General features: G+C 34.6%; 3 protein-coding genes across 14 annotated transcripts; 2 read left to right on the plus strand and 1 right to left on the minus strand.

Annotated features, from left to right (window-relative positions):
* Window positions 1-453: 453 nt before the first annotated feature.
* On the minus strand, window positions 454-18,803 carry LOC118202370 (uncharacterized). Its single transcript, XM_035374538.2, has 3 exons — window positions 17,683-18,803; window positions 6,937-7,084; window positions 454-922 (listed from the first exon to the last, which is right to left on the minus strand). The coding sequence occupies exons 1-3, from the start codon at window positions 18,727-18,729 to the stop codon at window positions 750-752; spliced, it is 1,368 nt and encodes a 455-aa protein (XP_035230429.1). The 5' UTR covers window positions 18,730-18,803; the 3' UTR covers window positions 454-749.
* A 13-nt stretch (window positions 18,804-18,816) lies between these two features.
* LOC118202371 (actin maturation protease) lies at window positions 18,817-31,368 on the plus strand. 9 transcript variants are annotated; one of them, XM_035374546.2, is made up of 2 exons: window positions 18,817-18,943; window positions 30,383-31,368. In XM_035374546.2, exon 2 carries the CDS (start codon window positions 30,428-30,430, stop codon window positions 31,310-31,312), a length of 885 nt encoding a protein of 294 aa, XP_035230437.2. In that variant the 5' UTR covers window positions 18,817-18,943; window positions 30,383-30,427; the 3' UTR covers window positions 31,313-31,368. The 9 variants fall into 9 exon arrangements, with proteins under 9 accessions (XP_035230437.2, XP_035230434.2, XP_035230431.2 ...); XM_035374543.2 differs by lacking the exon at window positions 18,817-18,943 and adding an exon at window positions 19,066-19,348; XM_035374540.2 differs by lacking the exon at window positions 18,817-18,943 and adding an exon at window positions 19,067-19,354.
* On the plus strand, window positions 18,822-59,288 carry LOC118202374 (centrosomal protein of 19 kDa-like). 4 transcript variants are annotated; one of them, XM_085811733.1, is made up of 2 exons: window positions 18,822-18,943; window positions 55,380-59,288. In XM_085811733.1, exon 2 carries the CDS (start codon window positions 55,401-55,403, stop codon window positions 55,908-55,910), a length of 510 nt encoding a protein of 169 aa, XP_085667859.1. In that variant the 5' UTR covers window positions 18,822-18,943; window positions 55,380-55,400; the 3' UTR covers window positions 55,911-59,288. The 4 variants fall into 4 exon arrangements, with proteins under 4 accessions (XP_085667859.1, XP_085667858.1, XP_085667857.1 ...); XM_085811732.1 differs by lacking the exon at window positions 18,822-18,943 and adding an exon at window positions 25,914-26,051; XM_085811731.1 differs by lacking the exon at window positions 18,822-18,943 and adding an exon at window positions 25,917-26,054.
* Window positions 59,289-120,912: the final 61,624 nt, after the last annotated feature.

Genomic DNA, 120,912 nt, shown 5'->3' on the forward strand with positions numbered 1-120,912 from the left:
TAATCCTTAAATTATTGTGCATCTGCTAAAGGAAAATTATTTCCCCTTGAAAAGTTAATTCTCCTTTGACAAATAAACAATAATTTAATTTTTACATTTTGTTTCTCTTGTAGAAATTTAAAAAAAAAAAATGTTTCATTTGTATATTTTTATAATATGACACATCTATGCTCAGGTAAACTTTAACAGCATTTTTAATAGTTACTATTCATTAGCCCAATTTTTATATTTCACACTTCTACATTAGTTGCATATTAATTCAATTTACTTTATTTACATTACAATATAGAAATACTGTTCCTAGATGGTAATAATTAAAACCTAATATTAAATACATATATAAATCAAAAAGTAAAGGTCAGAATGAAAGTGAATAAAATTCTGTTCCTGCAATTGAAGGTATAACCTTTCTTCTGTGGGTAAAAGTTACCAAACTGAATAAATGCAAATTAATGACACTTTCAAAAACGGAATCTTTAATTGAAAATTAAAATGACAAAAGAAATTTTTTTAAAAAAACTACAGAACATTATACATAACAAAACAATTTTTATACATATATATTATAGTTTCTGATATGTATATTACTAGATATTTTAAGGCATAAAATGAAATGTCACACAAATATATACAAAATAAAATATTTTATTCTTTGACAAAGCAATAAATAGAAAATATTTACTAAATTTCTTTACACTTTAATTTTTGTGATTTTATTTCTCAGTAACTAATGCGATTTGGAAGTACAATTAACGATTTTGTAAAGATTGCAAAACTACATCTGGAGGAAGTCTCTTTAGGCAACAAATATATTTAACCAAACATATTTTATCTTGGATTGATTTTGGAGATGGTTTTCTTAAGATCCTCTCAACTTCAGCTTCTAGATTTTGCATGTAGAGTTGACGTTCTGCAAGTCTTTCTACAATGAAAATGGCAAACTATCATGAATAAATATATTCATCAGCTGAAGTAACATCAATCAAATGTACAATGTTCTATAAGTAATTATTTAACTTTTAATAAACTGGATTTATTTTTCTTTCGCCTTAGTATTTTCCTATTGGCCCTGAAAGTTTGCAGAGATTCCATCAAACTTCTACCAATCATTCCAGTGGAAGTTTGAAGGTACAGATTGTACTTTATTTGGTCAGATAATCACAGACTGCTCTTTACTTAAACATATAATTAACGGACACAAGTTATAAATATAGCATATAAAAAAACTTACATAAATAGCAGTTTAAGCTTTAAGATTATTTGAAGAACAAATTCTTCAAAACTTATATCAATCATTCCAGTGACTACGATTTTCTAATCACATTTAAAACAGAAACAAAATAGTCATCTTTGTGAACTAGGTGTAACAAAAATTCTCTGAAATACAAATCTAATTGGTACCACACGGCTGCACTATATTTTTAATCATGCCATTTTGGCAAACCCCAGAATATTTCAGTGCTTTAAAAAACACACCAGTACAGCATGTTCTTTAATTTAAAAAATACTAAACTACTGTCTGTTCTGTTTAAAGGCAGATCCAAAATTTTAATCTTTTTTTAATGCAAGTAAAAGTATGGGAGATAAAAGTGATGCACCATGGATCAACTGATAATGCTTTCCCACACTAACCCTTGAAAAAATTGCAAGCTTTATAAGAATTTACAAGGAAAGGTTAAGGAGATGAACATCTGAAGCTTAATATGATAAGTACTGGAAACAGAATATTATAATGAACTGTTCTAATATACTAAAGAAGTATCTACGAGGTTAAATCATTTGAGAATAACATCAAAAAACACTGCAAGTAAGAACCTGAGTGCTTAGGGTTTGGGAAATGCAAAAATGAAAATAATTTTGACAAGCAGTCAACTTGTATTCTTTACAAAAGCCATTTTGGCTTACTGAGAATTGCAGTTCAAGGCAAAATCACTGCCATAAAAGCACTTCAAATTGCCACCAAACCATGTTGCAACAGAGACCTTCCTTTCAACCTTTCACGCATCTGGACATCGGACAATAAGCAACCCTGCAGAAAGCAATAAAAGACGATGAACTTGATCAAACTATCAAACAGCTTCAGCTGTAGAGCAGACAGGTCATCTGTGCAAGCTTATATTTAAGTGTGGTTTCAGCATATCAACCTAGAATAATCTCATTTTGAGAAATAAGAATTAATGCTGAATCTAGCCTATTAAACCTTTGGTTATTTTGTTGGATCAACAAAGTATCCTACACAAAAATTTCTTTAATTTTGGGAAAAGATGGTCAAGCTATGCACTTTAAAGAAAATTTTGAAGCAGATTTTTGTGTGAATCTGGCCAGGCATTGTTGTGAATATTGGTTGTTCTGTTGAATCAATAAAGCATCCTACCCAAAAATTTCTTTAATTCTGACAAAAAAGGATCAAACTGCCCTTCTAAAGAACATTTTGAAGCAGATTATATGTGAATATGGTCAGGCACTGTCGTGGAGAGAGATCAGTTGTTTCAATAGAAATGCTTGGCTAAATTCCAGTAAATGATAATCGGATTTCCATTACATATGTGGCAGAGGGTCCAAATCTTTTTAAGCAGATGAGTGGATGCAGAGAAATGAAGCACGACTTGATCATGGAGAATGTTCCTTCCCACCCTAAGTAGAAAATGTTTTATTGATAATGAAAAATTCCAGTAAATGATAACTGCATTTCCATTGCATCTGGCAGTAGAAATACAGATATGTATATGATTTCTCTCTTGGTACAAAATTTATCTCCGTACCATTGATATCTGTGTGGAATTAAGCCAAGGCATTTCCACTATAAAAAGATTTTGTTCAGCAAATTTTTATTAATTCCTTTTTTATTACCAAATGGCTTATACTTTTTTTTTTTTTTTTTTTGCATCATATATATGAAAAATTTAACCCCCCAAGCAACCAAGTCGTACATAAATGTTAAAAAATATTTGTAATGATATCTTTAAGTATAGAGACATGCATCTTGAATTAGTCCAGAGGATTAAAGTAGTACATATATTGGAAGAAAATGCATCAAGGTACAAACTGGGAGGGTCATTTTTGAATTACAATAAAACAAATATCACTTACTCATGGCCTTTTTTCAAGCATTAAGGTGCGTCCGCATGACTTAAATGACACGGCAAAATGCATCTCACCGGTAAAAAGTCATTCAAATGAGGATATGAGCGAAGTCTGCATTTAGCCAATAGAATTACTGAAGAGAAAAAATTATGTGACACTCATAGAAGGCTGCAATTTCAAAGTGTTTTACTTTCTGTTTTGTAGTCTTGTCGTTTTTGCAGTGCAATTTTGTTTATTAAGCAATTTAACAACTCGGATAGTAAGATTAAACAGTTATTTATTATATGTACAAATCAGTTTTTATGCAAATTAAGACTTATAAAATTGTTTTGGTTGTTAAGATTTATAAAACTGTAAAAAATTCAAATTTATAAAATAGTACATAAAGAGAATTAAATGACTCGAAACACCATCCACCATATAATAAAATCAACTTCATATTTTTTAATCTTTTCCCCCTTCCTTGGCTTACTTGTTTATGTGTGGTAAGGGAATCAGTGTAATAAGTGTTCTATAATTTGATTATTATGCATATATAATTAAATAAATTAGAAGAAAAAAGTCCATTCAATAAAATTTCTAAAGAAACGTTGTTTTAAAATATTTTTAGAACAATGTGACATTAACCCAAAGGCTCTCGAAATATGTATGTGTTTGTAAGGGGGGGAGAAACCCGCCCATTTGGGAGTAATATAAAACCTGATTTTATATTTTGAAAGCTTTCAAATTTTTTCTTTTTATTATTTCTTACTTTTACTAGCCCAAAGGAGCAATTTGCTCAGAGAGGCTATGAATTTTTTTTTTTTTTTTTTTTTTTGGTATTTTGCGTTGATTCACTATAAACGGCAAATCATTTTTTAAATTATTGCTACTAAATATTAGAGCCCTGTATTATATTTAAAGAAATTAAATGATGAAGATTCTGTATAAATGTATGTTTCTCGCATAGAGCTATCAAATTTTAAATAACATACGTCTCCACCCGAATATGGGCATCTAGAAGCCCAAATTTGGAATCTGGAATTTGTTTCATTATCTATTTCATATTTTGTAAAGTATATTTATAAGTTTTTGATTAAGAAACTCAACAATTTCAAAGCAAGCAATTGCAACACTGTACGAAAAAAAAAAAAACATTTTTATCTCCATTTATTATTATTTTATGATTTGTGGAATATTTTTCCATTTTAGTTTATATATATATATACACTGACTACCACTAAGTATTTGGACACCTGTGATAGAAAAGAAAAACTAACTTTATTCAAAATCAATAATTGGTAGAGCCTCCACGAGAGGTAATTACAGCATGGACCCTCCGGGGCATACATTGCACAAGTCTGTATGACAGCTAGTGGTATTTTCTTCCACTTGAAAAAGACATAGAAGTTCCTTCACTGATTTTGCATGGGTAGTGCACCCTGAATTCGGCGATGCATTTTGTCCCAGAGGTTCTCGATAGGGTTCAGGTCTGGACTCTGGGCAGGCCAGTCCATTCAATGAACTCCATTGGCACCATACCAAGCCTTGGTTAACGTCGAAACATGACAACTGGCATTGTCGTCCTGAAAGTAACAGGGGTCCAACCCATAAAACTGCCACAACGTAGGAAGCACATTGTCATCCAAAATAGTGCAGTAGGCATCGATCAGAGTTGAGCTTACCATGAATGAGGACCAAGGGTCCCAGCCCATACCAGGAGAAACACCCCCAGACCATAATTCTACCTCCGCCGAACTTGACTGGTTGCACAATGTATTCTGGCAGGAGACGTTCTCCAGGTAGATGCCAGACCCAGACCCTGCCATCCGAACGGTAAAGAGTGAACCTTGATTCGTCACTCCAAAGAACCCGTTTCCACTGATCTACGGTCCAATTTCGATGTGCTTTGCACCACATTAACCGAGCAGCGCGCTTGGACGTTGTGATCAAAGGCTTTTGGGCAGCAGCACGACCATGAAAACCAAGCAGATGTGCTTCCTTACGAATGGTATTCATTGAAACAATACTCCCGGATGCCTGTTGAAACTCCTCGCGGATGAGGGCCATCGGTTGGGTACGGTTCTTCCGAATTTCTCTAGACAGCACGCGTCGGTCTCTATCTCCTAGTTTCGTTGGTCTGCTGACTCGGGGCACATTCCGACAATCACTGCTAACCTTCCACTTCTTAATCACATAGGCCACTGTCGATTTTGAGTACCCCGAGATCGCTAGATATGTCCCTTAAGGATCGGCCACATTTGTGATACCCGATAATTATACCTTTCTCTAAATCTGAGAGCTCCGAACTGCGAGGCATCTTGCATGCAACTAAAGCCGATGCTGTTTCCTACACGATATATACTGGCGGAGTCCATGACGTACCTTAGGACTGCAGATTTCGTCATTTGCATAGGTGTCCAAATACTTATTGGTAGTCAGTGTGTATATATATGGGTTTTGAATTTTGGGTAAATTTTTGAAGGAAAAATGCACTTTTGGCTTATACACGGATTGGTTTATATTTAGAAATATGCAACAGTCACAACTATTCTTTAAATAATTAAAGATAAAATACAAGCACAAAAAAAAAAAAGGTAATAAAAACAATGAAACAGTAAATAATCAGATAAAACTGCTGAAGAAAGCCGAGTCAAAGCAAAGATGATATAGTTATGAAATTTATTTATTTGAGAATTTTGGGGTAAAAATATATTTATGGGTGCTTCTTGGTGATAACTAGCAGCACATGGACACCGAGTTTGTGCAATTATTTGAGTTGTTATTTTGGCTTTGTGTAGCAGCGATTTTTGTCCAAAATAAGAAAAAAAAAAAAAAAATTGCACAAACTCGGTATCCATGTACACATTGACCTATTTTCATTAAAAAAACATCAGAGAATTGCACAAACTAGGCATTGAGCACTCCCTTTATCCATGTGCACATCGATCTATATTCATTTAAAAATTCAAAGGGGCAGCCATTAAAAAATATATAATATCAATAAACTACATTTTAAACCAAACTATGAAATAACATAAAAAAGAAATTCATCTTAGCACTACAAGGAGAAATATCCACTTACCTTATTTATGAATTTCTGCATCTTCAGTGAAACAAAATTCCTTAACAACATACCAAAACTTCCTAAAATTATATGAACTAGAATGTGTGTACCGGAGTTGCTACACAAATTCACAAAAATATCATCATCCGTAGTTCCGGTATCCTGCTATGTTTTACCATACGCCTTTCCTTCCTGCAAACAAGGCTTATAACAGCTACTAAGTAAACCTTTAGTTACATACCAATTAATGAATGCTTTTCCCCCTTTCGTTCCAAATCATACATAAACTTCAAATTAATCTTACCACATTCAGCCATTTTACTGTGTAAACCACAAAATAACAACGTACTTCATATCCAAAATCCGACACCCCAAATCTTTTCCCCATCATTCAAATCGACTGCAAACAATTACGTCATAATAGGGTTTCCATAGTATTCAACTACTCAGGTTACCATAAATGAAATAACAACTTGGCGATAAATGAAACAACAACTTAGTGATAATCCAAGGGACACCCTTAAATCTACTCTAACCAATTTTTGTTTGATTAAATGCAACGAAGCACATGATAGCTATCTCCTTAAACAGATGCCTCTGTAGAATATTTAAGGAAAATTGGCTGGTATTTATGTTATATTTAGGCTAAATCACAAAAACACTCATGAAGCCACCAACTTACCAGGATTCAAATATATGTTAAACTACTAGTTTTTAGTGATCTTATCCACTAAGCTGCTGTTAGGCATGTTGAAGGGATAAGTATATAATTGGATTATTCATTGAATGCTGCTATCATTAATTACCTGCATTTGGCATAGCAGAATCTGGAACAGTAGAACAAGCACCCAAGACTTCAGCGGAATTTATTTCACAAGATGATGGCTTAGAGCCTACTTGAGCATCGGCAGAACTGCTGACAGTATAACTTTGAGACTGAGCATCTTCCTCCTCCTAAAATATAAGGTGAATTAAATGTTAGTATTGTTTAATACAGTCAAATCTCTTTAAGCTAGATAAGACATTAAAAGAAGTGCATGTGTTAGGAGCATGTTCTGATATCACACTTATCCATAACTGACATTAAATTATACTACTTAATGACAGTTTCACATTCAACAAGATAATACATAAGTACCATAAATAAGATAAAACATATATCCATACATGTGTTCTAAACTGCAAATGCCTCCATATTATATAGCTTAATATTTTTGATAGACACATATTCCTTATCTTCTGTCTTAGATACTTCCTTATTATTATAGCTCCCAATGCCAAGTTAGCACCAGGATTATCACCAAATTCTTGTTTACATTTTACTGTTTCATGCATTTTGTGGTTACCATGTTACCATGATTGCTTTTAATATGGCATCAGACACATTTCCTGGTTCTAAGGATTTTCACTACATGAACTAGGCAAACTAAACCATGCCTTGTTGATTATTTTTCGCTGCTTAACCCAGTGCCACAATCTTTCAACATTTTCACTGTTGTTGGACCAACAAAAAAATTTATTTTTCACAGTAATATGCTTTTTTCAATGCCTCTGTTTTATATGCTCACCAATAGTCTGAATAAATTGCCAATCCCTTTTGCACACGGTTAGAATTTTTGCCACGAGTGTGGTTTCAAATAAAGAATTCACTAGTTTCCCGGCATAACTCAACAACTATCCAGTATTGCAGAACTTTTTTTCGCCTTTGCATGATTAAAAAAAAAGCCTATGCGAGAACAACAGAGGAAAACTCAAGAAAGCTGTAGAGAAATGGTGGATAATTAAACTTTTAGTCACATCTACCGATAAAAAATGAAAAATAAAATAAAATAAAATAAATAAAGCAATTAGGAAACGAATTCTTGAACAAATGATGATAAAGAGGGATTATAATTTAATCATTAACCAGAATGAAAAGATTTAGTACTTACATAGTAACCTATTAATCATGTAACTGTTCACAAGCAGTGAAATTTAGCACCAATTATGGATAAGACATAACAACTTATAATATCTACTCTTTCGTTTATGTAGCCTCAAATGGTTCTTGATAAGCCACCTTTTATTTTTATGAACAAGGATTTGAATTAATTGTTATTGCTATAATTTTCGCTAGCACTTAATATTAAAATTTACACAAGCAGTGGATTATTTTCAATGTTATGGGATAATAAACATTAATTGACATGATAAGTTTAGCTGAATAGATTGGACAAAACAGTAATAGACTGGAACAAGCCTAGAAGTTTCTATTCATAGCATTCTAAACAAAGCTTTCAGCAAAACCAGTGGGTTTAACAATAAGGTAGAAAACAATGAAAGCCTAATTACAATGTGCAAAAACAAAGCAGGTTGAATAAAGATTGTTTATTATTAGAGTGCAGTATAAAGAGGTGCAGTTCCTTCAGAATTACCCAGGGACAACTGATGAAACTTTGGCACAATCTCTACCAACTTTGATGGTTCCATGACAGTGAATTTTCATGCTCATAGGCCACCAAAGACTTTTAGGGATATGAAACACCTTCAGGAAATCAAATTCATCAATAATAAACTTTTGAAAAATAATTTTGGATGCAATTTGAATAACTTTAATAGATTTCTTTTCTATCATTTGCACTCCCACAAATGAGTAAAAAGGTTCTAGTTAATCTTTAAAAACCATTGAATATCAAAGGTTTTTAACTGCAAATTTACTTAATTACACCAATTCCTATTGCTGTAGCATGTAAATCTTTTTTTATCCAATTATAATAAAACTAAAATTTTAATAAACTAACGGTAACCTCTACATATAATAAAAGAAAGATTCTGTCTGTGTGTCTTTCGTACATGCTGTGTGCAAGCTAATAGACCCAGGGTTACAAAATTGGGTACACAGCTGCATCTAGACAAGAGCCAGTGCACATCAAAGCAATTTTTTTTTTTTTTTATATTCGGATCTTTTTTTTTTTTTTTTTTTTTTTTTTTTAATTTTTATCTTTTTTGATGAAATTGCATCATTTTGAATAGTTTCATTTGTTTAGAAATGTGGTTTTGGCCAGGGCTGCGAAGTCGCTAAAAACAGGTCGACTCAGACTCCAGTTTTTGTTGGACAGTTTGAAATTGAAATGAAATTTAAATGAATTGAAAAGAATTAATGACAAGCTAATTATTTTTATTTACAAACTGTATACATTAATAAATAGTTATTTTATATTTTACTGACATATTAATAAATAAATAAATATGAGGATGGATGTGATAATTGCCATTAGCAATTAAACTGATTCATTTAATAATAAACCCTAATAAATAACCCTAATTTTTCACTAACAGAAAGACTGTGGAATGATCTTGCAGAACTGAAACTCCTTCTTTCAACACCATTTATAGCCACAAAAAAGCTACAATCTGAAGAATTAACAAGACTGGAAGAATGCGATGTTTGTTCTTTCTGAAATGGAGGGTTTATTGCAGAAGGAATCGTTTCTTCAATGAAGAAAAGATAAACTAATTTGCTAGATAATAAGATCGCGCTGGGTTCAATATATGTAGATCCAAAACGCCGAATTTTATTGGATGACAAACAAATTAAAAAGGCAAAGAAAGCCATCTATGAACTTTCATTAAGAATGAAATTTTTCTCAGAACAAGTGGAGTATTCAAATCAGGACAGTCAAACTGCAGATATTGCAACTGAGTCTCTATCAACTTCTTCCACTGATGAATATTGTTTTGAACAACTTTCTAAGGGAAACTGGCTTGTATTTGCATTACATATGAGTAAAACTAGAAAAATCAACCATGCAACCAGCCCTTTAACCATGACATGAAACTAGATCAAACTACCAGTATTCAATATCAGTCGTAAGACAAATCTGAAGAAAATGTTTGCAATATCATGTAATCAGAAATTAACTATGTGTTGCATAGCAGGATTACTTTTGCAAGTTTTAAGGTAGAGAATACTACTTTTTTTTTTTTTTTTTTTTTTTTTTGTTTCTTTTTCTTTATATAGGTATTTGACCATGGTATTCATTACATATATTCTCTGTCATTCATGCAGAATACTAATATTTTTGGCTGATCTTTGGAATATGGTAACAGGTAGTTTGGCGACATTTTGGAGGCGATAAAGGTTACTACCTAGGACTTTGGTAATAATGTGAGAAGTACTCAGTTCCGATTACGCATTATTTTGTGTGAGTGAAATGAGAGATCATGAGATATGTCATGTGACATTAATGGACGAATCACTGTTTTTTAATCGGAAAAGGGGGTATATTGTAAAAATATCCGCTGTACTTTATACAGGAGTAGTTTCATTCTATGTTCTGTGAAACAGTGTTGTTTAATATTTGGATCCCATGGCCGTATATAAAGTAAATCCGAAATTTTTATAACGTTTATGTGTAATTGAAAAGAATTGCTTAATTGTGGATAAGTATGAATGTCCAATATGTGGGAATGAAATGAGATTGTGTGAAAGGAAGGATATTACAGATAGTTTGAATGGCGGTGCAAGAAACCTGGTGAAAATGGACATTTTGTGATCCGCCATGCACTCAAGATTCTGTATAAGATTAGGTAAGTTAGTATTTTTAATTATTTGAGGATATTATTTTTATGCATTGTTCTAAATGTAAGGAGTAAATAAATTAATATGGTGTTATTGGAAAATTGTTATTAGCACTGATTTAGTTTAAAGTAATTAGGATTGTAAGCTAATTTTTATTAATTTAATGTATGTGCTTATTTATATTTTAAGTAGTGTTTTTTAATTTAATTATATTTTAATTTAATGATCGTGATTTTGAGAGTTATATGTTTGTAGCATTTTGGAATACGTTTGAGTAGAAGTAAATGTGCATGGAAAGAATTTAAGTATTTGACACTAAGTATTTGTAATCATTTTTAATGTTTTGTTATAAATTCGTTGATGACGTTTATAATAGATAATTTAGAGGTAAAAGTTTTTGGATATTTTATTTATTTTATACGTGCAAATGTCCATCCTTGGAAAGGGTATATACTTTTTCGCGATCAGGTAATTTTATATATGTCCTTTTTACCGAATTAAAAAATTCACAAAATTTTCATGCATTTTCGTGAATTTTTTCTAATTTATGAGAAAAAAGCAGTGTATATGGATATAGTGAAGAGTGTGCGCAATGCCATTTTTGTGCAATTCTGGGATGTTTTTTTAAGTAAAAATAAGTCGACGTGTACATGGTTTAGTGATATTTTAATTAAATGATAGTTATTTTGTGAATTTTATGTTTGTAGGAATTTGGTATACGTTTCAGTTGAAGTAAACGTGTATGGAAATAATTTAAATATTTGACACTAAGTATTTGTAACTATTTTTAATGTTTGCGTATAAATTCGTTGGTGACATTTATAATATAATAGGGTACAACTCTAATATACGCCCTAATTTCACCAAATGTGGCGATATCTGTTCTGCGCTGGTTTTTGGCACGATTGCGTGTTCTATGGCAACACCGTTGACGTTGAAAAATCTTTCACTGGAGCTCGTTGATTCGCCTCTGTGTCTGAGAAGATGGGAGGGAAAGATAAAATGGTAGTTGTTGAATTGAAGTTTGGCAAAAGGAAATATCATTGTGGCTATCCTGTTGAGGAGTAGTGGGTATTCGGAAGTGTGGAAAGAGGGTCTGGGAGATTATTTTTAATGGCAGTGCATGATAGAAGTAGGGATTTGTGATTTTATTTATTTGTGAACCATAGTATAAATTTTCTGGATAGTGTGTCTGGCTGTCATGTAAATACGATAGTGATTACATGGCGGCATGTTAAAGGCGGTATGAAATTTATATTTCTGCTATTCGAAAACGCATTAATTCATGGTAAGTGCATTTTATTTTATCCTTGTTCTTATTTTGTAGAATGTTATGTTCATTGGTTCGTTAGTATGAATTTCTGTCGTTATTGTTGTTTTTTTAAATTGTTTGAAATTTATTTTAGTTTATTTTGTTGTTTAGTGTCTAGACTGTGCAATTCGTAGATGTTTTTTAAAGTTGAAACAGAACGCTGTGTACATGGTATTATTTGAAATTTATTGTTGTTATGTTATTTTATTAAAGCGAGGAATGCGTAGATCGTAGATTCCTTCCTTGCCTAAATTGTGCAATTCGTAGAATTTTTTTAAAGTTTAAACAGGATGCTGTGTACATGGTATTCTTTGAAATTCATTGTTGTTATGTTAATTTATTAAAGTGAGGTGTGCGTAATTTATAGATTCATTCGTTGCCTACATTGTGCTATTCGTAGATTTTTTTAAAGTTAAAACATGTCGCTGTGTACATGGATTCTTGTCAAATATTTTTGGTTAGAAACTTTACGTTTTTGCTATCTAAATTTTTTGTTTTGGATTTTTAGCTAAATTGTATGTTGAAAACGTAGTTTTTGCATGTGCGAGAATCGCATTTTTGGAGACATTTTAGGCTAAAAGTTCGAAATGTAGACAAAAAATTTAGATAGTAATATGGCAGCATGAAGTTTCTCGCCAAAAATATTTAATTTTAATAATAATAAAAATATTGTCTTAAATTCCAGTTAACATAGAAAACAATATATTCCTTACACCAGCAGTGGTTTGCTAATTTTGATGACCATAGTGATGCATCAAACTATTCTGTCATCTTAGATAATCAATATTTTTTTATTTCAATTTAATCATCTATTAATGTCACACCTGCCATCCTCTGAAAGGTTATTGTTAGAAAAGCATTAACAATATATTATCTTGTTAAAATTCTACGCCACAAAAATTGATTTATTCTCAAAATTTTAGATGACAATAACCAATAATAAAAATAAAAGCATTATTGTTTAATATTTTAAACGCACATGCACATTTTTACGGTCTACGAAAACAAATTTTAGACGTTGAAAACCTCATGGTTCTTAGAGCTGTTAATAATTAAGAACACAACGTGAACAGCCTTGTTACAAATTAGCATTCACCCCTCCTTTCATCCCGAACCGAGAACCGGCATCTATCTATGAAAATATTTCTATCTATTCGTTGTTAAAAAATTCAGAAAAAATAATAATAAATAAGAGAAGTATAAATCTGCAAATGCGAAAAACGACAGTGATAATTCAACAAAATAAACGCAAGAAGAATGGTTGCAAACTTCGAACTAGCGAATAGGACAAATCGCTTGGGTTACCAGGCTTGAACTATTATCGCCAAAGTTGCGATGTTTACATTTACCGGGTTCTCTGCGGAAGTGCTTCCAAATTTTGAAATATAAATTAAAGATCTACTATTTGTCTAGTAGATATACTCTATGAACTAACCACACAAAAGAATGCGGTTGATCTTTACATTATGGTAACTTGGCGTTTTTTTTTGGCGAAAATTTGGCGACCAACTCTCCTACAGCAACCCTCTATTTTTTTTTCCCGCCGCCATTTTGTCTTCACAAAGTAAAGATATGTTTCTTTTCTTTTTATCTACTGAACACTTCTTCCAACAATCTACTAGCCGAATTACACTTATGCTAGAAATTTTATCTAACAAAACTGCTTTATCATGACAAACATTCACTGCAAAATTGGGAAAAAGTGCACAATACCATACTCCTTACGCGTTTTTCAAAATAACACATACACATAAACCATGTACACGACGACTTATTTTTACTTAAAAAAACATCCCAGAATTGCACAAAAATGGCATTGCGCACACTCTTCACTATATCCATATACACTGCTTTTTTCTCATAAATTAGAAAAATTTCACGAATATACATGACAATTTTCTCAATCTTTAAACCCGGTAAAAAGAACATATATGAAATTACCTGATCGTGAAAAAGTATTTACCCTTTCCAAATATGAACATTTCCATATATAAAATAAATAAAATATCCAAAAACTTTTACCTCTAAATCATCTATTACATTATACACGTCACCAATGAATTCATACCGCAAGCATTACAAATACTTAGTATCAAATATTTAAATTATTTCCATGCACGTTTACTTCAACTTAAATATATACCAAATTCCTACAAACATAAAATTCACAAAATAACTATCATTTAATTAAAATATAATTAAATTCAAAAACACTACTTAAAATATAAATGAGCACATACATTAAATTAATAAAAATTACCTTACAATCCTAATTACTTTAAACTAAATCATTGCTAATAACAATTTTCCCAATAATACCAAATTCCTTTACTTCCACCTTACATTTAGAACAATGCATAAAAATAATATCCTCAAATAATTAAAAATACTAACTTACCTCATCTTCTTCAAAATCTTGATTACGTGTCCGATAAACTTTTCTTTATTTACGGCCATGGGATCCAAAAATTCACGAAGTCCCAGGTAGTAACCTTTATCGCCTCCAAAATGTCGCCAAACTACCAGTTACCATATTGTAAAGATCAACCAAGAATGCATACGGCATTTAAAATGTGTTTTCATCCGCAGAGAACCCGTTGGCACGTCGGGAAAGAACCCATTGGCGCCGTTGCATTTTTACTTGCCAAGCTCACCGTTCATCGACGATGAGCCGATCCGTAAACGTGATATTTTGTAAACGCGATTTTTAGTGCATGTAAATTCAAATTAGCAGACAAAACAATATATTAAGCATATGGTAGTAAAAATTCACAGATAATAAGCATGTAGATGTAAAACTAACCGGTTAAACGTGATATACGAAAATAAATGTGTATTAAATTCAAGTTAGCACAGAAAAGAATATATTAAGCATAAGACAATATATAAGGATTTATAACGGAAATAAAAATTTATTTAAAAATATAAATTAGTATTAATATACTGAAATTAGCCGGTTAAGCGTGATATACGAAAAAAATTTGTCTTAAATTTCAGTTAACACAGAAAACAATATATTCCTTACACCAGCAGTGGTTTGCTAATTTTGATGACCATGGTGATGCATCGAACTATTCTAACATCTTAGATAATCAATATTTCTTAGGAACAGCTTTAGTATTGGTCCTTTTGGTGATTTTTTTATTTGGCGACAAACTTCGGTAGCCAAGGAGGGCCCGGCTTTGAAAATCGGAAAAAAATGGCGTATTTCTAGTACTGCTATGATAAATTCTTGAAACACTACCGTAAATGAATTTATGGCAATGATTATGTTATGAGTAATGAAATTTACAAAAGGTTAATATTTTAAATTTCAAAATATAATATTAATATATTAAATATTAATTTTTAAGTAATTAGTTAATATTTATATTATATTAGTATTTAGCTAATATTTTAAATTTACAAAAGGTTAAATTTTATGTTTTGAATAATGAAATTTACAAAAGGTTAATAAATGCATTTCAAACTAGTAGTATATGTTACTTTAGTTTCTTAGATTCTATTAGTAAAAGAAAATTTAAAAAAATATTTCAAAGTGAAGGAAATCAAATTAAATTATAACGAGTAAATTTTTTACCAGTGTTTAGAAATACTTTTTGATTAAATTTTGTAAATGGTAAAAATATTAAGTGTGTATTTTTTAATCACTCAATTTATTACAAGTAATTTATCATTATAATTTAAAAGCTAAAATTAAATTATCATGAGTAAATTTTGTACCAATGGTAATCATACACAACAACAATCATCATAACTGATGATTTCTGTGAAAGATTCGAACAGTCATTGGAATCCACTAGTGGTGGAGTGATAAGCCACTGAACAGTGGTAGTTCAGGCTGGCTATATGGGAGTTTTTGTGGTTTTCCTTACATGCAATGTGAATCTGAGACAGTTTCTCTCAAAATGTCCTTTATGAAGGCATCCTTCTGCTAGCCAGCATATATATTTATTTTCTATTCATAAATATTGTTCTTGCTTCTTATTTCTTAATTCTAAATCTTACTTCTGAAGTGAAGAATTGTTGCATCTATAGGTCGAAAAATATGATAAATATGCTTGCAAAATCCTGTTCAGTTTTGGACAGCATTTAAATAAAATAAATAATTTGTATATGATGCAAACAAAAATGCATTACACTATTTCATGTAGTGAATAATTAATCTCAGAACAAAGTATAATGCAACGTTCTTTTATTTTGTAACCAGAGTTTTTTTATGTTTGGGATCTTTACTGTCAATTTCCCCATCCGTTTTCCCACCAAAATCCAAATGAAATTTTTAGTTTGTAAAACAAACCGTGATTTGCCTTTAGAGGTCATGTTACTAGGTTGCTAGATAAGATAAGATTTGTAGTCTTCAGTCCTGCATTATAATTGCTGATAGATGAATTCCATGTCGGTTAAGTTTTGAACCAGCTTTGCATTAAATTGATTTGTGTAGCGTTTGGCTACAAATTTATTTGAATTTAAATTTTACATTTGAACTTAATTGTTATCATAAGTTATCTTGCCACAAGTGGTTGCCTGAGTTGTAAGCACAAGTGCCTTCTGTTCAGTACATTTAAATTTTTTAATAGAATAAAAGTATATCTTAACTTAATAAAAATATATCTAAACTTTATAATAATTATAGTTAAAGACATTGAAATCAGTATCTGAGTGCTTGCCATGTAGTCAAATTATTATATATAAATTGTACTCTTCCTTTTAAAATAGAATTTTTATTACAAAAAAATCAGATCTCTGTTAGATTAAATGTTTAAGTAATGTAGAAAATTTGCATAAAATTTAAAATAAAAAGTCGACTGTTATGTCAACATACTATTAATAAAAGTAATAATACTCAGTGAAGGTTATTCATATACAGTGGGAGATTTATAAAATTTGAGAACTAAATTATAAGCAATATATTCCATAATCTAAGCAACATTATATTTTTTATAGTCAGACAAATTATAAAAATGTTATAAAAGCAATAATGAAACTTAATTTTGGTCTATAAATTCATGCAATTACACATCCCTATAGTTCTAATTTAAGAAATGAGGCAAAAAAGTATTTTTAGACCATGGTAATTTTGATCATTGCCCATTTTAAGAAACATCTAAAGTCTAAATTTGCATGCGGTTCTTTAGCAAAGGAAACACCAAGAGTTTACCTCATGCTACTAAAAATGTGTTTTTTTTTTCTTTGGGGGGGGAATGCAGTGTTGACATATGAAAAAAATGTCAAGACTGGTGATGTAATATTAAAAGCATCAGTTTTAACTATCAAATTTTTGCCGTTTCTAAAAATATTTTAAATGTTGTGCTTTACTAACATGAAAGTAACTTTAAGAAAAACATGCAATTTATCCTTCCTGCGATCAAAGCTCTGATACCTAGCAAATTCGTTAAAGTTTCGTGGACAGAAATGGCGGCATGTTTTACAGTTCAGCATTTGAGGTTACCATAAATAACAAGGTTATCATAATCTTTCATTTATCGCGCCAAAAACGACTAATACTAAAGCTGTGCCATAGAGTAGTAAAACATATGGTAATACAACGATCTAAAAATTTCTTTTGAGACTGTTAGTTTAGTTATCAATATATATTCTAATGTATACATCTAATTATATAAATTTTTAGTTTGATGGCTATAACAATACGACTCATTAAGCATTAAATTTCCTTACTTCCACAGTCTTCGCATTCTGTGCTTTACTCAGCAATAATTTATCAAAGTCATCTGGACCATTCTCAGGTTGAGAACTTGAAACAGCAACTGGTGACACTTGTTGCTTTTGTTCAACATGCTGGTCAACAGTAACAACGTATATATTATCTTTTAAATTTTCAGTGCTCTCTTTATTATATATTAGCTGATTATCTGAGCCCAGAGCGGCAGAATCTATGACAGTACCCAATGGATTTACTCCATCATAAACAGGTCCTGTTGGCCTTATTTCATCCTCAGAACTATCGATAACGAAACTTTTATTGCCGGGGTCTTGTAAGCAGTTCACCGGTGCTTTCGAGAATTCATCTTGAGCATCATTTGAAGAAGATCTAAAAATTTCAGCTGATTTCGAATTTGCACTTTCATCAACAGTAGTGACAGATGATTTAACATCTAAAGCCTGATGATTATTACGAATCAGATTATGATTAGAAACATCTAAATCGCAACAAGTGAGCTCTAAGCTCGATCCACCGCGAATGACATCTTGAGCATTTGGAAAAAGGCCAGCATTTTCATTGTTAGTACATGTATCTACATCACAGCAAGGTAAATCTAATTGCGCATTATTGTCTGCAATTATTTGTCCTTTGTCAGCAATGCCTATGCTCACATGGGGATGAACTACACAATCTTCAGACGGCATTTCCTTATTAACTGGCAAATGGGAAGGTAACAATTTTGCACTATCTTCGTCACTAATATCGCTTGTCTCAGCTTCAGAAATTTTAATTATATAGTCATTAACATCTAGCAAGTAGTTAAGTTTCACACAATCAAACACATACTTCGTTGATACTAATTTTTTATTCAAGTCAACATTTAATACTTTAGTACCTGGGCTTATTAAATGTATAGCATTTTCGTTGTGTGAGCACATACCCCCTCCATGTTCAATCATTGCCTTTAATAACAGCTTCTCGTTAACATTCCGAATATTAAATTCTAAAGGTGAACCATCTTCAGCAGAAAACAGCACAATACTATGGGCAAATTCGGACATTGTAACAATACAAACATAGAAATAACAGTTTTAGCTACCATGCTCACATTTGAAAAACAGGCAACATTGAAAATAACTGTGTTGCCACAATTATTCTAGAAAATATTGCATTTCATGTGAATCGTAAAAAGTTGCCACTCGAATTATGTATCGAAATTTTCAATACTTGAAGTGAAGACAATTGTTTTGAAATTTGACAATGTTAACTTATATGGTAAGTGTTCTATTTATGAAATGTAAATAATATTTTGCAACCGGGTAACCTTTTTTTTTTTTTTTTTTTTCTCTCTCTGTTGCATTGATTTTTCGAAATAATTATATTTTCCGAGTGTGGTCTTTCATGACTATGGGCATAATTTTCTGAACATTGGGGATATCTTCGTGGAAAAATCCAACTGTTTTTAAAAGTTTTAGTCTTTAAAATAGTAAAAAATCTCGTGCAACTAGTGCGGATAATGATTCTAATCTAATAAACAAATAAAGGCATTCCTTGTAGAAAACAAATAAAGGCTTTTTCCAGCACTTTTCAATAATAATTAGCTATAGAAATTATCTGTAAAGTTAACTTGAGAGTGCTAAAATTTGTCACAATCCTACCTTGTGTACCTATAATATATGTGTATAAGTACCTATAATAAATTATATTTTTATATTATCTTAATTATTTATTATCACTGTTTATTTTAAATATAATTAACTTTTTTTTTATAAATATTATCTATTTTCTTTATACATTGGCTCGCATTTGTTTTTGGATACTCGCATTGTTTTGAAATTTATTTGCATAGATCTTGTACTAAATATTAAAACATAGATTTAAAATTTTTTTTTAATATATTATTTTTTCTTATTTTAAACCTTGCTTGTTGTATTATAATAATTAAAATATTCCTTGTAATAAAATAATTTGTTCAAAAAGTGTTAATCAGTAACTCACATAATAATTCGGATACTCCAAATTTTCGTTGACATGTTTTTGGTAGACTATGTTTGTAGTTAGAATTTTTTTGTTTTAAATCAAAATATATAGCACAAGAATAATCATCTGCATTTAAAAATTTTTCTTGTTCTTCGAAATATATTAACAGTATATGAAGTGAGCATGGCAATACACTACGAATTAAACCCCAATTCTATTGGGCATTTAATAATTCATCTTTCTAAATATGGTAAAATATTTGAAATATCCGAAACATCCTTGATATAAATTGTTTAATTATCTTTTGTGTAATAAAACAATCAAAATTGCAAGGAACTTTTAAAAACGCATATAAGTCTAGACCACATTTCAAGATGACACCAAGGAATCACAAATTTATTCTATGTAAAATCAAACAAGAATCAAAAATTATTACTGCAAAATGTTTAGCAGATTTGGTGGAATGGTTTGCAATAAATATTAATTTTGAAGCTTTTAGGAGAGTCATTTAGGGCATATATGGGCAATCAGTTGGACAGAAATTCTTCACCAACAAGAAAACTAGGAAAATGCACCTGGCATTTGCAAAATTTATAGTGAACAAGCTTTTATAGTTAGACTAGATTTAAGGGTGCCTCTTGAATTATCACTAAATTATTGTTTCATTTATCAACAAGTTGTTGTTTCATTTATGGTAACCTGAGTAATTGAATGCTATGGAAACCTATTATGACATGATTGGTTGCATGATTGAGGTAAATTTTGAATGTTGGGAAAAGATTTGTAAGGGCTTGGGGTATGTATTGGTTAGGAAGTATATTGCTTGTTTTGTGGTTTAGATGCTAGAATGGCTGAATGTGGTAAGATTAATTTGAAGTTTCTGTACGATTTGGAACGAAAGGGGAAAAGAGCATTAATTAGCTGGTGTGTAAAGGAATGTTTACTTAGTAGCCATTATAAGTGTCTTGTTTGTAGGAAGGAAATGCGTATGGTCGCATAATCGGAGGATACCGGCACTATGGAGGATAGTTTTTACTCTTATTTTTGTGAATTTATGTGGCGATGCTGATATACAGATTCTAGTTCAGATAATTTTAGGAAGTTTGTGGATGCTGTTAAATAATTTTTTTGACTGAAAACAGAAAATTTATAAATAAGGTGAGTGGATATTTCCTTTGTGTAGTGCTAAGATGAATTTCCTTTTTTATGTTATTTGATTTAAAATGTAGTTTATTGAAATTATATATTTTTTGTTGGCTGCTCGATGATTTTTTAAGTTAAAATAGATCGATGTATACATGGACAAAGTCAAGGGAGTGTGCAATGCCTAGTTTGTGCAATTCTGTGATGTTTTTTGTAAGTGAAAATAGGTCAACGTGTACATGGATACCGAGTTTGTGCAATTCTTTGATTTATTATTTTGGATTTGTGTAGCAACGATTTTTGGCACAAAAATTGCTGCTACACAAAGGCAAATAACAAGTTAAAGAATTGCACAAACTCGGTGTCCATGTACTACCAATTATTGCCAAGGGGCTCCCCTAAATATATTTTTGCCACTTTTATCATATTGGAACTATGTTATATATGCAAAAAAGTAAAAATATTGATATATTTGGGTCTGATAGACGAATGTGGCAAAATCCGAAACGATGTATTGCTTTGGAAACGGACTCTGCCCCATCACATAGTAGTTCAGAAATGGGTTACTATGTAGTTCTACCTTATTGAACTTTGGGATTAAGTCATGTAATCTTTCTTGATTGTCACCGTCTTGCTCCTTTTGCCATAAAGCTTCTGCAATTACTTCTGATTTATATTTTAGTAAATGAATTTGGTTATTTTACTGTTAATGCTTCTGATAGTGTCCTTTACCAAGAGAACTTTATCAGGGAATTTTTAGTTGTACTTTACCAGGGAATCTACTAGCTTGTTTCCCAGAATTGAGCAGTGGGCTTTGATCCATTCTAATCAGATAAGGGTGTCTGGATCAGAGTTTGTGGTATTGAGGATGTGTTTCTATGGTTATGATTTTTTAATGCTTCAATAGCTGATTAGCTGTCTGATTTAATAAGAATTTTGTTTGATATTCATCCTGGCTGAAGTAAGAATTGCTTGGCATATGGCTTGAAATTCAGCTTGAATACACTGTTTTCTGCTGCCTGTTAACCCTGGCATGCAACATCATTTTTATCGTTTTGTTTTAAGACTTATGCTGCTTTAACCCATCCTGTCGGCTTTCATATCTGATCTGTCTGTGAAAATTATTTGCTGGTTGTTATCTAAATTTCCATCATAAGGATGGTTAGACTTTGATGTTGGTATTGATTGCTTTATGTTGTTTGTAAATTATTTCTAGGATTTTGTAATTGTTTAGGCTTATTGTTATCTCTAGTAAAGAGAAGTCATAATTGTAGAACACTTGTTTTTGTAGCCTCTTTCGTTGCTCGTACATGCAAAGAAGGGATTCCTGTTCTTTTGAGGTTGTGTAGAATGTCTTTATCTGAAGGAGAAAGGGTCTCTGTATTGTAAAGAGCATTCATGTTTTGAAGCTTAAATCACTGCTGTATGGTTGATGATGTACTGTTTTATTCTTCTGTTTTTCATTATTTGGGATTTTAAACCCCAACATTGTCTATGTATCAAACATAACTTTGTTGCTATTTGCATTGTTTTCTTTTTTAGTTGTTTTGAGTGGTTTATCATTTCAAATTTATTGTCTGCTAAGATTCTTAGAAATCTTATTTCCTTGGTGATTTTTAGTTTTTCTTCTGCTAAGCTGAATTTGGGAAATTGAGTTATTTTTTGTCCTGGCTTGTGTATGATGATAGCCTTGTATTTTTCTTGTGATAGAATGAGCTTTTGTTTCTGGCATCTTTAAAAAAAATATTCGGAGTTTCGTTCACATTTTATTGAAGGAATTCTCTTGAATGGCCACTTATTATTAGGCTATGTTGTCCGCATTGCAAACAGCTTCATGTGGTTAGAAAATGTACTTTTGACTATTTTGTTTAGGGAATTGGCCACAGGTCTGCACTGAGGCAAGATCCATCCTAATATTTGCATTTTTTCTACTTTTATATTGTTGTGTATCAAAATGCCCTTTTTATCTTTGAAATAGCCATTTAGTAACCAGTAGATAATTTACAAGTATCCTGCTTCAGCTATAGCTTTCATAACTGCTGGCCACCATAGGGAGTTGAACGCACATTTTAAATCCATACCGATGATGGCACATTATTTATTTTCTGCTTTATTTTTTGTTTTATTGTTACATTATTTGAGTGAATTGTACTGCACTTTGGTCAAAATCCATCTTGATTTGATCCTATGAAATTATTTTTATAAAGTTAATGCCTGATTCTTCCTGCTATTAATTATTCAAGCATCATTCCTATGATGGGCAGCAGATTTATTGGCCTGAGTGAGGATGATTGTCTTAGATCCTTATACTTCTTGGCAAACAAGATTATCTGTCGTGTTTTTAGGCATTATGGAAAAGTCATTTTCTTTAGGAATTTATTGAATAGAATTGGCAGGATTTTTCGTCAGTATTATAAATAATTTGTATTATTAATAAGTTGATTGGGTACTGGTGCTTTCTTTTTAATTAAATTATGCTGTTCAGTTCTTGGCATCAGTAAAACTGACATCATCTATTAGAGTTGGCTTTTTTAGATTTAATCTGGTCCTTCTGTGCTTTTCATCATTTTCATTCAAGTTATCCCTCGAAAAAATTGCATCCAGGATTTTATTTCATCCATACTTCTATACTATTTATCTGTATGTTCAGACATGCATGTGTTGTTTCTTTTGTTTGAGATCATGGTAAGAATAAAGACTAGCAGACTAGACTTTTACTAGCAGTTTTGTAAAGTGCCATAAGAGTCCCTGTAGTTTATGCATTTTTTGTGTTTATTTTATCTTCTATAGTTTTTTTTTTTTTTTTTTTTTTTTAAGTTTCGATTGTGTTACATATTTCTGCCAAGCATTGGCTCTCTCTTCTTATTTGTTTTTTTTTTTTTTTTTTTTTTTTTTTTTTTCATTTTGTTCCTTAGTGCTCTCGTTTTGTTCTCATTTCTCTTAGCTACATGGTCCACCAGTTCGCTTTTCCATGATTTGTTAGTATTTTAATTTGATATGCTTCTTGGCTAATTTTTTGTAATTTCATGATAATACTCTTTTTGCTTCGTTTATCTCCTCTCTGTTGCATGCTTCTTCAAAGCTTTTGATTGTATTATTTTTGTCATTCAAAAGAAGTTTTCGAAACGTTTTTGTCCCTGTTTTGTTCATTCAGAATCTTTTTGCTTTTAGCATAGATGTGTTTTTGTATACATTGGCTCCCATAAGTCTGCATACATGCTATCATTCTTCTACGTTTTACTTCAGTCACTTATCAAATCATAATGGAGATATTTGAGACACCGCTTAGTTAATTGTACAGCTCTCCTGCTTCAATCTATGCAAAAACAAACTACAGTAACAAACAAGTACAGTAAACAAGCTTAAAAAGTTTACTGTACAGTAAACAAAACAAAGAAAAGCTAGCTTCACCAAGCCTTTTTCTTGTGCAGTTGTGATCTTTCGACCTTTATATACAAGCTTTAAAATACTGTGCATTGTTGTTTGAATAATGGTAGGAGGAAAAGAGATTAATGTGGCTGAGAAAAATATTATTATAGATCTTTGGAAAAGAGGGAAATCTCTGATAGAAATTGGTAAATTGGTAAATAGGACACATTTTCAATGAGTGAGCAAGAACTTTAAAGCAACAGGACTGTTGACATCTAGACCCAATTCTGGATTCCCAATCTACATTGACGCGATGCAAGTCTCGCTTTATGGTTCGAACAGTAAAAAAAAATAATAAAAAAGTAGCGCAGTTAGTCGCTGAAAGTTTCAAGAAAAATGCAAGTTTAACAACAATTTGAAGAGTACTGAAAATGAACGATTTCCGTGGGAGAGTGGCTCGGAAAAAGCCATTTATCTCCAGAGTAAACTGAGCAAAGAGAATGGCCTTTGCTAAAGAGCACATCAATAAACAAAGTGATTTCTGATAGAAAGTCATGGTCAGATGAGCGTAAATTTCGCATTTTGGGAATCAAATGAAGGAAGTACAATTGGAGTAAACCAGGTCAAGAACTTGAGAAACAAAACCTTTATCCAACTGTAAAGCATGGAGGTCTGGGGTCCCTTATGGTCTGGAGGTGCATGGGGTTGGTAATCTGGAGCTCATTGAATCAGCCATGAATAAATTTGACTACTTGAGGATTCTGAAAAGAAATTTTTGAGCCTTGTGGTTTTCTGCACTTTTTCATTTTCTCTTTCGGCAGGACAATGACCCCAAGCATACTGCATACATTGTTAAGAACTGGCTGCTTTACCATGCACCAAAGCAGCTACAAACACCATCCCAGTTCCCAAACCTTAACCCAAAAGAACCTTTGTGGGATTTGCTGGAAAGAAGAATCAGGGAACATGATATAACATCAAAAGAAATGCTCAAAGAAATTGTAGTGCAAGAATGGAATAAAATAACCACTGATAAAACAACTAAGTTTAATCTATGCCACAAAGGTTAAAAGAAGTAATAAAAAGAAGAGGATATCCTACATGATATTAATGTTTTAATTGAAGCACCTTTCAAAAGCGTTTTTGATCATGTACACAGCAGACTTGCAGAATTTGAGTCATGTAAAGTTATTATTTTAAAGATTATGTGTTGCATTTTAGTGATTTTTTTTTTTTTTAACCTTTCAAATCTAGTCAGTTTGTTTGAAGAATCACAACTCTATTGATCAAAGCTCTATTGATGGATATTAAAAGCTCTATTGATTCTCATCAATGATGTTTTCTTTGTGGTCGTTACACAATGTATGCAGACTTTTGGCAGCAGGTATATATTAAACAGAATGTGGCGATGGTCTGAAGGTTCTTTTTTTCATCATTGACTATAGAGTCTTGTAATTGGTCAGCTATGTCCTGGCTTGCAATAACTAAATCTGGCCAGGCTTGGCCTGTGCTTGTCTCAAGGGTGGGACCTTGATCAGTTTTGTTTATTAGTGTTAAGTTAATGGCACTTATGAAGTCCTAGACCTGAGTTCCCATCTAATCATTGTTTGCATAGCCCCATCTTGTAGTGTGGGCATTTAAGACCCCTGCTGTGATATGTTGTGCTGCTGTTTTATGTACCATGTTTTCTATTTTATTCTATGTGTTGTTAATATCTTTTGTAGGGGATCTTTGTGTAGAGACAGGATATTTTGGGGGCAGAAGCAGAAGTAGATGAAGAATGAGCAATGCCCTCTCTGGGACTCGAACCTCGGACCTCTCGATACATGCTGAGTATGCTGATCACCACGAAGGCATTCTAACAAGAAGGCGGAAGAAATACCTTATACATGTAGTGAATATAAGTTTTCGTTTACAGTGTTTTTGATGATGATCACATATCTCTAGAATTCTTTACATTGAGTTGGTTCCAATGGTTGTTTAAGACTGCCATGCATGCTCTTTGATTCTCTGTGTAGTGAAGTCTTTTGGTAGCTTCCAGGAAAGGTTGAGGCCTGTGACTTCTCCTTGAACTGCATATGGTTCTTGTATAAATCTTACATCTGTGTGTTGCTCCAGTGCATATTGGACTAAGGAGGAATATGCTGCTGCTATACTCCTAAACAATTTAATGTGAACACATTTTATTATGTTGCTTGAATTTGTGATTCTTGTTAGCAGTGTTGAGTGATTCTGTGATTTGCTCATGAAGTGTCTTGAGCTATTTTCAATCTGAATGTTTATTTGTATCTTTGCTTTGCAATGATGCATATTTTTGGTACCTTTCTCTGAGATTTCTGTATTGTTAGTTAGATTTTTCTTGTGAATATTTAATTCTAGTTTCTACTTTTTGGATCTCTCACTGGTACATATTGGTATGGTACCTGCTGGTAGTAGAGAGCATAGACAGCATGTGGGATGTTTAATTCTGTTCTATTTGCATTATTATAAAGTTTGCAATTGATACATTGGGGGGGGGGAGGTTGCTTGCAGTATATTCGTTTAGTTGGAGGGGCATGCAATTAGGACATGGGTGGAAAACTGATTATAATATTGATAAAATAAAAAAAAAGATTCTATCTATATTCCTATAACTTGGGAAACATCCCTTGCATTATTTGTACACTGTGTGATAAAAGGGAAAAATTTTTGGAAAAGAAGTGGTACTTTCTAGTTGTCTGCACCCTGATCCAAATGTTATAAAAAGCTATTGATGAGTCAAAGCAGTATGTCTTCAAAATCTCTTGATGTTACCATCTATGTGGCATCCAGGTATGCTTATATTACATGTCTGTTTTGGCCAGTGCACAGTGTCGAAGTTATATGATGCTAAGTTTGTGCAATTGTGTGATTTTTTAAAGTGAAAACTGTTGCTGTATACATGGGGAAAACAACAGTGGATAAAAGAAACCTAAATATACATGTAGCACATGTCTGTTTTGGCTGCCAAAGTTGTATGGTGATAAGTTTGTTCAGTTTTCTTATTTTTTTAAAAAGCAAAAACAGATTGCTTTGTAAAGAGAGAGAATAATAGTGCAAAAAAAGAAAGATTCCTTGAGAAAACAATGTTTTATTACCAATGTGCCTTGCTTTTTAAATTTTATTGATTAACTACTTTTGCATAGAATTTTTAGCTTGCCACCATTTTAAAACTCTGGCTGTTCCCTTTCATGGTTGGTGGAAAATGAGTCATGACTGAGTTTATAAAATGCTTGCAAACGAATCTTTTGCTACATTTTACAACTTATAAAAGTCTTTTGGTAACAGGTTCAGGACTTTTCGGTGAGGGTGGGGAGAATTGGGAAATACCAAAGAAATTTTATGTGTTTGGTTTTACAGTCAAAAGTCGTTAATCCAGACTCGTCAGGACTTCGGTGATTCCGAATTATCGATTTTTCCGGATTATAGATCATCAGTTTAAATCGCGTAAGATGGCATGCAGAAATTCTAAAATTAAAAATATGAAACCGTAATTTATGAAATAAAGAACAATTATGATCTAAAGGGTATCAAAATTTACAAAAAAAAAAGCTTAATATTTATTTGTTTACTTTATTAAACATTTCTTTCAATGTAAGTTGTTTAAGTTGCTTCGTTTTATGTGATAATAAATTCTCTTTAATTCTATAAACAGACATAATTTTTTGTTCACTTACAAAGTTCCGCTGTTCAAGTCCCGTTAATTGCTGTGCCGAGAATACCGACTAACTTGTCAATCGAAATTTTTTCGTTTTCACTAACCTCTCTGTCACATTCTTCATGTCTTTATCCATTTTTTGCAGCAATTCCACTTTTTGTTTGATGGACATCGAAACATACTTTCGTTTTGTACGATCCTTTGGGAGCTCCAGAATCAAAAATTCTATTTGACATAATCGAAAGTTCAAGTTTACTTTTATAGTATTGCTCTTACAGGCTGCAAAAAATAATAAGCCGGATACAATTCGAAAATTAAGGAACAACGCAATCATCAACATTAACTGAAATAGATAATTAGATAATTTTAGCTTACACCGTCCGTTATACATAAAACGCGCACGCGAAAACGTATTCTCCGCTTGCGCACACGCAAATGCGCAGTCGTAAGAAGCCTTACGCGCATGTGTCAACGCGGCGCATGCGCAGAACGTTTTTAGCTTTGAGGTCCGGATTATAGATCATTCCGAATTATGGGTGTCCGAATTAACGACTTTTGACTGTATTAGATTATGGTAAAGCACTTGAGGGCTATCTGCCTTAAGGGAGGGATGCCTTCGTGGAGGACTTTCTAAGGGAAACTGGCTCATATACACATTACACATGGGAAAACCCACAAAAACGCCCATGCAGCCAGCCCTTTCGCAGGATTCGAACTTCGGACCGAACTACCAGTGTTCAGCGACTTTACCGCTTGGCCGCTGGTGGGTGAAATTTTATGGGAGATCTGGATAATAGATCATTCCAGTTATTGAATGTTTGGATTTTGAGCTTTGTACTGTACCTGTTTGTATTGTAAAGAAGGTTTGGAAGCATATATTCCAAATGCATGAGGCATATTTGCACTATGTCTGTAATTTAGGTAAATAAATAATAAAAATAAGTACAAACATTAAACCAGGGGTTCTTAACCGGTGACCGCAGGCACCAATGTTTTTGCGACTGTCCACTACATAGTATATGCAATGCCAAAAATCACATTAAATGCAACTATTTTAAATTTTTTGTCACCTTTTTAATGTAGGGTATTATTTATGATGCTTATGACAGCAATAAAATAAAGAAATATTAAGAATCGTTATACTTTTTTTTTTACTGCACACACCAGCATTTCCTGTTTGTCCCGGGAATAAGGTTAAGAACCCCTGCATTAAACTAACTATATATGTGGTCTCAGCAGTTTGCTGTGTTGTATTATCAAATTGCAATGTATCACAATTTCATATCTTCTAGATCAGTAAGGGTGGTAATGTTTCTCTTCTTCATGTTGAAAAGTTTTGAGCATTTATTGATTGACCCTTGAATTTCTAACCTCTTATCTTTTTTTGGTTCTTTTTTCTGCGTCTTTTTTCTCCCATTATAAATATTATTAGTGTTCTATAAATAATCTCCACTTATAATAAAAGAGTCTGTCTGTGTGTGTGTGTCTTTCGTTCGTGCTGCGTGTAAGCTAATAAACCCAGGGATATGAAATTTGGTACGTAGGTGCATCTAGACAAGAGCCAGTGCACCTCGAAACGATTTTTTCAAAATTCGAATCAGATTTTTTAAAATTTTATCTTTTTTGGTGAAATCACATCATTTTGAATAGTTTCATTAAGAAATGGGGTTTTGGCAACAGTTTTTCATTCAATGCTTTGTATATTGGACTGCTGACTGTTGAAAATAGGAGGTGAAATATTATCAATTATGCATGCAACATGCACATCGCAATCTTCTTATTCTGACGCACATGTGTCACTAGGCACAACAAAAAGAATCTTTTCCCCCCCTCTCTCTCTTTATTAGCTAATAGCAAAGAAGTGTGTATATTTTGAATTATGGCATCCACAAAGCACAATTTTGATTGGTTATTGCTTTCTGATGATAGTTTAATTCTTTTAGAAATGTGGTATTTGCAACAGTTTTTTGTTTATTGTTTTGGGTACTGGACTGCTGATGGTTTTCTCTTGAAAATATGAGATTTATAGCTTATTTCATTGTAATTTTTTATAGTATTATGTTTTAATTATATAATTTTTTTTTTTTTTTTTTTTTTTTTTCAGGAAACAAAATTTTTAACTTCCTTTATACCATTTGAATTCTTAAGAGTTTGCAACGGGAAGTTGGTTAATTTATTTATTAGGATAATTAACATTTGTGTTAAAGGATATTGCTTATTTTATTGTAATTTATATATATATAATACATTTTTATTGAAATTTCTGATTTTTGTTTTGTTTTTGTGATAAAGTTGTTATGCAGAGTAAAAGTGTGTGCAGTTTTTAAATTTAGTTTTTGGTGTTCCCTTTAGACATTTCTCTGGCACCATTTAAAAGCCAGACGAAGGCTGGCTACGTAGCGGCTTGTAAAATATAAAACAATGCAAAGTTGAGACATATATTCCCATAAATAAAGCGCGATAAACTAAGAATTATTAATAAAATTACTGTAGCAATTTCAGCTCTTATTGTGAGGGAATTTTTCTGAAGTTATTTTATTTTACAGGTATATATGTAACAGCCAGGCACAACTGTGATTATAAAGATCGGAATGGAAAATAAAGTATCAAAAGAAAGTTGTGTGTCTCCTCCATTACCCCCACCCCCACCTCCACCTCAAGTGCCTTACAGGAAAACTGATTCAACCAACCTTAACGATACAGACAGTAAAAGTAATTGTAAAATGTCAAATGAGTGCATCATATCAGCAGTTAGGCATTTGTTTAGTGATGAGAAGCTAACTGCTCTCATATCATTTTGCAAACCTACAATCCCCATTATTCAAGAAGGACGATGTTGTGGCATTGTTGCATTATCAATGGCTAGTCAGTTTATCCAGAGTGCACCTGTTCAAGTTATTCTTGAAAAAGCTAAAGCTCTAAATTTTACTAAAGAGGGTGAATTATTTTCTGCTTATAACATGGCAACACTTGCTTCTGATTTGCTTCACTGTGATGCGTCTGTTGTTGATGATGTTCTTGTTCACAAAAAAGACATCTTACATCATATATGTGAGGGATGGCCTGTGCTAATTCCCTATGATTCAGATAAAAATCATTTTCCATGTTTCAATAAAGGACATTCTGCCCACTGGGCGGTTATTACCGGATTATGCTTCTCAGTGTCTGAAAAACTTGATTTGCATTCTCTTCCGTATGTACAAAAATTCAATGATTTTCCAGAATTGAGTTTGATTATAAGTAAAAATGGCTCATATGTCAAAACATTGCTGGATTATGCAGAAAGAATATTTGTGTATGCTCGACAAGGAAAAAGTAAACATTTAGCTGCATGGGATTTGAATGAACTTCTTGCAAGCAATAATAATTTGTTTGAAGTCACAAAAAAGTACAGTTCAGACCAGTTGGTCCTTCCTAAAAGTGGTTTATCAGAGCTTAGAGATAAAGCAGTGCTACTAAAAATGAGAGAGTCTTAATTTTGTTTGAGAAGTACTATTTTGAAAAGTTCATAATAAATTATTTTCTTATTGAATTTTTTTGCTGATTAAATGAACTTCAATAAATCTTAATATTCTGGATTATCTATAAAGTTGGTTATAAATTCCTGTTATTTTATCAATCTTTCCATATTTAATCTTCAGTTAGGGGTGAAAGTTTGGTAATGTATTTATATAATGATAAAGGTGATAATCTGTGAAATATTGTAGATTGCTTCTGGGAAATTAGGAATTTTTACACCCTTTATTCTGGCTTGAATATGAAAAGATGAAACATCACTAATAATAGCCAGATGTTGCCAACATTTACAAAAGCTAACTCTACCTTTAGTTAAAGATTTATCCTCTCTCTCTGTCTTAAGACAGTGCTTATATGCTGGGGCGAGTTATAAAAGTAGTTTTACTTTTGCTAAATACAAAAATTCTTCTAAACTAAATAGGAAATTCTTTTTGTTATTGTTTTTAATTATTTTTTTTCCCTGGTGTGGAGGAGACAGGTAATATGATTTTAAAAACCATATATTTGCATATACACATGCCTCCAAAAAATTTTTGACATTTTGTCACTATATGCTTAATACTTAAGAGCCATTCTGTTCACGTAAGCAATCATTTAGAAAAAGTAGGAAAATTCTGGAGTTTCTTAAAATGAGAAATATCTTTATAATTTTTCTAGTCTTTAAGAGTATTATTTTTATTTATTTATTTTTGTAAATGTTGGGAACAAAAGATTCTCAAGTATTTGTCAGGAATGGCTGAACCCTTAGGTCACAAATGGGAAGGGGAGAAAGACATACATTAAACATCCAAGCTTTATACAGAATCTGACCCCCATTCTAGAGCTCATAGTAGCAGTCAGTCTCTGCTCACTGTACTCTCCAGGGCAATACTATTTTTATAAATATTTATATTTCAGTTATATTTTAATTAAAGAATATAAATATTAGATTGAATTCTTTAAATAATTCATCAGAGTTTTTTTATTATAAAGTTTAATGTTCTAAATCCAGAATTTGTTCTTTTAGTGATTCTGATTATTGGATTTTTGTGCATCTAATAATTAATAATTTTGGTGTATTTTGACAAATAGAAATTTTTTTCAAAAATTTTCTGCAAAGTAAAGTTGCATTTTATTTAGTAAAAAGTAGCATAATAAATATAACTTTTAGCTGAAAAAAATAAATGCTGAAAATTCAACGATATCAAACTCAGTGTAATAATAATGTTTTAACCTCTTAACTGCCGCGGGCGTATATATACGCCTTGCTCAGCCGATGCGTTAACTGCCCCAGATGCGCCCAGATGTGCAGCCGATGCGTTAACTTTGCGAATAATTTTAGGTGTAGCAGCGCAAAGCAAATGATAGCAGTTTGGAAGGACGTATATATACGCCTGTGGCAGTTAACGCATCGGCTGAGCAAGGCGTATATATACGCCCGCAGCAGTTAAGGGGTTAATAAAACATTTTCATTAATTTGTGCTATTTCATCAGAACTCGTATCTGAAATAGTCATTCAGCTACAGTGTAATTTTTATGTCCCAGCATGAAAACTGTATTTGCTGCTTATGCTCAATTATGCATTAATCTTTCTTTTGGTTATATGCTTCCAAACCAAGAAATTAAAATAATGGTAACAAATCAGTATCTTTAAACTGTTGATATTCAAGTCAGACAAAATTTTATATGTTCAGATTGCTTAGAAATGTAATGTAATTGCTCAATTACAATTTTTATAACAACACATTATATTAAAACCAAAAATTGAATTTTTCTTCTAATTGGAATACTTGGAGCACATGATTCAAAATATTAGAATATTTCAAAATTTTCCTGTTGGTTTAGTGAAGATCATAAAGTTGGTATATATATATTAGTAGCTGTTTCAATAGATAATAAATGTGTGAATAATAATTTTTTAAAACATACGCTGAATGTTTTTGTCAAGAAAACCAAAATAATCTCAAGCAAGAGTAAGTGAAATTAATGAGACGTATCATAATTATAGTAGGTTTCAAAATCGTGTTCAAATATAGATTCTTTTTAAAAACGTTAAAATAAATATTTTGTTTTGGAAACAGAAAAAATGGATAAAAATTAATTCTTTTCATGGTGAACGTATAATTTTACTTTGAAGTTATTGAATATTTGAATATTTTTAATGCCAAAATTATGATTTTCTGTGAGATTGTTTCATGTGGAGTGTTGTGTTTTAGAATATGTGAAAAGCATATAGTATATAGCTTTCCCTGTCCCCCCTCGTAAATGGTATAGTTGTTGTATTTTATCGGTGTATGTAGGTATTGACAAATAGAAATACAATAAAATGTGATTTCTAAGACAGTCATTCATTGATCAAATGATTTTATTATTGGTGGTGATCACCTTACAAGCTATGGCTGATAGTGATATTGAGTGTCATTATTTTTTATTATATTCTCAGATATATATCAGTTATTTTTAGAGATGGTCTTGAAGATTGCTGTAAGGAGTTTCCCTGTAATTTAAAGAAACTTGAGAAAGATATTTATGCATAAATAGTAGATTAACTTTTATTTTTTAATTTCTGGTTGCATATATGTAATTTATAAATATAAAGAATTTTATACAGTGTGTTTTAAAATTTTTATGAGGGAAAGGAGTATTTATTTTAAAAAAATAACTCTGAATATCTAATTGCTCTAAATTTATAACTTGAAGAATCTGTGATATTGTGTCTTCCAACATATATAAAATTTATGTAAATATAATTTTGTTTAAAATTTTATATTTACAATGTAAAATAAAGTCGTCTTACTTCACATTAAGCATTTCAAATGTTTGTACTTAGAGTGAGAAAATCTCTGTACTATGTACTCTTTATACTGTGTACTCTCTGTACTATGTACTTTCTGTAACAAAGAACCATTACATTATGACTACCCCTAACGTGGTGTAATGAATGTGCCTATAGAAAAAAAAAAACTATCACATGTTATGAAATCGCAAAACAATACATGTGAAATAAGAGAACTGTATCAGTAGGATAGTACAGCTTGTCAGAATTTGATAAAAGATAAATTTTGACTGCAATGTGATGCTTCACATCTAATAACAAAAGAGATGGGAGATGCTTAGATACTGTGAATGTGTATGTCAAGTGGTGTAATGATGGGCATGCAATTAACTTTTGTTTAATTGCATGCTGACCACAGTTCTTTGATGCTAGAGATATCTCAGATTGTTGTGCATTTTTCATAGCAGTTGCAGGGCCTCTGATTTGACAGAGTAACATTAATTACAACGGTGGTGAATGAAGCAATGTACAGTAAAAAATTGATTGAACTCTTCTATGTATGAGGCTTTATAGCAGTATACCTAGTAAAAACTTGAGTATCTATCTATCTCTTCAAGTATTGGCATGATTATCACACATGTTGTAGCGCGATATGTCCGGCTCAGTAATATAATGCTGCTGAAGTACGTAAGTAATTCTGCAAATAAGTTCTCAAAGGTAAATAAGAAATTGCCGTAAATCCGCAAACCTTGACTACAGTAAAGCAAGTCGAAACAGGAAAATAACAGAAAATGAGCTGGAATATGTGTGTAAGAGCTAAAATGTTGAGAAGAAATACAAAACCATCGCCAGATGAACTTATGCAAAACACTGTCAATGATGATACATAAATGCTAGGAAGTACAATAATACAAGAGGGAAAATGTATGCACACAGAAATTTCAGGCATAAATACAAGGAAAACATTGAAATATACACAATATGTACAATAAGGTTATGTCGAAAATTGCTGTTTAAAAGATGGCACACTAAAAGGACAAAAATAAAAAAGGACAAAAATATTTATTTTTGTCAAGTATCATATTGTTAAAAAGATAAAAGGCATTTAAATGTCCATATTTTAATGCTTTTTTTGTAGAAGTTTATATTAATTTTAATCAAGGAATCTTCCAGTGTCAGTCTGCAAGTCTTTGTACATTAGATGACTTTACACAAGATAGTGTGATTTGTAATTATATTTAAGTATCTGTTTTGAATTTTTCAAGTGTCTTTATGTCACTTTTTGTCTTAATACACCAAGTAGGTGATGCCCAAGTTAGAACTGGATGAATTATGGCAGTGTAGATTAAACATTTCTTTTGGAGATCAAACTGTGAGTATTTTCCAATAGTCTGAAAAGGTTGTTAATTACTTTTCTTGCTTTATTTTTTGTGGTATTTATATAGTCCTTCCATTTCAAGGTATTGTTGATTGTTATTCCTAAATATTTTGTTGTCTGTACTTGTGGCATATGTTCATTAAATAATTTTAAGCACACACTAAGTCAAGTGTTAATACATTCCCTTCCAATGACAAGAAAATGATACATTAGTACATTTATTAATATGCTCCATTTTTTGCACAAAGATTCACTTTAAAATTTGATCTTGAAACTTTTTAATAATATTTGTAGCATTTGTTGACTTGACGACTAAAGCTGTGTTGTCAGCATAACATCTTAAGTAATAATAATGACTCCTGCCAGTTTGTGGAAAGTCCACCATACAGAATAAATATATTATAGGTCCAGGAATCGAACCTTTTCTCACACCTGCCCTAATTTGTCATATATCCAATTGAATGCTAATTCAGAAGTCAAACAACAAAAATCAGCGTTATATTTACAAAATTTTCACAGGACTAGTTTCGATGGTTTTATCGAACCACCATCTTCAGCTGCAAAACCGCAAATGAACAAGATAGAAAACAATGATTAGATAAGATAAGAAAGCCTGGACAAGAATAAGCAGGCAACTTGCTTATTCTTGTCCAGGCCAGTTCCATTGTTTAAGCAGTTTTTTGGTAGATTGTATAATTCCTTTAACTATACATTTTCATAGAAGGATAGAATAAGTGAAACTGTGACTAATTTATAGCCATTGTTCCTGTCTTCTCCGATTAGACAAGATTATAAGGAGTTTCTTACATAGAAGCCAACACAATTCCTTTGTACAGTTAGACAATCACATCTGTGGCATCTATTTGATTGTTTGGTCGTTTTAAGTCTTTTGGTTTGGTTTCCTCGGTATTTACACTCGAAGCTTGTGCAAGTGGAGTTTCCTTCATTCCATTGAATGAAATTTTTATTGGAACATTAAACAGTTCAACAGGGCCTCTAGATCTAAATTTTGTAGTAAATGTTGCAGGAACTGAGTTACATTCATCTTGATCAGCATTTATTGGATTGCAGGCAGTCGAGTCATTTTTTAAGATGGCTTTATTCCGTGTGAGCAATTTTTAATAACGGCATATAAGGAACTGTGACAGATTCTCTTTTGATTCTTCAGTTTGATGAGTTCAGATTCACAAAATTTAAAAAAACCTATCCATAATCAAGAATCAAAATGTAATCATATCCAGCCAAAATAATAAGAGAAAATAATCTGCACCCCATTTACCATACACAAAGATATTCCCTCTGTGAATATACAGATATGAAACCACAAGGGGCCTTGAGTAGCATCTGAGGTGCGAGATTAAGGATAACTTTGTGGATTAACAATCCAATAAAATCTAGAGAATAAGAGGTATCACCAGCAGCAGTGATAATAGCAGTGTGACACCAATATTGTCATTCAGTCACAGTTAGTGGCACTGGGACAGTCATTCAAGAGATTCAGGATGCTAGCAGCAGTGGCGGTGCAGGCAACCAATCAGAAGACAGCAGTGAGCATCCAGATGCGTAGTTCATCCTTTGGTGTAATCATGGAGGGAGCAGCAGCTGATACAACCTTATCGCTCAATCCCCCCCCCTCCTTTCTCTCAATCGCTTTTTTGTCTGAGATTTGAGTGCTGACTTTAATCTCTCAAAATACCTGAAAGAGGCACAAGGTCATCGATGTTGGATTGTGACTGGTGTGACAAAAAGCCATTTGGTGTGACTCAAGTCAGATTTCTAGTGCATTATGTAAATGGTCGTGTGCATGTGTACTGTTTGCCATCAGAGGCTATTGTATTTCTTATTTGGATACAGGCTGATGGAGGAAATGTCATGGTAAGATATTCGAGAAATTTTAGACATATTATCACTACAGAACATTCAATGGCTGATATGAGATATCTGAACATCGCTGCTATTTTGTCAGACATGCTAATAGTACTTTATGTTGTTTATAGTGGTGTAGCATCAATGGCTATATTGTCAGTGGGGCAGTATGTCATGCGACACTGCCAGGATCGTCAGAGATAATTTGGGGAATATGATAGTGAATTTTATTTGATATTTGTTGATCCAACCATTACCCTGTCAAAGATTTGTTTTTTGAACTAAAGTATGCTTATGTTACTTCTGTACTGCCCCGAAATGTGAAGAACTAGAAAACCTGCTATTAAGATTATGATACCAGATATCTTAAATCCTACCACTACATCTTTGAACTGATGCCTCAGAGAGTTACTGACATTTTGCAGGCTAAAAAAGGTCTTGCACCTTGTTAAGCATGTGGTCATAAAATAATGGTGTTTTTGTATGATATGCCAAACTAGTCATTAGATCATTAAGTCATTTTATCACTCCATAACTATGTTTTGCTTGCCAATTTAGTATTTTCAACATGTGTTTGAAAGGTTATAATTTATGTTATACTGTCTTAAAATAAGCAGAAAACCCTATCTAAAGCTTAAGTGAAATATTGATGGTTTTAAAAATTATTTAAATTCATGGTGATTTGATTTATCTTATGAGCTTCATTGCTGATGCTAGAAGAATGTGATGAATTGTAAAGTAACTATTTCCGAATTCCGTTTGAGAATATTATAATTACTTGTTGTGTATTACTAAAAGTATTTTCATTTCTGAAGACTGGAGATTATAGTAATAATAATAATAAAAGAAATGTTTTGAATCTTAAAACTTGCAGGATTGTGAATAATAATAATAAAATGATCCGAAATTTAAAAAATGTGGACAATTGATGTTTGGTGAATTTAAGTACACTTTAGAAAAGAGCTGCTGTATTAATTTGATTGTGTTGTTTATTCATTCATTCTTTTTACAGCATAAATTTATATTTTGCTGTGTAAGATAATTTTATTTAAACATTATATATAACTTTTAAATACTTGGGATGATTTTATTTAAACAAAAGTCCTTATGCGACTTAAATTTTTGCTTCTGTTGCTTGTAGACATATACCTAAAATATTTTAAATGATGCAGATATTCAGATTTTGGCATTTTTTTAAATTAACGAAATGAAATTTGTAAAAATTACGGAATCTATCCTTTTATACATCGTCAAGTCCTTAGACTTATGAAGAACATTTTGTACTCGTTATAAAAATAAAACGCCAAAAAATTGACTCCCATACAACAAAAATTCATCGAAATATTCAGTTGTAAAGTTTGTGGTTTTTGATGTCCTATTCAATATGCACCGAGAAATTGGTTAATAAGTAAATTAGAATAATTTAAGGTTGATTTTTCTGCATATAAATGCCATTCAACGGTTTTTTTTTTTTTTTTTTTTTTTTTTTTTTTTTTGGTGTGTGTGTGTGTGATTTAAATGTATAATACAGTACAAAGTCCGTAATCCGGACGTCCAGAATGATCTATAATCCGAACCTCAAAGCCACAAACCTTTTTTTGTATGCTTTACGCATGCGCGTTTAATGTATAACGGACGTTATAAGCTAGGCTAAAATTATCTTTACTGATTCTAAGTCATTTCAGTTAATGTTGCAGATTGCGCTGTTCCTTAATCTTCTAATTGGATCTGGCTTATTATTTTTTGCAGACTGTTAGAGAAATTTTATAAAAATTAAGCTTGAACTTTCGATTATTTCAAAAAGAGTTTCGAATTCTGGAGCTGCCAAAGGATTTACAAAGCGAAAGCATATTTCGATGTCCATCAAACAAAAAGTGGAATTGCTGTAAAAAATGGTTAAAGACATATCCGTCTCAAAATTATGCGAGGAGTATGACATTGGAAAGTTAACTGTATATGACATAATCAAAAAGAAAAAGGAACTTTTTGAATTTTTTGTGGATTCCGACACTCCACTTGCAATGAATAACAGGAAAAGGGTTCGTTATGCTAAAAGTGACGATCATGACAAAGTGATGATTGAATGGGTCAGACACCGTCACAGCGAGGGCGTGCCATTGAGGGGTCCAATGCTAATGGCTCAAGCCAAAATATTTCATGAAGAAATGAACTTAAACACTGAGTGCACGAATTCGACAGGTTGGTTAACCAAATTAAAAAATCGCCATGGTATAAGATAATTAAAAATTTCAGGTGAAAAAGCTTCAGCTGATACTGAAGCTGCTGAACAATTTGCAGATGAATTCATTACTAGTGAACAATTATCTCCAGAACAAATTTACAACGCTGATGAAACTGGTCTTTTCTGGCAATATGTACCGCGAAATACCTTGGCAAAATCTACAGAAAAGGCTCCAACTGGTGTCAAAGATTCTAAAGCGAGACTAACAATTTTAGCGTGCGGAAATGCTGCAGGAACGCACAAGTGCAGACTTTTCGTAATCGGAAAACATTTAAAGGAGTAACGATTTTCCCCGTTATATATTGCGCAAATAAAAGAGCATGAATGACATAAGCGTTGATGAATGATTGGTTTGAAAATCATTTTATACCTGAGGCTCAGCGACATCTGAATTCGGTTGGTTTCCCTAATGACTTAAAAATAGTCCTGATTGTTGACAACTGTTCGGAGCATACTTTAGTGAAAGATAATGTATCCGTATTCTTCCCTCTAAATTGTACGTCTATCATTCAGCCTATGGATATAGGAATAGTGCACGCGCTGAAATGCAAATATAAAGTAGCATTTTTAAAATCTATGTTAAATTTCTTGAACAATGGCAAGACTATTCAAGACTTTTTGAAATTTTTTAGCATAAAATCTGCTGTGTAGAGCATCGCAAGATCGTGGGAGGATGTGTCTCCAGAAACGTTAAAAAATACTTGGCATAATGTTTCAAACTAAAGTTTGAAATTTTCTTATTTTGTAAAGAAATGTGGAGAAGCGGTAATAAATGAAGATGATATAACAGAAGTTTTTCGTTGCGACGACAATGCCCCAATCATTAATCAATTAACGGACTGCGAAATCGGTAGTATGATTCTAGATCCAGAAAATACCGCTTCCGATAGTGAAGAAAGTGACAGAGAGGTTATTGAAAACGAAAAAAATTCGATTGACAAGTTAGTCGGTATTCTCGACATAGCAATTACAGTTCTTGAACAGTGGAACTTTGTAACTGAACAAGAAATTATGTCTGTTTATAGAATTAAGGAGAAAGTATTAGCACAAAAAAAGGAAGCAACTTAAACAACTTACATTGAAAGAAATGTTTAGTAAACAAATAAATATTAAGCTTTTTTTTTTTTTTTTTTTTTCTTTGTAAATTTCGATACCCTTTAGATTACAATTGCTCTTTATTTCATAAGTTACGGTTACATATTTTTAATTGTATAATTTCTGCATGCCATCTTACCAGATTTAAATTGATAATCTATAATCCGGGAAAACCCCTAATCCGGAATCGCCGAAGGCCCGACGAGTTCGGATTACGGACTCTACTGTATATAAATTTTGTTATATTTGGTATGCCGAAAGAATTTTTACACAAATAATTCATGAGTTTTCTTATGAGCTAAAGTCTAAAAACACGTTATTAATAATCTCATAAAGTTTTTAACTTTAGAATCCTAATTTGGTAAGCGTCTAAAAAAAATAGTTAAACTAGAAATGTTTCTCATTTGTAATTCATGCAGATAATGTTAAGAGTTGTCTTCTCACCAGCGTTTTCTAAATCACGAATTCTGCCAGATTCTATAAATATGACCTCCACTTTGAAAAAATGCTTTACAATGAATACTTAATCTGCATAGAAGTTATCATCACTTAATCTCTTAAACATCAGAAAATTTTCCTAAACTGATGTTTTATTTTTAGTTGCGTATACGTGCAAACATTTCACTGTTAAATTTGTGTAGGCCCTCTTAATATAATCTCCTACTTTAATAATAAATATTGTTGCGTGTGTACGAGTTCGTAATGGATGAATGCACATAGCATATGATAAATTTATAAAATTTATTTTTCCGAAAGAAATACAGTTATGGAACTTTCCACAAAAGTGTTCGCACAGCTTTTCTCAGTAGGACAAACCACGATCAGTAGTTACCACTTCGAACTACTAAGAACGTTAACACAACGCATTGCAAAGAGTTACGCTCGCACAGAGATCTCTCAATGCTCCGAAGTTAATTCTGAAGTAAAAAATCGAGAACTGATGCTCTCTCGGTGTTATATAGTGTATCTCCGCCGAGATTTTCCAGTCCAATTTTCTCGAAATTACTGGAAGGCATAAACAGTTACAGTTTCATCCGGTGGAGCATATCTCTCTTGAGGCATTTCATGCTACATTATACAAGAGATACTATGACATATGATTTCACTAAAATTCTTTACATGTATGGCAAATTCGTAACATTGCGACCTTCGCAAGGACTCCACTTCTTCGTCAGTACAGTCCATGGACAGAAAGACATACTTCAACTAATGAAAATCAATGCATTACTAAAATAATAACTTCAATAAATAATATATGTTAGTGTGTAACGAAAGTTTTCCACCAAAAACATTCTTAATAAAGTTAGGGGAAAAAACATGAAAGCAATACCTTTAGTGCAGGTAGTAATCATCTCTCAAATCTATGATTTTCTGCCAACGTTTTGTTAGTTTTTCAAAGCCTTCGGCTCAGTAACTTGGTGGCCGCGAGTCCAAAAACAGATCAATCTCATTTCGGACGTGCTGTGCAGAATGGAAGATAGCACCAGCAAGATCTATCTGCAGGTATGAAAAACGGTAGAAGTCCGAAGGAGCAATGTCGGGGCTATATTGTGGGTGTGGCAAAAGATCCCCTTTAAGTCCGCACAGAGTCCAGCCGATGAATGCAAACACGTGTGGTCTTGCGTTATCGTGATGGAACATTACCTTTTTTGCCGGAACTCAGTTCGACATTTTTCCTTGATAGCAGCATCAACACGGATTAGCGTCCCGCTGTACACCTTACTGTCGAGGGTTTTACCTTTTTCCAGATACTCTTTGTGGATAATACCATGGCAGATACAAAGCATGATCTTTTTTTCTTCTTGAAGCTTGGCTTCCCTTTGGAGCCTTATGCTCCAACTCAAATATAAAGTTATGTACAAGTTAAACCACAAGGACGCATTCCTTCCAATTCAGGGGGGGGGGGGAACGTCGGTCCGAAAACCAAACCCTTACACTAAAAGTGCTTAAGAATTCTTTAAGATGTATTTGATGACAAATTTGCCTAGGAAATAATATCTCCAAAGTTTCTCATTACAATGATTTAGAGATCAGCTAAGAGGTCAATATTGCTGATTTTCATCTTGAGCATAATGTTTCTGGCTCTATCATACTTTCTACAGTGAATAACTGCATGTTCTGTACTGTCAATCATATAACATGAGTCACAAAATGGCGAATTCGCTCTACGGTACCTGTACAATAGTTGAGTCGTGTCCAACATTTGCAATCTTGTTTTACTGATTACAACTTCCATTTTCCTATCGATGTTTAAACCTTTACTCCACTCACAGTGAACATTACAGTAGCTGAATCTGCGGCCGGTGTAAGAAGTCCGCCAGCTGTCGACTTGCTCTTGCTTAATAGTATTCTCCTTGAACCTACACGCATCCTCTGCTGAAAGAACCCCCGAGTTATTCATATTTCTTCTTTTCGCAACTTTATCCGCTATTTCATTGAACCCTATACCCTTATGACCAGGAACCCAGATGACTGTGAGGTGATGGAAAGACTTAATCCGCTCGAAGAGCTTTAGAATGAGAGAGTTGGATCTCCTATGAACACAACTCAACGCGCTGACTACAGATTTGCTCTCTGTAAGGATAGCAATCTTATCGTTAGGAGTCAGATTCTCAAGGAGCTTACAAATGGCTCAAGCCTCAGCTGAAAAGATGGAGCTTCTATTGTCTATGCGATGACTGACAATTGCCGCAGTACGATCTACAGCCGCAATGCCCACTCCTGTATCGGACTTGAAAGCGTCTGTAGCGTAGATCTTAAAACCTTGATTCACGTAATCATTAATAATGGAACGGAAGAATTGCTGTATCTCCACATCTGAAAGATTTTTATTCTGGAACTCCTCATTAGTTTTGAAACAACACTTAACTTCTTCAGAAAAATCTAGTACATTGTTAAAAATAATACACTTACTGAAATCTAGATCGAGATTGCTTAGCTTATCTTTAACACACTGGCTAATGGGCTTACGTATTTTGCTCCACTTGTACTTGCATCTTTGCAAACAATTTTTCAGATTTTCCGCAATGGGAGAGGCTGCTGACAGAGTGATATTCTTTATTAGGAACTTCATTGCGATGATGCATCTTCTCGTATCTAAGGCGAAACCCCCTGCTTCAACATATAACACCGGGAGAGGGGTACTGATAGGCGCCCCTATAGCCAGTCTTAAGGCGTGATTATAAACTATTTCAAGCTTTTTCTTATTTTGTTGAGAGGTAGACATGAGGAGACAGCTGCCATATTCAATTCTTCCTCTTATTGTAGCATTTGCAATATTAACGAGATCCACTTTTCTGGCACCCCACCTGGGGCTCGCGATGAATTTAAAAGCATTCAGCATTCTTTCCAGTTTCGGTACTATTTTATTAACATGGATGTTCCAGCTCAGTTTACTATCAAACCACATGCCCAGAATTTTCATGTGATCTTCCGTAACACCATCAAGCTTCAATAGATTCTCTTCACTATTTGTCCCTCCGAAAACAATCGATTTACTTTTGTTTGGGGAAATGCATAAGTTCCGCTCTTTAGCCCATCTATGCAATTTGAATAGCGCACGCTGCAAATTACTGACTACCTTGGGGAACGAGACATCTGCACTGTAGAGGAACATGTCGTCCGCATACACGTAGCAGTCGACATCAGCCGGGATAATTTCATAGATATCTTGCATGAAAATTGTGAAGAAAATAGGAGAAAAAAATGCAGCCCTGAGGGACACCGCTGGTAAGTTCATAGCTTCTTGAAAGGGACCCCTCTCCACTTTACTCTGATAGTTCTGTGGTTTAAGAAATTGGCAATCCACAGGATACTATTCTCTTTAACACGGAATTGCATGATTTTATTGAGCAGGCCATCATGCCAAACTGAGTCAAATGCAGCTTTGAGATCAAGGGCCACCAGCTGAACAACTTTCCTTTTGCTTCCTGTGGTGCAGGATACTACTGAACAATTTGTTAAGCAGGACCAGACAACGTCTATTCGGAATAAAGCCGTAATGCATGTTTGAGAGTCTTTTACTTTGCTGGATCCTCGGAAGTAATCTATTGAGAATCATCCTTTCCATTACTTTGGCAAGAATTTGCGTTAAAGAAATTGGTCTGTAACTGGAAACCAGCGCACTGTCGTCCCCAGGTTTCAAAAAAGGAATAACAATAGCTTCTTTCCAATTCTTAGGGATCAGACCCGAATTCCGTGAATTGTTGCAGGCCTCGAGGAGCGCTTGCTTGCAATCATCAGCTAAAACTGTGATAGCATATCTTGTAAGGTATCTTGTCCCGGAGCAGAGTTTTTGAGGCTCCTGATAGCTTTATCGAGTTCAGAACCTGAGAAGGGGTTATTAATACGGCTACGCTCTTCACTAAAATCCAGGGGAATGAACTTTTGAATAGTGAAACTTGAATAGTACTTAGCAAATACTACACTCTGATCTTCAACTGACCAGGTGTGGCCATTGTAGTACTTTAAGATATTGTTTGAGAACTGGACCTGACTTTTTTTATTTTGAATATTTTTAACTATCCTAAATAAATTGCCTCCTTTCTGGTATGACTACAATTTTTTTCCCAATACAGCCTTCTCTTGATTTTAATGACCCTCTTAAGGTAAGCATTCCATTTCTTGTAAGAGATCCAGTAACCTCTTGAAAGATGAGCTTTAGCGAATCTAAGACATTTTCTTTTCTGGCCAAGAATGAAGTTACATTCTGCGTCCCACCACGGGCTGTTTTTGCGTTGAATCGCAATTTTTTTTAGGTTCTCCTTTTTTGTGGCGCTCAAGATGCGGTTGAAATTTTTCAGGTTCCTTTCTTCTGGATGCAAAGCTCTGATTCTATTACTGCTTTCTGTAGCGAACTTCTTCCAGTCACAGTGAACAATTATTCTCTCATTGCCAGTAGCAAAGGCGTTGTTATTATTTGTGAACTTAATTTTTATAGGGTAATGGTCATTGCTAAAGGAATCAGGAGAAACTTCCCATTTCAATTAACCATGAAGCTCGGCTGAGCACAAAGCGATGTCAACGCAAGATTCGATTCCTCCGGGACTTACATGGGTGGGCTTCCATGTGTTTAAAAAGCAAAGGTTGTTGTTGTTACACCACTCCAAAAGCACTCTACTCCCTGCTGACAGCCTGCTTGGCCCCCAAGCCGGGTTGTGACAGTTGAAATCTCCTAAGATAATAAACTTGCCGGGCAACGTAGCCAGAACTTTATCCCACTCTTTCACGCTGAACTGGCCATTGGGAAGGTAGACGTTGATCACTGAAATATCGGAACTATTTGCTCGGAGATCAACTCTCGTAATTTCTCCTCCCGCTAAATCATAACTGCTATCTTGTACAAATAAACTAGCCCATTGCTTCTTGATGGCAATCATTAGACCCCCGCCCTGGTAGGAGTTTAATCTATCTTTGCGAAAAATAACTTTATCGGGTAAGCAAAAATCGTCTAAACTAGAAAGCCAAGTCTCCTGAATAATTAAACCATCGCAGAAGAATTCTTTCCTGCTAATGATAAAGTTTCTTTTGTTAGAGATGCTTCTTGCATTCCATGAACAGAACGTAGGTCCCATCGAACTAGATGAGAAAAAGAAGCAAAGAGAAAAGCAGGAGGGAAAAAAACTCATTTTATGAATAAAATCCCGGTTTCTAACCTTGGCCAGACTTTTTTGGTTTACTCATGTCATACTTGCTTTGAATGCAGGCTTCCCTTGTTATAGGTTCTGATTTAGAATGGGGCTTCTTGCCCTTGCTTCTTACTACTTCTATTTCCGTAATATGTTCATCCAAGTCCAGGTCACTGTCGGACTCAAGAGCTCTTTTCCCAATATGCTTATCTCTAGTGCATTCTGATATCTCGCTCAACTTTGTATCGAGCTTGTTGAACATGCTTTCATGCTTTTCATCCAACCCTGCTAATATTTTTTCGAAATAGTCAGCCTGCTGTTTTAACGCACTTTCAAAAGATCCTTGAAGCGCAGCTATTATTGGAATCATGACTTTCAGGAAATCTTCCTTTGCAGGAGTTGACACCTGAGTTCCTGCCACCATCGCATAAGAATTTTTGTTTGCTACAACCTGCCTTGTTTCTACTACGGGAACATGATGGTCAGCACTATATTTGAGAATATTGCTCTCTTCGATGTATTTGGGACAAGGATGCTTCATGTGAGTTACTGCACAACGCGCACTGTGTCCTGGTGTGATTTTTGCTACATCTTATTAATACTCTCCAGCTTTTAATCTCGTGACTAAACCTCAGATTGAGGACATTGCCTTGGATTATCGTAGAACCTTGTGATCCTATGTCTTGTTAGCCATATTTTTACATACTCTGGCAAGTGGTGTCCTGCAGTAGTAACGAGTACTCTTTCTGAAGGTTTCTTGTTACTGTCTGAACTTTTCGCCATAAATCTTAAATTTAATACTTCATTCTCGTTATTATGATTCAGCTCGTTAGCTAGCTCCGAGAGCTCGACTTCTACTGGAATGGATGATAGAAGAAATTTGCTTGTCAGTTCAGACATGGCAAGCATCGAGGAGACCTTTACATTATGCAATTCATATATGTTTAAAATTTGCCACGCACATTCTGCCACTGAGGTATTTATTAGAAGCCTTCCATCTCTTATAATTTTAATGAAGTCGATATTTTTAACTAAAGCCACTTTGCTGGATATTTTATCTTTCAAAATTTAGGGTTGTTTACGTTAATATTTCTCTCCATACCTTTAAGAAAGACAGTGTAATTTCTTACTTCTTTTTCATGACAAATTTTTAATATACGTTCTGACGATATGCGAGGTTTGTACTGACAGTCCAGATCAGAGCTCCATTCCATCTTTCTTCATCACAATTTGCGTCTGAGCGCAAAATAAAAAGAAAAATTCTCCTACCTGAATCTTCTCTGAAAACACCAAACCAGGGGAACAAAATAATCTGTTTTTAGCTTTACTTAAAACGCAAACTAAGCACCACAATACGGGAAGAAAACCCGCACTTTAACACGTAGCACTTCGCCGAAGTAAACAAACGCAAGTCGAAGAATTCACCACACAGCTTCGCGTTCGTCGACGGAAAAAAAAACTATGATCTTTTGGTTAGTCAAATTGCGCTTTGCGATGCTGCCGATGAGCTCACCGGGTCCAGACCAACTCCCTTTTCTGCCTGTGTTCTTGATGTAAATCAACTTCTCTTCACAATGTTGTTGATGTAAAATATTATTGGTGTTGTTGATGTAAATCAACTCACTATCCGGTCCAGAATTTTGCCCTTGCGTTGATATTCGAGCAGATTAGCGCAGGTCCGAATACATCTGTCCTTATCTGCTTGAGTCAGCTCTTGCGGCACCCAGCGAATAAAATTGTAACTCAAGTTTATGTGATGCATAGCACCACTAATGGACTAACATCTAATTCCTTAATAAGCTTTCGAGTGGTTGCATACTGATCTTCTTCCACAAGTTCTCGCAGGCGGGCCTCATGAACATCAGTAGGCAGGCCAGAACGCCCTGCTTCTTGAATGTCATAGTCCTTGTTTTTGAACTTTCGGTACCAAACCTTCACAGTGTCATATGATACATCATTAGTACCCAAAGCTGTACACATGATTTGGTGCCATTCTGTAGCTGACCTTTTGAAACAGAACTGGAAGAAAAATAAGGGTTCTAATCTGGTAGCGTGATAGTTCCGTTTCAGACACCTTGTTTGATAGCGATACTTTTTTTTACAAATTTCACAACGCAGCGTTCTAAAGCAAGTTTCTTGCTTTCAAATGCCAAAATTCGTTTGGCAAAATATGATTTAACACGCCAACGCGAACTGTTTGTGCAGACGATATTTGTGGTGGTGGGAAACTTTCATTAAAACCCGATATATAAGCTAAGCATTAAATCAATAAATAGATGCATAAATTTACAAATTTGTATGCATACAAGACCATGATTTTATAATTTTTACGTAATATGCAATATGGGGATTACGTGCAATAGTCAGAGGCTGTTGTAATGAACACCTTGTTTGATGACTTATGGATTTGAACTAGACGTCGTTCAGCCTGTGTAAAAATCATCCCAGGACGACTGTATTTTAGAAAAAAATCCTTTCCATTTAATCGATCCCACAACCACACATTGTCACCTTCGTTGAATCGATGACCTGTAGCTCTCGTGTCGTGTCGGGTCTTGTCACCGAGGGATCGGTCGGGATCTTCTCGTTCACCGAGTAAACTCGCTGTCGTGCAAAATTTTGCGTCAATTCAAACCGTGCCTGGAGATCCTGATATAATCCTCTGCTGATGAAGACGCATCCGGAGGGCGACAAAATGAAACATCTTAAGGTAGACGAAGGTTCAAAATCGAACAGCATTTATGGTAGGGAATAGCAGGTAGTCTCCGGGGCAGAATTGCAAAGGCGAGTAAAGACAGAAGTAATTGTGGTTCAAATCCTGCTGTTTTTTGGAAACCACCAGCCAGAGGTTATTAAGGATGGTTTGATGAAACTGTCCACCATGCCTTCTAAGTGCAAATGAAAGGTGTCGTTTGGGTTTTGTCTATGCCGAGTCGTTTATACAGTTCTTTAATTATAGCCAAGATAAAATTCGTTCCTTAAATAAGGACTAAAGATCGAAATGTCAGAACAGATATGTTTCCTATTTGAAAATTCCATTGAGTCAATGTTCAACGTTGTTGAAGTTGTAACTGGACATGCGCATGCGACCGGACTAAACAGCTTGTATTTCGTTTCGATCCTGAAACAATATCGGCAGGAACTTCTGGCGTTGCGTCGACATTTCCGTATCACAATCCCTTCCTGTTACTGATAGTGATGTCACATTCCTGGAGTCTCTGTAACCCATCTGGCTATTTGGCCTTAGAGATTCTTGAAATTTAATAGCCAGGTCAACGATGCAAGTTTTATTCGGACCAGGAAATTCCTGCCGTAGAGATAATGATGGAAGTGTTCTATGCTTTTAATTATGGCGAGAATTACTTTTCTGGTGACACAGTAATTCCGCTCTGGTTTAGATAGATACTTCCTCTAGCATGCTATGACATGTTTATTTCCTGGCACAGAAAAGCACCAACGCTCTCATTGCTTGCACACGTATTAAAAATAAATGGTTTGCCTAGCTGAGCATTAAATAAGGATTGTCGTAGATGTTTAAGCCTCCTTCAGTTTGTTAACAGTCAGTTTGTAGCAGATGTTAAAACCTCCTTCAGTCAATTTTGTCCACAAGAATTTTTGTTTGGTCTGTGTCAGTTTGTGAAGGGTATTGCGATGTCCTCCATAAATCTAGAGTAGGTGCAAAACCCCGAGAAACTTCTCAGCTGATGGACACTTTCTGGGCGTCTCCAATCTTTAACTACTGACAAATTTTCTGGATCTGTACACACACCTTCAGCAGAGATGACATGTCCGAAATACGTCACTTCCTGTCTGAACAATTTATATTTGCAAGACAACTTTAGATCGACTTTCTTCAATTTCTGAAGCACTTTCCTAATATTTTCTAAATGTTCCAAAATTTTCCCGACGATGATGATGTCATCGAAATATATCAGACAGGCTTCGTAGGAAAAGCTCTGAGGAAGGTCTTCAGGAGGCATTGGAATGTGCCCGATGCATTACCTAACACTAAGGGCGTCACCTTGAACTGCCAAAGTCCTTCTTCCCTAGTAAATGCCATCTTTTCTCGTTGATCGCGATGTATCTCTTCTTACCAATATCCTCTTTAAAAATCAAGCGTCGAAAATTACTTGCTGCCGAACAGGCTATCTAGAATGCCCTCTAGAGAGCATATTTTGTTCACTCCTTATAGAAAACAGTATAACAATTAACAGTATCTCAATTTTGATCGAGAACAGCCGGGGGTAAATAATTCAAGGGTCTCCGACCCCCTTTTTCTGTGCTACCATCTCTCAAAGGAATTTCAATTTGATGGATTTTAAATACTCATGCCTTTGCTCCTCGGTAATTCTATCATGGGCTCACTGATATGGCAGTCAACATGATGGCGACTATATTTATACGCTAAAAGAGGGCATAGGGAAGAGGAATAGTAAAATATTCTGGAAAAAATAAACGCAAGCTTCTTAAAAACACTTTTTCTGGAAGTTACCAAAATGTCTCCGTAAAATATTGCTGAGGACGACCTCAGCAATATTTGGCAATTTCTTATCCTATCAGCATAACTGTAGCAAAAGTCGTTACTAATGTGAGATTGATTCAACAGGCCGTATTACTGATACAGTTCGACTAGTTTATTCAGTTCTAATGTGTATTTATACAGACACTAGTTGAAGCAAGGTCGGCATCCGTCTAGGCATATTAGGTATTGCTAGGGTTCCACTCCAGATGAAATTTCTAAGGAAGGCAGTTCGAGGATCTCCCACCCCTCTTTCTTTACCATAACCACTCGAGAGGATTTTGCCTTGCCATGTACGCTGCCTTCCAAAAGTTAAGCGACAGCATGTTTTTTGTGTCTAATAAAAAATGAAGCAACACAGAAATAAGAAATTTACAGAAATGTTCACTAAACAGTTCATTAATGATTGAGCCATAGAATGTTTCTAAAGTTCAACACAAACATGAACTGTAACAAAAAATTGCACTCTTAGCAGAGAAATCCAGTCTTGTAAAAACAGTATATCACAGTTTTTTTGAGGACATATGGAATGGTAACATTGCAAAAATAGGTTTTAATAAGAAATGTGTCCAGCCCTAGCTGCAGTGCAGTGGCGGCAGCAACGTTCCATGCTGTCAGTTAAGTTGTCGGTTAGTGAAATGGGAACTAACGACCAGACATGGAGTAATCTAACGAGCTTGGAGGAAAACTTAAAGCAGTAACCTGTCTCCCAAGGTAGTCCCAAAGATGCTCTATCGGATTCAGGTCTCTCGACTGAGCTGCCCGTTCCATCTGCTGCATACCGTGATCCTCAGATATTCTTCAGGAACCCGAGCTCATTGAAGTCGCGCACTGTCATCCATCAGAAGAAATCCGGACCAATAGCAGCGGCACATGGGCGGACATATTGATCTCGTCTCGATATCTCACACTGGTCAAGTTCTTCCATGGAACACATGCAGGCCAGCGTGACCACCGAGATAAATCCCAGCCCAAACTACGAGCCCAAACTCGTATTATTCCAGCCCCTCTGTAACTGTGTCTTTCCACAATGTGGGATTGGTTGTATCTGTTGCGTTGTTCCCTCCAGATCAGCTGACGATCTGAATTACTCTCCATTGTGAACCTGGACTCGTCTGTGAAGAGAACAAACGCCTGTCGCTGACTGGTCCAGGAGACGTGTTCTCTTGCCTAGCATAAACGAGCCCCTCTGTGTTCTCGGGTCAAGAAGACACAAAGAACTTGTCTTCTTGCATACAGATCTGTATAATGCAAGCGTCTGCGCACTCTATTAGCTGAGATTATTGTTCCTGTTGCCACATTATATAATCTGCCATGAGCTGATGTATAGTAATGGTACTCCTTCTTCGGGCCGAAAGAGCTAATAATAGGCTCCCGCAGGTGTTGAAACTCTAGGTCTGCCTGGAGCATGTCTTCTAGACACAGACTCCTCGGATTCAAACAGATTTCATATTCGGTGGACCACACTACGACAGACATTGAGATATCTAGCAGCGTTAGCTTGCGACATCCCAATTTCCATCCATCCGATCGCCCGCCACCTGAATGAATCGGGCAAAGGACTTCTGGACATTGATACACTCTCCTGGATATTGTTCACGAAACTGTAATAACAACTGAAGATCATCACTAGTGAACAAAAATTACAATTGTTGCTCCAACTCGTATATAAGTATTCATTTCTATAAAGTAAAAGTGTTAGCTATTGTTTTTTGCATATATTTTCTTAAAACTTCGTTACTCTCCTGCATTTGAACTGTGAATTGAAACAATACATACATTTTTGTAGTGTGAGCTTTGAAAAACATGTTGTTTCTTAACGTTTGGAGGGCAGTGTATTTTGAGTGGCTTCTTATCGCGCAGACTCGCTTTCAAACACCCATGGTTTATCCGGGATTCGAAACCGAGCACTGTGTTATGGCAATCAGGGTCATTAACCACTATACCGTCTGGGCGACTAAATGTTTACACCAGGGGTTCTTAACCGGTGGTACGCAAAAATGCAAAGTATTTTTTAACTGTTAAATTCAAAAATTAAAACTCCAACATCCTGATTTTTTCGCTAACACTCGTAAATTTATGAGAACGGAGCTTTGTTCAAGAGTGGTGGTGGTAGTAGTACTTTGTAGAGGTGGTACTAAAGATTTTCATTTTTTGTTTAGATGGTACGCGTTAGTCAAAAGGTTGAGAACCGCTGGTATACTATTACATGAAAGGATTACAAATATCACAAAACAGTAGCCAATTAAGCACATAAATATAAAATTATTATATAAAAATTTAAAATTCCTATGAGCAGCCGAGCGGTAAAGTTGCTGCACAATGGTAGTTCAGTCTGAATTCGATTCCCAGATGAATGGGCTGGCTACATAGTCGTTTTTGTAGTTTTCCCCTTCTCTAATGTGGATACGAACCAGTTTTCCATAAGGCATTCTTTCGTTAGGCAGATACCCCTAATTACCATAATCAAATACGTACATTAAATCCAACTTAAAATTCAAAATTTGTACTAAATACAAAACTATAGTGGAATAAGATACAAGTAATAATAGTTAAATAAAAACAATAATATAATAATACGAAAGCAGTAAAAGCATTTTACAATAAAAAATGCTTCAATATTTTCATAAAGTGACAACATTATAATATATCAAACAAAATCTGTAAACTTCGTACAAGAAAGTATATGTGCATCGATTTTGCTAATTAATGGATAAGCGTGGTTTGTTTAATTAAATAGTTTTGAGATCTAAACATGGATGAATAGACCCAATTTTTGACTATTTTTAAGCTTAAAATTTGTTTTTAATTCAAGAATAGGTATTATTGCTATATTTTGGAATGTGCTTTGTGCACAAAATAATTGATTTCTTATAATTGTTAGTAAATTAGTATTAAGTTTATTTGAAATGACAGTATGTCTTTATAACGCACATATTTTAATTTGTACCATAAAAAATTAAAAAAGTATTTAAAAACATCTTTCTGTTAAAAAATCACATAATTGCATTTCGTTCAATAAAATATTTATTTTCTAAGATTACTTTAAAATTTTGCTTTGAACCATTAAATATTACCTACTCTTCATAGTGAAATAACTCATCCTTTTTAGAAGCAATATCATTGTAGAACTGCATTATTATTGCGTTTGACTATAGTTTACATCAGTCTGTTGCAGTTTCTTGCGGCTCTTGGATAAACGGGTTCGCTTTCATACTCTTTGACGTCAGATTCATCTCAATTAATATCAGCATATTCTTCATTTTGATTTAATGCAACTATTTCTTCATCATTTAAAATTTTTTATTGCTGAAGTTGGTAATGCTGTTGTTTAGCCTTGCCACGTTCGGAATGTTTGGAACAGAATTGATTTTAATAAAAGGCGAGTATTGTACTCTCGTTTTTTTCTGCTCACTTGCAAAATAATATCGAATCAAACCTCCTAACAACAATATCAAAGCATATAAACGATTCGTGAAAAAGCAAATTCTCTGTGAAATAGCATTATAATGCGCAGTCTACCTTTATTTTTCAGATGGGTCTTTGTTTGTAAGATGTTTCTTGTTCTAAATTATTAGTATGCGGGGACGATAATGGATAACTTCTAGTATCGAACGCTTTCCAGTTACCTCAGTATGCTGTGAATATCGCACAATAGTGCGATGTGTGCGGCTCTTTCATCTGTGGTCGGTGCTTAAATTCTAAAATTAGAATTATCGGGGTCATATGGAAGGCCATTAGAGAAAGAGGAAAATCTGTAAATAATGTAAATAAATAAAATAATTAATGATTAAAATTAAAATTCAATAAAATTAAAAATTTATAAATTAATTATAAATAGTTAAATATGCTCGTTTTATTTGGAGCTCCGGCTGCAATTACAATTTCACTGAAAATCTAAAAAATAACTCAGCAGGCCTCCGCCGAATTTAAGAGCTATTTATAGATTATAATTCAAAATTTTTTTGAAAAATTTATAAAAATTACTAGAGAAAACTTTAAAAATAAATCAGAAATATACGCGAATTTTATTTGGATTGAACCTAAATTTCGAACTGTAAAAGAAAGAATCAAGTAAGTTTAATAAAAAAGAAGAGATGTTAATAAATATATACCAAATTTAGTTTAACATTGAGGAGCTAAAATTTTGAGAGCTAATTTTTTTAAAAACTACTCATGCTATTTTTGAAGAACTTGGCTGTTTGGCATGATTTGAGTCGTGGGATCGAAATATGGGGGGGGGGGGAATCGGTACGTCATTTCAGGCAAAGTCCGATTAAATGTCAAAATACCTGTATTAATGCTATGTATAAATCAAATAAATATCCTAAGTCGCCCTTTCGAGACATGAAAAACAACGTAAGTTAAAATTTAGTCAATCGTCTCAGTAGACCAGAACATATAGAATTGTTCCTTTTTTTTTTTTTTTTTTTTTCGTGCATAGTGTGCCTGTATGCATTTGCTATGTAATCTGTATATTTCCTAAAATATTAACAACTATGAATATTCTTCTCTTATAATGTTTTATATCTTCCTTTTCTCCAGGCACTTCCCTGCAAATAGAACATGTCTGTTAATGCTGTCAACGATGCTATCAGACCTTTGAAAATCGGAGTTCGTTTCAAACAACCGATCATCGTGCTTGTGTATGAAGAAAACTCGAAATTTAGAAAACGAATGATGCCCGTTCGTGGTTTAAAGAAGAATAGTTCAGTCGTTACAGCTGCCAAAGAATTAAAAGAGCATCATGAAAAGTATCTCAAAAGCGTGCCTAATTTCAAAATTGAGAAGATGCTGAGATTGATACAGAACAATATGAGAGGTTTAGATCTCGAGGAAAGCCTTCAAGAACTTGAGAAAGAGTTTAGCATTGATCCTGATGAAAATCTGAATATGGCAGATGATGCAACATTGCAGAGGAAGAAGGAAATAATGGATCTGTCATTTGAGAAAAATCGGAAGAAACCTGGTGATCCGGATTTCCAGTATGATATTGAAGTGGATTTTTCGAGTGTGGCTGGTATAGAATCTTCAGTGTGGGATTCAGAGAAAGATGAAAATGAATTAGAATTTTAAGTCTTAGGTGCTTCATATGTGATAAGAAATTGTCCGTCCAGTTTTCTCATTGACCTGAAAAATTTACATGAGACTAAATAGTAAAGCTGTGCAATAGCGAACTTTTTTTATAACAAGCCCGAGACATGACGAACATTTTAGCCCGTCCAGTTTCCTATACAGTTGATAATATTTTATACAGGTGTAGCGAACCTTCAAGCGCATGAAAATTGGATAAAAAGAACTTTATAGTTATTTTTGATTGAAACTTTTTTTTGTAAACTTTTCGAAAATTTTCCATTTGTAGAAACAAGTAATCGCTCCGGCTCTAATTGCCGTTGCGAGAAATTTAGCAGGAAAAAGTTTTCCTGCTTTGTTGGAAGTGAAGGAAAGTGAAGTGATAATCAATTTTGGCTTTTTATATATTGTTCTGTTGCAGAAAAATTACTAAATCTTAAAATCTTCCATGTATTAGGCTATTAGAGTAGCGTAAAACATCTTTATGTTGTTATTCTTTTGCTCACCTCCATCTTTCTCTGTATTCTAAACAAAGGCCTGTTCGAGGCAGGTATAATACCTAGTTCTCATTGACCTACCTAGTTCTTAGACAGCCAGGATTTACAATAAATGTATCTTAGATCATATATATTGCGTACGGGTTCGTAATAGATGGAATACACAAATTCGATAAAAAGTTAATAAAATGTATTCTTATCACAAGAAATATAACAAAACGCTGTATTTTCCCTCAAAGATGATCGCACAATATCACAGTATCATGCAATATAACTAGTAGCTCTATTTTAAACTATTAAAACGTTAAATAGAACGCAATCCAAAACGCAGAGAAAGCTAATCCGATCTCACCGTGAATTCGCTACAATCAACAACTAAGTAAACAATTGAACTGAGATATTTCTCTCCGGCTTTTTAATCAGTCAATTTCTGTTTTCTCGAGGTTTCTGGAAAGCAAAAGAGTAGAATTACGAAATATATATTTATTAATTGTTAAATGCGCGTGCTGCTGTATTTTTACTTTTCCTGCATAGCTTTCTCTTAAGATAAGCCTCGTTCTGCATTGCACGTGGATATAAAACAATTTAAATTATAATTCTAGTAAAAATAGCTATATAAATAGAAAATTCCTAGGCAGGAAGCCAAACTTACAACTAAGGCATCAATGTAATAATAACCATTACATTACAACAACGAACAGCATAAACAATAATTGCAATAAGTAACTTAAACCAAATTAAATACTAAATTTAGAAACAAAAAGGACCATGGTCGTATACTATTTATAATTATATGCACATCGTACTATGGCCATAGTAAGGAGCTCACCTGTCATAATGAACAACTTTAGGCTTAGAGTTTGATGACTTACGGATCCGAACCACGACGTCATTCAGCCTGTTTAGGACTGTGTACCGACCATCCCAAGGTGACTGTAGTTCCGGACAAAGTCCTTTCCGTCGAGTCGAATTCCACAACCACATCTTGTCTCCTTCGTTGAATCAATGTCCAGTAGCTCTGGTGTCGGTATCGTATCTTCATCTTCTCCGTCGCCAAGTTGACTTGTTCTCGTGCAAAACTGTACATCATTTCAAACCGAGCCTGGAGATCTTGGATGTATTCCTTTGGCGATGAAGGCGCATCCGGAGGGCGACCAAAGAAGAGATCACAAGGCAGACGAAGGTCACGACCGGTGAGCATCTGGGATGGAGAATAGCCGGTAGTCTCGTATTTCTCTTCGACCCTAGTACGATTTTGGCAGCTTTCTGAGCACGGCCTTTCAAACAAGGCGTCGGCATTTCCAGGTGAAGATCCCGTCTGATGATGGATAGTTATGTCCTCTGATGCTGAAAGCAGTTTGTTGTTTTTGAAGTTCAAGGAAAAATTGTATTTTCTTAAAAAGTCCAATCCGAGTATGGAAGGATCTGCAATCTCTGCCACATATGCTGTGTGATGGTAGGAGGCACTTCCAAACGTGATATTCACATTTAACTTCTCATCTATGTCGATTTGATCACCAGACGCAGTCTTAAGGGTAACACAGGATGGCGTCCAAAACAGCTTATCTTTAAATTGTTGAGCTAAATCTTTCCGAATAATGGTAACGTTATCTCCTGTGTCAATGATCATATTGTAAGGAACCCCATCGAAATGCTCATTGATGGATAGTCCATTACTGTTACCATTCACTGCAGAAATCTTGAGCGGCTTAAAATGGGGTTTCACTATGATTCAAACTCCACTCCGCAGTATGGTCATTAATTTGTTTCCTGCGTCGTTGCTGTGAAATGGTCTTATTTTCCGTTCCCTAGGATGTTCTGCAGCTCCTTCGTATGTAGCCTTCAGCTCCGCAGATCCAGAACTTTTGCGTCTTGTCACTCCTTTTCCGTCTCATGGCAATTAATTATCTGTCTTATTTTCCGTGCTCTGGAATGTTCTGCAGTTTCTTCGTATATGGCCTTCAACACCGCAGTTCCAGCACTTTAGAATTGGTTTCTTTTCACTCCTGTTCCCGTATCAATGTTTTGTCTTGTCTGGTAAAATAATCTGTTTTATTTTCCGTGCCCTGGGATGTTCTGCAATTCCGTTGTATGTGGCCTTCATTACCACATTTCCAACACTTTAGAGGCAGTTTGTTCTCACTCCGACACCGTGTGATTGACTTGTCTGGATAAATCATCTACACGAGCCATCATTTGATCTACTGGCTCGTAGACTTGCACATCTCTGAATGGTTGCCAGTTTATATGAGTTGCTTGCTGGGCTGCCTGGAATTTCATGACATACGACAGAGCACTTTTTTACGTCCTTGACATCCGCCATTCCTAGAGTTCTCCGTGTTTCAGGGACCCATATGCCGTCGATGAAGTACTGCACGGACAGGATTTCTCTTGTTTCTGTCAGGCATTCCAAAAAGGCGAGATGAGATAACCTTTCTTCATTTCAGTTCTACTACAATAGGTTTCTGGAAAGCAAAAGAGTAGAATTACGAGATATCTATTTATTAAATGTTAAATGCGCGTGTACCTGTATTTTTACTTTTCCGGCGTAGCTTTCTCTTAAAATAAGTCCAAAACAGTTTTAATTATAATTCTGGTAAAAATAGCTAACTAAATACAAAATCCGTTACAATATTACAAAAATTATTCTTCATAGTTATAAATTTTTATTTTAGAGAAAAGATGGATGAAAAATTTGGAAAGATGGATGTGAACCAAAACTTTTATACGAAGTAATTTATCATGCAAAGCACTTCCACCTGAAAAAGATCGAAAAACAAATTTAATAATTTTAATAACTCTTAATATGACCTTTTTCTTAAAAAATTAGAGTTATTATTTACTTCCTATGGTAACTGTAATAAAGCTTGGGTTTTTTTATTTATTTATTCCTCGGTCATTTTTTTGTTATTCAATCATTATAAATCAGTTCATTGTGAGAAAATCCATTTTTCCAGTCATATCGAATATAGCGAATTGAACTTTCTGTCGCTTAAAATTCGTTATTGGAGTTGACTGTAACTGCAGTTAAGACTAATCATTTTCTGCTGTTGAATTAATTTTTTTACAAGTTGAATGACATTTCAAGATTTAAAAAAAAATTAAAGATTTTAAAACTGTATTTTTAAAATGTTTTAAAATGCATAATGTTTGCATCTGTACAGTCTCTCAAATTAAATGCCGCTAAAAGAGGTTTTTCTATTCTACTGTGATGCACAAACCAATTTATAAGTATGGAGAATGATAAAATTGTATCTCAAAATTAAAAAGGAATTATTTCTATTGGGGAAATCTTCGAATTATTATTGTTAGCCCATAAGGGGCTATTAATCTCGAAATACGATTTTGCGTTGTTTCGCTTTAATGCGTTGTTTCACTTTTCATTGGAGTCTCTTGCTGCTCAGAAAAATATAAGATATTATTCTTTCGTATTTAATCTGTCTGTTATTAATTAGCAAACTAAACTATTTAAAAGCAACAGACGCAATTCTTAAAAATATTTTTTAAACTTTTTAATCTGATTGATTTAAATAAATAAAAATACATTTAATTCATGACATATTAAAAAACACTAAATATTTTTATAGAATTGCACTTCATATTTTTCCATTTTTTAAACATACAGAAGACATGTCAGAACGTTCCTGTGTTAGTCTAAATATATATCCTATAAAATGCTTCGCTATTCCACCTGGGCCATCCCTATCGATAATGTCTACTGATAAACTACATTAAACTTTCAAAAAACCCTTTTGAGTGATCGTTCAAATCTGAACTCTTTCAGATTTTAATTATTATTATTATTAATTTGGATATACCTATTTGTTCAATATCAACAGAAATCAGTACCAAAATTAATTTATTGTTTTTGAGTTCAGATCTTTGAGTTGCCTTATCGAAAAGTGTATTGAACTATTCAAGAATAGTACAAAATATTCAGTTATTTTATTGTTTTGTTTTATTTTATTTTTATTCTTTGTGTAATTTACATTTATTGTATAATTTGTGCAACAAATATCGAAATTGTACTGTAATTTTCTGTTAAGCTGTGACATAGGTGACGCCTAACATAGGTGACGTAGTTCATTTTTAAACACATGATTTGTATATAAAAATTAAGAATATTTTATTAACTTATAAGTGTTAATAGTTTTTATTTGGTTAAAAATATGCAAGGAAAAAGTTTTTGGGGAAAGAAAAAAGCTAGCTATCTTATATTAATTGGGTTCTTTTTTCAAGGAAAAAAAAAAAAAATATTAAGAAATATAACTAATAAACTATTCAAAAATCAGAAGACCTACTTTGAAATATTCTTGTATTAAAAATTTTCTTCGAATATGCTTGTAAGTCCTTGTTTGAATTTAGAAAATTATTGTTATCAGTTATCTTTGAAATAAAATCCTTTGGAACCGCACGCACATTCTTCAGTGCTCCTGACATTCCGGTAAGCATAGAAAGAACGCTTCCTTTAGTATTTTTTATACTTTGGCCATAGCGTCATTTTGCAAAGCTTGAATTCTTTGCAAACAGTGATATCGTAGACCTTAGATTATATTGCCATTAATGACCTAATACCCACTGAAAGGAAAGTAGAATTGCCCTACATTGTTAACCCATGTTGGGAAAAAGCCAGTGAGCCCTCATACAGTAAAATCTTTATGTCGCAAACAATCTCTTTATTCTCAGATGACTTCACTATTACACTGAAAAGAACAGAATCCTTCTCAGTTGGCTACAGCTATCGAACTGTATGAGGCTGAGAGCAGGACCGACGCCTAACATAGGTGACGTAGAGCTACAATGCGACATACGAGTATTCTGATTTTTGGAGGGCAGTTGTTAGTTGGTTATATAAGTAGTTGTTCTCAACGATTAACCTGTATAACCAACATGATATTTAGTATATTTCGTTTTTAATTATCAATATTTTTAATTTTTAGAGGTGCCAAATTTACTGGTCACCCAGGCGCTGGAATTGCTGGAGCCAGCCCTGGTTAAAAGGGGCGGGATTATCGGTGCTTACCAATTTAGTCATTCCATTCGTAAGATTTCTGGAAATTTTCAGATGCTGCATGCAACAATGACTGACATAATGCGAAACAGGAGTATGAGAGAATTATAAAATTCCAGCTCTGAGCAGAAAAGCCAAAAGTGAATAAATACATAATTTGAAGGACTGTAGATGCGTCCCTAGTTTACTAAAGGGGCAAAGGACACATAACAAAATATCTTGCTTTTATTTCACTAGAAAAACCAAGTGTTGTGTGAGTACGTATGGCCACCAGAACTGCCGAATAAGCAGCGTTCATGAAAGTTCGGAATACTATGCTGCTGGTCATTAAAACTGAACTCTTTCAGATTTTAATTATTATTATTATTAATTTGGATATACCTATTTGTTCAATATCAACAGAAATCAGTACCAAAATTAATTTATTGTTTTTGAGTTCAGATCTTTGAGTTGCCTTATCGAAAAGTGTATTGAACTATTCAAGAATAGTACAAAATATTCAGTTATTTTATTGTTTTGTTTTATTTTATTTTTATTCTTTGTGTAATTTACATTTATGCTGCACTATGAAGGCGGCGTCTAACAAATGTCAGATTTGAATGAAAGGCCGCACAGACGATATAGCGGTTAGAAGAGCCTACTTCGGTACCAAAAAGCCTGATTCGAATCTCGGAGAAGGCATGGTTGTAACTTCTTTGTCCTTTCATAGGAGGCAACGGTTCATCCACAATAAATGGCCACCACTTCTGACCTTAGGATTGGCCAATGCTAAATAGGCAAGTGCCCGTCATTGGATTAAAAAACGATTTGAATGAAAGAGGCTGCATGCTGGAATGTGCTGATTACAAACATTCCAGCGCATGAGCAAAAGTAGGCATAAAAATGGGGAGACACTGCAGAGTGGGATTTTCATTTGGAAATCACATTTAAACGTTGGTTGTTTGTGTAAAGGTTGTGTTATGCGTTCTGTAAGAAGAAGAAATTCCTACCGCGGAATTCCTACTCGCCGGAATGCGTCAGCGGTAGATCTTGACTGCAGTTTATCATTCCGCGGTATTGTTGCTCGTGTTCTTCGGAATCCTATGACTGTCAGAAGAATATGAAATTGATGTGTCCAAGAGGGCTATATTGAACGCCAGGCGGGATTTCAGGAGTCTCAGGTGACTAACGCCTGACATAGATGTCCTCTCAGCTTTCCTGGCTAGTAAACCTTCGTCACGTATCCGGAGTCAGGAACTTGGTTCGCGTGCAGAACGACAAATGTCTTCAAAGACAGTGTAAAGATAACTGCAGCACCACGGACTGTCAGCACGATGACCATTGTTGCATCTTTCCGTGACGCTGCAGGAGAGACAGGCGCGCCTACAACTCTGCGGCGAACGACGACACTGGCCACAGGAGTGGAACCACGCCGTCTTTTCAGATCAAACATGGTCTGCGTGCAGTATCATGATGGACGTACCCGTCTGTGGAGGGGCCAAGGAGAATGAACGTTGCCTGCTTGCATTCACCATCGTCATACGGGCCCAGCATCTGGCGTGCTGGTATGGAGTGTCATTTGGTACACATGCCGGTCATTTCTTGTTCGCATAGCCAATAATGTGGATAAACTACGTTACATTTCCTACCCGTTAAGATCCGTGGCTGCGTGCTATCTTCGAAAACTGCGTGACACCATCTTTCACCAAGATATGCACACCCGCATGTTGCCCGTACTGTCTTGACCTTCCTCGACACAGCAGGTGTTCGACGATTGTCTTAACCAGCACGTTTTTCAGATATTTTACCCATTGAGGACATCTAGTCATGGGTTGCTGACAGACGCGCAGCCACTAAGACTGATAAACTCTGGCACAAATTTGAAGCCGCATAAAATGAGCTACTGTTTCTGTCATCCAAGGCTCAGCTCGACTGGCCGGATTACAGCCGTTGTGCTACCAGAGGTGTCAGCTCTCTGTACTGAATTCTACTTTCTGCGCATTCCGCACAAACTGTAAATTTAATCTTTCTCCTATTATTATACTGTATATTGCACAATAAATAAGATAATGCTGTTTTCTTTCCTTCTTGGTGTAGCACTTTTAATGGTAGCAATGAAAAACGTGCGTTAAAGTTTGCAAGCTGAGTATAAGTTTTAAAATGTTGATAAAAATCAAAATCAAAGGAAAACAAAACACAACAGATTTTTTAAAAAAATCACTCTTCTAAAATTTAATACTTGAAAGGAATAAAATATTGGGGCGACTGGGATACAACAACTGAGTTCGGTTATGTGTGACCTTTATGGAAAAATATCATCTCGGAAGAGAATAATACCAAAACTTGAAGGATTTTTTTTATGTGTAATTAATATACGTCGTTACAAACACTTTTGTTAAATACAATAATACTGCATGTATTTAATTTGTATTATTTTTAACGTGGTTAAAAATGAAGCTTTGGATTAAAAAGTGCTTATATTAGCTTTAAACTATTCAATTTTGTAAGCAGTTACAAATGGATTAAATTCGAACGGTAAATAAATATCTTACCTTTTGCCAAATGACTGCACTATAAAAGCTGGTGATGCGCTGGTCACGTGGAAGATAAAGACATTCAATTTCGCGCAGTGGCAATTCTTGTAAGAGTCATTGTGTGATAAGTGCATTATAAAGTAATATAACGTAACGTAACGAACGTTAATGTCTAAATTTTTTTAAGATTTTCCTAAGGACAATTCTAAAGGAAAAAAAGAGGAGGGGAGAACCTTTTCTACAGAACACTTTCTGGCCTGCTTCTGTTCCTAAATATAAACATCAAGTTCACACGTACTCATTCACTACTGAATTCATTTAAATGTTGTATCACTTTCATAAATGGAATCTTTTGGTTGTTCTTGAGTTATCATCGAATAATTCATTTGAATCTTTGATTTAATTATTTTAAATTTATGTTGTATGTTAAGAGATTGAAGGAGAGGCAGGAGACTCCGAAATGACTGTTTATAAAATAATAATGTACAGACGTCGACAAACAAATATTTTAACGTATTAGCATGAATTTAATGCTTAGTATAAAAAGACTTATCTTTTCTGAGCATTTTTGTAATGTTTAGCATTTGTAATTCAAAAAAATCATATCTATTTTTTAATATCTATATTATAAGACAATATTTGAATAAGGTTGCAGATGGTCTCTTTTTATTGATATTTCAATTTTCTTTTTAAAACTAGCAATAAAAATTGAATTGGTTTCTTTTTCCAACTATTTCTTGGGTAAAGCAATTTTCTCACATTATTTTCAACTAAAAAAAAAAAAAAAAAAAAAAAAAAAGAAACATTTTTCGTTTAGTAGTATGATGCATTATTTACGCATGAAAAGAAAATTTGTCTTTTCCAGAATGTCAAACTGATATTTGAGGCAAAATGCATTTTTCCAAAATATTGATACACATTTCTTGTCTAAGAGTCTTTACTCTAATATATAACTTTTCTAAACCTTTAATATTAATCATATAAGGTGTTTTCTTCCTCCTTTCCACATGCCTTCATGCAGTAACTGAATAGCATGTCCAACTAGCAGTCGAGAGGTCCAGTGTTCGAATCCCGGAAAGAGCATTGCATATTTTTCTATGTTCCTGCATCGATAAACCTAATGACTTTACAAGTGAGGCCCGACCTAAAAAATGGGTAGATGATAATGCGTCACCACCGCGATTTGGCGATTGGGTCCCTCATCCCCAGCCGTCCTTTAAAAGAGGGTATATAAGGTATTTCAAGAATTTCAAGATGTTTTCACCCGCCCATCTTGTGATGTAGGTCGAACCAGTTTAGCTCAGCATAGAATTGATGTGGGAGATCATCCACCAATCAAGTAACATCCTAGACGTCTACCGATTGCTAAACAAGAGGAGATAGGAAAATTTCTAAAGGGCGTGCAAGAAAGTGATGTTATCGAGCCTTCACCAAGTCCTTGGGCCTCTCCCAATGCGCTCTTCAGAAAGAAGGGAGATTGCATTAGATTTTACTTTGACTACTGCCGTTGAACTTCATTATTAAGAAAGACAGCTAACCTCTTCCTAGAGGAACTGATGACACTCTGGACACTCTTTGTGATAGCAAGTGTTTTTTCGACGCTTGATTTAAAGAGTGGATATTGGCAGGTAGAGACACATCCTAATGCCCAAAAAAGACGAAAAGAAAAAGAAAGACCAAGAAAGACGGTATTTACTACCAGACAAGGACTTTGGCAGTTCAAGTAATGCCATTTGACTTAGCCAGCAACATTCGAACACCTCATGGAGACCGTGCTAAGAGGTCTTTCCTATAAAGCCTTTCTGACACCATGGATGACATCATCATCATGTGGAAATTTTTTAAAGAGCATTTGGAAAATATTAGGAAGATGCTTCAGATATCGAATGAAGCCATTCTTAAGTGAAGTGCTTCCAAATACAAACTGTTCAGGAAGGAAGTGAGTTAATAAAACATATAAATTGTTCAGGGAGGAAGTGACCTAAGACATGTCGTCTCAGCCGTAGATGCGTACGCAGGAATCCAGAAAAAGTGTTGATGGTTAAACATTGGAGACGCCCGAAAATGCCCATCAGCTGAGAGGTTTCCTAGGTTTTGCGCTTATTGTAGGAGATTTGTGAAGCATTTATTTTATTTTTAAAGATTTATTCTTGGCACGGATACGAGCAATGACAAATTAGTGTTGTTTTGTTCCAAGAAATAAGCGGTGAAGAACATGTCGTAGCATACTGGAACAAGTGCCTATCTAAACCAGAGAGGAATTACTATGTCTCCAGAAAAGAGTTATTCGCCATAGTTAAAGCACTAGAACATTTCCACCATTACTTCTACGGCAGAAAATTCCTACTCAGCACAGATCATGCAACGTTGACATGGGTTTTAAATTTTAAAAAATCCTGTATGCCTAATAGTCAAATGGATACAGAGACACCAGGAATATGTCATCACTATCCGTCATGGCAAAAGAACATCACACGGAAACGCTGATGTCCTGTGTAGAAAGCTGCCGATATTATTCCAGGCTTGAAGCGAAGCTGATTAATCAGGTCGCAAGTCAAGTTACAAGTTCAGCATCGGCTGACTCAGACGCATGAGTGACGAAGAAGTCAGAAAAGATCAGTTGGAAGACGATGACATTAAACTCATAATTGACTTTGTAAGGTTTATCCGAGTTTTTAACAGTTAATTTTGAATTAAAGGTCACTTTTCTATTCTTCTTAATTTCAGTTTACAATATCCTGCCAGAACGTGCCTTCAGAATCGCGTTTAAATGCAAATGAAGAAAGTATTTAAAGCAAGTATTTAAAGTTGAAGTTCTGCTGACTTCGTTAGAGAGCCCGAGATTCTGACTAGCGCGCGTTCGCCTTTTAGGCTACTCTCTCTAAAGCTATTTCTATGTTCGGCCGTATTTCAAACCCTTGATAGCTTCCCCGTTTAGTTCGCGTTAAGCGGCCAACTCTTGTAGAATCTCGATAGCTTCGACTAGTCGTCTCTGTAGTTTAGTTAGTTTTATTCTTAGTATTCCTAAGTTTAAGCCCAAGGGGAGACTTTTCTGTAAACTCCAAGAAGGAGCCAACTATTAAATTTATTTTGAATAAGAAAGGATAACTAATCCTTCGTACGTTTACGTTTCTATCTTTCTGAACTAAGCGATTATTCGCTTACCAGTTTTTAAGGTTCTACACTTAAAGCTGTAAATTCTAGGTTAGAACATTACAACTTAATGGAGTCTTCAAATAGGAAATCTACCTGGCAGGACATTTCGATCCTACGACAAAACAATACTGGGTTCCTCGAGACTCACTCCAAATTCGAAACCGATTCTTGTAATGGAACGCAGCCAAGAGCAGCTGCAACATTACAATGTAGCAGCACTTTTTGAATGCATTGTCTTCTGAATGCATTCTTTTAAATCATAAACTTTTATAAAGTAGGCAATGATTTTATCATATGTAATTGGATGCTCAACACTGGCCAGAGCGGACAAGACCACTGAATACTGCTGGTTTGACCCGGGTTTAAATTCAGAGAATAGGGAGGGTATAAGGTATTTTCCTACGTGTGATTTTGCCTATTTATAACGTAAATATAAGCCGATTTCAGTTATAAAGTCCTCCTGTTATCCAACTTGTGACAGGACTATGTGGTGTTTTGTAGGTTCATTAGTATTAACATTTTTAGAAGTTTTTTATCAGTCAGTCCCTACAAATTATATTCTAAAGATTTCTAATATAGCATTGGTGTATGAGTAACGGATGCTAAGCGAAAGAACTCCAAATGCGGTTGTGAGTGAAAAAACATTATAAGGGAATTACGGACTAAATAAACATCCTTAGCGTTTTTAAGGACGCCGTATTCAAATGAGCGTTATCTATTGCATTTTGGGTTATGGCAAAACATATAATTACGAGTTCTTTGCAATCTTCGATAAAAAAACTAGCACATTTAATAAGCTTTGATAATTTGACCTAAGCTCATAGCAAGACATAATGGGAATACTTCTTATGCGGTCATAATGCATGAAGGTAGATAGCAAAACAATGCAGTTAAATTGCATTCATTCGCATGCATACTCGGTTGAAGAAAAATCAGTGTAACCTACAAACCGACTCTGCCAGCAAACAACTTCATACACATAAAAACGCATGTCTTGTCTATGTAATAAATTATGACGATGAAGTGCAATAAAATTTGCCACCAATCCGTCTCCCCTTTAGCTTATTGAAGTCACGTTTTCCGCTTTCTCTAGGTAAAGTGGCGAGAAGGTGGTTTTTTATACCTCGTGCGTGCGCGTGCCAGCTATAAATTGGTCAAAGCTGAGCAACGTTTAGTGTGGAGTTGAAATTTAGAAATTAATTTTAATAAAACTGCATCTTAGAAACATTCGGTTGATAGAGCATAAAAATTATTTGCATAATATTTTAATGTTCAAAAATCACAACTGCTAACTCTGCCGATTTAATCGAGAGACTACTGGTTTTCCTTCACTATGTCGGTCTGTTGTTCGTCGCCCACGATATCTATACAGGCATGGAAGACAGCCTATACACTAGTGAGAGAGTTGCTAACCCAAGATACAGCTTAGCAGAAGCCGAGAGGATGAACCCGAGGATCTTTTCCTCCTCTTCCCTACAACCAAGCCTTTAGAGAGGACTTCTGTTTTGCTAGTACCCCCACCTCACTTTAAACACCCCATCCTCTTCTGACAACGTACAAACATCCAAGCCTTCTCCGGGATTTGAATGTCTGTCCAACGAAATGACGGCCAGTAGCACTAACCGCTATACTGATAGGGCGGCTTTTTCCGGTATACAAGTGTGAGAAACTTAAAAAAAAAAAAAAAAAAAAAAAAAAAAAAAATTAATGAAATTGACCTAAGAACGTAAAATTTAGAACATCTAATAAATTATTATCATGATATTTTACATTAAAATCATATTATAAATAGTTAAATAACCTGTGTCATGCATTATAAGACCTTTATGTTCGTTTGAAATGGAGTCTCCAAAATGGAGAAGATCTTCCAGAAATTCCCAGTTTTCGTACGAAAATCTTCCGATTTTTCATATTTCAAGTTTTAGTAGCTATAAAAAAGGGCCAGGGAACCCAAATTGCCAAAATGAATTTTTGCTTGTATATAGAAACTGAATGATTTTGCATGCCTGGTAGGTATCTTATAATGTTTACTTAAATAATGGACAATCACAGAATAAGTGTGAAAGAACTCTCACTCCTCCAAGTATGTCACTTAGATCTCCCGACTTTTTAGCTGCCCCCGTAATTTGTTTTTCCTGTGCACTTCCTGAAGAAGATATGTATAGAGATGATAAAAGAGTTTTAGAAAACATAGCGGTTAATATAATACACGCAGTTCAGGAAATTGCGCATGGGGTGTTGCGATTAAGGCTTTGTTTCGTAGAAAGCAGGAAATTGGAAATTTTTTCATTGATTTTTAATTCTGAAAATTTTTTCACGTCCAGGATATTTACCGAGACTAGTTAATTTACCTTATATTAATTTGTTTTAAATTATAGTGCTGAATAATTTTTATAATTTTGTAATTAAAAAAGCCGTTTGTAACATGTCGCCTCCACTGGCTTCGTGATATAGATGAGGAATATGGTTTTTGTCGGCTTGCTTCAGTGTTTTACTCGGGGTAAAAAATAAATTTATTTTAATTTGACTTTCGGACTTGCATCTTTACCAAAATAAGAAAGTTGTTTTGTTTGAATTTTCTAGTGTAACGCTGAAATACTACAGTAAATCCTTGCCGAACGCGTATTTGCGGAATGCGGTTTTGCACGCACGCGTAATCTTAATTGTTTCCATTTAATTTGTACAATGTTAAATCCTTCCACCTAACACCAGATTAGATTAAATTTCTTAATTTAATCAATGGATTAAAATATCATATAATCATTTAAAGCCTATTTATGTCAGGCATGTTTACAATTCTGCAAATAAAGCATTAACAGAAGGAAAGCACGACACACTAATGGCACTTTAGAAAAATTCAGCATAAGCCTCTGCATAGAAAGGATTAAACTCGCGTGAGAGCACGTGAAGTCCTTAACACTGATTGAAAATTAATCCAAAGAAATTGTACAAATTGCAAAATCAGATGATGGCGAAGGATTTTCGGATATGGAAAAAGGGAGAAGTAAAAAAATTAATCAAAAATGACGAAGGAAGAATTGGATGACCTTATAGAAACACCAGCTGACAGTGAAAGCAAGCGCATTTAATTTGCAATAAATTAAACGAATTGTTTAAAAAAAGAACAAAATTTGTCTGGTGGAGAGTTACCAAAATGAAGAAACAAGAGAATATTTTATTAGAAGGGCTAGAGAACTATCCACTCCTTACCGAATGCGAACTATGCGAAATTTTTAGAGTTGCGTCAATCATTGCCCCAAACAAAAACCACCAACTTTAAAATAATAATTATATGAAGCCTCTACATATTAGGTAGTAAAACATCCTTTCAATGAACATTTGTTTCATTTTCTCTTTTAATTACGACAGTATTAAGTTTGTTTAAAATATACATTGTTACTTAATTTGAACTATAACCTAACAATTTTTTTTTCTATAGAAAGTTCAAGTTGTAGACTTCATTTTGTATTGATGACGTAACCCCAGCGTTCGACCAAGGGTTTACTATATTATCATATGTTTCCAGTGTACTCAAAACTTCGTCCATTCCCTGCTTATTGCAAACACTAAACGAAGATAATAAGCAGTTGTGCAACCTACAGTGGATGGACAAAAATATGGAAACACCTTGTGAAATGCATGTTTGAAAAGAAAGATTGATTTTAATTAAATATGTAGATGGCGCTGGCGTTTCTGACTACTGACGCCACTTATACAACTTCGTAAATGTGCTAAACAGTTCAGTTGTTGTCGGAGTACTGTTATGTGAGGTTGTCATTGCATTATGTCAGAGTTAACAGACTTCGAATGTGGGCAAATTGTTAGAGCACGTATTGTAGGTGCTTAGTGTTTCAAGAGGTACTGTATCGAAGATTTATTCCGCATATTTGAAAAGCGGAAAAACATCATCTGCTAAATCACAGCGCGGACAAAAGTGTGTCCTGAGTGATCGTGACAGACGATCATTAAGGGCAATTGTGACGAAAAATAAGAAGACCACAGCTGCAAAAGTTACTGCTGAAATGAATGTTGTGTTACCGAACCCTGTAAGTACCAAAACAATTAGAAGGGGGCTTCATAAACAGGGAATTGCTGGCCGTGCTGCAATTTAGAAGCCACTCATCAGTGATGCTAATGCCCGCAACAGGAAAAGGTGGTGTTTAAGTCATAAAGCCTGGACTATAGAGCAGTGGAAGCGAGTAATATGGTCTGACGAGTCTTCTTTCACATTGTTTCCCACTTCTGGCCGAGTTTACGTCTGGAGAACGCCATCTCAAGCCTATAATACAGACTGCTTGTTGCCAAGAGTGAAACATGGCGGGGGTTCTGTTATGGTTTCGGCAGCCATATCGTGGTTCTCTGCTAGCCCCATGATAACTCTGTCAGGGCACATGACTGCCAAGACTTATGTGAAAATTTTGGCCGATCAAGTTCATCCCATGGTACAAACTTTATTCCCCGATGGTGATGGTGTCTTCCAAAACGACAAAGCCCCTGTTCACACAGCTCACATTGTCCAGGACTGGTTTTCTGAGCACGAGGATGAGTTGTCCCATCTCCCCTGGCCACCACAGTCACCAGACCTGAATATTATCGAACCTTTGTGGTCTACAATGGAACGGAAAGTGCGTTCTCGTTATCCACCGCCAACATCGTTATCTGAACTTGCTACCGTTTTGCAGGAAGAATGGTATAATATTGCCTTGGCAAACATACAGGAACTGTATTTATGCATTTCGAGAAGACTGCAAGCTGTTTTGGATGCCAACGGGTTTCCTACACAATATTAAGCAATGAAACATGTTTTTTTAAAGGTGTTTCCATATTTTTGTCCAACCTCTGTATGAGCGCGATGACATTGAGAATACAATTCAGAAGTCGGTGAACGATTAGTTGCGTGTTTTCGTGGTCTTTCCCATATATGGTGTAAAGACAGTCTAACTTTCTTTAAAGGGTTTTCCATGAAGTTTCTTTCTTTAAAGAAAAAAGCACAAATTATTGACTTCTTGGTTTTTTATTTGTTTTTAATATTCCTAAATGTGTATAACTTTATTATCTGTCTAATACGATACCTCTTTTAGTTTCGAAATTTTTAAAATTTCTGAAATAAAATTAGTTTTTTACCTTACAGCTTCAAAACAGTAAATCGTTTAAACCTCTTAATCTCAGCTAACTTATCTATTGCATAATTTTTTACCATACTGAAAAGTGTATTCTAACTTTATTGCATATGTCTTAGATGCAGATTTACTTCAAAATTGCGGCAGTAATCTCTTGAGAGGTTTCAAAGATAAGAAATATTATTTATGTAACTTTATCTTAAAAACGTTCATGAACAAAGATAAAATGAAATACTCCTATAACTAAACAAACAGCTTTTAATGTCGCAAAACAAGCTCATATATATTCTCCCATTTTGCGGTCCGGAAACTAAATGCAATTGTTGTAAGTAACTAATAATAAATAATAAAAACGAGAAATAATAAAAAAGCACAGATGACGGGCTAATCATTTTCATAATAGCGAAGCCATTAATTTTCTTTTTTAGTACCTTTGAGATAAGTATTTTTACGTAATATAACGAGACCTTTAAAATGAGGTTAATTTTTATAATAATGACGTTACATCATTTTTTTCTTCTTCCTTTCATTTCAGCAGTTGAATAAAATACTGTTTTTATTCTTTCAAGAGACCAGACGTATAAATGAGAAAGAAGTAAGGATAAGTATTGCGTTGAATCTACCTGAATACTATTTCATTCAGTCGTTCTCGCCTTTAAATTAAATCTGATTCTATTCTATAACACTTGAAATATTTTAAATAAACAATTACATTTTCTTGCTTAAGAAAGCCAAAACTTTGCCGAAACCACTTAAGGAAATCAAAATATTATTCTAATCTTTCTTACTGTTGCCAAACTACAAAAAATTCCGTCTAAAATAAAAGGAAACAAAGGCTGTTAAATATCGTTAACAAATATCTAAATTATGGAGCTCACAACATACTCTCGCCTTTTGATTTTCTTAAAATGGTCTATGAAAATCAAAACATTAAATAAAGATAAAAATTTTCTACGCAATAGATTTGCATAGTACTCAATATACTCACAATATAAATTAAATAATAAAAAAGAACATGAAAAAAAAAAAAAAAACACTTATAACGAGAAGGTTTGACAATTTTTCTGCCATATCTAGTTTTTAGTTCAAAATCAGTTTATTTTAATGTCCCTTTTAATATTTTCAGATTTATGAGGAATGTTCCCTTTATCAGAAACAGTTGGCTCGAAATTTCATTCAATTTCTTTAGCTCTAAATGAAATGTTCGGATTAGTAATCTCTAAAGGGTATAACCGTTGGACAGGGCGTATGAGTTCTCCTACTTCTGTTTTTACTTTCACTACTCTTACCTTCATTATATTCTCAAATTTTACAGTTATTGTAGAAACGCAATATCCAGGCTATTAGTTGCAAAATCTTTAAATAAAATCGTCGTAAATATCATTGCTCGTCTGACACAGAAGTGTTAACTAAAACAGTTTCTCCCTTCTTTCGCTCTTCATAAGCTTCTTCACTATTGCTTTGAATCTCTGATTTGGGCCAGTTGTCCTCGGACTGCTTTAGCCACTCTAGTCCCTCCCACCATTTGGATGTAAGCAGAAAATTTGGAGAACAACCTCAGGATGGGAGGTCTGCCGGATTATGACTTCTAATGTAAGATATAATGCGTGCTCCTACACAACAGGCTAATAATTCCAATCATCTGTAAACTGCTGTTTTCGTCAAGGGAGCAACTCTGCTCTTAACTTGAATTAAATGAACTTTGACTTCATCCCTGTTTTCTTTATGAAAAAATATAATTGCGCTGTAAGCAGATTTACTAGCATCTGCAAAAGTGTGAAGACTTAACCCTTCTCGGGAACCATTACAATCAACCTATATTGGAATTTTAATTTCCGATAATAAATGAAGATCTTCCGTTCACAGCGAAAACCTTTTAAAACCCAGTTTAATTTAAGAATCCAACTTTCTTGTATTAGCATCTTCATGCATATGGTTACCGGGCATAACATTCCAATGAGATCAAAAATACTGTTGACAGCTGAAAGAATATTTCTTCCTGTTACAGGTTCTTTCTCAAAGGAAAGATTTTCTAAGTTACAAAAAAGGACATCTTTATTTCCCACAATAATCCAAGAACGGGAAAATCTTCTTCCCTTTTATGTCCTGTTAAAGAAGTATATTCCCATCCACGTTAAGTCAAATCATGCTAAAGCTAGAATTTGTTTAGCCTGATGTGCAAATTGCAATAGATCCACAGTTGTCCACATAAAAGGCATTCTTAACTTACGCACAGTTTCTGGAAAATCATCACGGCATTCCTCCAAATGAAAATTAATGACTGCAGCTAAGAGGAATGGACTGCATGTGAGTCCAAAGACTACCCTTTTAGGACGATAAATTTTCAATTTTCTTTTCTCAAAATTCTCCCACCATAAAAATCTGAAAGATTCTTGATATTCTTCCGCAACAGAAACTTGCAAGAAGGCCTTTCTCATGTCTGAAATGATGCCAATCGATTCCTTTCCCGAAACCTCAGTAGTAGTGGAAGGATTTCCTCTAAGGGGTTTGGTCTTTTCTTCAACCAGTGGCCCGCTGAAGGCATTTTAGTGGCTCCCCATTTTAATTTGAAGAAAAATTGAAGAATTTTAAGAAATTTTGATTTCAAGAAAAATTACCTTGTCAGCTGTTTGTGGTAAAAAAAATCGATTTTTTCTCTTATTCTTGATATTTAAAACATTTTATTGACATGCCTGATTTTATTTGAAATAACATTTTCTGAAAATGATGAACTTTCCAAAAATTTAATTTAATTTTTTTTAATTTTAAAAATAAAAAAATTCACTAATTCCATAAAAAGGGTAGATCCTTACATCTAATAGATTTGCAACAGATGTCAATCTTTCGTCAATACTTTGCCAAAGGTTACCTTGAGCGTGCCACTACTAAAGAGGGGAGGGGAAATAAATTAAAAGAATTATATTTCTCCTAATGTTGCAATCAGTTGTCAAAGGGATCGCAAAGATTTGTATTCGAGTCTGACACTGACTTTGGATAAATGTGAGCTAGACTTCATTAATATATCTGCTATACCCACGGATGGTGCTAAATCTATGACTGGAGAGAAAATCGGAGTAACAACATTACTCAAATCTGATGTGAAGACAAGTGGAAATAATACTATGATGATACTTTCCACTGCATCAATCCATCAATAAAATTTATCAAACTTGGAACATGTGATGAATGTTGTTGATATTGTTGTAAAAGTAGTTAATTTCATTCGGTCTAAAGGACTTAATCACAGGCAATTTCAATAGTTCTTGAGTGATATGGAAGCTGAATATGGTGAAGTTGGGTACTAAGCGGAAGTACGTTGGTTGAGCAGAAAAAAGATGCTTCAGCGCATGTTTTCTTTGAAGAACGAAGTTTAACAATTCATGGAATCTAAAGGAAAATCTATTCACGAGTTCAGTGATGAGAAATGGTTGAGAGACTTTGCATTTCTTGTCGATATTACAGGTAATCTCAATGATTTGAACTACCGCTTACTGGGAAAAGATCTACTTGTTCATAATCTTTATTACTTTGTGAAAGCTTTTGAGACAAAAATTAATGCTTTGGGAAAGTCAGTTGCTAAATAAGGATTCCACTCACTTTCCAAAATTGATGGAGTGTGTGAAGAACTCTACAACATGGAATTCAAATAATTATATACAATGCATTTCAAATTTGAAAGAGGAATTCGAAAGCAGATTTTCCGATTTTCGTGAAAATCGGAACAACCAACCAACTTCAATTAGAATTTAGGAAGGTTGAAAACCCCTACTCTAGAACATTATTGAGTGATGGAAAATGACCAGATCTACAAGAGGCATTGAAAACAAGTCGAACGCTTGTGGTGGATTTTTTCTTGAAAACGCCTCGATGGGGTAAATAATGGCATGGTTTTTTATTATCTTCCTCAGGTGGTACTTCTTCAATAATGTTCTCCGCTAACCATTCCTGCAAAACAGCATCATAATCTGCATATCTGCCTTCCTTAGTAAGTTGCTCTGCAGTTAATGCAGATCTGCGCTCTGCAACCAATTTATTTTCCTTCAAAATCTCTTGTTCTTCTAACCAAGGCAGCTTTACGATATACCGAACTTCTTTATCCCTTCTCACCGTTCGCTGGAAGTGTTACATAACTAATTGATGTGTCTCTTCTTTACATTTTATTTCAACAGGATTTCCGATGCCTAAAGTATCCAAGTTCCACAGATCAGCGATTGATGCATTTTTTAACAGTAGAGAGGTGATTAAGTTTGCAGAGGTGTTAATAGGATTCTCATCAAACATTTTCCTTATAATCAGCCAACCAAAAAGCGTTTCATATGGACTAAACCACACTTAAGATAAGATAATTAGTTTTCCCCGTAAACAAATGAACATAAAAATCAGCTCCAATCAATACCTCGATATCGGAAAATTCTCTCCATAATTATCAAGCCATATTTTCTTTAACTCTTTTTCCCATGATCCTCCTTTCTTTAGTCGCGGAATTTTTCCACAAATAATAGACTGATCTAGAGTTTCTATCTTACAGGAAAATATATTGTTTAGGGATTCAATGTCAAGTTCATACTGGCGATGTTCCTCCATCTCTGTCGTTAATCCTCGTGTGTGAATCAAAAACCTATTACCAGTTGGTTCCATACCCATCTCTTCTGCAGTTGCCATCCATATGTATAAATGTTGGGAACCACTATCGATGAGTACCTGTCCTTGTTTTTCTTTATTTTCTGATTTCAATCTAACTTGTAACGTTTGAAGTAGAAATTCATCAGAGTAACAATGGACAGGCTGTTATCGCTTGCTTTTGATTCTTCAGATTTAACAGAATTATTAATTAATTTGTCAGTTTTCAGCTCTGGACACATTAAAACCAAATGTCTTTTTCCACAGATAATACATTTAATGTTTGTCTTGCAAAATTTTGATCGATGACCAGATCTTAAACATATAAAGAGGACTTTCTTATCCTGTAAAATATCTTGTTTCTGCTGGAAATTCAGAGTTTGAGCCTTAAAACAATCTCTGCTGTCGTGTGCCTTTTCACAAAATACACAAGCTACGTTCTGTTTTCTTTTTTCGAAAACTCCTGAAAAGAAATCTGCAGCTTTCGGTTGATTAAGAGCTTTAGTCATCTTTTCTTTCTCCCCTTTTCCATATTTATTTGAAAACTCAGATTTCGCTCCTCTCCTTCTACTGCCGTTTTCATAAACAGTAATATGCATTTTAGCTTTTCACTGTATGGATTCTCCGCTAACTCATCCAGTGTATTAACTGTCGGATTTCTCAACCACACCCTAAAAATGTCGTCCGGTATGCAAGATTCTATGAGAGGGGAAAGCATTGCAGAATATTTATCCGAAGTCAAACCAATGGATTCCAGAGCTCTCAAATAAGATTTCAGTTTATCACACAGTCTAACAGTGTTTAATTTTCGGTTATTGCCTGTAGCATTTTTTACGAATAAATTTAATAGTTCTCGTACGTAGAACTCAATAAGTAATTCATCGTGACTAAAACGAGATTTTAGGCATTCTACCACTTTATTATAATTTTCACCTGTTGGCGGATAACTGTTAACAATATCACGAGCTCTTGTGTCCTTAGACATGCATTTTATTAAATACTGAAACTTAGCCTCATTTTCTATATTTTGATCTTCATGAATTCTTTGGAACTGACTCCAAAGGGCAAGCCAGTCGTTAATTTCACTGGTAAATTTAAAGAGTTCAATCTTCGGTAATTTCAGTTTCCTTTTAAACTGAACGGGAGAAGAACAATCTAACTAGTTACACTGATTCTTTAAAATTCTATTTATACAAATGTCTACTTTTACTGTAATACTATCCATCTTCTCATGGTATTCTTCAATAATCAAATACTCGCGCTCATACTTTTCTGCATCAGAATCTGCAAGTAATAAATCATTTATTTCAGAATAGAAACTAGAAAGCTGAGCATGTATCCTTTTTAAACTAGCAAAATTTGATCGAATTTCTACCTCATTAGATTTTTCTTGATTCAATAAATCACTCAAGTCATTAAAAGTTTTAGTAAAATTGGCTCTAACAGGAGAGCGTTTCTTTACTAAATAATTCCATGCTTAAAAGTTTAACGATATTTACCTTTAAAAATCCAGTGAGATGACGTCCCGGTTCACCACTAATATTGCGTTGAATCTACCTGAATATTATTTCATTCAGTCGTTCTCGCCTTTAAATTAAATCTGACTCCATTGTGTAACATTTGAAAAGCAATATTTTATACAAACAATTATATTTTTTTGCTTAAGAAAGCCAGAACTTTATTTTCTTACACACTTCAGGAAATCAAAATATTATTCTAATCTTTCTTACTGTTGCCAAACTACAAAAACAAAACTCTATCTAAAATAAAAGGAAAACAACGGCTAATACAAATCATAGAGATCACAACAAGACTGGAAGTAGTAGGCAGCAACCAGAATTTCACGAATGGTTTTTACAGCTAAAGTCTCATTTCACTTATTGTACAGTTTCATTCCGATTTTGATGGTAAAACCTCGCAGCACGGATCCGAGCGAAGGAATCTAGGAATCATCCCTTCGATGTCAACTACAAGAGAGTTTTTACCATATGTTCATTAGTGCCATTGGCAGTTCGCGGTTGTTTGCTTAAATCAGTGGTGCGAAGGGCACCGCGCCCGCAGGCGGAAAAGATCGAAGGTGGCCTAGCCATGAGTAGAGCAATGAAATGTCCTCTCTCTAGTAACAGAAGTCCTCTCTACAGATAGTCGAAACTCATTCGGAGCCGGTCACCCTCCCAAGAACTGGCCCCGCGTGGTGCTGCTTGAAAACAGACGAGCCTGTGAAGCAAAATATGGAAATTTTTGAAAATAAGTTAAAGTCCGGAAAATTTCTGCATGCTTTACGTGGAAAAATCATCTAGTCTTCATTTTCTGCGATCTGGACTAGGCACATAGCTGCTTTAAATCCTGATGTTAGTTTTTCTAGAGTGGTCTTTGCTGTTTTGATGCGATCGATATGCTCATCATGGTTCCTAGAAACTTTTGTACTTTTTCGTCACGGAGCCAGGCGACTGCTTCGTTGATTTCTTTTGGAACTGCAGCATTTCTTTGCCGAGCTTTCTCACTGTAGAGACTTCTTGCGTGTTTTTCTTCCGGTTTTGCTTAGCTGAGAGAAGTCTTCTTTTGGGTTAAGCACACTTGGTTTTTGCACAGGTTTCTTCTCAACTTTAAGGCGGTATTCAGGACACCCACGATAGCTGCGGACATGCTGCTCTTTACAAAAAATGCAGGTCGGTTTTCCGTCATTTTTAAGAGTGCAAACATTACTTCTGTGTGGTCCACCGTATTTGCAGCACTTTTCTGGGTTCGTGCATAGGTGCTGGGAGTGTCCCCACTCCTGACACCTAAAGCACTGTGTAGGTCTTTTCTTTGGTTTCCACTTTTCTATACTAACATTTATGCTAAAAATATTATTATTGAGGTGATGGATCGCGTATCCGTTCGCATTCTTCTTTAATTCTAGTAACCAGATTGGTATTTTTTCAGAATTGTTCTTACGGGATCTTCTGAACTACTCTACCTTTAAGATCGGAAATTTCCTTCTCTGTAGATATTCAAATATTGCTTCCTCCGAGGTTTTGTCAGGTAGATTCTTTAATACCACCTTTATCGGTTTTTCTCAACTTAACTGATACGTATGGAACGGTACTTCTTGTTTTTTCAGTAGTTCTGTTATTGCACGATATTCATCTGAGCTTTTTAGGTTTACGAAAATTGCTTGTCCTTTCATTTGGGCTTCCAATTCGTCCGGGGTCCAGACTTTCAAATCGGTTTTCTTTACAATATCCATAGGTTGTGGGTTTTTGATGGGTTTAGCTACTTTCTTAGGCGATTTCCAGTCTCCCTCATAATCAGACTTTTTCTTTTCCTTTTCTTTCTCTTCTTCTTCTTTTCTATGCTTTTCTTTCTCTTTCTCCTCTTTTCTCAGCTTTTCTTTTCGTTCTGCGATGAATCTCTCGAACTTACGGTCCGGAATGTTCTTTCGACATCTTAATGATTTCCCCTAAACCAAACTCTTTCGCTAATAGCGATTGTTCGTAATCATTAATTTCATGAATATTATCAGCGTTGTATCCAGTCTTCAGCGTGTTGAGTACTGCTTCATATACATTCTGAGCGGTTATCGTTTTCTTGGCTTTCTTTTTCGGGGACTTTATAAAATCTTCTTTCCTTAGTTTTTATGACTTCGATGATCTGAAAGACTTGTCCAAATCCATTTCCGTATTGTCTTCATGAGTCATATTCGAGGGCGTCCTAAAAAAGGACATTTTTATGTACCCTAGGGTATCTAATTCAACAAATTAGGGACTTTGATCGAAAAAATAAATATAAACTCGCTGTCCGTCTACTTGACTGGGACAACTGCACGAGAGTGCGACGGATCCGAGGGTCTCCAGTCTGAATATTTTATAAGTGCGCATCTGCATCGCAACCGAGGAGTGGCTTCTAGAATGGACCAATGGGCTTCCAGTAATATTTCTGCAATTTCACATGACTTTTGCAGCGCGTTAATCTAGGTAGTTGAAAACGTTTTGCCATGCAATTTCCAGTACAATATGACGAAAGCATCGTGGATTTCTTGTGAAAATTTTCAGTGCGTAGGTAGTTCATATATAAGCACAATTATACTCGTATGTGTAAATAGTAGAAGTCTTAGCGTTTTCATTGCAGTCTATATGAAAATGACGTTCTGTAATAATAACCAATGTACAGTTTTATTCAAAGTGATCTTTCCTAATTTGTGTGATAATAGTGTGTTAAATTTCACATTAATAGCTGTTCACTGTTAAATGTATTGCAGCCACATGAAATACTCTTCAAACAGAATGACTTTATTTTTATTCATAACGAATATATTTAATTTCTTCATATATAACTTTTAATGTTAACAGTAGGTATAATCAGATCCTTCTCAATATATATTTTTATTTTTACATTTTCAAAATCATAGGAATGCAAACATTGAGATAAGAAAATACTAGATTTATCACAACACATCCTGTTATTATCAGCTCAATAAAAACAAATTATGCATTTGAATTCCACAGTGTTAGTAAATGCATAATTTTCGAGGCTAATCCGAATACCTGTGCATGATAATTTTCGCGAAAGTAAAATGTTAACGATTGAATAAACTTATAAAATGAAAGCCCTACGAGATTTTCTACTAAACTGATAGCAGCATTTGTATGTCATACATTTATAAATGCTAAACCGCAAAATAAAACGTAAATAACGACATGCGTTCATATGCACAGTTTCAAAAGTTTAGCGTACAAGAGCAATATAAGCTAATTGGTCCATTTTTGAAACCACTCCTTCAGTTGCGATACTGATGTGCACTTGTGAATTATGCCTCCCGTCTCTGTTTTCCTACTACCAAACCTGTCGAGCAATATTTAGGTTCCCGGGAACTTAACTTTATCCTTTTTATTATAAGTGCCCCCTGTTTTAGAGACTCTATACACTTAACAAACATCCACTCTTTCTCCGATATCCGAATCGTCAAGTCTGGCATCCAATGGGTTGGCACATCCGATAATCTGGTTCATCTTTAACAAGCATCCTGCCGTAAGATGGCATTACTAGCATTTCGCCAATTTTAGGAAAGGCTCGTCAGTTAAGCGCCTTCTTTCTATTTTCAGTTAGACTTTTGTTCAATATTTTACCCTCATATATCGTTTGTTTTCCTTATCTTTATTTATTTAGAATGTTTTTAAAACTTCTTTCAAGTGTGGATAAGGACATGAAACGGAAACTTCTGACTTTAACAATTCACCAGAAGCTGAATAATATTAATCCAATCAATGGATCAAAGAGTTTATCAAAACTTTTTTGCAAAATTTTTTAATTCTGATTGCAGTGTCTAGGACATTCAAGTTCAATTTAACATAAAATTGACATAAATTAACATAAAAAGTATAATAAAAACGGTTCCTATTTCTTGCAAACATGTAAACAACATAACGTTAGAAAGCGCTTAGAGAAAATTGTTGTCAAATACTGGGAAACAATATCTTGTCGGAAAAAGCAAATATATTGATGATCCAATCTCCAACTATAACTTTTCCTTCAGTCTTCTTTCGAACAATTGATTCAGATTGATAATGACAATAAAGAAGCGAACTGTATGTGACAATGTCATAACTCAAAATGTGTTTAATCTACAAGTAGCAAAAAGAATGGAGAGATATGATAAAGAAGATTCAAACAAAATCATTTGGCGTGAAGCGGATGAAGCGTTAAATATCAATTAAATACATCTAAAAAATTAAAAAGTATGATATTGGAGAACTAACAAATATCTGTAATCAATGATTTTTAAGCAGAATTTATAAAGCAAGCGAAATTGGAATTTTATTTTATTTGAAAACTAGCAAAATTGGTCAGTTGAAAGTAAAAATTAAATAAACATAATTAAATTATAAATAAATTTATTCACTAGTAAGATTTTTTCATTAAATATGCTTGAAGAATCGCAGTGTAAAATGTTTTTTTCTCCTCAGCACATTCATCAATAATGCAGGAAAAGACAAAAATCGCTTATAGCTAAATTATACAATTTGTGTCGGCTAATTCAGTATCGCTAATGTTTGGGACCTGCCAGATAATCAGACTTTTGTATTATCGAAATTTTAATTAGAAATGTGATACGTACATATATTTCAGCTGCAGATTTTAATACTATTTTTATACTGTTACTAAACGACTATTATACCACTGCTATTATATAAATTTAATTTTATCATCCTGTTTTGCATATTAATCACATATACACATCAGACACAAATCCCTCTTTTTCAGGAAATCACCCCGTCCCGGTCTATGTGTGATGGCTGCGATTCGAGTTTGATTCAAAACCTACGCAACATTAAAGGCAACACACATTTAAATCATCTCCGAAGAACAACTCTTTTTTTTTTTTTTTTTTTTTTTTTTTACTTTGTCACATAATATGAAACAGTCAATCATTGCGGATCGTTTTCGGGGTTACCATATAATGGGGAAAATAGTTCTCCATTACATATGATGCTTGATACCGAGGGATTCGATGCTAATAGCTGATTGGTTATTGAACACAAACAACTTACGATTTTTGGTACTTTTCCGTTTTGCCGGCGAAGGCGATCAAGTCGCCAATAATGGTACAACTGATGTCAAACAGAATATCCTCGCTGGTAACCTTTTACGCCTCATTTTCAAAACAAGTCGCAGCCATTTCTTATCAGATTGATTGTTTCTTTCGATACTGGCATACAATTACATAGAATTTTTACCAGATAGTTCAATTTTATACTCTAAGGTCATTCGCGGTAATTAAGTCAATTAGGATGCAATCATACCGCTCACCCGAAGGCAAAAATATAGAAAAGGCAAAATCAAAGGTTAAATTAATCAATTCTAATGAGAATGCATTAATGAAGTAAAGCACTGCGGTTTTACATAACTTCTGAGTAAGCTATTCGTACGAATTGAAATAATTCTTGCATTTAAACTTGTATTCCAAATTAAGGTTTAACTTGAAATTAATGTAGATAATTACTGAGAGAATTAGATTTTTGTAGAGTAGTTCACGTGAGATGAGATCACTTGGTGCCACGTGATATGAACCGGCGATTCAGGATGTAGAACCATGAAAGCATAGTAAATTCTAAAATTAATGTCTTTTTACAAATTCATTGTCTTTATTTATTGGCTTTTTACAAAATTTTAAACGATATTAAAATGCTTATGCCTTCAAAATAAAAAAAATCTTAGAACTAACATTTGTTAACATGTTTTATGTGTATACTGGTAGTTGTCGCCAATAAAGTCTGCTTGGCGAAATTTGCGCCGGTGAAACGGAAAAGTACCCGATTTTTTGCGAAAGTAAAGTAAAAGTCGTGCGTCTTTCTTTCAATTGTAAAAGATGGTGGAAAAATTGTTCGAAACAGTTGTTCGTCTGAAGTAAATGGATTTGTGATACCAGCCTTAGGCTGCCTTTTTGCTTAATTTTTAATTCTTAAACTATAGGGCGACGCATAATTAACCTTATAACTGAAATAAGGAATAATATATTTTCTTGCAGCATTACATATTTTTGCCGTTCTTAACGTTTAATATAATTTACAGAAATATGTTTAAACTATTTTGTTTTTAATAATAAATGGTGTCGTCAGTCTCGATTTGACAAGCTGCATCTAGAGAATTATCTTTAACTCTTCTCAGATTTTCGAGTTCTAATTCTTGAATTACTCTTCAAATATTGCCTTTGGAGCTATTAAATGGTTCGCGACTTTTCCCCGTATTCTTTTCCTTTTAAGTAACCCCGAAAATACGTATAAAAGACTGCTGCAATTAAAATCTTGTGTTAGCGATGGCCAATTAAAATTCGAAAAATCCGGAAATATTGCGATGGCCAAACATTTTTCTGAAAAGATACATTGTTTGTAGCCGAAAGAGTTAAACCAACCGCTAAATTTATTGGAGTACTAGGCGTGTTCAGAATAATAAGGAAGTTGCGATATACTCGTTGCTTAAAAATAAAAGAATTTCTTCGATTTTTCAAAGTAAAATTGAGAGATTCTCATTCTTTGTTTGCAACTGAACCTTTCCATGCTAAATGTTTAAGTGTTAACTATACTGTCTCAAAATACAATTAAAAAAGAAGTTGTTTACGTTTTAAAACATGATGCTGATTATGAGATATTCTTTTTAATCTTCCTTTTAATTTTTAAATTAAATAAAAATTTTGAATTTTATTTTATAAATTATTGCAATAGTTAAACCATAATCTACAGTTCTCAAAATGCAATTATTGTTTTTTAAATCTTTGACGTGTTACTGATGACATTAAATTTTCGAAGCAAATAATAACTAGCTAAGTAACGAATTGGAATTCAAAGCACAACCTCAAAGTTTTAGGACTATTATTTTTAACGAATTTCAGAAAATCTGCCGAACGATATCTGAAGTATTTATTTCCTTTATATCTCAACTTGCGTTATCTAAAATATCATCTGCTTACGAACATAATTTTCTAAGCAGATAACTGTTTGCGACGGTCCAGTGAACACTTGCTGTAATGGGTTCGAAAGCTGAGTAAGGAATAACGATAACGTTTTGCTGTATAATAGAAAGAAAAAAGCAACGGAGATTTTTGAAATCCCCATCGAAAGATAGACTTGTATCATTGCTAAGTAAGTGGACGTTGTTTATTGATTAAGAAGTTTTCAAATAAATACAGTTCAGCGATTCGTTTCTTCATATGCTCTACCATACGTAATTATTATTTTAAATCGTACATCAATAATGACTAGATTGGCTACAATTCCGTTATAAGAGCCGTAAAAAATCGCCAAGCTACTGTTAATGCTAATGCTGCCAAAAATAATTACGGTAGCCCTAACGCAAGAAAGGAAACATAATAGTAAATAACTGCTAAGATTATTGTTTTAGTTTGGATGAAAGGTTAATTTCATGTAAATACATTTTTTGTTATTATAATTTGCAAACAAAAAGCTAAAAATAACTGAAATTAAACGGGAGATATAATTATGTCTTCCAACACAGCAGAGAATATTTCAGTTTTTTTGTGCAAGCGTCTGTACATAAACTGGGACAACTAATAATCGAAATGCAAATTCGCCAGTATTCTGAACACTTGTCTTAATCTCAACTATTTTCCTGATCTTTGGAAGCAGGCCAAGATCTTTCTTCTTTCCAAACCGGGTAAGGATGTGACCAAACCTGATGGCTATCGTCCAATCAGGTTGTTATCCAGCCTTGGCAAAATTTATGAAAGACTTATACTTACAAGATTGGAACCTTCTCTTCACCTGCTACCTAATGATCAGTACGGATTCAGAAAAAACCTCAGTACTACTCAACAACTAGTTAGAATGGTAGAATTTGTGGGATCTGCATTCCATAACAAGCAAAGTGTTCCGCTCCTTATGCTGGACGTGGCAAAAGCCTTTGACTGCGTCTGGCGTGAGGGGTCATCTTCAAGCTGATCAATTTGGGACTTCCCAGAGAACTCATTCGTCTGATCTTCTCCTATTTGCAGAACCGCGCTTTCTTCGTCGCTCAAGGAAATGAAAAATCCAATTCAAGACTTACAAACTCCAGCGTCCTACAAGGACGTATACTCGGTCCAGTGCTGTATCTTTTCTACATATCGGACTTTCCACATTCTGGTTTGGACAATTATTCTCTGTTAGCATGTTAGCCGATGATGCGGCGATTGCAATTAAATCTATCCAAGCAAATCATGCAATAGACAAAATGCAAAATTATCTCTATGCTGTAGAATATTGATGCACCAATTGGTGTGTAAAAATCAATGCTAGCAAGTCACAACTTTTAATCCTCAGCAAAACTAAGAAAAACATTGTTTTTAAAGATCGCTATCTTTTTCAAGAAGCTGTTCCTTTGGCCACAAAAGCCAAATATGTAGGAATTATTTTGAACCAAAGGCTCACATGGTCCAACCATATTAAAAGTGTCAAGAGCAAAGTCATGGGCATAATGTGCAGATTTCTCCATGTCATTGGTAAATATTCAAATCTTAGCTTACGTACCAAAAGACATATTTATACCACATGCATTCGACCAATACTTTGTTATGCTTCTCCTGCTTGGAACACGGTCACTCAAACTCAGCTTCATCAATTGCAAGCAGTGCAAAACAAATTTCTCCGCATTATTACTGACACTTTCTTATCCGTAATGAACTTTTACATAGAGATTTAAAACTTGAGACTTTTCCAGATTATATCAGAAGATCTAATGAAAAATTCATCAACAAAGCTGTGCAATGTGACTTTTTTAATTACTCTCAAGTCTTTAATTATGAAATTCTCTTCGAAGATAGAAGCCTCAGACCACTTGCAGTTCATACCTTCATGCGAGGAGATGACAACTTTATCACTTAGCTCCTCAATTGGTAGCTGTTTATACTTCCAATGCATCTGATTTTGATTGAAGTTCTGTAGTTTGAATATTGTTCTTGGAAATTGTTGTTACTCTTGTGGGCTTTTGCATTGTTGTGATGAAATTGTGTTGTAACTTGTAGCCTAGGTTGTTGTAGTATTGCTGTAGCGAATAGTGTTGCATCGTTGTATTGAATTGTGTTGTACAGGGTGGCGCAGGGAAACGGGAAATTTCGAAATAACGTCATTTCCACGAATAAATTCATAAAACTAGTAATTTATTAACGAAAGTGCATTTATTCAGCATGCCATTTATGTTTTTACAATGAAAATGTCCAAAAGTGTCTTTTTACTTTTTAAAGATGACATCGGAAAGATGTGTTACATGTGAAGATTGGAAAGATATCCATTCGGCGTTCACACTCTAACAGCCTGTTATGAAAACTCTGAAATGCGCGGTGTAGAAAATCTTGGGAAATGGCAGTGATTAGTGATTTCGTTTTCAGTGTTCTCCTTCAGTTCATGGATTGTTGCGGGACGTGTACGGTACACTTTGCCTTTAAGATATTCCCACAGGAAGAAGTCGTACACACTAAGATCAGGGAATGTCGCAGGCCATTCAATGTCACCGTTACGTGAAATAATGCGTCTTCCAAACTATTGACGTTAATCCCTAGCGAAGATGCATGCTGTCGAACGGAGCGGCGTGGACTTCTCTCGATTGCAGCTCTAACAGCTTCAATGTTCTCTGGAGTACGTACCGTTGGAATGCCAGCTGGAGGTTTCTTTTTCAAGGCAGATCCTGTTTCTTCAAAATAACGCACCCACGTTGTAATCGCATGCGCAGGTGGCACACGTCCATGACGTCCAAGCTGGTAATGCTGTCGAAATATTCTCTGCGCGGCAGTCGCACTATCACCATTTTTATAAAACGCTTTCACAGCTACTGCACGTTCCGCACCAGTCCAATGATCCATTATTACTAAATGGCAATGCGCTCACAACAATTATGCAATGTTTCGAACAACTGCCGGCTCTACAGTGCTGCCAACCGTAACTTTCAAAATTTCCCGTTTCCCTGCTCCACCCTGTGTATAGTTGTTTTGATTGAGGTTGTTTTAGAAACTTGAAATTGTTATTGAAACCATTGCTGTAGAGTATCTTCTCATATTGCCGTCATTGAAATTGCATTGTCTTGGATCCTTCTTGAAAGCTCTGATCGCTCGTCACGTTTTGCGAACTTGTCTGATTGGATTGTCTCGCTCTTTTGGTATTTCTCTTTTTCCCCTTTTTCTCCGTTTTCTCATATGAGATTTTCTCTACGTCCGGATTTCTTTATGTCATGTGCCCTTGGTCTTTAATTCTGGAACCGGCAACGTTGCTCTTCGCAATAGCTCGGTTAATTATTAAGTCTAATCGAAATGCTGTCGAGCAGTGCAACTTTTATAACGCCATTTAGCACTGCCCCCACAGCCGCTGTACTGTTTGTCTATGACACTCACTTTCGGAGTCCACAAAACTGTAGTTGTGATTGACAGTAAAATGTTCAAAACCGGCATTTTGCAGTTCATCCGACTTGTATGATTTCAAGCAGTCAGTATAAATTAATGCTTCCTTCTGCGATCTATAAACAAGATCTATAGAAAGATTCTTCAAACTACAGAGGCTTCAATGCCACTGTAGTTTAAATTTTCGTTCTTTAGTTTGAATGTCTTACAATCTGGTATCTGAACAGAATACATGAAGTGAAATGCCAGAATATATGAAATGTATGTTGTAAGAAAATCTTTTTGGCAAAGGCTATGGGAACCAGACCTTGGATAGACTTCCCGAAGGGATGGATAGATTGTGTTGAAAATGACCTAAACCCTCTATAGGTCAAAAACTGGAAAATAGTTGCCAAATGCAGAGCTGCCTGGAGAAGACTTCTGGCCCACCCTGGGATATCGAGCTGATGAAGAAGAAGAATGGTTTCAAATATGTGATTTTAGGTTCTATACTTTGAACTTTTAGGATATTAATTTTTAAACTAATAAGTCTGTCACAACTTCTTAGCGTTAAAATTATTTTAGGCATTAAACTGGAATCTGTATTGCAATCCTTTGTTAATCTTACTTTAATATTATTTATTCTTTAACAGTTTTTTTTAAAAAAATACTCTTTGAAACTTTAATGGCAAATACTCCGTGTTGTTAGACTGTAATCTATTGTTTCCAGATTGGAAGTTTTTAAGTCTGTTGTCGATAACGTTGAATTTTCGAAGAATAACTAACTCAAATATCACGAATATCTTAAATATTAGAAATATATATTATGTCAATATTGTTGAACTCTCTGATTATTAAAAACTTTTAGTGTTAATTGTATCTTTTGATAAACATCTATCTAAAAATTAAGTAGTCTTAGTCATTTGAAACCTATGTGAGCCTTAAAATTATTATTGAAGAGATTATTTTCACAAGGAAAAGCATAAATGTTTACGGAAGCCTTAAAAATTAGATTTTGAATAAAATTCTGTCGTTTCGAGATCAATCAAGCACACATCCATTTACTTTAGGTGTAAAAGAAATTTGAAAAGATGGGAGAAGCAACAATAAATTTATTGAAAAATCAAAGAGCGGAGCAAAGGGTAAAAGAATATAGTACCGTCTGTCGACGAAAATGGTAAAGAAATGGAAAAAATATTAGAATTTTGAAAAAACTAGGAAGATCTGAATTTGAATTAATATCAGTAACTAAAGAAGAGACATTTTTCTAAAATTTTTCTCAAGGAAATCCAGTTCAACAAGGAAAGCGTCAGGGATAATTTTCGCAAAACCAGTCGAAATTATGCTTTACTATAGAGATTTCATTATTTCTTCTCTTCGAGCATAGAAGTTATGTTCCTTGATGCGAAATTTTAACATAAAATTTTCTGCTCCTGAAGAAAAGGGACTTATGACTAATACCCTCTAAACTAATAGAATTTCATTCAAAATCTACGTCAGTTGAAGACTACCTTTGTGCCTAATTTAATATTTTGTTTTGTTAATGTTTCTCTTCCATCTAGATCTTTAAAAATCGTTCTCCCATATTCTGAAATAAATTTGTAGATTTCCAAAACAGTAGAGTGCCTTAACATTTTGAAGACTTAATATAATAATAATAATAATAATAAACAAATAAATAAAACAGACAAAATGTGATAGGAATGACAACCGCTTTAACTTTATAAATAATAATTTTAAACAGAAAGTTTATCGTGGGAGAAAAGTTTTTCTGCTCAAAGATAATTGCTATAATCATTATTTAATGGTTCTCCAGTAGCTTGCTGATCTAGATATTACAATATTTTGTTTCACCAGCAATTTTTAACTCATTCAGACGTATCACATCGTTTTACAAAAGCCATTAACAAATAATTTGACCTTTTCCAAACTTTTTTTTGCTGTAAGGTTAATTTTAAACCGCTCAAAAGCAATGCATACTCAGAATAACATTTTGAGCGTGTCTATTTATGCGCTTCGCGTTCTGGCATGAGGTGAAAGTAAAAATTGCTTTCAAAATCTGGTTAACGAGGTAATATCGCTTTTGGTTTGTTCTGAAATTTAAAATTGAAAGCTATTTTCGTTCTTTCACTCTTTCTTTCTTTTTTTCGTTAATTTGATTGCCGCTGTTCTATACATATAATATTAAATTATCAAAACATTTAACCGAGTAACACATTTCGGCTTATTCAGGCGATTAGCCATGCTGCGAAATAATTATTAAGGGTCTTGTTACCTATTTTTGTTTTATAATTTCATTTATCTATTACATTATTTTAGGGTACAAACACTGAGGTGTCATATAACAACGTAGCATCATCAAGTACAGGATCTAAAATTTAGATTATTACTTTACATTTAATTCTCAAAGATATTGCAGTTGAAAATTAATATCTCCAGTTATTACAAGTTAAAAACGTTTTGTATACTAGCTACAATTATCAGAAGTTAAAAAAATTCTTACATACTAGCTAAAATTATGTGTATAATGTAATGAAAAGGGAATGTAATGAGAGCTAGGAGGATTTAAATGCAAACGATTTTTTAACATATACGGAATATATACATAGAGTTGTTGAGTCATTAGCTTATTTTACAGCAAGAAGGCGTGAAAAATGGCCTTGCCGGGACTCGAACCTGGACCTCTTGAATACGCTAAGAGTGTGCTACCGTTATACTACGAAGGCATGCTAGAAGGAAGGAGGAAATGGAAATACCTTATAAGGTGTTTACTTATTTTTAGATTGATTTCAATAAAGAATTAAAAAAATGCAAATGTTTTAGAATAAAAATTTATGGCAACAGCTTATTATTTGAAATGAGAAATATCATCTGCTAATTTTCAATTTAATTTTCTTTCGAAATGTCGCATGTAAACAAGCTGTGGATTGAAGGATATGCTGTTTCGCTTTCTGAAGAGAAATATTCCTATTCTATAATTCAAAAATGTTGTGAAATGTATGGTATTATAATTTCTAAGTGCAAAACAAACAACATTATTAATCGGAAAGGAAAAAAACTGCTAATCATTACTTCTACCTGGAAAGAAGACTCCAACGAATACCCGAAAAGGGTAAGTGCTGAATTTAAATCGTTGGTAACAAGAGAAAATCCACTAACGCAAAAATCAATTGAAAGTCTTTATATACACCTGTAGCAACAATAAATAAAATAATAAACCGAGATGTACAGTGGGTAAAAAAAGTATTTGCACACCTACATTTTTGTTTGCAGTTCATAAAAAGAAGCATTAAGAAATAAAAAAATTGGTATTGCCAAATCAGAAAAAGTTTAATCATCCAAAACAAACAGAAAAATTACAATAATATAAATAACAATGCTTTTTTGTAACAAAATTAAAATATCTCGTATCAAAAAAGTATTTTCACACCTGCATGAATACAAAAGAAATAAAATATATAAGCAAATTTCAAATAAGTAATATTTAGTATGCATGCCTTTAGCATCTATTACTGCTTGTAATCTTGCTGGCATTGATTTAATTAAATTTTCTGTAACAGTAGGCTCGGTATTCGGTCACCCTTCAATAAGGGCTTGTTTAAGGGCAGATTTGCTTGAAATCTTCCTTTTTCTTATTTTTAAATCCAAAGAATTCCACAGATTTTCCAAAGGATTTAAGTCTGGTGATTGTGGTGGAGCGGCAAGTTTTCTGGGTGCATTATAAAGCAACCACATACGAGTTATACCGGCAGTGTGCTTGGGATCATTGTCTTGCTGAAAATAGTACGAGTTACTGATACCCAATTTTATTGCACTTTGTGGCAAGTTATCTCGCAACACATCAATATAGGTTCGAGCTGTCATATTCCCATCAATGAAACACAAATTACCAATTCCTTTGCTAGCCATGCAACTCCAAATCATAACAGAACCTCCTCCATGTTTAACTGTAGGTAACACATTTTTGGTATGAAAAGCAGCACAAGGTTTTCTCCAAACTAATTTTCTGCCATCTGATTTAAAGATATTGAACACACTCTCGTCGGAGAATATGACATTTTTCCAAAAATCGATTGGCTTATTGATATATTCCTTAGCGAATTCAAGTCTCTTCAGTCTGTTTCGTTCAGTTAGGAGAGGTTTTTTCCTTGGTGATCTCCCATAAATGTGTGCATCGTGCAGGACATTTCGAACACTTTGGGCACAGATTTGAACTCCAGATGTTGAAGCGACATCATTGGCTAAAGTAATTGCACTAACAAATGGATTTTTTGATGCTTCTCTTATGATTTTTCGCTTCATTCGCAGTGAAAGTTTCTTTGGGCGTCCAGAGCGCAAGTTATTTGATGTAGATCCTCTTTCTTTATAACATACCAAATAGTAGAGAAGCAAACATTTACTTTTTTACCTATTTCTTGATAACTTAGGCCATTTTCACGTAGAGAAAAAAAATTTTCTCGCAATGAAATCGACAATTCAGATTTCTTAGGTGCCATTACAATTTGAATCGGCAATCAACTGATAACGTTTCGACAACACCTCCTTTTATAGTCGTCTTACATATATTATTTACTGCGGGATGACTGTCAAATAATAGCATAAAATGCAAATTTGCTAGAGTTGAGTTGAGTGTGCAAATACTTTTTTGACATAAGCTATTTTAATATTGTTGCAAAAAAAATTTTTTTATTAATATTATTGTATTTTTTGTAATTAATTTAAATGAATAGGCTTATTCTATTTTTTAAATGCCAATTTTTGTATTTATTAAGGCATTTTCTTATAAATTGTGAACAAAAATGTATGTGTGCAAATACTTTTTGTACCCACTGTACAACGTAAAAAAGCTAAAACGCATAATGTTGATTAGTTCGTGCCGAGTCATGTGGCTCAATGCTGAACAATCTGTAGAACTCTGTATGAAAAACCATTTAGCAGAGGTTAGTTTGTTTTATTTAATTGTATCGAAGCACTCAGAAGTTATCTGACTAAGGAGAGGGAGGATTTCGTGGATTACTTTCTAAGGGAAACTGACTGTGTAAACCGTAATGTGTATACAGATGGGAAAAATTATGAAAACGCCCATGCACCAGTCCTTTCGCCGGAGTTCGAGCCTTGAATCGAACTACCAGTGTTCAGCAACGATATCGCTCGGCTGCTGGTGGACCTTTATTTAATAGGGAGATAAATGAAAACATGTTGTGATTATGATTAAGCATGGGTTTATCTTAATGACTGCAACAAAAAAAGGTGTATTTATTATCGAAAATGAAGAGAAAAAATATACAAACCTAATTCTGTCGATGCAAAAAAGTTTTTAATAAGGGGTATATGATCGTCGCAAGATTCTCTTACAATGGAAAATTAAAAATAACAAGAGTGAAAAAAAATGTTAAAATCAACTTAATGCATTATCAGGAGCAAGTTTTACAGCCGATATTTACAGAAAAAATTCCACTTCTTTATCCCAGTGACTTTGAAACTTTATCAAAACAAAGCAACAAGTCATATTTCGAAACGTCCCACTGCATTCCTTGAAAAAAAATGAAGACTGATAAATAGGTATTACATATTATATAATTTTTCAATGTATTCCTAAGAAGGTCCCTGATGTTTCACCAATGGGCAGTTGGGCCTTTGCTGTCTTGAAATGAGCTCTTTCTAAGCACAATCCCACTTAAATTGATGGCCTCTGGAAAGTAATGGAAATCAGTACTCCAGGAAGTTTTACGAAAACTGTAAATCTTTTTAAAATTAGCCACTGTAAAATCTTTTAGAATTTTTCGGAGTCAGGAAATTGAAGAAATCCGCTATTGCCCTCGAAGAGATTCGAACACCGGACATCCTGTATATGCGTCAAATGTGCTTCCAGTTACAGCAAGGAAAGGAGGGAGAAAATACCTTATAATATTTTAAACATTAATTAAATGTTCCCGAAATCGTTCTAAAAATGTATAAACACCATCTGTAGCTTCAGAAACATTTTTCATGATGTTTATTCGATAGATAATAGACAATAATGACGCGGCGTATCTAACAAAGTTCTAAAATAAATTGAAACGCCACTTCTAAATTTCTAGATGTCTGGTTCAGTGTTATCTAACGTTCAGTCTAGTTTAAGGCGGAATTTATTAGAATATCAAAAGAAATTAATCTAATCTAGAATCTATCCGACATCTCATCCGCAGCATTCAAGCTGCATCAAACAAGTCGAAAAGCAAGTTCTAAAGTTCAGACTGTTGCCACCTAAGAGTTCTCTAAATCATTGGGCTTCTACTGATTTTCGTGTTGCCATTCAGAAGAAGAGAAATTGTCTATGCAAACCGGAACAATGCTAAAGATGCTAGTAAAAATTTTCGGTCAGCTAGGTATATTCTAAATAATACATATTTAAAATTATATCATTTAGATAGGTTACCTAAAAGGTTTAACTAAAGGTGAGCTAAATTTAGATGAATTTTAAAGTTAAAATTAAACTTTAGAATATCAGAATTCTTCAAGCCCGAACTAAAAGCTGAAGCTTACTTGGTATCATCTATTTGGTAACCAGTGTGAGGTAGTGTAATGGAGTTAGATGTATTTTAAAATAAAAATTAAATCTGGACACGACACGCTTTCATGACTGTTGGTCTCCAGTGACTATGGACGTGCACGGGAAGCTTAATGGCAAACCGCACATTCAGTTGACCAATGTTAACGAACTTCGCTTACTGCGCATGCTCAATGGTGTACCCCTGGCGTGGGAGAAAACACTGGCGGCTAAGCATAAGCAACCCTACACAAGCCTATTCGTCATGTAGGTCTTATCGACTGTTTACAATTGCAACAGCCTATTTCATTTACTTACAGTAATTCATTTGACCTTTAATTTAGTAATTTAAACTAGATTTAATCTTTAATTTGTTAAAGTATATATGCATGGAACGTATGGTAAATACTCAATTGTTTTTATTCCTCAGAAGTATAATCAGCTAATATATCTTGTAATGTTTCCTGTTTTGTAATTCTTTTTAGAAGAAAATTTGGGTAGTTTACAATCGACATTTGCACTCCGAGTAATGAAGCAGCTTACAACCTGAAACGTTTTAAAACCTCGAACTGTTTACGCCCAAGATAACACAATATCAACCATATACCGTATTTATCTTCTTTTAAAATTGCGCCAAAGTCGTAACTGCGCCAAATTCTCTTTTGGGCATGCGCAGTAAGCGAAATTTGTTTAACATTGATCAACTCAATGTGCGGTTTGCCATTACGCGCACGGGAAGGGGCTTCTTGTTTCTCTGGAATAAAATAAAAAAAGTGTATTTTTATATTGATGCGGGGATGATACATATATTTTTGTATTGTTGCAATACTGTATTCTGTAAGTTACTTGCTAACCCCACCAAATTAAATATACTTAGGGGGAAAAAAATATTGTTCTAATTATTCCCCACCTCCTAGAAATTTTCTACGAACGCCCATGGCAATGATCTACAGGTGAAGGATTCTGTAGGAACTGATATATAGATCACACTATAAAAATTACCACATTCTCGCGGATGTTCTTATCGTGTAAATTGACTGCATGACTAGTTAGCAACTGGAAGATCCATGGTTCGAATCTTGGCGAATTCTTAGTTGATTTATCATCTTCCTTGACTTCTAAAACAGCTCTGAGTGTTTTCAAAATGTAGACGGAATTGAAATGTGCTTGATGACGGTTCGCCACCACTTGAATTTGGTTGACTGGCTCTCGTGTTTCTCCCCAGTCACCTTTTATGAAGAGAGAAATATTAGAAATTATCGCGTTCCCTCGAAGTCCTCTCGCAAGTGGTTAACCCTTCTACTTAGCAGCTGAAAGATCTATGGTTCGTAACGCGCCGATGCACACTTGACTTTTCATGATTCGTGCTCCGAAAACAAAAAGCAGCTTAGTAACTAAATGGCACTGTTGACCATAACTGAACGACATTGGTCGCAGTTTCATCCTTTGCCACCAGTGACCGTCAAGGTCTCAGTTCAGTGGTCGCCTATGAGTTCTCAGTCACTATTGCAAGGTAATATGGGGTAGGTACAGCGGTAACACTTGCCGAATGAATGTATTACATGACTTGGTAGAGGAACGTAATGCTGCAAACTTTTGCAACATTCCACTAAAGACGTTTTTAACATAAAAAATTATAATAGAAACATTTCAGGTTACACCTTAATGAAACACCTTGTAGAGTCATTAGGTTATTTTGAAGCAAGATATGTGAAAAATGAGCAATATTTTCACCGGGACTCGAACTTGGACCTCTCGAATACGTGCCGAGTGTGCTACAGTTACACCACGAAGGCATGCTGGAAGGAGGGAGAAAATACCTTATATAATCCCCCTTTTAAAGGACGACTGTGGATCAGGCAACCCGGTCGTCAAGACCCGGTTGTCCACCACCTGGGCGCCATTTGTAGAACCATTAGGATTTTTTGAAGCTCGCTACGTAAAAAATGTGCAGTGCCTTCGCCGGGACTCCAACCTGCACCTCTCAAATACGTGCCGAGTGTGCTACCGTTACAACACGAAAGCATGCTGGAAGGAGGGAGAAAATAATAGTAAAGAAACGTTTAACACCTTAAAAAAATTTTAGATTAAAAATTTCAGAAAATTAAAATATTATAAAAATTTAGAAACACTATCTGATCTTCTCATTGAAATTTCACTTTATCACAGGAAATAGTTTTAAGCTAAACAGAATTTCAGAATTAAAACCAGGAAATCTCGATACAGAATACAAAATCATACGTTTGTAAAATGCAAGCTGTTTAAAAGAGCAATAACTTTTTTTTTCTTTTTAAAAAAGAGAGTCAGTTTGTTAAAATCGTTTGATAAATTAAAGCCACATAAAGGTATTTACTTTCATTTAATAAAAAATAGACTGAATTTTTCAAGAACTAATTTTTCATTCCTCTTCTTCCCCGCACTGTATCGTCTGCACAAAAGACTTGCAAAAATGATTTCCCATAGTGAAGCAACAATAATTTCTATTTTACTGGGACATGAAATTCGCGTAGTAGATATCATTACGCGTTCTTTGAGATGTTAAAAATAAGAAATAAAAAATATGTCTCGTACTTATTTCAATAAATAATGACTTAAGATGGAGTGAAATACTTTAGAATTTTTTGAAAAATAATTTCTTTGAGAAAAGAACAATGTGATAACAGATAAGAACCGTGCATTTAATTTAAAGATGGCAACAACATCGGCTGTTCAAATGGGTTTTTGACTTACTCTTTTGTTTCCATACAAATTTACATAAACAGGAATCAAATAAAATGCGACTAGTATCAGAAATTAAAGTTACTGCATATATCATTCTGCAGAAAATTGTTTGACACATATTGTCCTATAACGATAAAGATCACAAAATGAAATACAGCGAACCCTCTCTAAGACAAGTAAGTACCTACTATTCCTGATGATTCTAGTATTTTGTCGGGTGCTTTACTTGGAAAGCTGGCTAGGCATTTCAAAGGTAGTCGTCTTAGATAGTCGGAGTGAGAAAGTAAACTATACAAAGTTTGTCTCACACTTTTTCCAAGTAAGATGTTAGCTGCAAGTAAATACTATCGCACATAAGCCAGCATCCTTATCTTCAAAAGGATTTGACGAGTTTTTTCTTTTACACATTGAATTTCCGACTTCCTTTCTACTTTTATTAAGACTGTGGTTAATTTTTCGAAGAGGTATATCCGCTGCAATGCATATTTTCTTGTTACTGTTTGCGAGAAGCTGTTATTCTGTAACGCTTTTCCTATTTCTTTTTCTCTAGAAGTTATTCCTTTTACGTCAGATGCTTCCGGTGCACGTACATATCAATCATTGGGATTCTTGTTAATTCTCTTCAACTCCTGGATTTACCATTGCCATAAGAATACTCAGGTTTATTCTGACCTTTTCTGAATGGAACGTCGGGAGCTAACAAATATGAATAGAAATTTCTAATGGTGAAATTTGCATTAAAAGTTACTACTAACGAAAAGCTGATATCTATTGTAGAGTTATTAGGTTATTTTAAAGAAGGAGATGTGAAAAATGGACAGTGTCCTCGCCTGGACTCGAACCGAGAACCTCTCGAATACGCGTCGAGTATGCTTCCAATTACATCACGAAGGCATGAGGGAAGAAGGGAGAAAATACGTTATATACTCCCCTTTTTAAAGAGCGAATGGGTATTAGAGGACCCAATCGCCAAATCCTGGTAGCCACGAATTATCGTCAACCACCTTTAGTTCAGGTGCCACTAGTAAAATCATTAGGTTATTTTAAAGCAAGAGACTTGAAAACTGTGCAGTGTCCTCACCGGAACTCGAACCCTGGACCTCTCGAATACGCGACGAGTATGCTTCCAATTACACCGCGAATGTATGCGGAAAGGAGAAAGAAAATATCCCATAGCGTATCCGTTACCAAAAGAATTAGAAGCTCGCTATAACAAGATAATGTAAATAATTTTATCTCGTGTCATTGCAAGGTTCTAACTCGAAGACGGGCGAATTATAGCGATGTTCTAATACGAGAATAAGTGAACTATGAGCGAATTTCATTTCCAATTTATAAAAGGTGGTTAAATAAATTTATTTCAAAACATTGAAGTAAATGTTTCTTTATATTAACATCCATAAGATGCGTGAAATAGTATGAAATAAAAATTGTAGATTATTTAAAGAAATGAAAGAAAATGCATTATTTGAGCTAAAAAAATTAAAGATTTTTTTTTCAAATTTTTTTCTTAAAAATTTATTAATTATTTCACAGCACCAACGTAATTTAATGTTTCTTGTTCCACGCATAGCATCTGCATACTGTTAACCTTTCTTCTTCACTGTATTTTATATCCTATCTAAGACAGAGCAAACCTTCCTGCAATGATATGCGGATAATCAAAAAATCCAACTGTATTATTATTAAAGCACATTAAATTCTAAGAAAAGAAAAGAGAGAATAATTAAATTTAATTATAAAATTATTAATTATTAAGTTAAAACTATTAATTAATTATGAGGAGTTTATAGCAACCATTAGTACAAGAATAAATAAATATTATTTATGGAAATCTCCAAGATAGTGAGCTGTATACAAAGCGACCATTGTGGTTCTGTATGTCTTTGGGGATGCGGCACTCGCTTTAAGCAAACAACTAGAGGCGGCGTCATATCACAGAGTAGTTTCTAGGAAAAAAACCCACAGGAAAAAAGCCCATATGAAATAAGATACAAAATTCATTATTTACGCTTGTAGGGTTTATGTTTATTTTAACTAACGTTTATTTTAAGTTTAAACTATCTTTCCTGTCAAGCCTTACTTTCCCCTGGAACTGCCAATGCCAGAACGCGCAAGTTTTAGTAGAACGCGCAAGGATTCAAATTATCAGCGGAAGTATTCTGAGTTAAATAGAAAGGAAACGAGTTCGAAGTGTGCTTTTCTTACTTCACGAGCGCGGAGGTAGTTAGTCAGAAATTGAAGAACCACGCGTTTCGGCCTGTGTGCTTGCCTAGGCAAATTGTTAATCTTTCAACGTAATATTCAGAGTTTGCTGAAATATCAGCGGTATTGTAAAACGCGGTGAGGTTAGTTACGTTTAGATGGCCTCGTAGTTAGTGACTTGTTAGTATCTCTTTTAGTTTCTTATTTTTATTTTACCGCCGTGTCGGCGTAGTTTGTGAGCGTCAAGAGCACGCATTTGTAATTTCTAAAGTTGAATAAAAAGGGACTTAAACCCTTCTCAAGACTCTGTCTAATTCCCAGTTTCAGCAGTCACCACTTTGTTGCGTGCAGGTTGGAGGCGCGCAACTGTACATTGGCGCCCGAACACTTGTCGAACTGAAATGGCCGAAAATCGGATGGAAGCCGCGGGACAACAACAAGAAATGGCAAGCCAATTGGAAGGATTTGGATACCTGGTCCAGACGTTGAGAGCGTCAATCAAGCCAAACGTCAATTTCGACGGAAAAAATTCGGTGGCGATATTTCTAGAAAACCTCGACAATCACTTTCAGCTCTACCCTGTGCCTGAAAGACAAAAAGTTGCCATCGCCACATCTGCACTAAGAGGACAGGCCGCGCTATGGTGGAAGAATAGAGGCAAATTTTTATTAGGGGAATTTGGAGGCCAGACATATACATTTGAAAATTTCAAAAAATCGTTATTAAAGGCCTTCCCCATAGTGAAAGATCGAGCAAGGCTAGAAGCCGAACTATATAGTTTCTATCAACGGGATATAGAAGAGTTAACGGAATTTATTCTGTGAAAAATTAAGCTGACGGATATGCTGTATGGGAAGAAACCCGACGCGGAGATTATTGAAATAATCTTACCAAGATTGTTACCTGCTGTTCAAGACTACTTCGAAATTAGAAACCCAAGCACATTGCAGGAGCTCTTCGAATTGGCGGTGAGGTTTCAAAATCGCAGAATAGCGGAAAAAGCTAGAGGGGCATCGTATTCTCAAAGTACCCGAAGGCAATCTTCAAATGAGCAGACCAGAACTGCAAACCGCTCTTACATGAAGCCGTTAGATGACACCGGCAGTATGTCACAGTGACGAGAGTGTAAGAGAAGTGTTCATAAGGAATGGTAGCATAAAAGTAAAATTGTTCATAAGCGTTTTCTTAGTTGAATTTGTGTTTATGGATGACAACGCCTGTCCTCATTGTGAAAACATTGTAAAGGAATGCCTTCAATCTGAGGATATCGCCCGTATAGAATGGCCAGCATTTTCACCTGACTTGAATTCGATGGAACATGTGTGGGACATGCTTGGCCGACGAATTGCAGCCTGTCAAGCACTTCTTAAATGTGTACCAAAACTTCGGAGAGCATTTCATGCTGAGTGAAATAATCTTCCTCAAGATCAGCTAGATAATTTGATACTCAGCATGCCTAGGCTTTGTACGGACCGTACTTAATCGCCTGATAGACATACAATGTATTAACCATCCTAACAACCATGTAATGTTAAATTTTTGTAAGGCAGGTATTTTTTGTAATTGCTTCCGGGAAAAAAATCGTTTGTTTTTATGAATGGTGTCATTACATATACCATCTTCTTCGTTCTTTATCTTTTGTTTAATAAATGGGCTTTAAAAAGATGGTAGGTCACGTTTGTTTTGTTTCTGAATCTTTATTTGTCGAGGCTGGCATTATCCGTAATTGATAGACATGAGTGTATAAATGTACAACAAAAAACCTAATAAATTATCTTCATGGAGAATCTCATATATTATAATAATAAGTTACCTGTGGATTACTTGTATTTCGTCTACTGTATATGGGGCATTAATTAATCATCTTGCGTTGTATAACGAAGTTTCTAAACAGGTTTCTTTAGTCTATTAGGTTTTCCAGAGTAACAAGCACGAAAAAACAGCTATGCCCTTGCCGAGATTGGGACTCCTGATCTTCCGACTGCTAGCCGAACATGATACCAGTTGCACAACCAGGGAATGAGATGCACGAGGAGGACGACAATCACTTATATCTTTTAGTCTTTACTTTTCCTTTCTTTCATAGAGAGTACTTAAGATGGTGTCTTTTTGTATATCCGGTAAACACCACAAACATCCACGGAACGTTTCTGGAAAATATTCATGAAATACATATTTTAAATGGCGATGTCTTGTTTGTCCGAGTAGGAATCATAATAAATGCCGCCACCGATCTCTATGTTCATGAAAGAAGTTCTATAACTGACCAGAGATCATTGATGAAGTTTTATAGCTCTAAGTAATGTTTTTTAAGGTTTCTATTTAAGGTTTTTAAGGTGCTATTATTTCTTCTAATTGATGATCATTCTAAAACTCATCAGTCATTTCTGGTGGATGAGTAATCTGAAGGTACTGTTCGACTGAACTGTTCATCATACGCACAGCAGCTGAGATCTGTTAATTATGGCTAGAATGTCTTATAACATTGTATTTCAGTTCCTTCTGCAAAACCTTCCGGAGTTTCATCTTCTTGGAAGAAAGCAACTTTTCCCTCATAAGGGATGTTAGCTGTTGCGAGTTTCGCTGAACTGATTATCAGTATTCGTTTAGAATTAATTTAAATTAATGCTGCATTTATATAAAAAAATTTAATTTATTTTCGGTTTGAGAAACATGTAAGCTTTCTTAGAGAATTCTCATGTGTTTATTCAATTCATAAATGCAGCAAACAAGGTTGGATATGGTTTTTATTTAAACGAGCAATGTTTAAATTGAAGCTTATCAAAATTGATAAACTTCAATCTAAGGAATTTCGAAACAAATAACTATTCTGATAATTTGCGTATGGTTAGTTTTTCAGATGTCAACCTTTTATTCTCTTATTATTTTGATTTGTTTTTCACTTAACCTCCGTTGGCTTCTACCAGGATGTAAACTGATAATGTATTTAAACGCAGGGTGCTTGAGTTTCAAGGAAGAGCAGCTACTGCTGATCGTTTTACTGCTGTTCTTGCTAGGGGTAACTGTTCTCAGGATTTGAGGGCCCGTATCAAAGCTTATAGGCGCATTTTGCTTTGTGAATTTGATACTTTAGATTTAACTTTTATCGTTGTGTTTCTTACTCTCGAAAGCTGAGAAGTTTGATTTCTGTTATTATAAAGGCTGTGTAATTGTTATCCTGACACATAATAAAGAGATTTATTTTAAATATTCTTTTGTGTTTGAGTTACTTTATTTGAGAGGATAACAGACTGTCTTCATGGATCGAGAGATTAACAGTTAAAGTTAGGATCTATACAAATTAACCTATTCACATCAACCTGAGGTACTAAGATAGTCCTTTCAGAGTATTTTTTAAACTGCATAGAAATACTTCAAAAGGTGTTGAAGATAAAATTTTGATAATTTTTTAATGATAAAAGGGAAGGAACAGCACAGCTTAAGAACATACAGAAATATATCTGTGGTTTGATGATAAAATGATCGATTCGGTTGAGTGCACTCTTAAATGGGTTACTAAAATTGTATTAAAATAATTGAAATAAAGCAATAATCAATTATATTTTTTCTGATTTACATGTTGAAGAAATTTATTCATTTTATCTTAGTTACTAATACGTACATTTGTAAATATCGCACGGAACTTTCTCAAGAGTATAGACAAAATTAATCAGTTTCGTGCAGAACTGGAAATAAGGAAAAAGTCATCAGTTATTTCTTCAGCGTTAGAAAGATCGTTATTTTCAATACACTCTAAATATTATACATGAACACGATTTGAGAATAAGGAACATAAAGTTTTTAAGAAATTCTTAGCCTCAAGGTTAGAAATTTGCTTTCATTACTCATTAGGAAAAACATAACTAGGATCTCTTATGAAATTGCATCGAAGATCTTACTGCAACACTTTCTAGTAGAGTATGTAGCTCGCAGCTCTTCTACCTCTTCTACCATACAACTTCTACAATCTAATGTAATTCCATTATCCGATTTAATTGGTACCAAAGCTCCAAAATTTATTAAAAAAAATCAGTCAAATCAGTTAGTTTGTCCATACGCCAAAAACACATTAATCGTAATTCAAGTAATTTTGTATATCGTTTGTCATATTTTAATTGAACAGTTAAAAATACTCTGTCTTTCCTTTTTTTTTTTTTTTTTTTTTTTTTTTTTTTAAATTCGGTTTAAAAAATATGCAAGACACAAATGAAATACATTTCTTGCTCAGACAAAGAATTGACCTAGTATTAAACCTGTTCTTTTATTTTACCTTACTTTCAAGTGACCCACCAGCCGCCGAGCGGTAAGGTCACAACGCTATTAGTTCTGTGCAGGGTTCGAATCCCGGCGAACGAGCTGGCTGCAGGGACGTTTTCGTGAATTTTCCCATGTGTAACGTGTATACGAACCAGCATCCCTTAGAAAGTCCTCCACGAAGACATCCCTCCCTTTAGGCAGATAGCCTCCGAGGCTTTGCCGTAATCATATGAATCAAACTAAACTTACTTTCAAACATCAGGCACATCCTATGGTTAAGTAATGACTAACGGCGCAACCAAAAAGCAGTAGTTATATATAATGCATATAATTGGTTTTCTTTTGAAGTTTAGAGGATGCATATATTTATCGAACACTGTAGATAAATCTAGTGTGTTTGTAATTATTGTGAAGAAATAAAAAGGCTTCTCCTATGCATTCTTATGGTGTAGCTTTCAGAATGCCGGGACCTGCTTCATAACGGTGTTACATCACATACGTATTTGGAAATATTTTTCTACTTGAAGCTAAATTTTGACGTTTTTTTTCTGCCTTGTTGACAACATAACCTATCGTAATTTTAGGCATCGAAAAAATTACGGCTTTTACAATGGTTTTAGTAACTAGATACGAATAATTTTCTTCGGAAAGAACACAGACATAGTCTTCCATCCATTGCTTCTTTAAAAGCGACATTTTGCATGGAAACAAAATTGTCAAGTAGCAGACAATAATTTATATTTTCAGAACTATAATTGTCTGTTACTAATTGTTAATTAAAAAAAATTCCAAGCAGAAGACTTTTCTTTTTTCTTTTATAAGCAAATCGTCTAAAAAATGTGCGAACAACTTCTGTGCGCCTTTCCCATAATAAAAAGATAAAATGGGTGTCGGGGTGCTTTGAAAGAACATTTTTCTTTGAACTCCAGGCTTTTTTAATCTGTGTCTGTTTCACAAAGATACTATGCAGTCACAATAACCACTTTTGACTAACGATTCAAACGTGAGCTTATTGACGCCATAGCTGGCTTTCACTAACCATGCTGTTATTGTAGCGACTAAATGCTCCTGATTTGAACATAATCTAGATCAGGGTCAAGAATTCCTCGTTTCCAAGAAGAAAAGGATTGCGACTGTCATTGGCAAAGGCAATTGGGTATCTTAAGGAGTCTGCCCAACTGCTTCCCTGTTCTGGAGGATAAAGTTCTGAGGAATGGATGCAAGGGTTATCAGGTTCAATGTTTCTTCTAACCTTCTTCGGAAACATACAATGACCTGACTAGAACAGAGAGCTTACTAAAGCTATGTTCACTAATTGTAGTAAGTAGACAGGATACAGACGAAGGGTATACAAAACCCTTTATTTTTTTCTTTATATACAATGACTTCCGTACTTCGGAATACAATGACCCTCCACTCGGGGTCTAACTTAAAAGATATCAAAATAAAACTAAACTCTAATTTAACTTTAGAATAAGATTGGCCTTATAATAACAGAAAGCGTATGTAGCACAGAGACTGTGAACACTACAATACGTTTAATTTATCAAGAGGATTAAAACCTCTGGCCTGGAAGGCAAAGTAGCAACTGCGTAACTTCTAAGGTAAGCGGCCTGCTTCGAACTCACGGCTTCCTCTCTTTTGCTTGGCAAAAAGGCCACACTTAAATACTTGGCGTTCGCCAGACAACTTTGCATAAACTCCTTCACGCTTATAATTCTGGCCGGAAGTAGAAAATAAGAAGTGATAGTAAAGATTTAAAATAAAATAAACGTTAGTAAAATTTAAGATCCTTACATACTTCCCGCCAGAGTTAATTAGTTTGAAACTGAGGTCTAAAACGACCTTGTTGAAAACTTTTAGCTCTAGAAACTAACGCGAGGCCAACCTTTAACAATCATAACTTAGCTAGAAACTAGAAAATTTTAAAAGAAAGAAATTTGTTACAATAGCAGCTCCCGGAATATACAACAATCTTTTTTCTTTTTCATCTGTACTGCATCAAAACAGGAGCTTTATTCAATTCTGGTTCCTTCCAGAGATCTGGAAGGAAAACTAGTTTAATGAAATGTTACAGAATGACATTGTAAATAACATATAGAATATACTTTTCTTAACATTCTTATTTCATTCATGACTATTTTAATTATCTCTCCCCGTGCTCTCTGACATGTGTTGTAAAAACACCAAACACGAATGTGTTTCTGTCTATGTGTTCAACACTTCCTCCTACAATCAAAACACTAACGTGTTAAAATTCAACATACGAGACCTCTTAACACACCCTAATTTCAACTCTAGACCCTGAGGTATTATTCTGAAAGTGGCTAACTCTAAAGTGTAGCGTCAGAGAGCCTAACTACATCATTCAACCTTTAACACATATTCACCATGATTTAATCTTTACAGTCACACGAATAACAAATTTTTAACATTACTTTCACTTTTACCATATCACGGTATTTCTAAACATTCAAAATAACAGTTCACATGTATACAAGAACATATCAAGATGCCGTTAATTTTACACATTTGAAAACATACATTAGTAGTACATTGTTAACTTCTATTCTTTTCAAAGCAAGTGCCAATTCTTTCTACATTGAAATAATACTACATTTCAAAAAGTCTTTCAGACTAAAACGTCTTTCTTGTTAGAATGTTTTAAATAAAATTTATACAATAACTTTTTACAATATTTAAGTCTTTATACAACGCTATTATACATCAACTTTAGTTTTACGCGCGAGTAATTGAAAAACATAATAAGAAAATCGGTCACAACTCATTTCTCGCCCTTTTGGCGATAAAGGTAGACCTCGCATGAGGTAAAACTTCTTGAAATCTGCCACTTGCAGTAAGAATGAAAGATTAACTTAAGTTTGTAAAGTAACATAAAATTTTACTTATCTTTGTAATATTCAGACATCCTTTTCTGGGCCCAGTCTTTAAAGGTGCTGCAGACCGTAGCTTGATTGATCCTCCTTCTTGTACGGGCTCGCCCTTCAGTGCTTTCCTCTGGAAGCTTCCGTTTTTCACCACTACGGCCACCCTTGAACATCTTCCTTCTGTCCTCTGCTTGTGGTCTTGGCCGTTTGAAGGCAGCTGGTCTTGGTGGAACCGGGAAACTTCTGTCGTGATCCTGCTTGGACCTCGTTGTTGGCCGTTCAAATTTTTCTTGTACTTTTTCCTCCGCCGCTGATGGCCCTTCCGCAGTTCGGCGACTTTTGCTGCGGAGAGTTCTGTCGGATGAGTCAATCTTCCGTTTCACAGCCGGGTTATAGTTGCCGTCCTTTCTCCCGGTCTTTTCCACATACGTCGTCCTTCTCCCTTCTTCATTCTGGGGGTGTTCGTGAACTCTGTTTTTTGGACGGTGGAACGGCTTCTTTTTCTTTGTACCTTCAATTTTTCCGCGGGGCAATTTTCTTTTCACTTGCTTCTGTCTCTCATTGGCTTGCCCTTGTACTTGTCGTTTTCCCACCTCTGGAACTTGTACCTGCGGTGTCTGCCGTACCGGATCCTGCAAAAGATCTTAAAAGATTTGCATTTTATTACGGTCATAGAATGGTTTTATCTGGTCAATGTTTGCGGAACAGGTTTCACCATTTCTTGCCTTTAACACTACAACAGCGTGAGTTATTTTTTCTATAACATATGGTCCTTCAAAGCGTGGAAAAAATTTGGCAGTTTTATCTTCTGGTGCTGAAGAAAGTGAATGCTTAATTTTTAGTACTTCATCCCCTACTTTATAAGTTACTCCCCGTCGTTTCAAGTCATAATACAATTTTTGTTTTCTTTGTGCTACTTCCGTATTCTTTTTTGCTTCTTTTATTAGTTTTTCTATATCACCCATTTTAAATTCTGGGGCTCTTTGTTGCACATAAAATAGTTTATCTAACGGTGTTATAACCTTTCTGCCTAGAAATAACTCAGCAGGAGTTTTGCCCGTTGTATCATGTTTTGCGGTCCTAAGGGCGAAAGCAAATTCATTGACATAGTTATCCCAGCTTTTATGAAAATTTTTAACATAACTACGGATAATTTTCACTATATTTCTGTTGACCCGTTCCGCTATATTTGATTGCGGCCGATACGGGACCATTTTTAAATGACGTATGCCCAGTTTTTGGCACATGTCTTCAAATATATTACTTACAAATTGAGGACCATTATCCGATATAACTTTTAGGGGCGCCCCGTATTTTAAAATATATTTATTTAAAATAGAATCGGTAACTAATTTCGCGGAGGCTCGTTTTAAGGGAACAATTTCGGTCCATTTACTAAAATGATCAACTATAACAAGGAGATAGCGACTTTTGTTTAACTGACTTTTTGGGAAAGGGCCCAATAAATCGATGCCGATTATTTCATTTGGAAATTCGGATTTAATACTATTTAGAAACCCGGCCGGGCGGAAATTAATATAATTAACGGCTTTACATGTTGGGCAGGACTGGACATACGCCCTTGTTAACTTTTGCAGTTCAGGAAAGTAGACTGCCTCGCGTACGCGCTGAGTAGTTTTTCGAATACCAGCATGAGAAGCTAAAGGGCTGTCATGGAGCTCTTGCAGGATATTTAATCTAAGACTAGCTGGGATAACAGGTCGAAATTCGTTGTTGGAATTCGTAGTTTTTGTATAAAATAATAGACCATCTATTAGTTCGTAATGGGCCGCCCTATTTCCTATCGCCACAATATCTTGGTGGCTAAAATTTTCAGGATCCTTCAAATACTCATAAATACTTCCAAACTCAGGATCCTTACCCAGTTCGGTTATTACAGTTTCTCGGGAATTTATTGTACACGCTGTCAGCATTGCAACTTTTACGGTATTACCTTGTTCGTCTAATTTAATTCGTGACAGGGCATCTGCTACGATATTTTCCTTTCCGGGGGTATGCTTGATTACCAGATTATATTCTTGCAGCTTGAGTGCCCATCTTATTAACCTTGGGGATAAATTTTTCCCAGAGTACAATCTAGTTACCGCCGCATGATCAGAATATACTGTTATCGGCGCCTTTCCAAAATAGACTCGGAACTTTTGCACTGCTAACAGAACTGCAAGTGCCTCTCTCTCGGTCGCGGAATAGTTTCTTTGTGTTTGATTTAAAGTTCGGCTAAAAAATGCTACTGGCTGCTGATTTTGCGAAAGTACCGCTCCTACCGCATAATCCGAAGCATCCGCTGAAATTTCTAAATTTTCATCCTTTTCAGGAAATTTCAACACAGGGGCTTGCGTTAATGCTTGTTTTAATTTTTCGAAAGCACTATTGGCTTCGGCCGTCCACGAGAATCTTGCCTTTTTCCTTTTTAATTTTAACAATGGCTCAGCGATAGCCGCAAAATCTTTTATAAAGGACCTATAATATGAACAAAGTCCTAGAAAAGAAGAGAGCTTCTTTGCCGTGTTTGGAGTCGGATACTTTTGTACAGCGATTATTTTTGATTCATCTGTCTCGATCCCTTTTTGCGATATTTTGTAACCTAAATATTTTAATTTAGGGGCTGCAAATTTGCACTTTTCGACATTAACTTTTAGACCGGCCTCATTTAATAAAGAAAACACCTGTCTTAAATCCTGTACATGTTGGTCTAGATTATCACTAGTAATAATGATATCGTCTAAATAGATAAATGTGGACTTTCCGAGAACAGGTCTTAACACAATGTCCATGCATCGCTGAAATGTTGCTGGGGCGCCTGAAAGGCCAAACGGCATTCGCGAAAATGCATAAGTGCCAGACTTCGTTATAAAAGCAGTCTTAGGCACGTCCTCAGGCCTGATCCCTATTTGAAAATAACCATTCGTTAAGTCTAAAGTTGTCATAAATTTGGTTGATTTTATGTTCCTTAAAATTTCTTCTATAATCGGTAACGGATATACCGGATATTTCGTTATGGAATTTAATTTACGGTAATCAATAGCGAATCTCCACCTTTTTGGATGCTCCAAAGGATAATCATTATTTTTCTTACATAAAACCACCGGACTAGCATAACTACTTGAGATAGGCGTTACGATCTTTTTACGTAGCATATCGGTAATATGCCATTCTATAATTTTTTCCTTATTCTTATCATACCGGTATGGTTTTTGACGAACCGGCAATGCATCTCCGGTGTCAATACTATGGTTAGTAACCTGGGTAAATCCTGGAATATCACTAAATAAGAAAGCAAATTCACTTACCACTTGTCGGATTCTATCTTGCTCGTCATTAGGCAGGTGGTCGAGATTTAACCTTGGCGGTTCAACCTTTTCTACACGCACTGGTTTCATCGTCAGCTTAAGAGACGCTTCATTAAAATCCAGTGTAGCTTGTGCGTCTGAAAGAAAGTCTATTCCTAGTATTAAGTGTGCTTGCAAATTCTTTACTATAAAAAACATCACCTTTACTTGTTCGTCCTTGATACGGATGTACAAAGGTACTTTACCTACGCACTTACATTGTTCTCCTTGCGCCGCTAATACTGTTGTATTATCCGCATTATATATGCGGTATTTGCGAAAATACTTTCTAAAAAAGACTTCTGCCACACAGGAACACTGCGCGCCGGTATCCAGGAGTGCGGTGGCCGGGATATTATTTACCAAGACTTCAATCTTCGGAAGAGTTAAATTTTTCACCATTACTGTATTTAACTTGTAGGAAGAGGGGTTTTCGTGGCCTTCGGATTTCCGCACCCTCTCGTCAGCAGAAATCCGTTTTAGTTTAAATTATTTTTCCTTTCGGTGCTTTCTTTCTTTCTCCACTGGCCTTGAGACTTTTTTCCTGGGTTGCTATTGAACTGTCGACGTTCGCCGGCTGTTTTTGAATGCTCGGGTTTCCTTGCCCACTGATTCGCTTTTTCTCCGTAGCCATGTGCTTGAGTTTGCTGTAGTCTTGGCGTACCAAATTGGTTTCGCTGTTGATATTGGCGTCTTCTTTCGACGTCCGCCGTTCTTCTACTTTCAAACTGGATTGCTAGCTCAAATAATTTTTCCAGTGTAGTCGGATTTCTCAATTCAATAAAGTCTTGCACTTGGAGTAGTAACCTCGGCAAAATCACTTGAATTATTTCAGGATCCGGACGGTTTCCATACAAGAGCTTGAAAACGTGAATTTTTCTTAAAATAAAACTCGAGTTTTTTTCCATTCTTTGTTGATATATACTGAAAAGTTCTGTTTCTAATTTCGCACGATCCCTTACAACAGGGAAGGCTTTTAGTAGGGCAGTCTTGAAATTTTCGTAGGTATAGGTGGGACTTCCTGCTTGACCCAAGAGACTTCTGCCGATACATTTGAACCAGTTAAGCGCTTGGCCCCTCAAAGCGCTGGTAGCTAAGGTAACTTTTTGAAACTCGTGCACGGGGTAGAGCATGAAGTGGTCATCCAATTTTTCCAAAAAACTGGTTACCTGCGAGTGTCCATTAAACGTTGCTTCTGGTTTCATCGAAGCGCGCATGGTCTGGACAATATACCCAAATCCTTCCAGGGCGGCAGCTGGCATTTCTGGATTCTGAGCTGTTTCTGCAGGCAGCACAGGTTCTTCTTGAAACTCGGCCATGGTTATTCTTCGTCGGGCGCCACTATCAGGTTCAATGTTTCTTCTAACCTTCTTCGGAAACATACAATGACCTGACTAGAACAGAGAGCTTACTAAAGCTATGTTCACTAATTGTAGTAAGTAGACAGGATACAGACGAAGGGTATACAAAACCCTTTATTTTTTTCTTTATATACAATGACTTCCGTACTTCGGAATACAATGACCCTCCACTCGGGGTCTAACTTAAAAGATATCAAAATAAAACTAAACTCTAATTTAACTTTAGAATAAGATTGGCCTTATAATAACAGAAAGCGTATGTAGCACAGAGACTGTGAACACTACAATACGTTTAATTTATCAAGAGGATTAAAACCTCTGGCCTGGAAGGCAAAGTAGCAACTGCGTAACTTCTAAGGTAAGCGGCCTGCTTCGAACTCACGGCTTCCTCTCTTTTGCTTGGCAAAAAGGCCACACTTAAATACTTGGCGTTCGCCAGACAACTTTGCATAAACTCCTTCACGCTTATAATTCTGGCCGGAAGTAGAAAATAAGAAGTGATAGTAAAGATTTAAAATAAAATAAACGTTAGTAAAACTTAAGATCCTTACAGGGTTACTGTCGCTCTTTTTACTTCCTTGTACGAAGTAAAAAGGAAGTATTGTAATCGCGAAAAGTTTCAGGCAGCATATTTCAACGAAAATATCCATTTTGACCACTATCGAATGCAATTTAACGATGTTTTTGCGTGATATCTGTACGTAAGGACAGAATAAAAGACTCGTTTCCTCCAAAACAATTATAAAACTGCTTTAAAATTAATTCTGAAGAGAATTTTTCGTGGCGTCTGTACGAACGTATGTACGTACGTACGTACGTATCTCGCATAACTCAAAAAGGAGTAGCCTCAGAACGTTGAAATTTTGTATATAGGACTTCTATAACATGTAGATGTGCACCTCGTATTTTGGTTGCAATCGGCCTCACCAAACGTATATAAATATATTTATATATATATCCACTCTGTTACCCGGCTCAGTGATCTCAGTTTCTTTACTCTTATATGTTTGTAAATTGTATATTTTTTTGCTTTAAAAATGATTAAATTATGTTGTTTTTATCTTCCGGTTAAGGTTTTTTGCCTTTAGTAAATCTGTATGCAATATTTTTAGAATTATCAACAATTTTAAAGTTGTTTAGTGCCGCTAAGCCTTTTTTTTATATGGCGGCCATTGATTGTTTACATTTGAAACAGCAGCCTAGTGGATTTGTTGCCAATCTAGAGAAACTTAGCTTCGCAACAGCAAAGGTAACGCCTTCATTTATTATTGCCAATTAAATCAAGCTTAATCCTTTCTGGAATTTTTTCGAGGAAATAAGCGTTTAAGATTTACTTCGTAATTTTTAATATAGATATTTTGAGTTTTTATGTATTTTTGCGTTCTCGCGAAGTGAGAACTGATTTAATTGAATGAGAAATACTCAATCGTCTGTGAAAAACTGTTTCTTTTTTGTTTTGTTTGCTTAATTTCTTTTATACATCATTCTAGCTTATCATATAGTATTTGATATCATATAGTATCATATAGTATTTGAATAGAACATGTGGCAACGATTAGATAATTCTATTCTTTAAATGATATAAATTTTGTGCATTATGAGTTATAATATGAACGAAATATAATACCGTTAAGTGAATCTAGCGCCAGAGTGTCGCTATGGTAAACAAATACTAGCGTGAATTTTAAAGAATGCATTTATTCTATTGTGGTTTATGCGCTGTCGGCGAAGTAGATTTAATTCAATCCAATAAGTTTAAATGAAATGCTAGAAAAATGCGTATAATTTAATATTACGTACAAGGAAGTCATGTGGTGTACACATCAGATTTTTTCCTCTGGGAATACGAGCCTTCTTTTCGAGAGGACTTTCGGCTTGACAGTAATTTGAGTGCCCCCATGCCGTAAAGGCATCACACACTTTTACAAACATCCGTATCTTCTCCGAGATTCGAATCCGAGCCCTATGATATAGCAGTGGCTGCTTTACCACCATGCTTTACTAATTTAACAATCCTTCAGAGCGGAGTACGATTTTTTTTTCCTTTTTTCAGTGCTATTTTTATCCTATTTTATTTTATCGAGTTTATGCAATACAATTAACTTAAACAAACTTAATATTTCATTTTTCATAAAATATTTATTTTTCAATCGTCAGTAATTTTTTAATTCTTTTCAACTATTTTGTTGTAAGAACATATTTTTTTAACTATATGATTTATTAAATAATCGAATATACCATTAAAAATACTACAATTCTGCTCTGCATTCTGTCTTCATAGTATTTTTTAAACTATACCTTTTTTGTAGCTAAAACGTAGTTGTCTAAATAATATGTCTGTAATTTCTTATCTAAAAGAAATGGATTCTTAATAGTCAGTTTGTAAATTTACGTTTTCAAGAGAGCAAAAAGGGCAATCATATAAATGCAGTCAGTCAAAAGCAGATGAAAAAAATTTGCTTAAAATTACCTAATTTTTTAATCGGTAGTTTATACTGCATATGTTCTATGCATGTAAGCATTATGCTTTGCATTATGACTTTAAGGTCTGGTAGTAGATGAACATTAAATATGATAATAAAAATAGACAATAACCATATAAACGGAAAATGTCTACGTGTCTAGGAAATATATACATGCCGTATCTTGATTATTTTAATTTAAATATATATGTATATATTTAAATTAAAATAATCTACTACACTGACTACCAATAAGTATTTGGACACCTATGCAAATGACGATATCTGCGATCCTAAGGTACGTCACAGATTCCGCCGGTATATATCGTGTAAGAAACAGCATCGGCTTTAGTCGCATGCAAGATGCCTCGCAGTTTGGAGCTGTCTGATTTCGAGAAAGGTATAATTATTGGGTATCACAAATGCGGCCGATCCTTAAGGGACGTATCTAGAGATCTGAAGTACCCAAAATCGACAGTGGCTTATGTGATTAAGAAGTGGAAGGTGAGCGGTGACTGTCGGAATGTGCCCCGAGTCGGCAGACCAACGAAACTGGGAGATAGAGACCGACGAGTGCTGTCCAGAGAAATTCGGAAGAACCGCACCCAACCGATGGCCCTCATCCGCGAGGAGTTTCAACAGGCATCCGGGAGTATTGTTTCAATGAATACCATCCGTAAGGAAGCACATCTGCTTGGTTTTCATGGTCGTGCTGCTGCCCATAAGCCTTTGATCACAACGTCCAAGCGCGCTGCTCGGTTAATATGGGGCAAAGCACATCTAAATTGGACCGTAGATCAGTGGAAACGGGTTCTTTGGAATGACGAATCAAGGTTCACCCTTTACGGTTCGAATGGCAGGGTGTGGGTCCGGCGTCTACCTGGAGAACGTCTCCTGCCAGAATGCATTGTGCCATCCGTCAAGTTCGGCGAAGGTGGAATTGTGGTCTGGGGGTGTTTCTCCTGGTATGGGCTGGGACCCTTGGTCCCCATTCATAGTAAGCTCAACTCCGATGCCTATTGCACTATTTTGGATGACAATGTGCTTCCTACGTTGTGACAGTTTTACGGGTTGAAGCCCTGTTACTTTCAGGACGACAATGCCAGTTTTCATGTTTCGACGTTAACCAAGGCTTGGTATGGTGCCAATGGAGTTCATCGAATGGACTGGCTTGCCCAGAGTCCAGACCTGAACACTATCGAGAACCTCTGGGACGAGTTGCATCGCTGAATTCACGGGTGCACTACCGTGCAAAATCGGTGAAGGAACTTCTATGTCTTCTCCAAGCCGAGTGGAAGAAAATGCCACTAGCTGTCATACAAAGACTTGTGGGAAGTATGCCCCGGAGGGTCCACGCTGTAATTACCTCTCGTGGAGGCTCTACCAACTATTGATTTTGAATAAAGTTAGTTTTTCTTTTCTATCACAGGTGTCCAAATACTTAATGGTAGTCAGTGTATATATTGAATGATCTAAAATTCATTGAATTCGAAACCAAGTTTTTCTAAACTTGCGCAATAGCTGCAAAGTAAGATAATAATAATTTACTTACTGAAGAAATATTGAATATGTTATCTCCTAATATAAGTTTAGTAAAATGTATCAAAATGAGGTAACCTATAAGTAGGAAGTTTAATTCCGAAAATTATTATTATTTTTTTATTTTTATTATTTATTTTTTTTTTTAAAGGAACTTGAATATAAAACTTGAAGAAAAAAAAAAAAAAACTTTTTAAGGGGACTTGAATTTAAATCATGAATAACAAAATTTCAAACTTTGAAAAATAAATTAAAATATTAAAAAATAAGTAATTGTCGCTATTGATCGGAAATAAGTTGACATTTCAAGGGGAACAAACCAACTCCCGTTCAATGAACAATAATTAATAAATGCGAAGATGTTTCATCTTTTACTCAAGTAAGAATGATGATGCCAAACTGGCAAATTAAGTTAGAGCAAAATTGTAGTTCCGTGAAATGATGGGATTTATAGCCAAAGTAGAGTATCAAAGAACTCATTCTGAATGAAGCATTTTCGCTAATACAAGATTCTTTAGAAATTTTGAGTGAAAAGCCAAGTTATGTAATAAAATTTACAAGATAGTTGAGTAAATGTCCCCTAACACCTTCACTTTTATGCATGTTAATTCAAGACTATTTTTATAAAAGTAAACATAATAAACAGTAGTAACTTAACTGGAATTTTGAAATAGAATTCAAAGTAATTGAAATAAACACGAGAAACATAACTATGCTATCTTTGCAAAAACAAATCACATAAAATTTGAAAAATTGAAATATATATAATAAGGAATAATGAAATGTAAAATGTGAAATTTATATGAAATATAAAAGGCCAGAAATGCATTAATTAACTTACGTTCTTTCTCAAGGGATGTCGGTAAAGTGTTCTCTTTTGTGTCTTACTCAGAAGGGGTTTGTGTCCAAAATTCCGTTATCGGCAGTGGGAATATTTTGAATTATTACAGGCGGTGAACCTTTGAGAAGCTATTTTTGGTACGTGGGAGGGACTAGGAATGATTGAGGGGAATTTGTTGCGGAGTTCTTATGTGTGTGAAAACGTTTATTAAAATTTTGAAATACTAACTAGTGACTGGAAATTAATTAATTTCTGGCTAATTGTCGTGTCGGAACGAGGAAGAAAAAAATTAATTTTCATTGTCAGCGAGCTATTTGACAGGTTATAGAGTATGAAATAGGCTCATTTTTTTAGAAACAGCACAAGAAAAGTCTGAAAACAATGATTTTTTTACATTATATACAATTTTGTAATTACACTTATAAGGTATTTCTCCCACTTCCCTAGCGTGCCTTCATGGTGTAACGGTAGCACGCTGGGCCGGTATTCCAGAGGTCCGTGGTTCGATTCCCGGCGAAGGCGGTTGCATATTTTTCATCTTTTCTGCTTTCAATAAACCTAATGACTTTACATACTATATGTACAAATCCTCCAACTGATAGTCACCCAACTTATACCGCCTTCTCAGGTTTAGGAACAAATTATCGGATCCCTATCATTTAAATGATTTAGAATGAGTATTTAACACCTGCCTTTTTAAGACAATGGTTAATAAATCGATTAGGTATTAGATTATTTTTGAGAATTTTAATAAGGAGCATTGTAGATCGCTTTGTAGATCTATCGTATCTGTGCAAATATTTGTAATACGTTGTATTTGATTTAGATTAGTATTACTAATAACTTTTTTGGAGATATTGGAAGTCCAATTTATTAATTTGTTAGTATTGAAATTGAAGTTTCTTATTTTGTTAAACAGTAAAATTTTTTGTAGTTAATTATTTAAAGATCAAGATAGTCGATGTTATCTTGCGAATGATTAGTTTTATTAAGTGTAAGGCATTCTGGATAAATCTCGGAGTTTTCAATCTTATTAAAAATATTAAATGTAATTAGATCATCTATATATCTGTAAGTGTTTTTGTATTAACGTTGGTAACATTTATAATTTTTTTCTTTTTTTTTAAAGTTTTAGAGCCACAGTATTACATTTATAATACTTTACTAAATTATCATTCAGGCAGTCCGGCAAATAGGCAGCTTTCTGAGTACTGCTCAAGGTAAGTGGCGTAAGATCTTTAACAAAAAGCGACTTATAAGTAGTTAACGATTTTTTTATTATTATTATAAGTATTATTACAGCTAAATGACATAATTTATAGGAGCTCGTAATGGCCGAGCGGATGAAATCGCTGAGCATTTTCGTAGTTTGATCCACTTTTCAAATTCGGGCAAATGGGTTGGTGTATGCGTGGTCGTTTTCGTAGCTTTCGATAACTGGAACATGAATATGAGCCATTGGCTGTTAGATAATCCTCTACGAAGGTATTCCTGCCCTTAAATACATATATAACCAACGTGTGCTTTGCAATAATCAACTAAATAAGTAACAACGATATAATTTATTATATATCTAGTTTATATAAATTTCAATAGGAGGTATACGGTTACTCTATTAACTTTAAACTACCAAATTATCAAAGTAACCGCAGAAGAGTGTCAGATGACTCTTCACCTAACCAAACTAAACGTTTAAATAAAAATGTTTATTAACGCGTCTAACCGAAAAGTTAGATATTACGCAAGCTAAAGATTTAAGAAGAAAAGAACTCTGCTAGTTTGCAAGTGAACAAACTTTTAACACCTATTCAACTGGAACTGAATTAAAATACAAAATTGGTTGTGTGTGTGTGTATGTGATTATGGCAAAGCATCGAGGGCTATCTGCCTAAAGGGAGAGATGCCTTCGTGGAGTACTTTCTAAGGGTTTGGTTTATTAGATTACGGCAAAGCACTCGAGGGCTATCTGCCTTAAAGAGGGATGCCTTCGTGGAGGACTTTTTAAGAGAAACGGGCTCGTATACACGTTACACATGGGGGAAACCACGAAAACGCCCATGCAGCCAGCCCTTTCGCGGGATTCGAATCTCGGACCGAACTACCAGTGTTCAGCGACTTTACCGCTCGGCCGCTGGTGGGTCCAAAATTGGTTGTGATGTGTTGTTGTGACTTATCTCACTTGTCTGACAGTAACATCAAAACAAGTCCACGAAATTCATCGTGGCAAGGAGAGCACGATTGTGCCTGTGGAAAGAGCCTTGAGCACCATACAGGTGAAAACACTACTTCGCTCAGTTTCGTCCCAAATGTTGATGGAAAGGTTCCAGGGAAAGACGGATTCGAGAGTCTCTCACCCCCTTTCCCCGTAAGACCAACCTCTCGTGAGGCCTTTCGGCTCGCCATATATTTAGAACGCCTCTGCCGCAAAGACACTGTATATTTACAAACATCGATGCCTTCTCTAGGATTCAAACCCGGCCCCCCTCGGTAACGCAGTAGGCTTTTCTACCCACTATACCGTCTGGGCGGCACAGAATACAAAATTTACAAAGCCTAATCTAAACCTTAGCTTCCAAGCTTAACGTCAGAAATACTTTCGAACAAATCGCGATAAGCAGAAACTTTTGCAGACAAGCTTTTTTTGCAATAGCATATCATCTGAAACAATGATAATGGTAATTAATAATTAGTATTTTTTTTGTTTTTTACAGTAATGCGTGTTTCTTGAAGCATAAACGTGTAATTTTTTTTTTTTTTTTTTTTTTTTTAATGCTTACAGTTTACTTCTTGGAATATAAATAAATGAACATCGCCATTTTAAGGCAACCAAATCTTCGGAAAACCGAAAGTTGCTGCTAGAGTGAGTGATCAACTTAAGGAGGCTTTAATACTTTTAACAAGTTAATAACTTTTATGAATACAGTTATGCATAAAAATTACACGCATGTTGTAATTAATAAAAAAGGTGTTTCTAAAGTCATGTGGAGCAGTACAGAATAACTTAGTAAAGTAGCTTTATAAATATTTTCTATGAATAATTGATTATATTTGTAAAATGTGTTCAATAAAATTATGATATTATTTGTGGATTTAATGGATCTGATTATTCGAGTTATTCCACACGCTTTTCGATCACGCGATCAATTAAACAATATTTTAACCTTTAATTGAAGTGATTCTTTCCTGAAAATTATTCTAGCATTGAAAAGATAATTCCCTCTTCCCCTACAATCTCCAAATTCTATTCACGAGGTTTTGCTTTCGGTTTCTTAACTTAATATGAAACTATCTTTAAGATTAGAATTATTTAGGTTGTTGAAAAAATACTCGAGGAATATCTGGCTAAAGGAAGGAATGCCTTTTTGGAAGTCTTATTTTTCAGAAAAATTATTGATGTTCATGTGAGAAAATCTACGGAACTCCCATGTAGCCAGCCCATTCGCCGGTATTTGAACGCGGATTGAACTACCAGTGTTCAACGGTTTTACCACTCAGCCACTGATGATCTGAAACTATATTTAGGAATTAGAGATATTTAGAAAGGAAATAATCTGAATGCAGTAACTACTGTCAGTTTAAGGGAAATTAAAATGTTAAACAGGTTCATTCTCTATTCATTTATTCTTTCCGAAATAAATAAATAGAGGAATTATCGTATTTTTTTATTCATAAATTTCAGAGCGAACAGAAAACACGTGTGTAAGTTCTTGATTTTAAAATGAGTTCGCAGTGAATTTTCAGCGCTTCAGACGGAAGAGAACGTGGCCCAAAATGGCTGACAAAGAAAGCTACTTCTGTTCTTCTCATTCAGTAATCTCGTGACGTAAACACGCTTCGGGGGAATTCCTTCCGGCGCAGCAGTACCGAATGACCTTGAATTTTCGATTATCTCTTCAAGGCAGGATGATGAAATTTAAATAGGGCAGATACACCTTCCCCAAAACGATCTAATGGCGTGATGGTTACTATCCATTTTCACGTATACGTGTCACATAGGTAAACAGTTTGATTTACACTAATTGCTGAAAAATTTAATTTGAATGTTGTCATTTGTTTAATCATTTGTTTAAATGTTTAATTTAGCTTGTTATTCTTG

Source organism: Stegodyphus dumicola, chromosome 2, assembly GCF_044657685.1.
Source record: "Stegodyphus dumicola isolate Sdum_Otavi_A_Nest chromosome 2, ASM4465768v1".
In the NCBI taxonomy this organism is placed as follows: Eukaryota; Metazoa; Arthropoda; class Arachnida; order Araneae; family Eresidae; genus Stegodyphus; species Stegodyphus dumicola.

Bases quoted from the DNA above. Each gene is read 5' to 3' on its own strand.
- LOC118202371 (XM_035374546.2), top strand. From the start codon at position 30,428: ATGGAAAATAAAGTATCAAAAGAAAGTTGTGTGTCTCCTCCATTACCC.
- LOC118202370 (XM_035374538.2), bottom strand. From the start codon at position 18,729: ATGTCCGAATTTGCCCATAGTATTGTGCTGTTTTCTGCTGAAGATGGT. The intron at 7,085-17,682 runs GTAAGGAAATTT...CTTATATTTTAG, and splicing joins AGAATGCGAAGACTGTGGAA to GAGGAGGAAGATGCTCAGTC. The intron at 923-6,936 runs GTAATTAATGAT...TTTTCATTGTAG, and splicing joins TTCTGCTATGCCAAATGCAG to AAAGACTTGCAGAACGTCAA.
- LOC118202374 (XM_085811733.1), top strand. From the start codon at position 55,401: ATGTCTGTTAATGCTGTCAACGATGCTATCAGACCTTTGAAAATCGGA.